Here is a 144,179-nt window from a genome sequence, read left to right as displayed (position 1 = left end):
ATTACTAGATGGGCATTCTGTTAGTAAAAGGGTGAATGGCATTTCAGACCAAGATGCACAAATTTTAACACTCAAAGGCTTTTGTATTCAAACAAATGTCACATATAATTACAAACTATACAGGAAAGCTAATCCAGTGGCAACAGAGAGTTTTTAAACCTTGAAAGTAGTCACAATCAAGCTACAGTAGCCCATCACAAACAGTTTTTAAGGTGCTTAAAAATGTTGTTAGGAAGGCAAAGAGTATATGGCACACAAATAAAATAGCTAATTCACAGGATAAAGTTAAAACCATATGGTCAGTTGTGAAGGAAGTGTCTGGCCAGCAGTGCAAGGTCATCAATATAAAGTCAGTTCATAGTAAAAATATTTCTGCTACTGAGAAGTCAAATATATCTACAGTATTTAAAAATCATTTTCTGAGCATTACTGGCCAATTAAACTTAGTTTCTACAGGGAATCATATAACTCTCTTGGAAAATGCCTTTCTGAGACTGATGCCTGAAATGCTCCTCTGTGATGCTGACAATAGGGAGATTGAGTCAATAATTAAATCACTGAAGACTAAGGACTCTCATGGATATGATGAAGTTCCTAGCAGAATATTGAGGTACTGTGCTGCACATGTTAGCCATGTACTTAGCTATATTTGTAATTTTTCTTTTAAGAATGGCCAGTTTCCTGAACAATTAAAGTATTCAGTAGTAAAGCCATAAACGGATAATGTAGACAATTTTAGACCTGTTTCTATGCTATCAGTGTTTGCTAAAGTTATTGAAAAGTCTGTGTATGTAAGAATAATGTATGTAAGGATAATTGATCATTTTATATCACATAATTTGCTATTAAATGTACAGTTCGGCTTTAGAAGTCATTTAACAACTGAAAATGGTATATTCTCTTTTCTCTGTGAAATACTGGATGGATTAAACAGAAGGTTCTGAACGCTAGGCATATTTTCTGATGCTCCAGCAGTTGGATCATTATGGAATATGGGGAGTAGCTCACAATTGGTTCATCTCTTACTTTAACAACAGACAGAAAAAGGTCATTATTCACAATGTTCAGAATGGCTGTGATGTGGGGTCTTCCCATTCTAAAATGACATTTTTGGCTCAGAAATGGGCAGTTTGGGCAATAAGTGGTGTAAGTTCGCGAACCTCTTGTTGACCGCTGTTCACTAGTTTGGGTATTTTGACATTAACTTCTCAAAATATAAACATTATTTACTGTCATTTCTTGTTAACAATATCAGCCTATTCCCAAGAATTAGCAACTTTCACTTGTAGCCGTAATCCATACGCTTTCAAATCGAAACTGAAGAATTTCCTCGTGGGTCACTCCTTCTATTCTGTTGACGAGTTCCTTCAAAAATTAAGTTGATTCTTATGTTATATCATTGATTGTGTTTACTTAAACTTATGGCTTGACTTTTTTTGGGTTCATAAACATTTTATTTTATCTGTTATTACATTTATGTTGTAATTTCATTTACTGACACATTCCGTGACCCTGGAGGTTTGCTTCTCAATTTGGTCCTGCAGAACATGTAAATAAAACAAAATAAAACAATAACCACAGCAGCGGCAGCACTCAGTGCTTCCATCTTGCCACACCATTTTGTGCAACATGACAGGGCCATGTGCCCTAAGTGCTGGATTACTTGCAACAACTGTACAAGAAAAGGACATATAGTACCTCTGTGTCATTACCCATCCTTCTCCTGCAGATTTGGACATGGATGCCAATTATCTGTCTCCAGTGCTTATGTGTACTAGCAAACTGTTTATTGTGTGAGGGATGGATAAATTCTACAGCTTCAAGTGGACATGAGTGCAACTGCGACGTTGCTGTACTCAGAATCTTACATGGACTTAGGATCTCCAGCATTGTCTCCTGTTACTCAATATTTGGTGAATTACAAAAGGAGCAATTTTGGGGCAATTTATGGCTACAACTGTGTGTAATTTGGTGGTTCATTCCTTGACTTTTTTGATAGTAGACGTTGCTGGCACCAACAGGTTTGTTTGGCTGCCATGATTTCATTGCTTTTGGATTTTCTGTTGCAGATGTAGTGCACCTCATTTCTGACCAGGTTCATTACCGCCAATTAGAGTCTCTGTGTTCTATTTTGTTTTCTGTTTTTGAATGGATTAGGTTGCTGATAGGTGATAACAAGGCACAGGACTGCTGTAGTGGAGGACTGAACCCAGCTGAGGATGCAATAGGACAATATTGTTTATTTACCAAACCATAACAGCATTTCACACTGATAAAAGCATAGAAATTCTGATTACAACAGTCATCACTTAGCCCATACAAATTTAAAAACTTACAATGCATAAAAATGTAAATTTGGAATAAATTAAGAAAAGTTAGCAATCATTACAAGACCTTTTAATAAGAACTGAGAGGCATGAAAAATAGAATAATATTTCAAAACTGAATTTAGAAGTCCAATAATAACAACTATATGAATCATAAGCAGAATAAGCATAAAAAATTCAATCAACTCCCTGAAAAGGGAGCTTCAAGCAAAACACAATTTTTTTAAAAAATTCTTTAGTCAAAGTTACTGTGGAGAAAATCTTTAGGAAACAGTGTAGTTTATCAACCCTCTACTCTGATGGGCCCATTAGAATCAGAACTCTTTAACTCTTTTGATTTAAAATAGTATGACTTACAAACTGTTATCTAATGAGAAAGCACTTTCTTAACAAAATGCAAATACATCAGTTATTGGGACATTCCACTATGGAACCCTTTAGAGAGCATAGGCTGTCTTGACTGTACTGGATGTAAACAACACCTGAGGCACTGTCCAACATGACACAGACAAAGTAAATCTCACTTTACAACATATGTAAGAAAAACCAAGAGTGATGGTACTTGCCAACCACTAATCTTTCTGAACCATCAATATAAGACAATAAAACTTTCAATTAACCAACCACTGAAAGCAAGGAAATTTTTTTGTTAAATAAATCTCAACACTGCCACATGCTGCTGTCCATATAACGAATATAGTTCTGTCTTTACACTAGCACATAAGAAAGTGAAAATTAATGAATCAACTAGTCTGCCTTTCTTATGTAACCAAAATCAAAGCAGGCAGTGGATCAGTACTTAATTATGTAAGAATAACTCATGGTAGCACTAGGCAGCTAAGGAACAGACTAACCTAAGTAACATGAATTTCTGTAAGGGGAAGCAGCCAGCTCTGAAATCTTACAGAGGTTATAATGGCACTTCTGAATTTAAGGCAGTTTAAGAATAAATGCCAGAATTAGAACTTCTACTGGCTTCACACAAGAATTCTTTAAATAGTACATACCTCCAAAAATGACTGCCAAACCACTTCACAAACTCAACCATTAACACTGGCCTCCTCAACAGTCACAACCAATTGGTTTAAGTATATAGAGAACTATAAAAGGGACAGACCTTGGACACTGCTAAACCAGAACAGTAAGACAGTACAATCACAGCACAGTATGGTTTCTAACAGGAAATGGGCTGACAACAACATAATAGCTTGGAGCACAGGAATTATAACAGCAAATAGCTCACCCAAAAGGAGAGGGTGCAGACAGCAGCAGCAGCAGCAAGAAGACACATGATGCCACAGGAAAGGACACAGCCACAACCAGGCATAAACTGCACATGGACAGTAACAGTTTCCACTGCAGACACTGCCAACCCCAGTTGCACTGTGCCAAAAAGTCCCACTCAGCTGTGCTACCCCTCTGTGTTGTGCCAAGCCAACCACAACACTACACTGCTCCAGCACTAGCTGCCAGCCCTGACTATGATAGCCTCACCATTATTAGGCACCAGCATACTGCCCTCTTCTGGTTGCCCCCATAACTCTCCGACAAGCCTCACCGAAAACTGACCAACCTCATGACCATCCTAGTCTACTCCATTAAAGCTTCACACAGGCACCCATGCCATGGCAAATGCAAGCCACATGGAAGAGCTGAAACACAGCCAGCACCAAAGATAGGGAAAAGGCACTGTAGCTCAGCTGTGTTACTAATTTTGTGGCCTACATTATACTGAAACCTACAGTGCAGCCCCGTTTCTTCCCTACACACCATATTCCAGTGGCCTTGCATGATCAAGAGAATTCCAGGATGGACAGACTGATGTCATTGGGGGTCATTCACCTATTATGCCAAGAGGAAACCCCTCCATGTCTACCTTCTTTATGACTGTTAAGAGACCAAATGATCAGCTTCCCCTCTCAGTTTAAAGCATCCATTATCTGTCAGTTCAGGTCAGCTTCACCTCTATGGGGAGTTTGAAGTAACCATTAACTCTCAGTCTATCACTGACACCTACTCTTTGCCCCATTAGGATGACTTACTCACCAAACTCATCAAGGGCTAGTTTTTTTCTAAAACTGATTTATCTAAAGCCTACTTACAAGCTCCATTGAATGAGAATTCAAAATGGCTCCTGGTGATTGATGCACCTTTCAGGTTGTACCAATATCAGCCTCTCCTGTTGAGTGTGGCTAACGTTCCTGTGATTTTTCAGCTTTTTTTGGAGCAATTGGCAATGTCCATATGGGGTGTATCCACTATCTCCGTATCATCATGATGGGTGCATCCACAGATGAACACATACATAACTTTCACTGATTGCTCATGTTCTTATACATCACTAGGTTGAAGCACAACATAACCACTCCCACTCTTTTAAGCCATCAATCATGTATTTGGGTTTCTATGTTTTTTGAGGTGGTGTAAATCCTTTTCATCATTATGTTGCAGCTGTCATAGCTCTGCCTCACCCTAAAACTGTCAAAGAACTTGAAGTATTTTAGGGAAAATTTCCTGTTATCATAAACTCATTCTGGGAGCAGCCATGGTGGCTCATCTTCCTAATGAATTACTCCACAAGGACATTCCTTTTCAGTGGACACTGGCCAGCATGCATGCATTCACATGTTTGAAATGTAAACTACATTCCTCTCCTTGTTTGGCTACCTTCCATCCTGTCCACCACTTGGTCTTGGTGTTAGCTACAGACACCTCTCAGCATAGCCTAGGGGCTGTTCTTGCACATCTCCATGAGGATGGTTCTGTATGTCTGATAGCTTATGGATCAAAAACGTTTAACTCTGCTCAACAGCACTATTCCCAAGTTGAAATGGAAGCACTTGCTATCACCTATGACCTCAAAAGTTTCAGGTATTTTTGTATGTGATTATGTATCACCGCATTATGGACCACAAGCCTTTGGTTTCATTGTTTAATCCTTCTGCTTCATTACCTCATTCTCTCCAGTGCTGAGTCTTATTACCATCTCATTACAACAATGAAATATATTTTCAGCCTAACACACAGTATGCCAATGCTGATACACTGCCCCAGTTTCTGAAGGTGCCATATCTTAATTTTGATCAGGATGAGCTCCTTTATTTTCACTTAGATTTTAGGCATAATGTACAGAGGAAGGATTTCCTATTTGGGCTCCCAGATCACAGCTGCTGTTGCTGCCGAACAGGTTTTGCACCAGGTTGTTCGCTTTGTTCAGCACAGGTCTCCAGCAGGGCTTCTGACCCTCTATTTAACTGTTTTGCCCTCTATTATGGCCTTTCAGGGTTTGAGGGTGTTCTTCTCCTAGCTACAGACAGGTCGTCACCCAAGCCTGTGATCCCTGCTGCTCTCTGGTGAGATGGGCTTCAACTCCTGAGGGACATAGGGAAGTCTCACATACAAGTTCATTTCCCTTTCGGTATGTGTTTTTGCCCAACATTGATGAAGACATTATGTGTCTTGTCATGACTTGCTCTCATTCTGCTACACAACAAGCAGCACCACAGACATTGCTCTCTCCGTGGCCCACATCTCAGCATCCATGGGAATGGGTCCATGTTGATTTCATGTGACCCATCCTAATTATTCTTGGTTGTTGGTTGTTGATGCCTCCTCTAAATTCTCATACATTGACTGCTATTCTTTGATGTCAACCATGGCTAAAATTCTACCCTTTTCCAAGATTTTTCCAATTGAAGGATTGGCACATAAACTTGTGAAATGTAATGGTCTGCAGTTTGTGTCTTGGAGCGTTTATGATTCCTGTATCATTCACCACGTAACAATTCCTCCATTCCACACCCAATCTAATGACGAGGCAGAATGCCTTGTCCAAACATTCAAGGTTCAAATGGAGAAGTACTTTCTTCCACAGATGATGCATTGTTGCACTTCTTGAGTGCCTGCAGGGGATTGGAGACCTGCTGAGAGCTCTGTGGTTGCCAGTTCTGCAACCATCTCCATCTGCTCGAGCCACCTCACCACCATCTGCCAATGCAGTCCTCACTGCAGTTTGCTCCTGGCTATGCAGTGCTTTGGCCACCAACCAAAATGGATACCAGCCTCAGTCCAAAGCTGCAGTTTCCACTGCCTCTGTATGGTAGGCACCAGTGATGGGCTGGTGGCATACCGTTACTGTCAGCTGCATCTTCATACCACAATGAGTACTGCAGGTCCACCATTGCCACTTTCACCTTCTCCCTCAATGGCAGTCCAGGTATCTAGGTGTGTTCATGCTGAAGGGGCAAACCAACCTCTTTGTGGATGTCACTGCCTCCTCCCACTCCTCTGGACTCCAGAGTGCTGACACATCCAGCTGGCCCTTCCTGTATGTCTCCACCAATGCCAGCATTTCCACTGCAGGCTGGGCAGGGGCCATCAGATCCTTTGGCACCAGTATCCCTGGTATCCTGCCCAAGCAGCCAGCACATTTGCTGGAAGCACAGTTCCGCTATTCTGAGGTTTCAGATGTCAAGGATATCAAGATGCTTCATGCGACTTCTACTTCACGGTGTATGTGTGTGTGTGTGGGGGGGGGGGGGGGGGGGGATGATGGCCATTGCACATGCTCAAGGCCACACTACATCCATCCCTAAGGACCAGGTCCACCCAGAATCTCCTTCCATTGTCACCGTTATTATCTGCAGTGCCTGCCGCAGATGCCATGGATGGATCAATGGTTGTCCTGATGCCCACATCAGAGAAGCACTCTTTCCCCAAGGTGAGAGGAGTGCTAAAACCCTGTACATATGCACTGCGGAAGTGGCCACTGGCATGCTCAATTCAAAACCTCTGCCATCAGCAGCTGTAAGGGCTGGAAACCAGAGACCATCTGTGACCTGTGCGTACGGCACAGACATGATGTGCCATCTTCTGCATCTCTTCTTTATATAAGGACAGTGCGGTAGGTGCTTATCAGTAGATGTATTAGACTGCTTTGTATTATTTCTATGTTTGTGTGTTCTTGAATGTAAACTGATAAACTCTAATCTTTTGTGGCCACACTATTACTAGTCTTACATTATGATAATCTCCTGAAATCTAACAACTATGTTGTTCTGTTACTGTCAGGCGAAAAACTGAAGGAGTGTAATGCCCATTATAGCCATACACTCCTTGAAAATGGAGTTGTAGCTTCAAGATGTGTTGGACAGCAGTTAAAAAATAAAAATTTTAGATTGATGATAAAATATTATTAATTAATAATCCCTAAGAAATAGTTCTACTAGTTGCAATTTTTGGTATTGTGGGATTTGTTTGATCTACACATGTCAAGTGAACTTTACTATACTGGTTTTAATGGTTCTGTTGGGAGTATCTGGTATCACTGTCTCCATTTGAGCAATAAAGATCAAGCAAAATCTGTGATACTGAAGTTTTTATGGTTTTTTTGTGTGTCTGTGTGTAGGGGTTGGGGGACCTGGGAGGAGGGGGACGTTATTTTCTATCACTTTTTTTCTGTTTTCATTCATGCTATATAGATCAGATGAAATATTTGAATCCAGTTGTGTGTTCATTGTATTTTTTGTTCAGTGTCTTCATCTGGAATGGTAATGTTATTCTTATTGCTATATATTGTAATGAAACTGGTCTGACTGCATCATGTTCTATGTACCAAGTGTAATTTCCAATACAAGATATTTTATCATGCATTTTGCGATACCCTTTTTTAATTGTCATAAATATTTGTAAATATTTCTTATAAAAAGTCTTGACTATTTTGATTAAATGTAAATGCCAGAGAGATATGTAAGCATGCAGAAATTTGATAATATTTCAGCAATGTGTTGTTAACTATGTATTTAACGATCTATGGGCTATTAGTTGGTAAAGTAAGTTAGTTGCTGTGGAGTAGTTTGCCAAGAAAACTTGTGTATGGCTGAATGTGGTCAAAAATATATCAACAAAATGAAAATTGAAATATGTTCATTGTGAAAATTACATCTCTGTGACTAATCAAGCAATTCTTTTTGACTATGTAATTGTTGATACTCTTTCTGGATAATATCATTCCAACTTGAAGGAGGATTTAATTTGAAGGATGAAAACCAAGAAGGATGAACTGGAATTCATCAGCAACATCAGAGAAGAGAACAGCAAGTTGAGTACACAAGTGAATTTATTTATTTAATTTTTTTGAACAATTAACAATCAAACTTGCTAGAGATAGGGGAAAAAATAAAAGTACCCTTGATGAAGTACATTTGAAAATCAGTACTGTCAATGAAAAGCTAAAGAAAACTATTAATATTGTTGAGGAAAATATGAATGTGAAGCTAATTACTATAACAAGTAACCTAGAACAGAAACTGAAACTGGTAAATGAAAAAGTTGAACTTAAACATATATTTAGCGAAAGTAATTTTTCTGACCTAGCAAAAAAGTATAAAATTGTAATGTAGGCATTGTCAATAGAAACCTAATTAATAATACTGATAGGATATGGTGTAATACACCAGCAAACAACTTTTCTGATGAAGGTAGCATGCATCCTGTAGATTTTATACAGCACTGTAAAGATAACTTTTTGCCAAAAATAACCGATTGCATGAAAATTAAGTTCGTTAAAATGTTTTTAAAGAGTGAAGTATTATCAAGGGCAAACTAAAATTTTTGTACTGACATGTCATTTGAAGCTTTTGAAAAGAACTTTTTAGAGAAATTTTGATCGGAAACAGCAAGACTGTATCAAAAGTGAATTTATGACTGGACCAAGGTACAGGGAGGTTAGAGACAGCATGGAAAAAAATTGCAAGAAACAGATACACTAATTGGCACATGTTAGCAAGCCTTTTGACAAACTCCCAATGATTAATGTGTTAAGATGTAGATTACCAGCTGAACTTCAGTGGAACCTAGCTTATGGACCAGATGACAAACTTGAACAGTTTTTAAAGTATGTTGACAATTAAGATTGCTCTTTGGAAAGAATGGGAAAACAGCACCATAGATACCACAATTTTGCACTCAAAAATGGGAATGAAAATAGGGGAAGTAATTATCATCACAAAATAGAACACAAAGACTGTCACCACCACAACAACTTTCCACTAAAGAATCACAATAGTCATGGTGAAAACCATCAGCATCAGCAGCATGGTTATCACACCACAGATTGGGAAAGAAATTATGACAAAAATTTCAAACATAGAAACAGAAATTGACAAGATCAATATAATTCTTTAAAAAATTCAAAAAATGAAACAAAATAATAAAAAAAACAACCTAAGTAGAGCTTCATTAAGAGTCCACAAGTTAGGAGCAGAGAAATCTATATATATAAGGCAATGTCCTGACAGTCTGACTGACTAATCGTCACCCAGCCCAAACTGCTAAGGACAGAGACTTGAAAAATGGGGAAGATGTGGATTTTATTCTGTAGGCGTCATTTAAGATGGGATTTTTCGAAATTCCAACCCTGATTGGGTGAAATAGGGGGAAAATGCTGCTATTAAGGCAAATTTGAAGCTAGACCAGAAATAAAAAGATAGGTTTCCACATTTTTTGAAATTTAACCCTATGGGGGTGTAATAGTGGGTGAAAGTCTTTTTTGAAAATATATCGTTATTAAAGAACCACTAAAATATTTTTAAAGCTGCATCTATGAACACTGGTACTTGACTTCCAGGTTACGAATAAAAAATATGGGTCACTGTATTTGGAAATTCAAGTCCTATGGGGATGAAACAGGAGATGAAAGTTTTACACAAATATTTCATTCTGTAAGCTGTTTAAGTTAAATCTATGAAAATTTGTATTTGGCTTCTCTGTTAGAAATAAAACATATGCATGTCACTGTTTTTGGAAATGCAACGCCTAAGGGGGTGAAATAGGAGGTGAAACTATTATGAAAATATTTCGTTACAAAAACATTTTTAAAGTTACATCTTTGGTTTATTCGTTCAAAATGAAAAAAATATGTTTCACTGTTTTTGGACATTCAACCCCTAAGGGGGTGAAATAGGGTCAGACTGATACAATGATTCATCATCACCCAATCCAAACTACTAAGAACAGAAACTAGCAATCCTAGGGGGTGAAATAGGGGATGAAAGGCTTTTTAAAGTATGTTCCTATTAAGTGAATTTTGAAGCTAGAACCATGAAAACTGGCATTTGGTTTCTCAGTCAGAAAATAAAAAAGACATGTTTCCACTCAACTACTAAGGGGGGTAAAACAATGCATGAAAATTTCTTTGAAAATAAATATTCACTAAAGTACTAGTAAAGGAATTTTAAGGCTACATCTATGACAATTGGTATTTGATTACTCAGTTAGAAATAAAAAAAATTATAGGGGGATGAAAATTTTTGAGAAAATATTTTGCTACATTAAAAAAATTTTAAAGCTTAATTTACGAAAATTTATGTTTCACTTCTTCATTAGATATAAAGAGATATGTTAGTCGGGGACACTGCAGGAGCCTCCACGAAGATTGCGTTCACCACTCGAACAACAAGCAATCGGGCGTCCCCTGGAAACAACCTAGTCGGCCAATCCTGCAAACACCGGAGCACCAAAACCAAAGATGACAAAACAACTCTCCGAAGAGACTCAAAAAAGGCCTTTATCAAGACCATCACTAGTGACAACTTCCTGCAATACTGAAGGCTTATCTGTAAATAAAGAAATTTTATTATCTGACATGTGCAAACGAAACAACTGTGATGTTTTAGTGTTACAAGAAACACACAAAGCACCAACTAGCCATAGACCAAAAATACAGGGCGTGAAATTAGTTCTTGAGAGACCACACGAAAGGTACGGAAGTGCTATATTTGTGAAACTGAACTTAGATGTATGCTCCTGTGCTCTGACCTGTGAAGAAAATATAGAAATTTTAACTATTGAGCTACACTCATGTACTGTAACATCCGTGTACAAACCACCCAGTGCGAGGTTCAAATTTATGGAGCCTGGAAATTTCCATTCAAAAAACATTAAAGTTGTACTAGGAGATTTTAACTGTCACGGTCTTGCATGGGGTTATAAAGAGACAAATGACGATGGCGAAATGCTGGAGACCTGGGCAGACCAGGCTAAACTGAAATTGATACATGACCCAAAGTTGCCTGCATCATTTAACAGTGGAAGATGGAAATGAGGATATAATCCAGATAACATCTTTGTCTCTGAAAAGTTATCCCTGCAAACTGTAAAGCAAATCGAGGACCCAATTTCAAGATCGCAACACAGAGCAATAACTTGCTGCATTACTGCAGTAATCAAATCAGATGTAATGCCCTTCAAGAGACACTTCAATTTCAAAAAAGCTCATTGGGAACTTTTCATAGAGGACCTTGATAAGGAGATCCTGGAAATTAAACCAGAGATACAATCATATGAAACTTTTATAGACCTTGTCAAGAAAATCTCTCGACGGCGCATACCTAGAGGGTGCTGCACCCAGTATATTGCTGGACTCAATGGTAGCAGCAAGGAAGCTCTGAAAAAATATGAAGAACTGTACAATAAGGACCCCTTCTCAGAGGAAACGATACAGGCAGGTGAGGTACTGATGTCTGGTATCTCTGAAGCGAGAAAGGAAAAGTGGTGTAACCTCCTACAAGAGACGGACATGAAGCAAAGCAGTAGGAAGGCATGGAAACTGGTCAAAAGTCTCAACAATGACCCAACAGAACCACAACCAAATTACAGTGAAGTTACACCTGATCAGATAGCTCACCAACTACTCATGAACGGAAAAACTAAAAGGAAGATCAGGAATGGCAAAATTAAAAGAAAATTGAACGAGGAGATCAGCTTCCTAGCTCGCCCGTTCTTCATTCAGGAGCTACAAGATGCCATCAACGATTTGAAAAACAATAACGCCGCTGGCCTCGACGATCTAAGATCTGAGCAAATTAAACATTTTGGACCGGGAGTACAAGCATGGATCCTAGAGCTAATGAATAACTGTATTACAAAAATGCAAATTCCTAAACTGTGGAGGAAAGCTCGGGTTATTGTGTTACTAAAACCAGGGAAAGACCCAGCTGAAGCTAAAAATTTCCGGCCTGTCTCACTGCTTTGTCATTTATTTAAAGTGCTGGAGGGAATGATCCTCAAACGCATAGCTGATTATGTGGACAAAGCCCTCATTAACAAACAAGCTGGATTTCGACCAGGAAAATAATGCTGTGGCCAAATCCTTAATCTCACACAGTACATTGAAGACGGCTATCAGAGAGGAGAAGTAACTGGGGTCGCATTCCTGGATCTCAGTGCTGCCTATGACACAGTTAACCGTAAGTTGCTTACCCAGAAAGTGTATAATGTCACTAAGGACTACACCCTTTCTATGTTCCTGCAATGTATTCTACAGAACAGACACTACTATGTAACCTTACAATCTAAAAACAGACGATGGAGGACACAGAAAAATGGACTTGCACAGGGTAGTGTCTTGGCTCCAATATTATTTAACATCTATACCAATGATCTTCCCATCAGCCGCCAGACACGAATGTTCATATATGCTGATGATGCAGCAGTGGCCACACAGGATAAAACCTTTGAACAAGCGGAGGAGAATCTCACAGGAGCCTTAACAGAACTTGCTACCTATTACGACGGCAATAATCTCAAACCAAACCCTAGTAAATCTCAAGTATCCGCCTTCCATCTTAGGAACAAACAAGCCAAACGGAAACTCCGAGTCATGTGGCAAGGGGAAGAGCTGAAACATACAAACAGCCCAAAATACCTGGGAGTAACATTGGACAGAGCACTTACTTTTAAGCAGCACTGTCACAATACTAAAAAAAAGGTCTGTGCCAGGAACAACATACTGCGGAAGCTAACAGGTTCATCGTGGGGAGCTCAACCACATGTTTTGCGCACCACGGGTCTGGTGCTGAGTATCTCAGCAGCGGAATATGCGGCGCCAGTTTGGAGGAACTCTGCTCACACTAAGCAAGTTGACGTCGCCGTAAACGAAACTGTACGTATTGCCACAGAATGCCTCAAACCAACTCCCACAGACATCATTTACCCCATCATAGGCATAGCATCACCCACTATCCGCAGACAAGTAGCCGCCGAGATCGAAAGATCAAAACAAAAGAATGACCCTCGACACCCGATGCATATGCACCGAAAACAACGTGTCCGGCTGAAATCCCACAGGAGTTTCATTGAAACTACTGAAGAGCTCGCCACCAAGCCCATCGCAAGGCGGCTATCTCTTTGGGAAGAAATAGTGGCACACTCCACAGTGGAACTACTTGGGGAGGCATCTGCAGGATTTCAACTACCTTTACAACTTGGAGGTCATTAAACCGGCTGCGCACTGGAGTAACTGGGTGCAAATCAAACCTATTTAAATGGGGTTACAGTGATAGCGATAGGTGTGAATGCGGAGCAATATAGGACTTGGACCACCTACTGACCTGCCCAGATATGTCTATAACATGCACTAAAGATGATATTTTGAAAGTCAATGACAAAGCAATCTACGTTGCTAATTACTGGGAAGGGAAGATATAATTGGTGCACTCGGACATGGAAGAAGAAGAAGAATATGTTAGTGAATGAGAGCTGCTATGCACCTATCTCCACAAGAATGCAAAAGGCATGATTAACGAAAACTTTGGACTCTAGCTAGCAGAATCGCTTTTTGGTCAAAAGTAAATATGGAAAAAACCATGCTTATATGGCCTTAATTAGTTTGAACAGCTTAGAAGATGTTGCAAGGGAGGAGAAGATCCTCTGGCAGGTTGAAGAAGGCATCCGCCAGTAGTTTATCTGCGGTGTCACCGCCAGACACCACACTTGCTAGATGGTAGCCTTTAAATCGGCCGCGGTCCGCTAGTATACGACGGACCCGCGTGTCGCCACTGTCAGTGATTGCAGACCGAGCGCCGCCACACGGCAGGTCTAGAGAGAGACGTCCTAGCACTTGCCCCAGTTGTACAGCCGACTTTGCTAGCGAAGCTACACTGACAAATACGCTCTCATTTGCCGAGACGATAGTTAGCATAGCCTTCAGCTACGTCATTTGCTACGACCTAGCAAGGCGCCATTACCAGTTTATATTGAGATATTAAAACATGTATCGTCAAGAGCGATGTACACCAATTATGGATTAAAGTTAAGTATTCCAGCAACTACATTCTTTTCTTACTAGACTCAACTTCTTTACTGTTCCAGACCTCACGCCAGTCTGCGTGAGCTTAAACGCGTGCATTTTGGCCTCCTCTAGCAACACGGTGTTGGCTCTTCTGCCAACACATTATTATCAGTAAGAATGAAGAAAGGACAGCCCTCGATGTCAGTGCAGAAATCTTTGACAGCCTCGTACAGTGCCAGAAGCTCTCTATCAAAAGTGGAATATTTCTTCTGTGGTGTAGACAGTTCTTTGTAGAAGAAATGAAGTAGTGAAACTGTGTCACCTTTGCTCTGTTGTAATACTGCCCCGGCGCAATGTCACTGGTGTCCATAGTGATGAACAAATCGGCAGACAGATCAGGGTGGGCAAGTATGACTGCATGAGCTAAAGCTGTTGTAAGAGCCCTGAAAGCCTCTAGCATGGGTTCAGTCCAACGGACTGGTTTAATGCCCAAAGTTTGTTTGCCAGAGAGAGAGTCCATCAGCAGGGCATGCACGGTGGTGGCAGAAGGTAGAGAACGGTAGTAGTAATTTATAGTACCCAGGAAATGTCTGAGTTCTTTGTATGTAGCTGGGGGTGGCAATGGCGTGATAGCCTACACATGGGATTTGGGAGGCTGTATTCCATCTGCAGAGACAGAGTAACCCAGAAATGTCACAGAAGACTGATGCAATTGGAATTTTTCTTTGTTGACCTCGACACTGCTGGATGCCAAAGTCTGGAGGACCTGGGATAAATGATCTTCATGGTCTTCAGTCGGTTTTCTGAAAATGAGATTGAGTCAATGAAACATTGCCACGTTTGTGCCGCATTCTTTAAACTGAATAGCATGAAGTTGTACTGGAACAAACTGAGTGGCATGATGATCACAGTCTTTGGAATGTCTTCTGGCGCTACAGGAATCTGGTGATAAGCACATTTGAAATCAATCACACTGAAGATTGTGGCACTCGATAACATCTGAGTGAAATCATTTATGTTTGGCACGGGGTAATTGTCCATGACAGTGCGAGCATTTAAATGTCTGTAATCACCACACATTCAAAAAGAACCATCGTGTTTGGTGATGAGGTGAATTGGTGAAGATCAATTGCTGTCCGATGGTTGTAGAATGCCTTAATGGGGTTGAGGCATCTAACCTTGTGTCTAATAGGAGGGCCAGTAGTGGTAATTATCTTGTGTGTCACTCCATCAGTGATGGAAGAGACTGAGAAATGCACACGAGGCTGAGTAACGTTCTGACATGAAGTTTTGCGACGAGTGGGGCGCGATGAGGCGTAGCCATTAGCGCGAGTTGGAAAAGGCAGCACGAAAGTCAGATACCTATTATGCAAGCACAGTGTGCACTTGTTTGTAGAGGTTGGCAGTGCGCACAGCACAGAACAGAGTGGGGCGCGCAGCAACTGTCTGTTGTTAACTTTGCCTTGGGTGACTGGCGCGGGCGAGAGAGGCACTGGCATCGTGCAAGGGACAGCAGTGGCCACTGAGTTGCTTGGCTGGCACTCAGGAGAGGAGGAATGTTTATCAACAAGTGGGACAGCTGCCTGCGTAGTGGGCACAGTCATGCTGCGCGAGTGACTGTTATTGGAGACACTGTTTGAAACACGAGGCATTGCACATAGTGGGTGCTTGGGTAGTGCGGAGTTCACTGAATGTGAATCGTCACACGCAATGAATGTTTTTGAACTAACCTGATAAGTGTTTGAACTTATGCTTGGGGATAAAGTTTGATCCAGTGAAGGAACTGCAGATTACATTTTCAACAGTGAGGTGCGGGCCACAGTAAGCTCATTGTAAGTGTGAGCAATGCATTGTTTCAGCTCGTCATTCTCCTGATGGAGGTGCACCGCTGAGTCGTATTCTGAAAGTAGGTTAGTGACCCAGGTCACAATCTTTGCTGCGAGGGTGGAACACTCATGAACTAAATCCCATGTTGCATGTTGCAGTGGAACGAGGAGTATGGGTGCCAGAGCACGGTACCTGAGTGTTAGACGGGTGGTGTAACACTGAACACTGGACTACATTCGGGGAGAGCTTGTAATGGGACAAAAAATCCATACCGAGAATTGGTTTGTCAATGTTGACTATGTAGAAGGTCCATGGGAAATGCAGAGAAGGGGATAGGTGCACCATCACTTTCATAGAACCGACAGTTTGTAATGTTGATGTGTTGACAGCTCCTAGGAGAGACTTCGTCGGTGAAAAGTCAGTAGGAGCCAACAATCAAGGTATGATAGACACATCAGCACCAGTGTCAATTAGGTAGACAAACTGCAATGAAATGCCTGTCACATATAAATGACCACTCAGCTGAGGGGAAGAGTGGGTAGAGTGCAATGTTAGGGGACACCTGTGAAGTTCCCCACAGAACTCAGCATCACTTAGTTCCTGCGGTCGGTGTTTGGGTGTTGGCAAGGTAACCTGCACTTCTTGGCCTCAGCCCCAAAAATCTTGTGATACCAACAGTATGGATGAGCCGGATGTGGCGGTGGCGGTGACTGTGATAGCGGGGGAGGCTTGTCCTCGTTGATCTGTTCTGGGACGTAAACTGGGGTGTATGGAGTTTGGGTGAGTCTTGAGTGCTCGGAAAGAGGAGAGAGTGAATGAGTACTGTTTGGCAGCATAAAAGGTGTGGAAGTGGAATGGGTCCTGCCCCTGCCTGCAGACAGACAGTAAACAAGAGGGGGGATGAGCTGGGTGTTTCTGGTGCAGGAGAACATATAGCTGATCTGTGATGCATAGGCGAGAACAGATAGGCTCGAAAGAGTGTGGCAGTAGGTGTACAGGGTGACACATGGGGGACGGATGGGTTTGAACTGCGTACTACTGAGGACACGGTGGTGGGACGTGGTCATGGTGGGGATAGTTCTGATCCACACAAGATGCCATTTCATTTACTCAGTCACTATGGAGCAGTGGGACTTGCAACTTCGAGTGTTTGTCTATGACAGTTTCGTGAAAAGTGGTGAGTCTATTATTGATACACAGTGATTGTTTCATGCCCGGTTTAATGTCGGTCGATATGGAGCTGTTCCGAGCCATAACACAATCCTCAGATGGGTGGAAAACTTCAGATCAACAGGAAACATGCTGGGTAAGAAGCATCCTGGCCCGAGATGCAGAGTAACAACACCAGAAAATGTTGAAAGGATAAGGCAAGCGGCAGTCAGAAGTCCAGGACAGTCAGCTAGACATCATGCTAGTGAGTTACGAAACAATCGTGAAAAGGTTAGATAAATTTTGCATAAAGAATTAAAATTCCATCCCTACAAAATGCTCATTGTCCAACAACTTAAGGAAACAGATTTTCCTATACGAGAAGACTTCGCTTACAGAGTGCAAGTGATTTTGGGATCGAATGAAAATGGAATTTTATTGATGAGCGATGAAGCTCATTTTCATTTAAACGGGACTGTGAATAAGCAAAACCTACGTTTCTGGGCTGCAGAGTATCCACAGCTTATCCACTAGCGTCCTCTACACTCAGAAAAAGTAACAGTCTGGTGTGCTCTTGGCTCTGTTGGCATTATTAGACCTTATTTTTTTTTAAGAGAACAGGGCCACAGTTACTGTTAATTTGGTTTGTTACATTCGTATGCTTGAAACATTCTTGAAACCAGACCTAAGAAGATGACGAATCCCTTTAAAACGTGTTTGGTTCCAGCAGGATGGGGCAACATTGCACACCACAAACACTTCAATGACAGTCCTAGATGCATGTTTCCTGGCCAGATTATCTCATGTTTTGGCAGTGTTCCTTGGCCTCCCAGGTCTCCTGACTTGTCAGTACGTGACTTTTTTCTGTGGGGGTACCTTAAGAACTGTGTCTATAACCACAAACCACGAAATTTGGATGAGTTGAAGAATGCAATCATTCAAGAAATTGCTGCAATCCCTGCAGAGATTTTAGTCCTTGTGATGGAGGATTTTGAAAAGAGACTTGATTCCTGCATTCAAAATGATGGACATCACCTCGACGACATTATTTTTCACAAATAACTTTGTTAACTAAAATGGCGAGTAATGAGCTTTGATTTTGTGTAAATAAACATGCATTAATTTTAAAGTTGGCTGAGTATTATTTCATTAAAAACTGTCCATCTCCTGTGTGTCACCCCGTATCTGTAGGTCGGTAGGTAACTTGGCAGACCATACCACCCACCGTGTGTTCACTCATGAGTAACCTGAGGCAGCGCCAAAGTTGTGGTGGAGTGCAGTCCTCCAGGTGCTCCTTGTACAGAATCTTGATTATCAATTCATGTGCCAAGCAGGCAAGTCGGTCCAATATTGTTTTATTGGCAAACTCCTATTTCGGTGGTGCTGGAGGTGAAATTAAATCTGAGTGGTCGTGAAGGTGTGTGACCAAACATAGGAACTTGGAGTTGTCATCAGTCACTTGATGCAGCTTGAGGAGGTGCTCCACCAGTGTGAACCATTAAACTGGATTGTCCTGGTATAGGGGAGGTAGCTTGAGTAGGTGGCCTGAAGGTGGAGATGAAGGTGGCTTCAGCGTGTCTTGGAAGGCCTGCAATCCCACTGCACAAGAGTTCATCCTGCGATCCTGTAACACCGGAGCAGAAATGTTACTAGCACAAACGTTCAGAACAACGGCTGGTTGTAATGTCTCAGAAGACGCTTGAAAACATGATGTGGCAGGCACAGTCAGTACTGTGGGAGTGAATGGGCAAGTGGCGCGTAATGAGGGCCTGTAAACTGAACCAGAAAATGCAGGAAAAGCACTGACATTGTCCAACTCGGAAATGACATGAAAGGCCGGCACGACAGACACAAACGGTACTGCAGAAGGAGCGAGCGGTTGTATGGTTGGAATCGAGGCCCCCCCGTGGGTGAGGGGTGGGGGAGGTGCGGGGGGTTTGGGGGGGGGGGGGGGGCTGGAGCTTAAAGTGGCAACAACGAGAGTTTTCCACGCACACTGGCCACACACCCTTCATGGTAGGACCATAAAACACTGGTGAAACCTGTTGGCGGTCACACTGTCATAGTACAACGTTGCTGGGTGAAGAAGCTATGTTGGGTGCACTCGTACCCACATGGTCGCAAAACTGGGCCGCTGATCCGGTGGTTTGTTCTGGCGAACTGGATGCATAAAAATGTCTGTTACTGATTTGTGAGGAAAGTGAGGTAATAGTTGAATGCATGTGCGTTTTGCACAAATGGTGGCATTGCACATGCACTACGGTAACTGATGTCATGGCGTGTAGAGGATCAAAGCACGTGTGTGACTTTTGGTCCCTTTGAACTTCTTATGAGTGATCAATCATCACACAATTTAGTAGATCGTTCACTTCACTTTTCACTTGTTGTTGTGTGTAATCTGGCAAAACAAAGCCTGGGTCCATTGTCTGAGGTAACTGCATAACACTCCATTGTTGTGGAGTTGCTAAAGTAGAGGTTATCCTCGTCAAAGATCGAAGATCATTGTCCGTTAGTTGCAAAATAATTTATGGCAGAGGGTTGCGTTGGCCTAGTCGTAAGAACTGGGCCTCCGAATCTTTGTAAAGAATGTTGAGTGATGTAGCCATGGTGTCGGACATGAAACCTGTTGATTCTATACGACCGGTGCGGAAGTCGCGAAAGACATAGAACTTTTTGTTCGGGGTCACCAATATGGGATTCTGGATATGGATCACAATATACATAATAAATAGTTCCCGAGTTTTCTATATACACATATATTTTACCATAAAGACTGATACACCTGGACACTGCATGAAGTACAAAGGCAGACTGAATTAAACATGGCGGCTCATCACAGCAGTTAATATTCCAAAGATTGTAATTTGTGTGATCAATGTGACCTATCAACACCACAAAATCATTTTTGTCTGTTGAGTAAAGAATATAACTGTTCACTACAGCAACTTCAGTTGGTCAGAAGAATAATTTTTTTCATTACTTGTATGACCACCTTGTTAAACCACAGTACTTATCAACCCTGTACACTCCTCCCATAAACTTCATGTATTCCAAAATAGCAGTGAGTTTCAGGAAGGGTCTTTCTCCATATAACCAGTGAGCAATTGGGTTTGAGGACCAAATAATGTACTCAAGATAGTCACTAACATCTCGCCATGGAATTAAAGAAACATAATTTTCACTTCACTTTGATAGGGACATAACTTATATTCAGCAAGTTTTGCCCTCTTTAAATCACATAGAAAATCCTTCCTGGAATCCATGACTGAACCTGTTAGATGAAATTTTGTTTTTGGGCAGTTACCAAGATAGGTGAGAGCTTGTGTAGAACCTGTCAGTAAAAATGTGTTAGCCTGAACCACCTGCACAAGCTAGCAATGGCTGTACCAGGTTGCAAAAGATAAACCAACATGAATTAGACTTTCTGTAGTTGTCTTTCCATAATGTGGAATGTTGGGAAAAAAAGATAGCAATTTCCTGAATCTGTGATATCTGTGTGATAGAAAACTTGTAAACCCCACTTGAATCAAATCCTTCTTTTGAATCCTACTGTGCTCTCATCAATAGTCGCATTTCTTTTTGGTACATAAAGTTCTTTGCATTTACTGTCAATATACTTGTTAAAATTCTTCATCTTGCTCCCTCTCGTATGTTGACACCCAGATGGAACTAAATGCAGTGTCCAAAATATTTGGAAAAAAGGAGATGAGAAAAAGATTTTGTAAAATTGAGTTCATTCTACCCAGCCTTCTGTAAAATAGTCAACTAATTCTGTCTTCAAATTCAAGTCCATATTCAAATTATACCAAGAAAGTCTTCAATTCTTCTAATGAAACATCTCTCCATGAATGTCACATTGAGTGTTTTGTAAGTAAAGTTACTTTACTCTATGAGGAATGGTGAGACTTTGTTGTGGGACAGAAAAAGGCAACTTCATGCATTCACTGCTGCCATCACAATAAACTTTCCCGCTATTTGCTACAGGTTGTGTCTCTTCATCACTATCCACTCCATCAGTAGAGTCCAATTCTATAGAACTTATATCACTGCACATGAAGGAAGTTTTTTCCCAGTCACCTTCATCACTAAATTCTCCTTTGTTCTCAATGTCTTTGGCAAGTCACTGGCAATATTGTTATCATTTACACATTTTCTACCAGCCATATCATACTATAAATGTGCAAATGCAACATGCTTTGAGTTGTTGAATCTTCATACTAAGTGGTGCCATGCACCTACCAAATTCCAACAATGGAGCAGATTTAAAGCACAATAATGGAAACATTTCGAACATTGTCTGACATCAGAGCCATTACAGAAATTCATAATGTTGGACATAGTCTGACAGTTGATCAGTAAGGGTTAACACAACCAAAAATGAAAGAATGAACTGACTAAACCCACAGTCAAAAGATACAATTCAGTCCAAATAAAAAGTTTGACAAACATAACTGTATGCAACAGATCATTGCTCAGAGGCAAAGTCCCCATACCATCTAGAATAATCTGCGACAAGTAAGTCTTGGTACAACCCTGCAACAACTGCTTTAAAAGCTAGCACTACTTAATCATATCAAAATATGACTAAAAGTTTGCACCCTTGATGAGTAAGTCTACTAATCCTGTGCTCTGTGTGTTTCCCCAAACAGTAACTGCTTGAAAGTTCCTCTGGCATAATGTCACAATCTGTCATAGAAGGAGCACAATATTTCACTGACGCAGTTGCTCACAATCTTTAAGTGCAATTGTGTGGAGCTGTAGTGGTAATTCAATTTATATGTTTTCCATGGCCAGTTAAAAAACACTTTTCTGCATAAGTGATTTATTAGTTTGTGCTTTGCCCTCCCCACTTTTCCCTCATACTCTTTCACCACATCAGTTTTTGCTGGCAATTGTGATATGCACTGTATACAAATCTTGCACATGTGCTATTGGTGCCCCAACAGCTGCTGCTAACTGTGGTACATCCCATATAGAAATATTACAGTTGTGGCACTTCTGTTGCCCCTCTCAGCTTGGCACCCCAAGCAGCAGCTCATGTATGTAGGCATTAAATCAGCCCTGATGTTATCTCACAGCTCCCAGCTTACTAGTCATGGGCACTGGCATATGTATTTGGGCAAATTGTTGGTGTCCAATCTAGTTGTCTAGGCCCCAAGCCTCCACTTGTGTGTTCTCACTAGACTCATTTCTCTGGGGTTGAAGATGTCTTAATGCCAACAACACTCTGTTGAACTGAAATGCCTTGTCCATGTTGGCTGAGTCATTAACTGCACCACAATGTGCATAACAATGTAATTTTAACAATACTCATTTCAAATCTGTGAACCTTACAACACCACAGAGCTTAATTATACATAGGTAAAGTGGGTGGCAGACTTCATTTCATTGGTAGGATACTGGGAACATGGAATCAGTCTACAAAGGAGATTGCTTACAAAATACTCATGTGACCCATCCTCAAATATGGATATTGAATGTATGATGGCTAGTTAGAAAAGAACTTCCAGTCCTATCTGACATGGGGAGGAGTAGGGGTACTGAAATGATTTCAGCATAGCAGAATCACCTGGCTTAGTACTAGTCTGGCAGTGCCACAGAAAGGTTACTGAAGTGTTGTTGGCACTATAACTTTAAATCGAAATGGCCACTATCATAAAAAATTATGCCATCTGTGAATTATTTATTTGTTGGTTAATTAGCCTGTCCTTAAGGTCCTGTTTTTCATCTGTCAAGGAACAACACATAAAAAATATTACAAAAAAATCACAATAATAATAATTTGAGTTATTAATAAAAATAATAATTGGCAATAATAATAATAGTAATAATGAAATAATCAAGGACTTAAGAATGACATTGATTAGTTATTACATAACAAAGTCAGTAATAATACTTTGCATTATTAATAAAAGTACTAATTGGCAATAATAATCATAATAACTGTAACACTAATAATGATAGTAAAATAATGGTGGTCTTAAGAATAATATTGATTAGTTTAGCACTTTTGAAGCCTTGTTTGGTATAAGAAGGCATGGATGGGACAATGAAAGAGAAGTTTGAAATAAAAGTGAAAGTGGCCACTAGGAAAGAAGAGAATTTCAATAGAGAACTCTGTAGACAAGGGGGAAGGGGGGGGGGGGGGGGGACTGGTGAGTGTGAGAGGTTTACCAGAGTGAACTGCAAGAAGAGATAGCTATTGTAATAGAAGGTGGGCTGTTACCTGTCTTTTGAAGTTTGAAAGGATTTTAATTTCTCTAATATTTTGAGGAGGATTGTTACAAAGCTGGATTTGTGATACAGAAAATAATTCAGAAAGCATGGCAGTGTTGTGTAATGGTTCAGAGATGATTTTTCTTTGTCGAATAAGTGTTCCTGCTGTGTTGTTCAAATAGTGGTGTGAGGATGCAAGATAAATAGGAAGGAGTGCAATGACTGAGAAGATGATACAGCAAACACAGAGTATGATAATCTCTACACATACCAGCACATAGCCACGATAATTGTTCCTAGGCAGGAATGACATTGCCAAAATAGTTCAAATCACAAATATATCACATGTAAGCATTCATCACCAGTTCCAGTTGGTGTTTGCTCTCCTCTTAAGAAAGTCCTTGAAGAATAGCATCACCAAAATCAAGGATGGGGAATATTAGTGACTGCAAGTTTCTTTTTAAGCTCAAGCAAAAATACTCTTATGTATTTCTGTAATGAATGAAGGGATACTGACACTTCCTTACAGACTGCAGTTGTGTGTTCAGTCCAGTCTAAGTGATGGTCCAGAATTATCACCAAATTCTTTGCCAAAGAAAAACACTATTTCTGTGCACTTTAGGATTACATGCACAAATCTGTTTTCAGTGTGCAGAAAACATGAAACCTATAGACTTTCCCAGTGAACTTTGTGCCTTATATGGAGAGAGTATTATGAGATTGAGTGCTGTAAGAAAATGGTGCAGTGTGTTTTCAGAAGGTCAGACAAACATCTTTAATGAAGAAAGATGTGGACAACTACCTGTTGTGAATAATTAACTTGTTGCATAGGTATATGACAGAATCAGAGAAAATCATCAATTCATAATAACATAATTATCAGTTAATTTACCTCAGATATTATAGACAGTGTGGTACAAACTTGTGACTGATAAGCTTTGGTATCATAGATTGTGTGATAATTTTCTGACTTAAGGCCAAAAAATCAAGAGGCTGGAAGAAATGTTACCATTTATGATGTGGTACAGTGCAAAAGGAGACGAATTCCTCCATCACAGTGTGACAGGGGATGAAACATGAGATGAAGAAAAAAAAATCAACTAGCTTGCCATGTAAGTATTTAAAGTACCATCAAATATTTTCTGAACAAAACAGATGACAACTATTTTTGGGACAGAAAAGGAGTACTTCTTGTTGATTTTATGGAAAGAGGCTTTACAATAAACTCCTAAATTTACAGTTTAACCATAAACAAGCCCAGAAATGATATCCAGAACAAAAGGTACATTATATAGAGTTCTGGCATTGTTTCAGATGACAATAACACTAGGTTCTGAATGCACATAAATGTTATTTAACAGTTTAACTGAAAATTGTTTGTTCATGCTCTGTACAGACTGTCACCCAGTGTTTTTCACCTGTTTCCAAAAGTGAAAAAATGGCTAAAGTCTTAAACATTTGAAGATGATCACAAGCTAAAGGAGAGTGACAAATACAGCTTAGCTCATAAGCAGAAGAATTCCATGAGGTCAATGAAAGACTTGTACCTCAATGCAACAAGTGCCTTAATGTCTTACAGTAGGAGATAATTAAATGGAAAAATAGCTAATAGTAGTCACTCTTTCTCTCTCTCTCTCTCTTTTCCTTTCATCACAAGTATCATGACTGTGGGGTATATAGCCTTATAGCTCCCATAGGAGCAGAGATACGTGCAAAATTGTATTTTCTCTGTTTTTTTCTTTCAGTCCCTGCCATAGAGGCTGCCCTGCCCTGAATATGGAAGTTAATAGGAATATTAAAAAAGGGAGGAAGGTTTATCTGTTTAGCAAGAGTAATACAAGGCAGATTTCAGACTACCTAACAGATCAAAATGAAAATTTCTGTTCCGACACTGACAATGTTGAGTGTTTATGGAAAAAGTTCAAGGCAATCGTAAAATGCGTTTTAGACAGGTACGTGTTGAGTAAAACTGTGAGGGATGGGAAAAACCCACCGTGGTACAACAACAAAGTTAGGAAACTACTGCGAAAGCAAAGAGAGCTTCACTCCAAGTTTAAACGCAGCTAAAACCTCTCAGACAAACAGAAGCTAAACGATGTCAAAGTTAGCATAAGGAGGGCTATGCATGAAGCATTCAGTGAATTCGAAAGTAAAATACTAGGTACTGACTCGACAGAAAATCCTAGGAAGTTCTGGTCTTACATTAAATCAGTAAGTGGCTCGAAACAGCATGTCCAGACACTCAGGGATGATGATGGCATTGAAACAGAGGATGACAAGCATAAAGCTGAAATACTAAACACCTTTTTCCAAAGCTGTTTCACAGAGGAAGACCGCACTGCAGTTCCTTCCCTAAATCCTCGCACAAACAAAAAAATGGCTGGCATCGAAATAAGTGTCCAAGGAATAGAAAAGCAACTGGAGTCACTCAACAGAGGAAAGTCCACTGGACCTGACGGGATACGACTTCAATTCTACACAGAGTACATGAAAGAACTTGCCCCCCTTCTAACAGCCGTGTACCGCAAGTCTCTAGAGGAATGGAAGGTTCCAAATGATTGGAAAAGAGCACAGGTAGTCCCAGTCTTCAAGAAGGGTCGTCGAACAGATGCCCAAAACTATAGACCTATATCTCTGACGTCGATCTGTTGTAGAATTTGACAACATGTTTTTTGCTCGAGTATCATGTCGTTTTTGGAAACTCAGAATGTACTATGTAGGAATCAACATGGATTCCGGAAACAGCGATTGTGTGAGACCCAACTCGCTTTATTTGTTCATGAGACCCAGAAAATATTAGATACAGGCTCCCAGGTAGATGCTATTTTTCTTGACTTCCGGAAGGCGTTCGATACAGTTCCACACTGTCGCCTGATAAACAAAGTAAGAGCCTACGGAATATCAGACCAGCTGTGTGGCTGGATTGAAGAGTTTTTAGCAAACAGAACACAGCATGTTGTTATCAACGGAGAGATGTCTACAGATGTTAAAGTAACCTCTGGCGTGCCACAGGGGAGTGTTATGGGACCATTGTTTTTCACAATATATATAAATGACCTAGTAGATAGTGTCTGAAGTTCCATGCACCTTTTCGCGGATGATGCTGTAGTATACAGAGAAGTTGCAGCATTAGAAAATTGTAGCGAAATGCAGGAAGATCTGCAGCGGATAGGCACTTGGTGCAGGGAGTGACAACTGACCCTTAACATAGACAAATGTAATGTATTGCGAATACATAGAAAGAAGGATCCTTTATTGTATGATTATATGATAGTGGAACAAACACTGGTAGCAGTTACTTCTGTAAAATATCTGGGAGTATGCGTGCGGAACGATTTGAAGTGGAATGATTGTATAAAATTAATTGTTGGTAAGGCGGGTACCAGGTTGAGATTCATTGGGAGAGTCCTTAGAAAATGTAGTCCATCAACAAAGGAGGTGTCTTACAAAACACTCGTTCGACCTATACTTGAGTATTGCTCATCAGTGTGGGATCCGTACCAGATCGGGTTGACGGAGGAGATAGAGAAGATCCAAAGAAGAGCGGCGCGTTTCGTCACAGGGTTATTTGGTAACCGTGATAGCGTTACGGAGATGTTTAACAAACTCAAGTGGCAGAATCTCCAAGAGAGGCGCTCTGCATCGCGGTGTAGCTTGCTCGCCAGGTTTCGAGAGGGTGCGTTTCTGGATGAGGTATCGAATATATTGCTTCCCCCTACTTATACCTCCCGAGGAGATCACGAATGTAAAATTAAAGAGATTAGAGCGCGCACCGAGGCTTTCCGGCAGTCGTTCTTCCCGTGAACCATACGCGACTGGAACAGGAAAGGGAGGTAATGACAGTGGCACGTAAAGTGCCCTCCGCCACACACCATGGTGGCTTGCGGAGTATAAATGTAGATGTAGATGTAGATGTAGTTCATTTTTTGTCCTTGTGTTGCTAACAGAAAAATGGTAAAATAAATACCAGGAAAATGATGTTTGTCAACTAGTATATATTTAAAATGGAGTCTAAGTATGTATGATCAGAATCTTCTCCCAAAACCAATGGATTGATTTTCACCAAATTTACCACACAAAGAGCAACCTTTGCATTTATTAACACTGTGGCATTTATGACCTCCTAGCATAAACGGGACCAGATATACAGGAAACACATGTTTTTTGCCAGATCCTGCTGTATATACTGCACTGCACAATAGTGCGATGATGTTCGCATTCTTCACCATCTTCGTTGATAGTTCTCAGTGCCAACGTACTGCGTTGTTATACTGGCTGAAAAATGGGGGGGGGGGGAGGGGGGGGGGCAGACATTCAACACTGACTACTGTAGATGATGTAGCTGACAGGTGCACATTTGTGTTACAAAGTTCTTTATTTTCACTGTTCACAACCTCCCAATATTACACAGTTAATGTGGCCAGTCCACTATTGGTTAACTTTAGATAAGCCTCATTAGTAGTTTTCAAGCAAACATCACCATACTGCTATAATAGTTTACTGTTGTGTATGTATGAGCAGTAAACCCCTAACCATAAACTGAACAGACACTGTCATTGTTTTAACATACAGCCAATTGGTGTTACACTTATTTCATAGTTAAGTTGATGCATTGTTGTTGATCTAACCAATACAGATTCCTTGTCTGAAAATCAGCTGTGGACTGACTGAGTCAGGACCAAAAATTGAGCCTTTATATAACATCATAATAATAGGTACTGAAACTATGTATTGCTCAATGTTTAAGTTACAGAAATTACAATTAAAACATAACACTTTCAATTAACTGGATACATCAAAAAATTCCTTCTTTTTAACTGTTTCTTCCACTATGAGGATTAAGCCAAATTATTTGTTTAAATGATGAAATTAACAGATATAGTTATACAAACAATACTCGTCATTACTTTGGAATTAACTAAGGGCTGACTTTGCTAACATGTTTTCGAATAGAGCCATATAGATACTTTAAGAATACTAGTACTACTTCTTTCAATGTACTCACATTGTAAATCCAGAATAATAATAATAATTTATATTTGTTTATAAGTCAACAATAGAAGCTAAGTCATGAAACAATTACTGATTTCACCCTGTAACAAAATATATTAACTATGAATAATCAAAATAAATCAGGAAATTTATTACATACACAAAACTAAGCACAAAATTAGATCTGGTACTATATTCTTTAAGACTGGGGGCCCAACCTTTCTCTTTTATGAAAATGCAGATTATACTCAAGTACGTTCATGGTAATCATACAAAAATGAAAATAAAATGAATTTTAAAGAGGCAGATGGAAAACAAGAGAGGAAGTAAAAAGATCCCAGCTTGCTTCTTCACAAAAAGGTGTGTTGTATGGGAATAGTATCAGCCTACTTTATCGATTTTCTTTGTAGGGCAGTTTCCATGTAAAGGCAAGAAACAATTTGCCAGGCCCTAGTGTGTAGGCTGCCCTGCAGGGAAGATGAATTGTTTTGGAGTAGTACTGGCTTCCCTTATTGACCCACTTTGCAGGCAGCCTACAGGCCAGAAGCGAAAATGTTTTTCCAGCCCAGGCACATTGGCTGTGCTGCACGAGAGGTGTGTTCCTGGAATAATATGGGCATGCTTTATCAATCAGCATTGCAGAGATGCCTGCACATCAGGACTGCAAAACAGTTTTCAAGCTCATGTTGTGTAGGGCAGAAAGATGGGGCAGAATATATAGGTATACGCAGAGAGAGGAGGTGGGAGATGGGGAGAAAGAGGCGAGGAGGAGAAGGTCAGATGGGGGGTGAGGAGATGATCATTGAGAGAGAGAATGAAGGGAGAAAGATATAGACAGAGAGATGGGGGGAGGACAGATATGAATGGGAGGCTGAGATGAACAAAGAGATGTGGGGAGCAAGAGATGGACACAGAGAAGGGGGAGGAGATGTGTGTAATATATGCATTAAATGCATAATGAGTGAGGCTGTGAGGATAAGGCTAGTCTATATACTTAGCAGGATGTATGTTTGTGTGTCCTGGATCTTCTCGCAAATCCCTGGATCGATTTCAACCAAATTTGGCATACAAATAGCACACTTCACGAATATCAGCATCCTACCTTGCATAGAAGTGAAGATGTGGCCAAAATGTTGTTTTTCAGCTCCTATCGCGTAGGCTGCCATGCATGACAGGCATTCTGTGGGAGTATTATCAGCCTTTTTTCATTGTTGTGCAAGGGTTACATGTGGAGATGGGCATGGCTGGGGAAAGTTGAAATGGACAGAGGTGAAGATGGACAGAGAAAGGTGAGCAGGAGGGAATGGATAGGGAGAGAGGGAGGCAGAAAGGGATAGACAGAGACAAGAAAGCATCAGGGGATGAACACAGAGAGGGGGACAGCAGGGTATGGACAGAGGGAGAGGAGGGAGGAGGAGATGGACAGTGAGAGGGGAAGGATAAGATAGGCAGAGAGAGAGGGAAGGTGATGGGCAGAGAGCTGGGGAGGAGACTTGCATAGAGAGAAGGAGAGTAATAAATGAACAGAGAGGGGACGAGAAGGCAGAGAGAGAGAGAGGGGGAGGAGATGAGCAAGGAGGGGGGAGGAGCACATGGACAGAGAGGAGGGAGGAGGGTGAGATGCAAGAGTCATGTGGAAGATGTAGAGTGGTAGTGAGCAGCTGGAAAAGGAAGAGAGGGAAGAGAAGATGAACAGAGAGAGGGGGAGGAGGATGAGGGTAGGGGGAGGGAGAAGAAGATACGGTCAGCAGTAGAGGCGGGTAAGGAGATGGACAGAGAGGGGAAGGAGGAGAAGATGAAGGGACAGAGATTGTGGGGAGAAGGAGATGTACAGATAAAAGTGGGAGGATGTGGTGGACGGAGAAACAGGTGAAGAAGTGGACACAGAGATTGAGGAGGAGATATGTGCTTCATGTATTTATTGAATATGTATGCAGGGAAGCTGCAGGAATAGGCTAGTGTATTACTGTTTTATTCTAATAAATTACCAAAGTTCTTTTACAAAAATTTCCCGTATGTAAAGAAGGACAACATGAATGGTCACAGGTTTGTTTGAGTCATGCGAGAGCATTAGTGAGATGCTTAAGAACCTGACCTAGAAGGTTCTTGAAGATAAACATCAAATATCCAAGAAAAGCAAACTTGCAAAGATTTATAAACCAGTTTTAAATGATAAGTCAAGGAATATATTACAACCTCCTACTTACTGTTTTCGTAGGTACCACTAGGACAAGATTGCAGTATTTATAGCATGCACAGAGGCATTTAAGCACTCATTCTTTCCACACACAAATGGAATGGAAAGAATAGTAAGCGGTATAATGGGAAGTGTCCTCTGCCAGGCACTTCATAGTTGTTTGCAGAGTACATGTGTAGGTACAGTGTAGATGAAGATAGACATAGCTACATTCTTTTTATTTCATCTCCCCCACACCATATGAGTTGTCGGCAGATACAATCTGCCGCTCTTCAGCTACATGAGGATGAACATTTTAAAAACATAATATAAAAGCTCAGCATGGTGGGTGACAAAAATAAATGTTTTGTACAATAAAAATAATTATTGTCTGTTGCATAAGTTAAAATATAAGAGGTTGATTTGGTAATTAATTAAAATATAGACACAGATGAAAGGAAAATGAGTGCCGCACATGAATATATAAAAACATGTGCAGAGTTGCATAAGGTAAAATGGAAAGGATGATGTGTTTAGTGATTAAAATATATACATAAATGAGTAAAGAGGTGAGTGGATGTAGACTGCAAGGAATAAGGATATCATGGGAATGTAGCATTTAAAGGTAGTGCTTAGGAGGGGATAGTGTGGGTGGTTGTTTGGAGGAGGCACTGGGAAAAAGTGGAGAGGGGTGTGGTTCCAAACCAAGACTTAGGAAATGGTTGGAGAGGATTGGAGGGGAAGGGAAGCCCAACAAGAGGAGAGTGGTTGTGAGCTCCTAGATCTGGTAGGACGAGTATAAATCAGGGAAGGTGATTAAAGTAATCTGTAATGCTCTACAGCATGAAGATGCAGAAGATAATGGAAATGACCACATTGAAAACACAGATTGCATATCAACAGTACAAGTGGCCTGTAACTGAAAAAAGTGTCATGATGATCTCTCCATTGACAACAGATTCCAGTCTAGTTCCCCATTCAGATCTCCAGAAGGGGACTGCCAATGAGGAGGTGACCATGACAAAAACATTGAGTAACCAGGAGAAGGATAGCATCCTACGGGTCGGGGTGTGGAATGGCAGAAGTTTGAACATGGTAGCTACAAAATCTGAAAAAGGAAATGCTAAGGCTAAATTTAATTATAGTGGTGGTCAATGAGGTGAAATAGAAAGTAGACAAGAATTTCTGGTCTGATGTCTATAGGGTAGTATCAAAAGCAGCAGAAAATGGTATAATGGGAGTATGATTTATTATGAATAGAAAGGTAAGCCAGAAAGTGTGATACTGTGTTCAGTTCAGTGACAGGGTTGTTCTCATTAGAATCAACAGCAAACCAGTACTGACAACAATGGTTCAGGTATATATGCTGACATTGCAAGCTGAAGATGAAGAGATAGAGAAAGTATATGAGGATATTGAATGGTATATATACTGACATCGCAAGCTGAAGATGAAGAGATAGAAGAAGTATATGAGGATATTGCATGGTATACATGCCGAGCAAGCTAAATATGAAGAGATAGAGAAAGTAAATGAGGATATTGAATGGATAATTCAGTATGTAAAGGGAGATGAAAATCTAATAGTCATGGGGTATTGGAATCCACTTGTACGAGAAGAAGTAGAAGGAAGGATTGTTGGAGAATATGGGCTTGGTGCTAGGAATGAGATAAAAGAAAGACTAATTAAGTTCTGCAATAAATTTCAGCTAGTAATAGAGAATATTCTGTTCAAGAATCACAAGAGGAGGAGGTATGCCTGGAAAAGGCTGGGAGATATGTGGACATTTCAGTTACCTTTTTCCAGAAAGTTTCAGATTACATCATGATCAGGCAGAGATTCCGAAAGTAGATATTGGATTGTAAGGTGTACCCATGAATGGTTATGGAGTCAGATCACAATTTAGTAGTAATGAAGAGTAGGCTGAAGTTTAAGAGACAAATCAGGAAGAATCAACACACAAGGAAGTGGGATACAGAAGTACTAAGGAATGAAGAAATACATTTGAAGTTCTCTGAGACTATAGATAATGTGATAAAGAATAGCTCAGTAGCCAGTTCAGTTGAAGAGGAGTGGACATCTCTATAAAGTGCAGTCACAGAAGTTGGAAAGAGAAAAATAGGCACAAAGAAGGTAATAGCAAAAAAACCCTGGGCAACAAAAGAAATAGTTCATGTGATCAATGAAAGAATGAAATACAAAAATGTTCAGGGAAATTCAGGAATACAAAAATACAAGTCACTTAGGAATGAAGTAAATAGGAAGAGTAGGGAATCTAAGGTGAAATGGCTGCACGAAAAATGTGAAGAAATCAAAAATGAAATGGTTGTTGGAAAGACAGATTCAGCATATGGAAAAGTCAAAATAACCTTCAGTGAAGTTAAAAGAAAGGGAGGTAACATCAAAAGTGGAATTGAATTCCATTGTTAAATGTGGAAGAGAGCAAATAAGTAGAAAGAGTATACTGAAGGCCTCTGTGAGGGCAAAACTTGTCTGATCACGTGATAGGAGAAGAAACAGGAGTCAATATAGAAGTGCTAGGGGATCTAGTACCAGAATCAGAATTTAAAAGAGCTTTGAAAGACTTAAGATCAAATAAGGCAGAAAGGATGGACAACATTCTGTCAGAATTAGTAAAATCATTGGAGGAAGTGGCAACAAAATGAGTATTCACATTGGTGTGTAGAATGTGTGAGTCTGGCAATATACCGTCTGACTTTCAAAGAACCATCATCCACACAATTCCAAACATTGCAAGAGCTGACAAGTGTGAGAATTATCATGCAATTAGCTTAACAACTCTTGCATCCAAGTTGCTGACAAGAATAATATACTGAAGAATGGAAAATAAAACTGAAGACATGTTACATGACCATCATGACTTCACGAAAAATAAAGGCACCCGAGAGACAATTCTGACATTGCAGTTGATAATGGAAGCCAGACTAAAGAAAAATGGAGATATGTTCATAGTATCTGTCAACTTAGAAAAAGTGTTCGAGAATGTTGAGTGGGGCAAGCTGTTCAAAATTCTGAGAAAAATAGTAAACTATAGGGATGGACAGGTAATATACAATATGTACCAGAGCCAAGAGGCATTAATAAGACTGGAAGACCAAGAATGATGTGCTTTGATTAGAAAGGGTGTAAGACAGGGATGTAGTCTTTCATCCCTACTGTTTTTGGTCTATACGTCAAAGAAGTGACATTGGAAATAAAAGAAAGGTTCAGGAGTGGAATCAAAATTCAAAGTGAAAGGATATCAATGATAAGATTCACTAATGACACTGCTGTCCTCAGTGAAAATGAAGAAGAATTGCAGTATCTGCTGAATGGAATGAACAGTCTAATGAGTACAGAATATGGACTGAGAGTATTTATTTTATTTATTTATTTTTTATTTGGTATGCATATTCCATGGATCTGTACATGTGAGGAAACATCATATACTCCATCTGAGCTTTTTCTGTCTTGGAGATATGACTAAAGCCAATTGCCTGGAACACCACTTAGTCCTACTAATTTTGCTTTTTGCAATAGAATCTGGTGATCAACACAGTCAAACGTTTTAGACAAATCACTGAAGACACCAAGTGCTAGCATTTTTTCATTAAGGGTTTCTAGGACTTCATTTGCAAGTGCATAGATTGCATCTTCTGTTGAATGGCCCTTTCAAAAGCCAAATTGGCTCTTCCTGAGAACTCCATTCTTCATAAGATGATCAGTAATTCTTACATGTATTAGCTTTTCTAGAATTTTAGAGAAAGCTGTCAGCAAAGAGATACGTCAATAGTTCGTTGGTTCAGTTTTATCACCCTTTTTGTACAGGGGCTACACAATGGCATACTTAAGTCCACTGGGAACAACACCTTTCTAAAGGGAAGCATTGAAAATATGACAATGTCCCTTATCCACACAAGAGAATATTTCAATAAATTAATAGAAATATTATCAACTGCTGCAGAGTTCTTACTTTTTAGAGACATGATGATTTTTTAATTTCATCTACAGTGACAGGATTATGGTACACTTCTGAAATTGTGTTTGAATATACAGCTTGATGAAGAGTTACAGCTTCATCAACATTGAGCTTGCAACCAATCTGTTGAGTTACAGATAGGAAGTGTTTATTAAAAATCTCAGCCACACTTTTGGGGTTATCTATTAGAGTACCTTCATATCTGATTTTATTTACATCTTCTTTGTTTGCTGTATCTCTTCCTGTTTCTTTTTTTACAATGCTACAAATTGTTTTTATTTTATTATTATAGTTATCTATTTTCTTCTCATAATAAAGGGCTTTTGATTTCTGTATTAGTTTCTTTAAAATTTTACAGTATAATCTATAGTTTCCCCATTTTTTTATATCTTTAGATAATCTTATTGCAGAATAAGTTTCCCTTGTGGTTTTACATGACTGTTTTATACCTTTTGTAATCCAAAGCTTACTTACGGAATTGGAAGCACTATTTCTGACCCATTTCTTTGGAAATATTTCTTCAAAAAGAGCACAGAATTCATTTATAAAACAGTTAAATTGAGTATCAACATTATCAAGGTTACATACTAAAGACCAATTGACAAGCAGAGAGACACAGACTGTGTGAAATCTGGAACAGAAGAGAATAGAAGCATTTGAGATGTGGAACTACAGAAGAACATTCAAAATTAGGTGGATTGATAAAGTAAGGAATGAGAAGGTTCTCTGTAGAATTGGCAAGGACAGGAATCTATGGAATACACTGATAACAAGAAGGGACAAGATGGTAGAACATCTGTTAAGACTTCACAGGATAACTTTCATGGTACTAGAGGGAGCTTAGAGGGTAGAAATCGTAGAGGAAAGCAAAGAATGCAATACACCCAGCAAATAGTCAAGGACATAAGTTGCAAGAGCTACTCTGAGATGAAAATGTTGGCACAGGAGAGGAATTCATGGCAGGCCACATCAAACCAGTCAGAAGACTGATGACTGAAAAAAAGTCTACTTTGGGCTTTCATTTGAATGGTTGGTAGTTGGGACTTCCTTGTTAGTTGGCAATCAAGTGTATGAGGTATTTTAGTGTGTTAGTGAACTGGATAGGATGGCTGTAAACAGTAAGGTAAAAATTGTGGGGGTGGAAGCTGCAGGTGGTTTGGCCTATAATTATTGCCTGGGTTTTGTTAGTGTTGATTTTGCCACTGGTGGCACTAGGAGGTGAGCTGATGGAGCTGGAGGCATTATTGGTATTTCTGGAGGTTAGGGTAGAGGGCAAGGAAGGCAGTGTAATCAGCATACCAGAGGAGATAAATGGAAGGAGGGGGCTTTGGTACATCAGCAGTGTAGAAGACATACAGTGTAGTGAGAGAACAGAACCTTGGGGAACACCTGTGGTGGGATGGAAGGTACAGGAGTTGGTGTTGCTGATGTTGCCATAAGAGTGGTGATTAGAGAGAAAGGATGTGATGAGGTACACATAATTTATGGTAAGTGCATAGGTCTGAAGCTTAAAGAGGAACCTGGAATGCCATACATAGTCATAAGCTGACTCAAGATCTAGGGAGAAATAATGGTGGATTTGCACTGTTGATTTGGTGAGATGAGTAAGGTACAGGAGTTGGTCATTGAAGGAGCCACATTGATGGACAGGAATGGGTAGGCATTGTTGTAGGTGTTTATGGATATGTCAGGATAAGGTGAATGCCAAAACCTTGCTAAACATTGGAGTGACGTTGATGGGACGGTAGGAGGAGCTGCCAGTGGCAGGTTTATTATGGTTGAGGAAGAGGAGGATTCAAGAGCTTTTCCACAGATCAGGATACAAACCCTTGTGTAGGATTATATCATGAAGGATAACTAGGAATTCCAGAAAGGAGACGGGTCATTCTTTCAGGTGTCTGTGGGTTGTGCAGTCGTGACTGGGAGCTCTGTTGCATTTGTGATGGAGTTTCTGTAAAATGTTTCATGTTGTTATTGGAGGATTGAGTTCTGCCCGTGGGATGTTGTAATGTATTGGAAACTAGTAGCGAGGGGAGGGGTTTGGGGGAGGGGAGGTATTTTTATATTCGTGGACTGCCAAAAATAAGGAGTAATCAAAGTTGAGGGGCATCTGGAATGGTGAAGGTGTCAGAGAGGTAGGATGCAAAATGGTTGGCTTTGCTTAGGTTGTCAGGGAGAGGGTGATAATCATGCAGGAACTGGCAGGAGAGAGCAGGGTTGTTGCGGTTAAAATAATGAAATCCCTTCCAGTAGTGTGAATTGTGTTTTATTCATCTCATGATATAGATTTGCAATCCATTTGGTTTGCATACAGGAGACATGTCAAAAATTTATAATGCAGTCACAGTGATTTTTATATTAATAAATAATTGCACTACAACAAATAATAACACTATAAGGATATTTCTTGGAATATGTAACACATTGTATCCAGCTCAAATTTCCAGTTTGTACTGCATGAATCCATCCACTGAGTAATAACACTTCAGTGTCAGTACCTCGCATAGCTCTCTGTTACATGAATCTAAATTCATCTGCATCAGCTTGTTCTCTTTTAATTTATTACAAATTTTCATTCCCATGTATTGAGGTCCCTGGGCGTATAGTCCGAGGCAGTGGGTGGGGAGCGTAAAATTTTCTTTGTTTCTAGTACCTTGTGACTGGACAAAATGGTTTCCCTCAAATAAATCATGTCTGGTGTACAAAAATATAATAATCTCATATATGTATAAGGATTGCAGAGTTATATTTTAAGTTTTCTAAATAATTGTCAACATGGTTCTCTGTGATTTGCAGTGTACATATTTCAAATGATTTTTTCCTGTATTTTTAGTATCTGCACTATGTTTGTTGAGTAGAATGTGGTGCAATATGGCATTTGACAAGGTCTGATGCCGAAAGGTGACATCATGGTGAATATCATTGGGGTGTTGGAAGGATACAGGATGGCTTCTGAGTTTGGTAGCAATTAATTCCCTGTAGGCATTCAGTTTGGTATGGGAGTACTCCTGGATGTGTTTGGGAGAAGCAGGAGGAGTGGGTGCACGGGTAGGGCATATGCTGAGGGGGGTGGTGAGTAGGACAGTGGGATTATCACTTCCAATGGGGTTTGGAACTGCTGTACTAATGTGCTCAAGGAGGTTAATGTGCTCAAGGGTGAGTATGGAGTAGGAGAAGAACTATATCACCATGGAGGGATTCAGTAAACTGATGACACTGCTGGAGTTCAGCATGGGACCAGCTATGTATGAAAATGTCAGGTGCAATAATAAATGTTGAAAAGGCAATGTCTATGTGGGTGAGGAAGTCATATGGAATAGGATAATCTGGACAGATAAAAATAGCAGCGCAGTTAACAGTTACGGTTTTGAACAACAGAAACTCCAGCTTGGAACATCAACAATGTAAGGAAAAGATAAATTGCTACTTACCATAAAGATGACGTGTTTAGTTGCAGACAGGCAGAACTAAATGACACTTACACATTAGCTTTTTGCCACAGCTTTCATCAGAAAAAGAAAGAGAAACACATGCCATTCATTCACACAAGCAAGCTCACCTAATGCCCACATGACCACCAACTCCTGTAGCTCAGAAGCTCAGATTGGTCTTCCTTTTTCTGATGAAGGCTGTGGCCAAAAGCTAATGTGTAAGTGTATTTTAATTGTGCCTGTCTGCAACTTAATATATCATCTTAATGGTAAGTAGCAATCTAGTTGTTAGATTGTTAGTTACAGTTTTGAGGAAGAGAGTGAGAATAAGGTGTTTGGTAGGATTGTTGTAGAGGGGTCGGGGCTGAACAGGGATGTTTTTGTGGTGACCAACAGCAGCTCCTTCTCAGGTCACAGGGAGTGAGTTATCTGTTCACTGGAGGATATATGGCAAAGTGTGGATAGTATGACGAGATTGGAGGAAAGTTTCATTCAGGATGAAATCATCAATGTGGTGTTGGGAGAGGGTGTGCATGAAGAGATATTTGTTCACTGAAAAGGAGCAGATATTGTGTAAGAGGATATTATACTGCTATAACACCATGATTTAGGGAGAGAAGGGGTGGTGGGAATGGGTGGCTAAGGTGGGTTTAAACTAGAATATGCATACAGATGAAAAGAAAGTTAACCTGGTTTCAGGAATAGAGATGGCTTGTGTGTTGAGGTGAAAGACAGAGTGGGCAGCAAGGGATATTTGGTGTTGGGTGTGTGATCTCTGGAAAGAGTTGGTGTTTTGAAGAACTGTGGTCATAAAACGATTAATGTCTTCAGCTGTGGTAGGTGGGCAGATGGAGTTGTTGGGGTGGAGGGGGTTGTCAATAAGGTCAATAGGAACTGTCAGCTCAGGTTTTGAGGATGGAGGTTGAGTCTTGCACCTGGAAGAATAGGTTGGATGGGTTAGGATTCAGGTTTTACATGAGGGTGGGGAAGTGATCTTAGGACATTGCTTGAAGGAATGGTGGGATTTACAATGGGTGCATATGGGAGGGTGTTTGCAGTCAATAGCTCATTGTTCATTTATCATTAGGCATCTTTTGCAGCAGTAGCCATGAGAATGGGATTTGGGTGGTTCAATTGTGAGTCGCCATTTGTATATCAAGGCCCCAAGGTGAAGAAGGTGGTCAGTTGTAGATGGGGATTCAGTGAAGATGTGGACTTTGAAGGTTGGCTCAAAATCATCAAAGATACAGAGTGCTTTCAGAACATAGGCACAGTATTGTGGTTATCAATGCAATGATTCTATGTGAAGAAATATTGTGTGTGCTATTAGTGACATTTAATGAGCTGCCAATTAAGTGTTGTTACTATGGCAAAGTGACAGATGATGGTATGTGACATATTTGTTTTCATTCAGTGACAGTCACTCTGAATGTCACTTTTGTTGAGTGCAGACTATTTTTGACTGTTGTTTGACTTCTGTGATGTCATTTGCTGCCATATACATGAATGTAAGTACAAAATGTGAAATTTCAAATGTGTCACGCAGTTCTAAAAACATGAACAGATGAAGGAAGTATGAAACAGTTACTTAAATTTTGTTTTTCATGTATTATTGTTGGAAATTAATGACCAGAGTGTGACATTTGTTTCAGAATGCTACTTACTGAAAGCATGCTTCCTATTAAAATGAAACAATGCACCTAGCCCTGCCCTATGGCATAAGTCATAAGGTTTCTTGCTCTTTGCTACAAGGTAGACAATTTTTTGTCTGTGCAAGAAACTTGTACTTCATGTTCCACTAACTTCTGAGTGCAAATGTATTGTTCCAGCTTTGTTCAGAAAACTGAAGGCAGATACACATGTTCAGATGACACCAGCAGGTGACAGAAAGTTTATTGACCCTTTGCAGTTCAATAGAGCTGCAACACAGTGACAAAGAAAGAAATAAGGAATAACCATTTCACTGCATAATATTGTAATGAGTACTGCAATGCTGCAATGTAATACAACACATAATATGACAGCAACTGCAAGCCATATGAGAGGTATCAAATTTTGTGGTTCAGTTCAGCAGAAAATTGCGAGGGCGGTAGGGTAATGGGGGAGGAGTAAATGGCTCACAAAAAAATAATTAAATGTTATACCATTCTCATCCATTTAATTTCCTGCTCACAGGTACAGCACAGACATAAATTAATAAGCAAAGAACGTTGTTTCTTTTTATTAAATAGCTGTTCACTTAATAAATGTTAGCTTATTGAGAAGTGTGATGTTTGGATATGGCCTGCCACTTATGAAAAAGAAAGAAACTTTCTTTTTGTCACTTTACAATTGTCTTTAAATGTTTTTTTGCTAGCATCTTGATGTTTGGAGTGAGGATACTGGTCATCTGTTAAGATGAACCTCAGCAAGGCTTTTGTTAATTTCACTGTTGAAACAACACTTTCATGCAAATATTTGTTCCTACGTATACTACATACTTGAGCAGCTATTAACAAGTGTGGAAACTATGCTTGGGGGAAGTTCTTGTAAAACATTTCAACATTTTTTGCAGTGTGAAACCTTTACATGAGGACATGACTGCACTGAAAGTCAATGAGCTCCATCTGAATTTCAGGAGGTACACTTTCAGTGTCGACAGCAAAAGGAATTGCAAAAATTCTAAAATCAAGTTCTAATTGATTTAGGTAATTAAATCTGCTATCAAAGGTTTGTAATTAAACCTGTAGCACCATAATGAATTCATCAAAGTGTTAATTCAGTGTCTCCTTTTCAATATTTATTTCATTTATAATTAGTGCAACATTTAAAAAGTGCACAAATGATCTTTCTAAAAGTTGCTTTATCCACAATGGCAATTTTGTTTTGAAACCCAAACCCCAGTATCAAAAACAGTGGTAATCAGCGAATGTCTACCCTACAAAGGTGTACTCAAGACATTTGTGAGGTCAGTTAGCGAAGCGAAATCTAATATCCACTGGAGGTCATCAGACTGTTTTACTGGAATTCCTTTCATGCCCATGAATAATGCTATGTCTTTACACAATTTGAAAAAATGTTCTTAAACAGGACCTCATCCCAACCAACATATTTCACTGCTGATGTCCCAAATTGTGCAATCTCAGTTTATTAACTGTTTCTACAACATCCATGATGCCACTTATTTCGGTACATTTAGCCAGCAGATTAACACAATGTAAGACACAATGTATCACTGATATTTCCTGCTGAATAGGAACTTCTTTCACCTTGTCCCTTATCAAAGCACCAACACCAGACTTTTGGCCAATCACTGCAGGAGCTCCATCTGTTGCAATCAATGGAAGTTTTTCCAAACAAAGATCACATTTGTCAATAATGCTTCCTTAGCAAGAACATGTGTCATTGGCCATAGTTGTATTGTATGTTGAACTCAGTGTCAACACCTCTCACCGATACTGAAGCTGAGCAACATCTCTTACATCCACACTTTGATCCAAAGCCAAAGAGAAAAAAAAATCTTTAGTCATATTTTTCAGTTGCATTTCCACATCATTTGCCATTTCCTTGATGGGCCTGCAAACAATTCTCCATGAAAGAGGAGCTGTTTCGAAAGCTGGAAGAGTTGCTTGACAAGAGATTGTTGTGGCAGCAACAAAACACTCATTAACAAATTCTCCATCACTGAAGGGAGATGCTGCTTTGGCTATTTAAAGAGCTATGTAACAGTTCACTCTCAATGCACCATCATTGTGGGTGACATAGTTCTCTTCTGTAAGTTACAAGAAAGAGGTAAAATCAAGGGGAAAAGCACAAAATCTTTTATTATTAATAGTAAAATTTTCAAGAAATGACATACATTTACATGAACTTTATTCTTTCTCCTTTTCCTGTTTTAGCTCAAGAAGTTCTACATCTACATCTACGTTTATATTCCGCAAGCCACCCAACGGTGTGTGGCGGAGCGCACTTTACGTGCCACTGTCATTACCTCCCTTTCCTGTTCCAGTCGCGTATGGTTCGCGGGAAGAACGACTGCCGGAAAGCCTCGGTGCGCGCTCTAATCTCTCTAATTTTACATTCGTGATCTCCTCGGGAGGTATAAGTAGGGGGAAACAATATATTCGATACCTCATCCAGAAACGCACCCTCTCGAAACCTGGCGAGCAAGCTACACCGCGATGCAGAGCGCCTCTCTTGGAGAGTCTGCCACTTGAGTTTGTTAAACATCTCCGTAATGCTATCACAGTTACCAAATAACACTGTGATGAAATGCGCCGCTCTTTTTTGGATCTTCTCTATCTCCTCCGTCAACCCGATCTGGTACGGATCCCACACTGATGAGCAATACTCAAGTATAGGTCGAAGGAGTGTCTTGTAAGACACCTCCTTTGTTGATGGACTACATTTTCTAAGGACTCTCCCAATGAATCTCAACCTGGTACCCGCCTTACCAACAATTAATTTTATACAATCATTCCACTTCAAATCATTCCGCACGCATACTCCCAGATATTTTACAGAAGTAACTGCTACCAGTGTTTGTTCCGCTATCATATAATCATACAATAAAGGATCCTTCTTTCTATGTATTCGCAATACATTACATTTGTCTATGTTAAGGGTCAGTTGCCACTCCCTGCACCAAGTGCCTATCCGCTCAGATCTTCCTGCATTTCACTACAATTTTCTAATGCTGCAACTTCTCTGTATACTACATCATCATCCGCGAAAAGCCGCATGGAAATTCCAACACTATCTACTAGGTCATTTATATATATTGTGAAAAGCAATGGACCCATAACACTCCCCTGTGGCACGCCAGAGGTCACTTTAATGTCTGTAGACGTCTCTCCGTTGATAACAACATGCTGTGTTTTGTTTGCTAAAAACTCTTCAATCCAGCCACTCAGCTGGTCTGATATTCCATAGGCTCTTACTTTGTTTATCAGGCGACAGTGCGGAACTGTATCGGACGCCTTCCAGAAGTCAAGAGAAATAGCATCTACCTCGGAGCCTGTATCTAATATTTTCTGGGTCTCATGAACAAATAAAGCGAGTTGGGTCTCACACAATCGCTGTTTCCGGAATCCATGTTGATTCCTACATAGTACATTCTGAGTTTCCAAAAATGACATGATACTCAAGCAAAAAACATGTTCTAAAATTCTACAACAGATCGACGTCAGAGATATAGGTCTATAGTTTTGGGCATCTGCTCGACGACCCTTCTTGAAGACTGGGACTACCTGTGCTCTTTTCCAATCATTTGGAACCTTCCATTCCTCTAGAGACTTGCGGTACACGGCTGTTAGAAGGGGGGAAAGTTCTTTCGCGTACTCTGTGTAGAATCGAATTGGTATCCCATCTGGTCCAGTGGGCTTTCCTCTGTTGAGTGATTCCAGTTGCTTTTCTATTCCTTGGACACTTATTTTGATGTCAGCCATTTTTTCGTTTGTGCGAGGATTTAGAGAAGGAACTGCAGTGCGGTCTTCCTCTGTGAAACAGCTTTGGAAAAAGGTGTTTAGTATTTCAGCTTTACGCTTGTCATCCTCTGTTTCAATGCCATCATCATCCCGGAGTGTCTGGACATGCTGTTTCGAGCCACTTACTGATTTAACGTAAGACCAGAACTTCCTAGGATTTTCTGTCAAGTCGGTACCTAGTATTTTACTTTCAAATTCACTGAATGCTTCATGCATAGCCCTCCTTATGCTAACTTTGACATCGTTTAGCTTCTGTTTGTCAGAGAGGTTTTGGCTGCGTTTAAACTTGGAGTGAAGCTCTCTTTGCTTTCGCAATAGTTTCCTAACTTTGTTGTTGTACCACGGTGGGTTTTTCCAGTACCTCACAGTTTTACTCAGCTCATACCTGTCTAAAACGCATTTTACGATTGCCTTGAACTTTTTCCATAAACACTCAACATTGTCAGTGTCGGAACAGAAATTTTCATTTTGATCTGTTAGGTAGTCTGAAACCTGCCTTCTATTACTCTTGCTAAACAGATAAACCTTCCTCCCTTTTTTTTATATTCCTATTAACTTCCATATTCAAGGATGCTGCAACGGCCTTATGATCACTGATTCCCTGTTCAGCACTTACAGAGTTGAAAAGTTCGGGTCTGTTTGTTATCAGTAGGTCCAAGATGTTATCTCTGCGAGTCGGTTCTCTGTTTAATTGCTCGAGGTAATTTTTGGCCTTCCAGTCATCACTATCCAAAGTGATCATGAATTTCCCACAAAGGAGTTGAAAATTTCACTTTGCAGTGTCCTTCTTACACATCTATAAAATAGCACCGCAAAACAGACACTGAGGGTCAGCTGGTGTTTCAATAAAAAAAGTAATCTTCTTCTCACCATGAGTTAAAGCTTAGGAATATGAACAAGTTTCATTCTGAGACTCCTCCTTAGCCATTTCCCTCTCACTAATTTTTTTTTAATTTATTGGCTTCTGGTTCATGCCCTCCCAGTTGTCTCAACAGTGGAAAGACAATACAACGGTGTGTTTGAGCTTACTTTTGTGTCACTCACAATGATGCAAATTTAAAGACAACAGAACACCCAGCCCCAGAACAGAGAAATCTCCAAGCCAGTCAGCAACTGAACCCAGGCCCTTTGGTTAGGAATCTGATGCACTGGCCCTGCAGCTACCAACGTAGACCTCTCTCTAATTTTGTCCTATTGTGAATGTCAAAGAGACTCTAACACCAACAAAACTAACGAAACAAAGTAAACAGGTCCACTTTGCACGCATCAGCAATAAATGGGCGATAGTAGCAGACAAGTGGAGGGGGAACTGCTGTCTAACAGCACCCACAGGCAAGCAGTGTAGGCACTGAGGGGCGCCTGCAATCGTGCTTTTGCCGACCCCAACCACAGAGGAAGCCATTTTACCTTCTGCTGTGGACATGGTTTCAGTATGACAGGTGAGTCAAGTCCCAAGTATGCCTTTGTCAGACAACCCAATTAGTTGATGAATACTTGTTATGGCTGATGACATTAATAATTAGTTGGTTGAAAACACTCAATTTTAATGGTGATTTCACTATTCTGTTGGATGAAACTGCAGACAACCACAATGATGCTAATCTGATTTGTTATGTGGAGTTTACTCCCCCCCATGAACCATGGACCTTGCCGTTGGTGGGGAGGCTTGCGTGCCTCAGCGATACAGATAGCCGTACCGTAGGTACAACCACAACGGAGGGGTATCTGTTGAGAGGCCAGACAAACGTGTGGTTCCTGAAGAGGGGCAGCAGCCTTTTCAGTAGTTGCAAGGGCAACAGTCTGGATGATTGACTGATCTGGCCTTGTAACAATAACCAAAATGGCCTTGCTGTGCTGGTACTGCGAACGGCTGAAAGCAAGGGGAAACTACGGCCGTAATTTTTCCCGAGGGCATGCAGCTTTACTGTATGATTAAATGATGATGGCGTCTTCTTGGGTAAAATATTCCGGAGGTAAAATAGTCCCCCATTCGGATCTCCGGGCGGGGACTACTCAAGAGGATGTCGTTATCAGGAGAAAGAAAACTGGCGTTCTACGGATCGGAGCGTGGAATGTCAGATCCCTTAATCGGGCAGGTAGGTTAGAAAATTTAAAAAGGGAAATGGATAGGTTAAAGTTAGATATAGTGGGAATTAGTGAAGTTCGGTGGCAGGAGGAACAAGACTTCTGGTCAGGTGACTACAGGGTTATAAACACAAAGTCAAATAGGGGTAATGCAGGAGTAGGTTTAATAATGAATAGGAAAATAGGAATGCGGGTAAGCTACTACAAACAGCATAGTGAACGCATTGTTGTGGCCAAGATTGATACAAAGCCCACACCTACTACAGTAGTACAAGTTTATATGCCATCTAGCTCTGCAGATGACGAAGAAATTGAAGAAATGTATGATGAAATAAAAGAAATTATTCAGACAGTGAAGGGAGACGAAAATTTAATAGTCATGGGTGACTGGAATTCGAGTGTAGGAAAAGGGAGAGAAGGAAACGTAGTAGGTGAATATGGATTGGGGCTAAGAAATGAAAGAGGAAGCCGCCTGGTAGAATTTTGCACAGAGCACAACTTAATCATAGCTAAAAACTTGGTTTAAGAATCATGACAGAAGGTTGTATACATGGAAGAACCCTGGAGATACTAAAAGGTATCAGATAGATTATATAATGGTAAGACAGAGATTTAGGAACCAGGTTTTAAATTGTAAGACATTTCCAGGGACAGATGTGGACTCTGACCACAATTTATTGGTTATGGCCTGTAGATTAAAACTGAAGAAACTGCAAAAAGGTGGGAATTTAAGGAGATGGGACCTGGATAAACTGAAAGAACCAGAGGTTGTAGAGAGTTTCAGGGAGAGCATAAGGGAACAATTGACAGGAATGGGGGAAAGAAATACAGTAGAAGAAGAATGGGTAGCTTTGAGGGATGAAGTAGTGAAGGCAGCAGAGGATCAAGTAGGTAAAAAGAAGAGGGCTAATAGAAATCCTTGGGTAACAGAAGAAATATTGAATTTAATTGATGAAAGGAGAAAATATAAAAATGCAGTAAGTGAAGCAGGCAAAAAGGAATACAAACGTCTCAAAAATGAGATCGACAGGAAGTGCAAAATGGCTAAGCAGGGATGGCTAGAGGACAAATGTAAGGATGTGGAGGCTTATCTCACTAGGGGTAAAATAGATACTGCCTACAGGAAAATTAAAGAGACCTTTGGAGATAAGAGAACCACTTGTATGAACATCAAGAGCTCAGATGAAAACCCAGTTCTAAGCAAAGAAGGGAAAGCAGAAAGGTGGAAGGAGTATATAGAGGGTCTATACAAGGGCAATATTATGGAAATGGAAGAGGATGTAGATGAAGATGAAATGGGAGATACGATACTGCGTGAAGAGTTTGACAGAGCACTGAAAGACCTGAGTCGAAACAAGGCCCCCGGAGTAGACAACATTCCATTGGAACTACTGACGGCCTTGGGAGAGCCAGTCCTGACAAAACTCTACCATCTGGTGAGCAAGATGTATGAAACAGGCGAAATACCCTCAGACTTCAAGAAGAATATAATAATTCCAATCCCAAAGAAAGCAGGTGTGGACAGATGTGAAAATTACCGAACAATCAGTTTAATAAGCCACAGCTGCAAAATACTAGCACAAATTCTTTACAGACGAATGGAAAAACTAGTAGAAGCCGACCTCGGGGAAGATCAGTTTGGATTCCATAGAAATACTGGAACACGTGAGGCAATACTGACCTTACGACTTATCTTAGAAGAAAGATTAAGGAAAGGCAAACCTACGTTCCTAGCATTTGTAGACTTAGAGAAAGCTTTTGACAATGTTGACTGGAATACTCTCTTTCAAATTCTAAAGGTGGCAGGGGTAAAATACAGGGAGCGAAAGGCTATTTACAATTTGTACAGAAACCAGATGGCAGTTATAAGAGTCGAGGGGCATGAAAGAGAAGCAGTGGTTGGGAAGGGAGTAAGACAGGGTTGTAGCCTCTCCCCGATGCTATTCAATCTGTATATTGAGCAAGCAGTAAAGGAAACAAAAGAAAAATTCGGAGTAGGTATTAAAATCCATGGAGAAGAAATAAAAACGTTGAGGTTCGCCGATGACATTGTAATTCTGTCAGAGACAGCAAAGGACTTGGAAGAGCAGTTGAATGGAATGGATAGTGTCTTGAAGGGAGGATATAAGATGAACATCAACAAAAGCAAAACGAGGATAATGGAATGTAGTCGAATTAAGTCGGGTGATGTTGAGGGTATTAGATTAGGAAATGAGACACTTAAAGTAGTAAAGGAGTTTTGCTATTTGGGGAGCAAAATAACTGATGATGGTCGAAGTAGAGAGGATATAAAATGTAGACTGGCAATGGCAAGGAAAGCGTTTCTAAAGAAGAGAAATTTGTTAACATCGAGTATAGATTTAAATGTCAGGAAGTCATTTCTGAAAGTATTTGTATGGAGTGTAGCCATGTATGGAAGTGAAACAGGGACAGTAAATAGTTTGGACAAGAAGAGAATAGAAGCTTTCGAAATGTGGTGCTACAGAAGAATGCTGAAGATTAGATGGGTAGATCACATAACTAATGAGGAAGTATTGAATAGGATTGGGGAGAAGAGAAGTTTGTGGCACAACTTGACCAGAAGAAGGGATCAGTTGGTAGGACATGTTCTGAGGCATCAAGGGATCACCAATTTAGTATTGGAGGGCAGCGTGGAGGGTAAAAATCGGAGGGGGAGACCAAGAGATGAATACACTAAGCAGATTCAGAAAGATGTAGGTTGCAGTAGGTACTGGGAGATGAAGAAGCTTGCACAGGATAGAGTAGCATGGAGAGCTGCATCAAACCAGTCTCAGGACTGAAGACCACAACAACAACAGTTTACTCATGATAACAGATTTCATGAAAATATTCTTTTCTGCAGGAAAATAACTCTTGGAACAAAAGCAACAGACCACTTTGAAACTCTGGACTCTTTTATGGAAGGAAACAATATTAATTGGGAAAATTTTCTAGGCTTGTGTATAGATGGAGGTCAGATACGGCTGGCTGTTAGGCTGGATAGCAAGCTCTCATCCTTACAAAGGCTCATTATGCTATTTCGACACACTGTTCTATTCACTGAGAAGCACTGACATTAAAAAGCATGAGCCCTGTCCTTCAGTTAGTGATTGGGGTGGTAAACTTCATTAAAAATTGGCTACTTAAGTCTAGGTGTCTTCAAAAAATGTGCATTAATATGGGAACTAAGCATAGGTACATAATATATTGCACTAACACTCATTGGTTCTTGAGTGGGAATGTTTTGAAATGGGTGTATTAGCTCAGGAATGAACTTTACTCTTATCATGTTCTAGAGAAACATTTGAGCTATGAAAAGTTCATAGACAGTGACTTTGTTTTGAAGCTGGTGTATCTTTGTGACACCTTTGAAAAACTCAGTTCACTGGATGCATCTCTTCAAAGTTATAAGAGCAACATTCTGCAACCATCAGACAAAATTTCAGCCTTTAGAAAGAAACTACAATTGTGGGGGAAAAGTTGGATGATAAAGATATATGTTACATATTCCCTACCCTTCACACAGTTCTAGAGGATAAAGACTTTCAGCTGAGTAAAGAACTGAAATCTGTGTTTGAGAATTTAACTGAACTCAATGAATATTTTCTGAAGTACTTTCTAGAAGAATTTGATCAATACAACTGAATCATAGATCATTTCTGTACAGAATTTCCATCACCATTTACCACTGAAGTACAAGAGCACTTTATTGATTCTTTTTCAGACTCCACACTGAAACAGAAGTCCATTCCTAATCACTGCTTGATTTTTGGAGTTTGGTTAAGCAGGTAACAAGCTCCTACAAGTTTTGGTACCTTTTGCAACATTCTACTTATGTGAGGTAGGTTTTTCAGCATTGTCAGTAAACACAAAAGTTAGGTCTTGAATGAATGTGCAGAGAGACAGAGATGTGAGTTGCAACTTCACATCTTGTGCCAACATTTGTAGAACTGATGATGAAGATGCAAGCTCATACTAATCACTGATTTCATTGTAAGAATAAGACATAACACAACTAAAAAAATGAATAAATTTTTTTATGTTGGCAGCTAACAGAGAAATAACTTCTCTTACTCAGCTTTTCTTAAAAAAAATTAAATTTATTTACTCCATACTTTGAGTTGGATATCATATTGAGAAGCAGCTATGAGTGTTCAGGCCAAGGAAGCTGTGGACCCAACAAGTCTCAAAGTCACTGTTCTAGAGTATAGACTACAAAATCAGTGATAGAATTCAGGATGAGACTGCCTGAATGATAATGTGAAACAATATGTGTTAAGGTTATCTATTTTTTTCCAAACCTAAGGCCAAGTAACCTGAATCCTTTTACAAGAATTACTTTTAAGTGGAGCACAATTAGGATGACCAGATGCAATTGTTTAAAAAGGAGGACAAAGAGCTTCAAAAAGGAGGACAAAGGAAGAAAAAAGAGGACACATCAAACGGGTCATTTGCAGATGAGGATACCACCCGTCAGCTTTGGGCAAGTCACGTGACTGCCGGGAATTGCCGGTAAAACTAGAAGTTAATTGTTGTTGGTGGTCAGGTGGTGATGCCCAGAGCAATATTTTTTTATTTTAAATTAAAAATATTCATTGTGGTGACAATGTGGCATCAATTGTTTTTATATTTAAGCGTAGTTTTAAGATTTAACAAAGATGGCTGCCTAAATGCCATTCCTGATTGGCTACTTTTATGTGACTTGTCCAAAGCTGATGGGTGGTATCCGCATCTGCAGTATTCCCCATTAAACATATGTTCAATTTTAATAAATGAGTTTATTGTTTATAGACATAACATACATACATTCCTTAACAATTATTGACACTTCTTGGAGGAACCAATGTTTTTGCAGAAGTTTAGGCTTACTTGACAGATAATTGTAAAATGACATACATGAAAGTTCTTTTAAATTATATTGGTCCATCAACAGACCTCTCCCTGATTCAAGGTTTAATCTATTCCTCTCATCAGTCTACTGTGTGGTAATTAGAGAAAATATTCCTTTGGAATTAGCATTATGCCCTGAAATACTGAAAAAGTATTCAGCAAGTTTCAGCAACTCTGAGTGACAGTCAACTGACTTACTGTCACAAAAAAACTTTGCCCATTTTTTACTACAAGATAAAGTCCTAAATTCTGGATCATCGTTATTCCTTTTTAGAAATTGCCTGAAATTGCAGAACTAATCAAAACATTTTGCATCTTCAATTTCAAAGGCTTCACATTCCTCCTGCAAATACACAAGGCTTTTCTCAACATCACTGTAGCAAAAATCATTTTTAAGTGACATTCATCTTCGAACATACAGAGCCACTGTTTCAAATATTCATGGCATGATTGATAAAGTAAAATAGCTTCATCCATAAAAAATTTGACTTCTTTCTCAAAGCCTTCCTCTGTTGCAATTTTCAGGGTCTGCTTGACCTAAGGCAAATGAATTTTTCACTTAATCGGTCTTTTCTAATTCCAGAATACTTGTACTGAACAAAGACATCAATGAATGCAAATACCATAAGTAAGCTTCACTCAACCTGTTCTCAAAAAATTGAAACAAAACCTTTGGTGGTTTGCTTTCAGAGAGAAAGTAAGCTTTAAGAGCAGCATACATTTCCAGTACCCTTTAAATGGCTGGGAAAAGAGACAGCCACCTAGTCTTCACATGAGACAGGACTTGTTTGTAATTAACTTCAACAAATTCACAGAAAGATCACAACTGTTCTGTTCTAACTGTGCAAATAGAAAAATAATTATGTATTTTTACAATAATACACTCTAAATCAATAGCTCCACATATCTTACATTCCGCTTCAAATTCATTTCTCCCTTTCTTGAAAGCCGGATATATGCAGGAAAGGACATCAGAAAATGTACATTTTCGTTTAGGCATAGCCAAATATTTTACATAACTCACTCAGTTAAAAATTACACTGACAAATCACATGTGCACTACAGGAAGCCAAGCCAATATAAAGCGAAGATACGAAACAAAAATTTTAAATAATTGATATTTTCATACGCTTATAGGTCGATCAACGATAACATCGACGATCCTGGTGCCACATACTAACACCCGCCTTTGTGGGTGTTTATCATGAAGGCTATGCCAATAGTTAAAAGTATTTATGAAAAGAGCAATAGAACGGGATGAATTGTAAATTTAACTGTATTACGCTCAACTTTTCGAAAAAGCCGGACACCATAAAAATCCGCCCAGACCCCGGACAAAGAGCTAAAATGGAGGACATGTCCGGATTAATCCGGACATCTGGTCACCCTAAGCACAATGGAAATTGATAGGTTGTCAGGTGTAGCCTCACTCACAAGTAAACCTGAGTGTCTGTGCTGCTGCTGTTCTGTTGCCTGAATAATCTGCTGTTAATTTATTATTACTATACTGCACTTATTATCAAATTTTTTGCATAAGTCAGAGTCATCCTATATGGGTGATCCAACAGAAAATGTTTGATACCCCCTTTATCATATATGCCACCTCATGTGACTCTTGATTTACAGCCTAAAAGCTGTCATGTCTTCTGTGAAAAATTAGCTGCACATCATCAAAACAGAGGGATATTTTCTACATAACACATGCCTTTTATGGCAACAAATAAAAAAAACAGTTGCAACTTAATGTGGATTTGAATTTCTGCCCCTGTATACAGAAAACATACAGACTGAATATTCAACTATGGTGACAACCAACAAAAGTTTCCCTCTTACAAGTTGTGCTATGTGTGTACAGTGGGTCGTGGGAGGAATGGCCAGTATCCAGGGATATGATATGGAAAGTCTGTCTTCCCCATGAATCAAGCCAATGTTACACAAATTTTAGCTATGAACCACAAATGGAATTTACGTTTGAAGAAATTTTGCTGCAATGATTGATATATTAATGCAATTACTACAGTGAAAATGATTATTTTTGAATAATTTTGCATATACTATTCAATGATATGCTGTATGGTGAAACTTAAAAAAAAAGAAAAATGTACCTGGATTTGATATAGACCTATATCATCAGTGTGATAGCTGAGAACCTTAGCTGCTGTGCTGTGCTCCCTTGGTCAAAACATGACTGAGATTACAGGTATAGGGGTACACATAAAATTTCAGCATTGATTTTTTTGGGAACTAGGGGCTGTTACATGAAAATCAAAATGCCAGGTGTTCAGGACAGGTTCCTCTACAACATCTGAGATTCATCAAAACGCCTGATAAACATGTCTGATGCTTCTCTTAAAATGAGGATGGAAAATATCCAACAAACAATCAAGATAATGTGATGTAAATTTTGGTTGGAAATAAAGAGGTTGGCACAGGAAAAGCAGTTGTGGTGCACCATCTTAAACCAGTCAGAAGAATTTCCAAGGAAAATTGTTTCTGCTTCTATTATTTTTTCCATATTGTATATTCATCTGGATTTATTTTATTTTTATTAAATCAGATTGCATGGTTTTTCATTATTGTGCATTAAAATGTTTAATTTTATTGCATAGAACTATCCCATTAAATTTTATTGTTTGAAATTCATTTGATGGCAGTTACACAACATTGCATTGTAACTGGATGAATAAATGAAATAAAATTTCCCAGTATATGGATAACTTATAGTGGTCTGTGTAAAGCTATACAAATGCTTTGTTTGAACTATTAGATAACAATGACAGAGGAATAGAAATGCATTGTAAATGGATGAATAAATGAAATAAAATTTGCCAGCATATGGATAACTCATAGTGGGCCATGTAAAGCTACATATTTTTTTTTATTATTTTAACTAATAGATAGAAATGGAAGTGGAATAGTAATGTGAAGGAGCAATGCCATTTTTGAGAATGGTTTTTTTCCGTACTATAAGTATATACAGTACTCTACAAGTAATTTCCATGATTATCACTGTGAGTAGCTTAGCACTAGCCATAATTTGTTGTAGTTTACATAACAACAATGGTTGCTTCTGCTCGTTAATGAATAACTTGATTCTCCCGTACTCCTGAAGGCTCCTTCATGATAGGATTTACAGAACATGATATGTGACTGAATTAAGGCTCTTTCATGATAGGATTTACAGAACATGATATGTGACTGAATTAAGTCTCACCAAGTTCTCCACATCTAACATGCTAGTGTATCATTGATAGAGTTGTCAGAGACCCCGAAAATGGTAAAAATGTTGTCACATAGTGAGGAGTAAACCCACAGAATGAAACACGTTTACTCAAACAATGGAAACTCCAGGTAGGAATATCAGCAATGTAGGAAAAGATAGATTGCTAGTTACTGTAAAGAAGACACATTAAGCTGCAGACAGGTGCAACTAAAAAACACTTACTCAAAGCTTTCAGCAACAGCCTTCATCAGCAAAAGAAAAACACACACTACTCACACCCACAAGCAAGGGCACTTCATGCACACATGACTGCCAACTCTGGCAGTGCAGGCCAGAATGCAGTTGTCACGGGGGATGGAAGAAGCAGTCTGGAGGGGGCAGGGAAGGGCAGGAGATAGTAATGTATGGGCATAGGGGACAGTGGATCACTGCCTGACAGAGTGCACAGGGACTAGAATGCCAACAGATGCAGTGTCCGGAGGTTGTAGGGCAAGGAAGTGGGGAAAATTTGAGTGAAACAGGAGAGGAACAGGAAAAGATTGGCAGATGCATTGGCAGAGGGCAGCAAACAAAGAGGATGGGTGACGAGACTGGGGAGAAGATGAAAAGACAGATATGATGGAAACTGTTGGGTGGAGGGTGTGGGGACAGTTTGTTACCATATGTTGATGCCGGGATAATAAAGGGAGTGGAAAATGTGTTGTAAGGATGACTACCACTGCAGAGTTCAGAAATGCTGGAGGTGGAGGGGCGGCTACAGATGGCTTGGGCAGTGAAGCAGTCATTGACATCAAGCATGTTGTTCCACAGGGTGGTCTACTTTTCTCTTCACAATAGTTTGGTGGCGGCTGTTCGTCCTGGTTGGTATCATACAAACATAAAAAACTGCAATGGTTGGAGCAGAGGTGGTAAATGGCATGGCTGTTTTCACAGGTGGCCTGGCCACTAATGGCGTAGGATAAACCTGTGATGGGACCTGGAATGCGAAGTACTGGCTGGGTGGATTGGGTATGTCTTCCACCTGAGTCTTCCACACAGATATGATCCTTGTGGCAAATGGTTTGGGACTGGGAGTGGCATAACGATGGACTAGGATGTTGTGAAAGTTGGATGGGCAATGGAACTGTTGCTCTTTGCATTCATTACAGACTCAATTTAACTCAGTTTATTTTATTTTATTATTGCACAAAACAAGAAACTTTCATTTCAATCACCATGTAATAACAAACCTCATTTTTTGTTTTGTTCCAAAAACAATGCCAGCATTACCATGGCAAACACTTTTCAAACACATTAAAAATACAAATAGCAATTTGTCATGTTCCCCTTTCTCAGTAATATAGTCAGTTTAGGACTTCAACTAATCTTCCTGGAAATCGAATTCCAAAACCAGATCTTTTTGTTATTCTTGTGTTTTATGTACTGTAGAGTGTGATTGTTGGTCCTGTGCTGACTATTCAACTAGAGTGTCTTCAGGGTGTTTATTATTCCAATTCATCAGGTAAGTTGGTTTTAATTTATCAATGGAAATATTCCTTATCTGGTCTTTCACTTTAAGTCCAAAAAATGTTAGGCTCCTTTCAATCACTTCATGAGGAGCTTCATATGGAGGCTCTAATGCCTTCTTCACTCAGTCAACCCTTACAAACACTTGTATTGAGTTGCTGAGGTCCTTCTGTAGGAATGGTGTTTCTTTTACTTTGTGGGGATATTGTTCAGGTTTCAAGCAATTCATATAGGAGGTGCATCAAGTTGTAAGGCCTCCGATTTTTATTCTCCGGACTGGAAAGAGATAGAAACATGCGCATTGTTTTAAAATGAGGCCGCATTTATTGTCAGTACATCCCAGAGATGGCAGCACCGTATGGCAGATGGAATTTTACCACCAGTGGCGAGAATGAGAACTGTTTAAAATACTTAAAATTGTGAGGTTTTCCTTACTTTAACAGTGTGCAATCATTCGTTTTCTGAATTTGCGTGGTGTGAAACCAATTGAAATTCATCAACAGTTGAAGGAGACATGTGGTGATGGAGTTATGGATGTGTGGAAAGTGCGTTCGTGGGTGCGACAGTTTAATGAAGGCAGAACATCGTGTGACAACAAACCGAAACAACCTCGGGCTCGCACAAGCCGGTCTGACGACATGATCGAGAAAGTGGAGAGAATTGTTTTGGGGGATCGCCAAATGACTGTTGAACAGATCGCCTCCAGAGTTGGCATTTCTGTGGGTTCTGTGCACACAATCCTGCATGACGACCTGAAAATGCGAAAAGTGTCATCCAGGTGGGTGCCACGAATGCTGACGGACGACCACATGGCTGCCCGTGTGGCATGTTGCCAAGCAATGTTGACGTGCAACGACAGCATGAATGAGACTTTCTTTTTGTCGGTTGTGACAATGAATGAGACGTGGATGCCATTTTTCAATCCAGAAACAAAGGGCCAGTCAGTTCAATGGAAGCACACAGATTCACGACCACCAAAAAAATTTTGGGTAACCGCCAGTGCTGAAAAAATGATGGTGTCCATGTTCTGGGACAGCGAGGGCGTAATCCTTACCCATTACATTCCAAAGGGCACTACGGTAACAGGTGCATCCTACGAAAATGTTTTGAAGAACAAATTCCTTCGTGCACTGCAACAAAAATGTCCGGGAAGGGCTGCGCGTATGCTGTTTCACCAAGACAACGCACCCGCACATCAAGCTAACATTACGCAACAGTTTCTTCGTGATAACAACTTTGAAGTGATTCCTCATGCTCCCTACTCACCTGACCTGGCTCCTAATGACTTTTGGCTTTTTCCAACAATGAAAGACACTCTCCGTGGCCGCACATTCACCAGCCGTGCTGCTAGTGCCTCAGCGATTTTCCAGTGGTCAAAACAGACTCCTAAAGAAGCCTTCGCCGCTGCCATGGAATCATGGTGTCAGCATTGTGAAAAATTTGTACGTCTGCAGGGCGATTACGTCGAGAAGTAACGCCAGGTTCATTGATTTCGGGTGAGTAGTTAATTAGAAAAAAAATATGAGGCCTTAGAACTTGAATGCACCTCGTACTGCTTCAGTTGTGACACAGATTGGTGTAAATCTGAATCCCTTTTTGTGCCATACTCTTGAAAAATGTCACCTGGTGTCCCAATGGTTGAGCCATAAACCATTTCCACAATTGTAGCATTAGTGTTTTCCCCAGTTGAGCATCAAAGACCAAGAAGGATCACAGGTATTACTTGAATCCATTTAGCAGTTGGATGGGCATGCATGGGTGCTTTAGGTGTCTGATGAAACCTTTCAATGTTTCCATTTGATTGAGGATGATGTGCTGTAGTTTGGTTTTGATTACAACCACATATTTTTGATTGTGCGTGGAATAGTAATAGATGGCAAATCATCGAGTAAAACTGAAGTGATATCAGGTGTTCCCCAGGTAAGCATCCTGGGACCTCTGCTGTTCCTGATCTATATAAATGACCTGGGTGACAATCTGAGCAGTTCTCTTAGGCTGCTCGCAGATGATGCTGTAATTTACCATCTAGTAAGGTCATCTGAAGACCAGTATCAGTTGCAAAGCGATTTAGAAAAGATTGCTGTATGGTGTGGCAGGTGGCAGTTGACACTAAATAACGAAAAGTGTGAGGTGATCCACATGAGTTCCAAAAGAAATACGTTGGAATTCGATTACTCGATAAACAGTACAATTCTCAAGGCTCAAGGCTACCACTGTCCTGTGCATTATCTAATCTGTAGTGAATTGATGTTTATGATTTAGTTAGTGTGGCAGATTTTCTAAGATATTGTGTTACATCTAGTTTTCCCTGAAAGAGGAGTAGCCATATATATTATCAACATTTATCATAAATTAACTCTGTTTTCAAGTTTGCTAACACCTACAGGGCTATTACAAATGATTGAAGCGATTTCATAAATTCACTGTAGCTCCATTCATTGACATATGGTCACGACACACTACAGATACGTAGAAAAACTCATAAAGTTTTGTTCGGTTGAAGCCGCACTTCAGGTTTCTGCCGTCAGAGCACTCGAGAGCGCAGTGAGAACAAAATGGCGACAGGAGCCGAGAAAGCGTATGTCGTGCTTGAAATGCACTCACATCAGTCAGTCATAACAGTGCAACGACACTTCAGGATGAAATTCAACAAAGATCCACCAACTGCTAACTCCATTCGGTGATGGTATGCACAGCTTAAAGCTTCTGGATGCCTCTGTAAGGGGAAATCAACGGGTTGGCCTGCAGTGAGCGAAGAAACTTTTGAACGTATGCGGGCAAGTTTCACGCGTAGCCCCCGGAAAATTGGCTCACGTCATAACTGGAGACCGACAGCGCCGACTTCATCTTTCAACAGGATGGTGCTCCACCGCACTTCCATCATGATGTTCGGCATTTCTTAAACAGGAGATTGGAAAACCGATGGATTGGTCGTGGTGGAGATCACGATCAGCAATTCATGTCACGGCCTCCACACTTAACCCCATGCGATTTCTTTCTGTGGGGTTATGTGAAAGATTCAGTGTTTAAACCTCCTCTACCAAGAAACGTGCCAGAACTGCGAGCTCGCATCAACGATGCTTTCGAACTCATTGATGGGGATATGCTGCACCGAGTGTGGGAGGAACTTGATTATCGGCTTGATGTCTGCCGAATCACTAAAGGAGCACATATCGAACATTTGTGAATGCCTAAAAAAACTTTTTGAGTTTTGGTACATGTGTGCAAAGCATTTTGAAAATATCTCAAATAATAAAGTTATTGTAGAGCTGTGAAATCGCTTCGATCATTTGTAATAACCCTGTATATTTAACCTAAAAAAGTTTAGGGAAACTAGTAACTTTTACCACACATTTTTGTGTTGCCTTAAGAGAAATCTCGTTTTGTGTATTTGCTTCAGTTCTTACAGGGAATTAGCAACTTTTTAGCTCAACAGAGTAAAAGATAACCAGTGGGCTTAATTTGAAGTTATTTGTTCACCACCCTGTAATACATTGCACCAGCTAAAATGCAGCCCCACTGTGAATGCTGCTCTTGAATACGGAATGAGTTTGTTGACATCATAAACAGCTGGAAATCGAGCAGACTATTGTCAACTGATTGGCAGCTGCTGCTAGTCATTGTGTTGGAAGAATTCACGAGTCATGTGCCTATGGCACGAGTACCACAGGTAACTCAAGTAGTGTCTGCTGTTGTGGATCATGTACCTTCTACTGAATATACAGGATCTATCATTATGGATCCACTTGACTGCAAGTGGTGTTTCAGTGGCAGAGCTTGGCATCTTGTATAGTGTAGACAGGACAAGAGAGGACTCAGGGTGTTGTACCAGTCCCCTAACCAACAAGTTTGAGCTCCTTTCTTTCACTGAAACTGAAACTCAACCAGTGGGACTCAGTACAGCTGTTCAGGGAAAAGCTGTTTTGTCCAATGTCAAGAGGAGGCAAATGCAGAAGGGTAGGTGTCTACCAATTGCCAGTAGTTCAAATGTATGGCGAATTATGGTACCCCTCAGGGAAATGGCAGCAAGGGGCAGGAAAGGACAGCAGGTGTACTCAGTGTATAGCCTCGATCTAATAGCAACAAGTATACCTGACCTCTTTGAGAATGTCCATATCAAAACCAGTTGTAGATCCAATTATTACCAAAATACAAAGGACAACTAAAACAAGCAGAAAGATATATGTCTTCAGCAAATAAAATAAAAAAATTAATAGTGTCATATCTCAATGAGAAACTTGAAACATTCACCATAGGGCAGGAGTATGTAGAGGAACTATGGCTCAAGTTTAAAAGAATAATTGACCTAGCACTGGATAGATATGTGCCCAGTAGAATAGTTTATAATGGGAGGGACCTCCATAGTATACAGTCACTGCAAAGAAACTTCTAAAGAAACAGACATTACTGTATAATACATGTAAAACAAAGCATAGGGATTACTGCATAATACGTGTAAAACAAAGCATAGGGCTATAGATGGAGAGATGCTGAATGAAATGCATCTGGCTGCCAAGAGAGGAATGCATGAAACCTGCAATGACTCCTATAGCAGAATATTGTCAAATGATCTTTCACAAAACCCAAAGAAATTCTGGTCATATGTACAGGCCATTAGTGGCACCCAATTTTATGTCCAGTCCATAGAAAATAAGATAGGAACTGAAACTGATGGTAGCAAAGCAAAAGCTGAAATACTTAACTCTTGTTTTTAAATGTTCCTCTAGACGGGGAAATCCAGGATAATTGCCCCAATTTAATTCTTGTACCACTGAAAAGATGAATGAAACAAGTATTAGTGTCAAAGGTGTTCAAAAACAGCTAAAATCATTAAAATTGAACAAAGCCCCAGGGCCCCAGAGAATCCCTATCAAATTCTAAACTGAATTTGCAGCTGAGTTAGCCCCTCTTCTCACTATAATCTATCATAGATCCCTCTACCAAAAAACAATCCCAGTTCTTGAAATAAAGCACCCATCTATGAGAAGAGTAGTAGAAGTGATTCACAAAATACCATCCAGTATCCCTGACATTGATTTGTTGTAGAATCTCATAACATATTTTGACCTCAAACATAATGAGGTATCTAAAACAGAATGACCCTCTCCATGCCAACCAGCATGGCTTCCGAAAACATTGATAATATGAAACCCAATGCGCACTTTTCTCACAACTTACTGAAACCTTTGGATCAAGGCAAGTGGGTAGATACAGTATTTCTTGATTTCCAAAAAGCATTTGACTCAATGCCACACTGATGCTTATTGTCAAAATATGATCATATGGGGCAGGGCATCAAGTGAAATTTGTGGCTGGACTGAGGACTTTTAGGTAGGGAGGACACCATGTTATCTCGGGGAGAGAGTCATTGTCAGATGTAGAAATAACTTTGGGTGTGCCCCAGGGAAGTGCCTTGGGACTGTTGCTGTTCATGTAGTATATTAATGACCTTTCAGGCAATATTGACAGTAACCTCAGACTTCTATAATGAAATACTACCTGTAAGAAGCTGCAGAGCTATTCAGATGGATCTTAAGATTTCGAAGTGGTGCAAAGTTTGGCAACATGTTTTAAGTATTCATAAATGTAAAATTTTCCACTTCACATAATACAAAAGCATTGTCTCCTATGACTATAATATCAAAAAGTTACTGTTGGAATTAGCCAATTCATACAAATACCTGGTGCAACTCTTTGTTTGGATACAAAATGGAATGATCACATAGGCTCAGTTGTGGGTAAAGCAGGTGATAGACTTTGGATTATTGGTAGAATACCGGGTGTGTGTGATCAGTCTACAAAGGAGAATCCTTACAAATCACTCATGCAACCAGCTCTAGAAAATTGCTTAAATGTGTGAAAACCCAAACCAAACAGGACTAACAGGGGATATTGAACATATAAAGGAAAGGGCAACATGAATGGTACAAGTTAGTGTTATCCATGGGAGAGTGTCACTGAGATAATAATGAAACTTAACTGGCACACTCTTGAAGAGAGACATTAACTATCCCGAGAAAGTCTACTAACAAATTTTCAGCTTTAAATGATAACTCTAGGAATATACAACAACCCCACATGTACTGCTCATGTAGGGATTGTGAGAATAAGATTAGAATAAGTACAGGACACACAGAGGCATCCAGAGAATCATTCTTCCCATGCTCCATTTGTGTATGCTATGGGAGGAAACCATAATAACTGGTATAATGAGGTGTACTCTCTGCTATGCACTTCACAGTGGTTTGCAGAGTATAGATGTAGATATGTCTTTTGCTACAGAGACACGGACAAAAGCTGGTACTCAGAAATATGTCTTCTCATTGACAAGAAAATTTATTATTGAATTGTTAATACTGAAGTAATCTCAGGGGGATTGGCAAGAATAGTATTAAAAATAAATAAATGATACTCATTGGAAGTAGTATAAGTTTATGCCCCACTAACCTCACATCCTCACAAATCCCCAAGAAAAACCACATGTACTGGTCAAAATATCTCTCTCTCTCTCTCTCTCTCTCTCTCTCTCTCTCTCTCTCACACACACACACACACACACACACACACACACACACACAAAACTCCATATGTGCAGCTTCCACCATGAACACATCACATCTCCTCCCCCTTCTCAATCAATTTGCTCCTTCTGCCTCTCCTTATAAGTCTCCTTCTCTCCTCTGTCTGCCCATCTCTACTTCCCCCATCAGTCCATCAGTCTCCACTACCACTGCCTGTCTCTCCATCTCTCCTAATCTTATCTCTCTATCAACCTTCTCCTCCTCACTTCCCTCTGTCCATTCTCCACCTCTATCTGCCCATCACCTCCTCCCCTTTTTCTGCCCATCCTCTGTCTCTGATCAAGTCATACCCATCTGCTTGTGTAGTAGCCCCTGGAACAAATTCCAATACTGCATACACAACATGGCTGTTGTGCAGTGTAGCCTAGGTATCAGTGGTTACCAACCCTTGATTTCCTCAACCACACCTCTATGGAAGCTAGTTGCTTCTTATCCCAACAATAATTACTCCTAGACAGTACAGAGCATATGTCCCATATTTGGTGAAATTGGATCCAGTGGTTTAGACATAAATGTGGAAAATACATACATAAATTTTATGTATGTATAAAATAGGTTAGCAATTGCATATTTACTAGAATACTACATTTGTAACATCTGTTTACGATACTCAACTACTTGTTAAGTAATGCTCTTACTTGTCATGCTACTAACAGGTATTTTCGGTCCTTAACTCTAAATGGTTCATATAACACCAATGAAGTATCTCTTATTTTTCCTTTGAATTGGCGGGTAATCCCAGTTTCTTGCTTTTACTTAAATTCAAAGTGGCAGGAAATTGTTAAGTTCATTACCCAGGATACCAATGTATATGGGAGCCCAAAGGAAATCAATTGAATAAGCAGCACAGGCAAGACTGGCAAGAAGCTCATGGATGGCACAGACCAAGGGTTGGCAGGAAAAACAGTAGGGAATAGCCTGAAGACCACTCACTGAGTCTGTACATAATAAAATTCAGGTGAGAGAGGATAATTTAATAAAGCAGAGAGCCTGACAGATGGCCAACAGTTCTGTGGTAAACATTCTGCAAGTGGCAGATAAGAGATGGTGCTCCACTCCAGCAGAAGACATGAAGGCATATCCCACGTGACTGACAGGTTTAGAGCCATCGGTATAAAAAAATAATACCATCCTGAAATACCTGTAAGAGCACACAGAACAAACAATGGAAAACTACTGGAGCAATGGAGAGCTCCGGATGATGGAAGAGGTAAGGAACTAACCAAGGAGGGGAGAAGGAGTGTTTGTGTGAGAACATTGAGAATAGGACAAAGAGGGAAGATGGAAATCAAGGCGGAGCCCAACCAGTAAACCTACCCACAGACAGGAACCAGGCAGCGACAAAGACACAAAAAAACTAGAACAAGAAGTGGGGGGGAGGGGGCGGAGGGATGAGTAAGGAAAGAGTGGATAGCGATGGCATGAGAAACCAGGAGCTGGGACCACTGAACTGAAAGATGCGGGGGGAGGGGGAGGAGCATACCCAATGTCAGCCAGAATGCTATCGACATGGCTAGTGTCAAAGGCATACCACGATGGTAGACCAGATCCAAGAGGAGCAGTGTGTAAGGGGCAGCTGAGCATAAACTTGACAACCCTAGTCCAAACAGGACAGAACTATGATCCAATAAAGGCAGAGAAGAGTCAAACACTCCTGCACCTCAAAAGATGCGGGCAAGGAAGCGAAGGACAATGAGCTTACAGAAACAGCCAATCTTCAGAAGGCGGATATGGGGCAATCAAGTAGGCTTGTTGTCAAAAAGAAGACCCACAAAATGGAAGTGAGTGACCAGTTGTGGAGCATTAAGGTAGACCTCCAGATCAAGATGAAATGTAGAACTGAAAACTGTGAGAGTATCCACTCAGAAGCCACTGAGTAGGAACTAGCCCCGATACAGAGATCATCCACAAACAGAGTGGCAGTGACTAATGGTCTAACGGAGGCCATGAGTTCATTAATAGTGATGAGAAAAAGGACACTTTAAACGGGACCCTGTGGAGCACCATTCTCTTGGGGATGCAGAGAGCTGACAAGTTACCAACCTGAACTCTGAACGATGGGACAGAAACTGTCAAACAACCAGAGGGGGGGCCCTGGAGACGCCACTCATGGAGTATAAGAGATGTAATGGCACTAAATCACATTGCAGGCCTTACAGCATTCGAACAAAACTGTCACAAGATGGTGTCACTGAGAATAGGCCTGCCAAACTGCGATTTCCACTCAAAGTAGATGATCAGTTGGAGACTGCCCATCCTGAAAGCCACACTGGTAAGGTGATTCTAAAACTCAACTGAGCTGATGAGCCACCATCTGTTCAAAGAACTCGCAGGAGACGTTGGTCAGACTGGTCAGCTGTTAACTATCGAGAGATAACAGATCATAACAGGCTCAAGGACAGGAGAAAGAATGGGCCCCAACAGCTCAGAGCCTCATGTGTACCAAGCACTAACTTACAAAAGACCTGTGAGCCCCCTGGGGGAAGGTTTTTTTTTTTTTTTTTTTTTTTTTTTTTTTTTTTTTTTTTTTTTTTTTTATTTTGAAAATTAAATATAATTCAATTAAGATTTTGTTTTAAGGTTCCAAACAATTTCTCAAATATTAATACATTTCAAATGAGGAAATGACAAATATAATGCGCCAGAAATTAGTAATTTATATTTTCTACTATTTGCAAGATACGTATGTGACCACTAAAAAGAACTGAAAAGTGCAAAAGCCCATTGTGTTTACGTGATCTGTTTGTTTATTGGGACACAATAGAAATGTGAACTTGTAATCTGAGACTAGACTTAGAATATTAGCTGGTCCTACAGTAAATTATTGTGTCGTGTAACAGATAGCTTACAGCAGTTCACACTGCTAAAGACAGGGACATCCAGTAAAAAGTTTCCTTAGAACCATGAACAGAAAGAAAATCAACTAGCCAGGAACCCTTTCTAAAATATACACCTACTACAGAACATATTAATCACCAGACTTGGGGCTTTTTTAAACCACCAGATCAATTTCTGCATTATTTAGTTATAAATGTGCACTGATTCCAATCACAAGTGGACAACAGCCCACTGTGAATGACTTTCTTCACTTACTGAAAGAAAACTGGTCGATATTCAGTAGCATAGTGTGGATAGCCAAACTCTTCCCAACACGACACTTGTTAACCCTAGGACTCACTCTGCTAAAATTTCCCTAGTACTCCATCTGGGGTCATACATGACCCCAATCAATATATAATTGACTGTGTGTACTAATCATTCAGAGAACAACATACTGTCGTTTAATACTGTTTGTTTACATTTTATTTATTATTTATATACTTAAAAACAAAGATGTTGTGACTTACCAAATGAAAGTGCTGGCAGGTCGACAGACACACAAACGAACACAAACATACACACAAAATTCAAGCTTTCGCAACAAACTGTTGCCTCATCAGGAAAGAGGGAGGGAGGGAGGGAGGGAGAGGGAAAGACGAAAGGATGTGGGTTTTAAGGGAGAGGGTAAGGAGTCATTCCAGTCCCGGGAGCGGAAAGACTTACCTTAGGGGGAAAAAAGGACGGGTATACACTCGCACACACACACATATCCATCCACACATATACAGACACAAGCAGACATATTATTTAGACACATTTCACAGCTTTTTTAACAGGTATGTACATATTAGAATTAAATTACATATGGCAGAGTAATTACATATCAGAAGTTACAATATTACTCTAAGTCATAATTTGTTTCACTCATAAATGTTTCACAATGGCTTCAAATTTACAGAAAATGTGAACAACTCAACAGGAAACATAATTCTAACCGGAATCCGTACCATAGTCATCTGTACATATTTTGCAAGTAGTAATTATTTCAGAATGTTCCTTGCAAACAAATTTGTTACACTTTTTGCATGTTGAACTGTATTTTGTGTCCTTTGATCGGGGGCAAATGGAGCATCTGCCTCGCTTTCTCTTCTGATTGTCAGGTATTACGTCTGGATGTCCATTGTCTAACAGATCATCAGATCCACACCGTTTGATAATGCTAATAATATCCTTGTTCCTTGCTTGTGGTAAACTCAAACGACATTCCACTTGGGGCTTTGCCATTTCTTTGGCCAACTTCATTAGCAAAAGACGTCTCTCTGTTTTTTCAACAGCAACACAGAAGAGTATGTAGGCATTGAGTGCAGCTAGATCGACAAGATCATAAAATACTACTAATGGCCAACGTTTTGTACCCTTTTTCACAGAATAGTAAGAGCTCATTTGACCTAGCGTATCAACACCTGATTTTGTTGAGTTGTAATACAACACTACTTCTGGTTTTCGTTTCAAGTTGTTTTCTTTGGGCACTTCAAATGATTGATGTGTTGACAGGAGTAGCACAGCCTTATTTCTTTTTGGAACATACGAAACTAATAGGGTTTTACCACTGTATGCAAATCTGGTAGTGCATTCTTCCCTAGTTTTCGAAGGCAAAAACTCTTTTGGGACTTCTTTTCTTGTAGAACGTAGAGTACCTACAAGTGTCAACTTCATTTTCAACAATTCTTGGCCAAGGTCATAGCTCTTGAAAAAATTGTCAGTGGTAATATTCCTACCACTGCCAGCCAGATGACGCACTAAATCTAAGACCACTCTCTTGCCTTGATTCACTTCTCTCACATCTCCACTCCTTCTAGTGTACATTTGAAGATTTGTCAGATAACCATGTTCACAGTCTACTGCGCACCATATCCTGATGCCATACTTTCCTGGCTTTGAAGGAATGTAGACCTTGAAACTGCACCGACCTCTGTATACGCAAAGATGTTCATCAACAGTAATGTTGCTGGAAGGTATAAATGATGTTTGACAATGCACGGCAAACAAATCAAATATTTCCTGTACAGCTTCAAACTTATTTCCAGTCCTCTCTTTCCTTTCAAGTCTTGTGATGCGGTCATCAAAACGAAGTGAACGCAGAATGTCCTGATATCGCCTCCTCGACATAGTAGCATGGAATAGAGGAGTGCCATATTCAGAGTCCTAAAATTCGTCAATAGGTTTCCCCTGGCTCTTCTGTACGCCATACAGAATCAGCAAGCCTAAAAATGAAAGAAGCTCGCATCTGTCTGTATCACGCCAGTCAACTAATTTTCCAGACACTTTCAATTCATTTCCTCATTGATTTGTGAACTGAACTATTATATCCAGCAATTCATTAGTAATAAACTGCCCGAAACAGTCAACAGCTGAGCTAACACTAACTGTACTAGGAATACCTGCTGAAAATCGTTGTATGTTGCGGATTGGAAATCTACGAATTGATGGTTCTTTTGTACTCCATGCAATATCCCGACCCCTGCTTACGAGAACTGCACTTTCATCTTCTCCACTGTCATCATTTTCAGCAAGAATATCATTTTCTTCTAATTCATGTAAACAAATTTCATCACTTTGGTCTATCTGTGTGTCTGTTCCATCATCTTCGGCGTCACTACCTTCTGAATCACTACTGCTATGAAATAAGTCTTCCATAGCTTGTTCTAAACTATAGCCAGGAGCAAAACGTATTCCATCCATGCTGAAATTACACTGCAACAACAAATGTACAAACGAACTTCCAGTTTGAGGTTAGTTCTTCTGAGTAACACCTGAATTCAGTGTTACCAACTCAAAATACCTAAGAAAGAGATTGATAGTTGATAATCTATACATTCTATGAATGTTACATATAATCTATCTGGGGTCATAACTGACCCCAACAGTAGTTTTTGTTAATTATTGATTTAAATGTTGCGTCAAGCGCTCTAAACATTTTTGTGAGAAAACTACAATACTGTGTGGTAAAAGTCATAATTCTGGATTTTTACAAGAAATAGAAATATTATTTTATCCATAGTAAAGATGATTGTGGTCACCTATGACCCCAGAGTGAGTCCTAGGGTTAAAAATGATTGTGCTCAGTACGGTGAATCAGCACCACAATGAGAAACTTGTCTTATTCTTTTTTTAATGGTCCATTGCAGTTTCTATTATTGTAATATCTGAATTTGGTAATTATAAGGCATTGGTTTTCAATTATACAATACTGTATCCTGTGGTAATTAGTGGCTACCCACCACACCATCACGTTCATTTTACAGTTGAAAAAAATTATTTTCCATCAAGAATGAGGAACTGCTTGTGCATGTCTGGCCCACCTGCTGAAATTATCACAAATTTCATTCTTTGTAGCAGCCAGCATTTTCACCTACTAGAACAGCAATACTAAAAGTGATTCTTTTCTGTTACTCCAGATGATAATAGCTACTTTGTCACGAGTACATGGCTTTCACATCTTTGATATGCTATCTTTATATAGTGTTAGGAACTTACTTTCTGGATAACTCAAGTAATAATAACTGTTTTACTGTTTCCTCCGAGTAGCAAAAGCACTCCAAATAAAAGTGCATCTAAAACCATAACAAATTCCTGATATAAATGCATGTGCTACACTAAATTTCTGCTTTTAGCTTCCACAGTCAAATTTAATGTTTTTGACAGTTAAAAAATTTCCAGCTGTGGATATTTTGCATTGCTATGAACAAACAGTAAATGTTGCAATATCGCTCTCTTATCACAATAAAAATTTTAGACAATGATTATTAAAAAAACTTGATTTCAGGGTAAGTACAAGGCACCAACAGAACCCAAATGACAGTATTTTTCATTTTCCTGGTACCAGTTTAAACTTGGTAATTTCTTGGTATTTTAATTTCTCTCTCTAATCACCACTGGATGCAAAACTGGAAATCACTTGCATTTGATTGATCAAACAGTAATGCAAATCAGTGTGAAGTTTGCAATAAGTTTTGGTGTCCCCAGTTTTCAGTTATAACCAACACTACTACATTTGAGAAAAGGAGGGATAAATGAAAATTACATTTTCCAAAAAGGATAAAGAATTGAGAGTGTACTATTACTTCAAAGCATCAAGACTTTAACGAATATCTTATGTCTCTTAACTGAGTCATCTCAGGATTGTTCAGAAAGTAAGATTACAAGTCCTATGTAAGAGAAATTTTATTCATGAAAGCAAGAGATGCAATAAGTTACAAAAGCACTAGTACCTATCACTTTTCCAGTCACAGCAATTGTTTAACATTTGTTCCATTGTTAAATTAATCTGTGAAAATGGGCATAAAAGACATCGCGTTCCACGTTTAGGAGCCACTTAAATCAACTTTGTGAGTGACAGCTGAGTGGTAGAGGCTGGGCATCAACCAACCTTAACTGTTTCTCAAACCTTATGTGCTCACCATGTTGCCTGTTCTGCTGGAATGAAAGTTTGGTTCTAGCTGCCCACACATGGTGGTCATGCATGAGTGAGGTGTGCATGCTTGTGTGAATGAATGTGTAATTGCATCTTCCTTTCTGATGTGGGCTCTGACCAAACGCTAATGTATAAATGTCTTTTCATTGTGCCCGCTTGCAAATCAATCTGCCTACTTTACGGTGAGTAGCAATTTATCTTTCCCTTATATTGTTAATAATACCATTAATCACTAGAATACGGAAATATATTATTTTCTACCTGATTTCACACTTTTGTGCCGAGTTTTTTTTTTTATATGAATATTCGAATTTTCATGTGCGTAATAATTAGAAACAGTTAGGTATTTTTAATAAAAAAAATTTGATTCAATATTTGTTATTCAACATTTGCATTTGTTAATTTATTTGGAATTTAAAGTAGAGTAGAAAACTGCTATTACTGAGATTCAAACCAATAACTTTACCATTACCACACTTTCACACTACATACTCACTATCAGCAATTACTGTGTGTAAATAGCTTTAGTGTTTTAAGATCCCACTGTGAGAGTTACCATGGTACCCAGTAAGAGCATGCCTTCCATTAGCCCGTTATGTTGCTGATATTGACTAAACTGTCAATGGAGACATTGATTCATATGCAACCTGACTTAAGTGAATGTCATGATTGCCTTGAATGAACCATCTGGTGTAGCACACATTGTCATATTAAGGAGTGCATATTTTCATGGCCTGACCTTTCCTCGCCAAGTACACGTTATGCTTTATCATATTCCAGGTACCAATACCACATCTGCATTCATGACATTGCACTCTCACTCTGTAAATCACTCTCACTATGTGAACTCCGAGTACTTGGCAATAAATTGCAGTTGGGACATTTCCTTTAAACCAAAGAACCTTAATACACATCATATTACAATAACCTACTATGTATCCATCTGTCAACACCAGTGACAATATTTTGAAGTGCAACAGCAAAGTTACCTTCCTCTACAGGTGGCAGTGAAAGCTTTGATCATCTCTTCTGTCCAGACACCTAATTTAATTTGCACAGGTTATTTACATATCTGTTATCTTTCTTATTGAACCACTTTCATAATAAAAGCTTATTCATTCTTCCTAGTTGTCAAAAATGAAGAATATAATGTATCTGTTACTTATTCCTTCCCTAAATCAACAATTATACCAAAATAATTTTGAAGGTCATTCTGGTCCATGCAATTTGCTACAATATTTTTATTACTGATATGACAGTATGAGAGTTACATGAGATTATGTGTGTACAAATGTTTGGGGGGAGGAAAAAAAAGAAAAAAAATTTGAAGATCAAAAATGTTCAAAGACAACAATCTGTCTCGTAAATCATACTGGAATAACTCTGCACAACTGCATGTGTGAACACAAAGAATGTTCATATCCGCTAGAAAAATAATAACTTTTTTTAAAATAAATGCACATAAAGCAAGTGTCAATGAACAGAAATAAAACTCTCATATACATGCATATGCAATAATGTACTGTTAATATAAATTTTTTAGCTGCCAGAAATTAACAGCAAATAATCTGTACATCTGATACAGCTCTATGGTTTTCTCTTTATAACATGCATTAAAACACACATCTCAACATAGCCATCAATTGAAAAAAATCTGGCACTTCAATACAAATGATGAATGACATTCATTTAACACATCCTCCCTGGGATTCATCAATATTACAACATAAAATTTGTATTTTACTTTAAGATTTTAAAGTAAATATTAGTTTCTATACAATACACAAATTGTAATTACAATTTTCAAAACACAAATTGTATAAAACTATAATTTTTAAGTCAGCTGGAGAAGCAAGAAAGATACGAATATGGTACAAATAAATAAGTCACCATGTATTTACCACAAGAACCTGCTTGCAAATTACACAGCTTTTCAAATTCCTTGCCAGTACACAGAAGTGCTTAATCTGCAAATCATAACATGGCATACAACTTTAATGGTAGCCAATATACACCTTTCCATTCCTTTTCCTGTTCTTAAACATGTTACTCATATTACACTTAAAGAGATTAAAGCAACATACTGTAAATCACTATGGTAGGAACTTTTCCTTGCATCCCTATTCTCCCAGAAGCACCAGATGTATCAGATATTGGCCTTTCACTGTCCATTTCAGCGTAACGCAGATTGGAATACACAGGATGTTTACACAGATGACTCAATGGAAAGAAAATATTTACAAAAAAAAAAAAAAAAAAACAAATCTGAGTAACTAAGAGTGCACATTACAAATCAAGTTTGATACACAGAAAAATGTTGTAATGAATACATGCAACCTTCAGTACTTTCTCCTCTCAAAAATTACACTGAACAATCCAACATTATCACATTTTTGATGAACTCTTTCATCAAAGGATCTCATCAATTAATTGCAAGAAAGGAAAGTTATTTATGAAATAAAACTGTAATTCAGTTCATATTAAATTAGCATAAGTGATTGCCCATTCTCACTTTGATGGCAAACTCAGAATTAAAGACTGACTTGTCCTCGCCATCTGATTTTACAACTACCTTTATGATTAATCACTTAACAACTATTCACTTGATATATGGACTATTAACATTGTAGGTAACTTCTGTATTTTTTAAGGGGACGAATATAATGAACTTGTTATTCATAACTGAAGGCTGCACATTTTAATTTTCAGGCTAACAAGAAAAATTTTGATTTTTCCTAAAAACTGTTCTTTAATTTTTGATCACTGAAGAACACACAAACACACACACACACACACACACACACACACACACACACACACACACACACACACACACACACTGACCAGTCTATAAAGATAATCTTTCCATCAAGTGTCATTGTAATTACGCTCTCCATACAAAGTTCTATAACCGAATGTGTGTTGTCCAGAACACTGTTCATGAAACAAAATGATGGTGTTTCTGCATTTAAGCTGACATCCATCCATTGTATAAAACACACACTGCTGTAACCAGAAAGTATTGTGAGATCCTATTTTCCTAACTGTTGGAAATCTGTGTTTTGGAAACTTGCACTTCAATGAAGCTTTATTCACCTTTGAGAATAATTATACATGAGCACACTTCTTAATGAAAATAATACATTAAACAATCAGTTTTTATGATTAACAAATTAGCAGCATCAATAAAGGCACAATAAGGCACCATGTGAAGAACTTTTATCTTCAGTGAGTACATGACAAGAGGTGTTATCTTTTCCAACTATCCATCAAATACCACTCTTCACTTAGCACATGTTAACACAGTGCAGTTATCACATTCCAAAACAGATTTACACTTTTCACACTAAGAAATGCATGGCAATCTATAAATACAAAAATGACTCCAGTAAAAGACAGAAACACAAGTAGTTCACAGGATGTTCACATGGAAATATATCTACTGAAAACATGTTACCTACCAAACGGCATAGTCATTTATAACTGTTCACATCACAGTTCATCCATTCAGACAAGAATTTACAAAATGCATTGCAGACACACCTAGATTAATAATACTTTATATTCTGTTCTCTAATTGTTTACTTGTGGCTCACATGCAGTTCTAAAAATACTTGTGCAGCAGAGATACATTTTATATAATTATTATGCAATAATAATTCAGATCTACACATTTTACATTTTTCAGTATTATAACAAACATACAATTTGTACAAAATTGGATCAGTCTCTTTCTTGTGAAATACACTGTAAAATACTTAAAAACAAAATAACTATAAAAACTACAAACAATAAAAAATCAACAATTTTTTGTACAGTCTCCGTAATGTGCCATCATTTGCAGGTAAATAAAAAAATACCTTGATAGCAAAAAGCAGAAGTGGAATAATATCACAAAAGTCATGTACACAAAGACACATTTTCAGTCCTTCAGAACAAAAAAGGAACTACCGTGGTAGCTGCCTCAATGGACCAAGGTTGAACACAGTACCAGTGCTAAGACCCGTCATGCCTGGCACAGAACCAAGAACACGCCCACTGGCATCCACGGACATTAAAGGAAGTCCAAAATAGCCACCTTGTGGGCTATTTAGCTGGCTCAAGGGAACATAATGGTGCACCCCAAGATTTGCAAGTCTTGAAAGTGCACCGGCTTGCTTCAAGTCAACAACTGGTATGACCAGTTCTGTATTGCCTAATGATTCCTTATGGAAAGTCTGTCGATGCTGTGTTAGGCCTTGTTGCGTAGGATATTGTGCAGAACACAGATTACACCTAAAAAAGAAAAAAATGAAATTCAAATTTAGTTAAAAAATAACACTACATGAAAGTTATGGAATACGACATAAGCAAAAATGATGTTGGATGTCAAACTTCCATGTTTATACTACAAACTTCACCCAAGTTTCCTAAGCTTATTTCCAGTTATGAGAATATTCACATGGCATTACACTTCTTTGCACTAAAAGGAAGAAAATCACACATACTACAAAATAGGTTAAGGCATCTGGCCTGCTGCAATCCATCACCCGATACCTTTTGTCAAGTGAAGACTGAAGCAACAAACAAGTTTTCCCAATGACTGTGGCAGGATTTTGTGGTCATTTGTCATCAGTCTTATGACTAGTATGATGATAGTACCTACAACTCTATATCTTGTGCTAGTCTTTTCATTCCACAGGGGTATTTATACTCAACATTCTCAATATTTGTTGGATACAGATTCCAACCCTTGTCTTTCCCACAAGTTTTTGCCTTCTTTAGAGGACTGCAGAGATACGAAAAATGTTTTCCGCATCCTCAAGTTCCATTTACACATCCACAGATAATTTACAGTAGCCATGACACACACAAAGAACCTCAACCATCTTGTCAACCAAGTCATTTTACCTTTGATAGTTCTACATCTACATTTATACTCCACAAGCCACCCAACGGTGTGTGGCGGAGGGCACTTTGCATGCCACTGTCATTACCTCCCTTTCCTGTTCCAGTCGCGTATGGTTCGCGGGAAGAACGACTGCCAGAAAGCCTCCGTAAGCGCTCGAATCTCTGTGATTTTACATTCGTGATCTGCTACCAGTGTTTGTTCCACTATCATATAATCATACAATAAAGGATCCTCCTTTCTATGTATTTGCAATACATTACATTTGTCTATGTTAAGGGTCAGTTGCCACTCCCTGCACCAAGTGCCTATCTGCTGCAGATCTCCCTGCATTTCGCTGCAGTTTTCTAATGCTGCAACTTCTCTGTATACTACAGTATCATCCGCGAAAAGCCGTATGGAACTTCCGACACTATCTACTAGGTCATTTACAAATATATTTGAAAAGCAATGGGCCCATAACACTCCCCTGTGGCACGCCAGAGGTTCCTTTAACGCCTGTAGACGTCTCTCCGTTGATAACAACATGCTGTGTTCTGTTTGCTAAAAACTCTTCAATCCAGCCACACAGCTGGTCTGATATTCTGTAGGCTCTTCTCTGTTTATCAGGCGACAGTGCAGAACTGTATCAAACACCTTCCGGAAGTCAAGAAAAATAGCATCTACCTGGGAGCCTGTATCTAATATTTTCTGGGTCTCATGAACAAATAAAGCGAGTTGGGTCTCACACGATCACTGTTTCCGGAATCCATGTTGATTCCTACATAGTACATTCTGAGTTTCCAAAAACGACATGATACTCGAGCAAAAAACATGTTCTAAAATTCTACAACAGATCGACGTCAGAGATATAGGTCTATAGTTTTGGGCATCTGCTCGACGACCCTTCTTGAAGACTGGGACTACCTGTGCTCTTTTCCAATCATTTGGAACCTTCCGTTCCTCTAGAGACTTGTGGCACACGGCTGTTAGAAGGCGGCAAGTTCTTTCGCGTATTCTGTGTAGAATCGAATTGGTATCCCGTCAGGTCCAGTGGACTTTCCTCTGTTGTGTGATTCCAGTTGCTTTTCTATTTCTTGGACATTTATTTCGTTGTCAGCTTGTGGAAACAATTTCTTGATATGGCACAGTTCCTTATTGACATGGTGAAAGTAAGGTGCAGTGAATGTCAGAGCAGCGGCTCTGTGGAGGGCTCATTGCTATAGCTCCCTCCAAGTACGAGATCAGTGATCACGTAAGGCATCTCTGACAGATCACAAAGTTCCGCTGTGGCAGCCCATTTTATTGTTTGTAGCATGCAACAATGCTCCCACTTTTGATTGTTCATACAGTGTACGATGCTCCACAAGCTGGAACAGCCTTTTCCAGAATATTATTACTGTCGTGCATGTAAAAAGTTTAGATAGGCACTTAATGGATCATCATTATTTAGTGTCGTAATATTTCATGAATCTGATTTCGTAGTTAAATGTCTTGGTCAGGAATAGCAAAGACGCTAAAAATATCTCAAAGGAGGCATTTTTAAATTGTGTCAGATACCTTACTAAATCTTCCAAAATTTTTTGTCCACAGAGTCAATTAAATTGTCTTGGTTCAACTCTAGTTACTATATATTGATTGATTCAAGTGTGTCTTATTTGCTACCTCACTGTGTGTCTGTATGTCCACATCTCCTTTCTGTGACTTCTGCTGGTGGGTCTGAAAGCCAGATCTTTTAAAGAAGTTGTGACAGCCCAACAAGAATTTATTAACTGCTGTGTGTAACTCGCATCACTGCTGACGTTCGCTGAGTCGTGTGTTCTAGCGCAGTACTGAGGATGTGTGCTGAACAGCAGTCACTTATATTGACGAAATGCTACAATGTTTGGACCTCTGTTGGCAACAAACACTATGTTCTACATAGTGATGAATAAACAGAATGACGTGATATCTTTTCCAGTTCATGTTTAATATTTTTTTCATTTTTTTAATCTCACTCTTGAAATCTCTGGTGCACAACACTCTACCCTCAAGTTTTCCTTCTTCAATGTTAATGTGATGTGCTTTCACTCCCATGTAGTTTATTTTATGATATGATTTTAGTTCCCCTTCTAGATAACTGAAAGCATTCATTATCTCTCTTGAAACACGCAGACAATCAGCGGTTTCCTCCCACTTTCTTGAAATGGTGGTTGGATGAGGCAGCAATACCTTGGCACTCACTGCTGCGAACTTGGGAATCGGGGACTGTGCTGTTTTGAAAAATCCATGTCTTTACTGCCAAGATGGACGAGTTTTTTGTCGCAGCTGCATTTAAATTTTGAGGGATTTCCAGAACCTCTACGTCTCTCTTCACATTCATTTCATGGTTATCCTATTACTAGAAGGTGTTAACTGAAGGCAGCAGAAATTTGGCAACTCTTACTTCTCTGGTGGCTAGTGGCCAGGGCTGTCATCCAGAACAAGCTTTACAGACAGCACGATAGATCGTGGCAGTAGGTACATAGTAACTAGGTGCGTCTCCCTTGGATGTAGCTCAAACGCACTTTGCCAGAAGGTACGAACAGAAACAGCCATTCTTGCTTAACCTGGGCCCCTTCCAAGTTTTCAGGTAACAATACAACAGTGCAATCCCATTCACTACTTGCAAGTAACATAATTTTATGACAAGCATCGATATTGTTCTTTAATTTTTAATTACATGGGGTGATCAAAAAGTTTCTGTTTGAGTGCACAGCTGCAGTGTATAAGCAACATAGCACGACTCCAATGTGGGTATATAAGCACCAACAAGTAGGTAAGGGATTAGTGTGGCATTTGTATCCTTCCGATAGTGCGAGGTAAATTCAGAAACATGAACTATGCAACGTTATTACCAAATGCATCCAAATAGGACCAACATGCTGTTATTCTTTTCTTGGCTGTCAAATGCAAAAACGAACACTGGTAGACAGCCATCAGAGAAAGAAGAATGCATATAGGGCAGCATGTCTGTTCACTGTGGAAAAACTGTACCAAGGGGCTGACACTTCATGATACCGCACATCCCCACATTGCAAATGTTGTAATGCAGAAGCTACACAAACTAAAGTGGGAGACACTTAACGCTCACACGTAAGTACTGATCTCTTCCCAAGCAATTATTATGCATTCAAGCCCTTAAAAAGGGCCTTCAATGGTCAACAATTCCCATCAGGTGAGGACAAGCAGTAGGCGGTTACAGACTACTTCATGCAGCAGGACACAGTGTTTTATCAAATGGCTAACTTTAACTTGGTGCATCAGTAGGATGATTATCAGAATGCTCACAGCAATTTTGCCCGATTAGCATACTTGAAACATAAATTCTTTGATTGCCCATTATGCAAAGCAATTATTATTGCAGGTCTCTGCAGACAGGTAGTGGATACCTACAGCACATGCTCGTATCTACAAGGTAACAATTACTGTCTGTTTCCGAAGACCTCTGCCTATACTCCTTGCCCCACCAATTCTGTAGAGAATTGCCTTATTTCTTTTATTTTGTCAGTTTACTTAATTTTCTGCATCCTTCTGTAACATCACAACTCAAACACCCCAATTGTCTTATTTTTCTGTTTTTCCCACAACCCACGATTCACTTCCACACATCCTATCCCTATACTCAGTCCAAAATTACGTTAGCAATTACAGCTATGATGCGAGTAGTGGGGTGAGGCTCACAGGGGAGGCACAACATACTCTCAGCAAATCTCACAAGAGCTACAGTCACTGCAACCACCTGCTGTTGTTAAATCTCCACCCCACCACAACGGCACACCAAACTTGAACTACAATTCAGTTTCAGACTGTAGTGTAATGGTTTGTGACTTTGCTCATTTTCATTTCTTACATCTGTGGGAGTTAGTATTTTATATGTTGTTAATTTCATTAGAAGCAAGTTCCTCAAATGCTACGAGTGGAAAAACTTGAAGCCAAAGAACTGTCATATGAGGTAAATAGAGGAAATAGTTTAAGCATTAAATGTCAACTCCAAGGGGAAAAAAAAACTTGATGGAGAAATATTTGTATTGATAATAAGTAGTCAGTTAAAACTGGTATAGTGGTTACTGATTAAGCAATTTATGCAAGTATTGACTGAAATCAACTTGGTCAGTTGCCATCTCCACATAGAATATTGCATACCGCAGTACAGATGGTATACAGGGTGTTTGGCTAGAGGTATACACAACCAAATCCTTATAACAAAACAATTCAACATTTTATGTTTTTGGGTAAATACGCAGTTGATAAGATGTCCATTCTCAAAGATGTGGACCTCATGAACAGGACTGAGCCGCACGGCGCATGCACGTCACTGACAGGGCACACCCACTCGACATGCTGGCCAACTATGTAGTTCCACAGATGACTCCCAACTCATTTTTCAGCAAGATGGTGCCCCACCTCACCATCATGGGGATGCTACCACATTTTTCCGTGAGACATTTTCCAAGTGTTTGATCGGAAGAGGGGGTGGAGGGTCGGGGTCCCATTGCCTAGCCCCTTTGGTCTCCCAACCCGAGCCTACTGGACTTCGGTGAGTGTTCATCAAGGGCACTGCTTACAGAACAGGAGTGCAAGATGCTGTAGTTCTGAGACAATAGCTCTACACGACAGTAGAGGCCGCAGCACTGTCATGTTTATGAACATATGTCAAGAGGTGGAGTACCATTTAAATATTTGCCTAGCTATAAATAGTGCCCACACTGAACTGCATGAACAGGCATAAAAATGAAACTTCCTGGCATTTTAAAACTGTGTGCCCGACCGAGACTCGAACTCGGGACCTTTGCCTTTCGCGGGCAAGTGCTCTACCACTGAGCTACCGAAGCACGACTCACGTCCGGTACTCACAGCTTTACTTCTGCCAGTACCTCGTCTCCTACCTTCCAAACTTTACAGAAGCTCTCCTGCGAAACTTGCAGAACTAGCACTCCTGAAAGAAAGGATATTGCGGAGACATGGCTTAGCCACAGCCATGGAACTTCATATCAGCGCACACTCCGCTGCAGAGTGAAAATCTCATTCTGGAAACATCCCCCAGGCTGTGGCTAAGCCATGTCTCCGCAATATCCTTTCTTTCAGGAGTGCTAGTTCTGCAAGTTTCGCAGGAGAGCTTCTGTAAAGTTTGGAAGGTAGGAGACGAGGTACTGGCAGAAGTAAAGCTGTGAGTACCGGACGTGAGTCGTGCTTCGGTAGCTCAGTGGTAGAGCACTTGCCCGCGAAAGGCAAAGGTCCCGAGTTCGAGTCTCGGTCGGGCACACAGTTTTAATCTGCCAGGAAGTTTCATATCAGCGCACACTCCGCTGCAGAGTGAAAATCTCATTCTGGAGGCATAAAAATGTTTGGGCTCTTGTGTACAATGTTGGATGAATAAAGTTATGAACCTTAGTAGGTACTGAAATATAAAGAAATGCTTTTGTATGCCTCTAGCCTGGACACCCTCTACGATCTGCGAGTTCGAGTCTCGGTCGGGCACACAGTTTTAATCTGCCAGGAAGTTTCATATCAGCGCACACTCCGCTGCAGAGTGAAAATCTCATTCTGGAGGCATAAAAATGTTTGGGCTCTTGTGTACAATGTTGGATGAATAAAGTTATGAACCTTAGTAGGTACTGAAATATAAAGAAATGCTGTTGTATGCCTCTAGCCTGGACACCCTCTACGATCTGCTTGCTTTCTCACATGGTACTACTTTAATGCAATAGGAAATACAGAAAGCATACTCTATAACCTATTTCCTTTCTCTTCAGTGTTTCTTACAACACCCATCTTGAGTGCTTTCTGGTCCATAACCATCCTTTCACCAGATTTTTCTTGTTTTTCAGTTTCTTTTGTATTTCACTGTTGGTTGCTTTAAGCATTTCCTTCCATATGAAGTCATTTTAATCCATTCTACAAGCAATTCTGTAGTATGACAATGTTTCTACTAACTGATTTAAGGACACAATATTTTCATGAATTAACTTTTATTATTTTCACGCTGAATGACAACTACTGTAGAATTACCTGTAGCTTTGATTTAATATAAAAGCTTGTTCTTTCCTACCTTATTTTACAAACTATAACATGCACTTGAAATCAATATAAAAATGTCCAGTGTTTGATTTAAAATTCCCACCACTCTTAAAAATGGCCATATATTAAATGCCACAGGAAAACTCTCCCTATCTGGTAACACTGGATTCACAACTGGCAGCAGCAGTGTATTGATGCGCCGAACACGAGTTGCAAGGATTCACAAGCTTGCTTAAACTGTCTCTAACTGGAAGTGGTTTGTGTTATTGGTGACAGTACAGTATTTATAATGGAAAAAAATAAAAGGTATTTGTGTGATGTGGGCTATAAATTTAAAGTAATAGCACATGCAGAAGAACATGAAAACAGAGCAGCTGAGCAGTATTTCAGCCCTCCACCAATAGAAAAAAACGTTCCTGATTGGCAGGCTAGTAAAGAAGAACTGAGAAAAATGAGGAAGACTAAATGTGCAAAGAGGACTGAATGCAAAATGGCCAAAACTAGAAGATGATGTATTGAAATGGATTCAAGGGCACCATCAAAATGGCACTGGAATTAATACACAAATAATTCAAACGCATGCTCATAAGCTACTGCTACAGTGCAACTTAACAGATGTTACGAGTGGAGTTGGTTGGTGCTACAGGTTTATCAAGTGTCATTTACTAGCAAGTCCACCAAAACCAAAGTATCTTACAATGTCCCGAGAGTATGAAGAGAAAACATTATCTATCCATTGTTTTATTATTCAACATGCAAAGAAAAACAGTGGAACTAAGCAAAATAACAAATATGGACGAAACTCCACAAACAACTGACGTGCCAAGTAACAGAACTATTGCTGTGAAAGGTGCTAAAACTGTAACTAAAAGAACAAGGGTACATGAAAAATGTCCTACACCATTGTCCTTTCAGGTTGTGCTGATGGTACTAAACCCAATGATCCTTGTCAAGCGCAAAACAATGCCAAAACCTGAAATACCAGCAAGTGCTGGTGTTCACATACAGGAAAAGAGTTGGATGGACGTGGCTGGTATGAAAATATGGCTTCAAAGAGTGGGAGAGAAGAAACAGTGCTTTACTGAAGAAGAGTTCTCTTCTTGTGCTAGATTGGTTTAGTAGTCATTTGAAAACTTCTGTGAAAGAGAAACTGAGACAGGGAAATACGGAGCTTGCTGTTATTACAGGAGGACTTACTTCACAATTGCAACATCTCAATAAATAAACCATTTAAAGTGTATATTAGAAAATGGAACAAACAGATGATGGATGAAACCAACATGAATTCACAATGAAGGGAATTTTAAAATGACCTACAATCAAACAAGTGTGCCAGAAAGATCAGATGTCAATTTTTCACGAGTTAAAGGTCAGTTTAGTTTTATAAACTAGATTCTTTTTTAGTCTGACTCTGCAATCTAATAATAAGAACGGTAAAAATGTCGGTAAAATATGGTACTTGTCATAAGACTGGTGTTTATACACAGTTGTTGCAGTTGCACTGGGTAGAATGTCCCTAAAAACATCCTTGAAAGATCTAAATTGTATTATTTCCACTGGCGCCGCTTCCTTTTCAGAAATGCCCACTTTGCAAACTATTTGGGGACTGTAAGTGGTATGTCACTGAAGAACTCACACTCCATTAAAAAGATACTCAAGGAAAGGGACCAATGACCAGTTTGCAGTTTATCAGATAATGCCATATATAAAAAAATTCCAGAAAAGAATGGTAAGTCCTACTAGATACTTCTTTCATAATGTTGTCCGAAAAGACAGTCAACAACTTGGAAAACTGTGGGCCATAAAAGAGCAAATAATTCTTGGAGATGCTGTTTTACTGTATTTACCGAAGTAAAAGATGACCCTGAATATAAGACGATAACCTTTTTTTAGGAAGCTTCTTGGGCAAATTTTATTTTTAACATTATATGTCTAATCAAAATTACAAACTGTTTTACTGATATAAAGTATCTGCTTAAAAAGGTTAAATTATACGTACTCTAAACATGCCACTTATTGTTTCTCAACATTTTAACAATAAATGAAGAAATAAAATAAACAAAAAGAAATGGTGTACCTTAATTTTTATTTTCACTTCCTCTTTTTGGCTTAGTACCTTTGTGGTACGCTTACCATTGCAGCCCCCCCTCAGATTTAGTGGTAAGAGGACCCAGTGGACAGTCCATCAAAAACTGAACAGAGATCAAGCATGAAGAAAGGAAGAAGGTGTACTGGACCATTGGGAGGGGGGGGGGGGAATAAGAACAGTTTATGGTCCAAGAACAAGAAGTGCAATACAGAGCAGCCGGAAAGGTAAATGGTGTAGTGGTTAAGTGGTTACGGTGTTTAACTGCTGTATTCAAACCTCCCTCGTGCCAAATTTTTCTTCTTCTTCGCTGTTTGCTTTATTCAAATATATATGTGTGTGTGTGTGTGTGTGTGTGTGTGTGTGTGTGTGTGTGTGTGTGTGTGTGTGTGTGTCATGGTGTAATGTCCTTTTGCAACAGCAAGGTGTAAGGTTGGGACCTGTAATGACAGTTGATTCTGCACAACTACTCTCAAAAGAAAGTGACTTTTGAAAGGGAACTGCAAACATTTGATGACAAAGCAACAAGTCAACCGAATCCTCCACTGGAAAACACATACAAGGCATTAGTGGCTGCACATGTGTTTTATGATAGGAATCTCTTATCAACGCACTTAATTTGTGTGACTTGTGAGTGAGTAGTGAGATATGCCTCCTTGCCCGAGATAGGTGTTCATATGAATGTGAATATGATCACTCCCAAGGAAATTATGAAAACACAATAGTTTGTCACTCTCAAGGAAATGATGAAAACACAATAATTGGTCACATAAGCTGCAACAAATGAACACAACAGTTTCACAATCAAACAGTTTCTCTGTACTCTGTCAAAACAAATGTTTTTAGTGTTTTTGAAGTTGCATTTTGTTCTGGAAGTCTTGACTCTTTAATTCCTTTTTTGTAACATAGTTCACTCCTGCTTATTTGTTGCTTTCATTTCTATGAGACATCTATGTGGTATTTAGCATGCTCTCACTATTCATCACATTTATTTGCGATTATAACCTATTCTTACCACATGACTCATTTTCTATAACCAACTTACAATATTATAACTACCAAGACTGCAAAAAGAGAACACACATTTCAGTAACCAAATGGTTAGTTCATAATATTGTGAGGGGTGGGGATGGGGGGGTTTGGCACGAGGGATTTTTTTTAACACGTCTCATCCGCTTGTAAGTCCAATATCACGACCACTTACCCACGACGCCATTGCTGTTTCAGACTGCTATTTATCGCACTTCTTGTTCTTGGACTGGTCACTGATTCTATTTTTCTTTTTTTTTTTTTTTCACAGTTCAGTACAACTTCTTCCTGTTTTTATGCTTGAACTGTGTTCAGTTTTTGACAGGCTACCCACTGGGCCATTGACCACTAAACCTGAGGGAGGTATGATGGGGAGTTTCCCTTGTAAGAAACAGGACTTCTGCTCAGGTGAATACTGGGTTATAAATACAAAACAAATAGGAGTAACACAGGAGTAGGTTCAATAATCAATAAGAAAATAAGAATGTAGGTAAGCTGTTGTGAAAAGTACAGTGAACACATTATTGCAGCCAAGACAGATACGAAGCCCACACCTACCACAGTAGTACAAATTTATATGCCAACTAGCTGCCTAACCAAAAGTTTTGAAGGCAATGCCGTGCTACACTGTTTATAAATTAGTTTGAGAAATTAACTTCATTTGTGTGGGCACATTATCCATAGTTGCTTTATATACACTGATTGCATTTCAAATCTGTTTTTGCAAATACAGTCTGTTATGAAAGATATTTACAATTTGGCTTGCTTTCTGGATCGAAAAACAGTTAGTCACAAAATATGTTGGTTTTACTTATGGTATTTCATGTCTGTGTTTCACACACATCGGAACACCATCTGCACGTACATTTTTTTAGCTATACCTTTCTTTGGCACTGTTGATTGCAGCTTACTTCCACACTGCTTTGTGGTGCTGCATTTTACATCAATAAATGCACAGTTGAAACTAACAACAATGCAGTCATTTTGAAAATATAATTTTATATTTATTAGAGGATAGGCTGCATGTTGCCTTTCATGCATATATGTTTGAATTTCTTTCTGAATTTATCTGATAATTTTTTCGAGGCTTTCGTTCTTTGCCAAAGATATGTTTTAATTGATACCAGAGGTAATAAATCAGAGGAGTTATCAAAACGGTTTGAAAAAATGCTTCTGATTATTATGTAAATACAGATGATGAACAACAAGAGATTGTACAAATAGGAATATTTCAACTCATGGCTCATGCCAGCTTACAAGCACTCACCTTGTGTCTTGATGGCCATGCCAATTCTCCCAGCAGACATGTTAACTTTCAAATCATCATAACATTATTTTCAAAAAACAAAGATGATGTGACTTACCAAACGAAAGCGCTGGCAGGTCGATAGACTCACAAACAAACACAAACATACCCACAAAATTCAAGCTTTCGCAACCAACGGTTGCTTCATCAGGAAAGAGGGAAGGAGAGGGAAAGACGAAAGGATGTGGGTTTTAAGGGAGAGGGTAAGGAGTCATTTCAATTCCAGGAGCGGAAAGACTTACCTTAGGTGGAAAAAAGGCCAGGTATACACTCGCACACACACCCATATCCAACCGCGCATACACAGACACAAGCAGACATTTGTAAAGGCCTTTACAAATGTCTGCTTGTGTCTGTGTATGTGCGGTTGGATATGGGTGTGTGCGTGCGCGAGTGTATACCTGTCCTTTTTTCCCCCTAAGGTAAGTCTTTCCACTCCCGGGATTGGAACGACTCCTTACCCTCTCCCTTAAAACCCACATCCTTTCGTCTTTCCCTCTCCTTCCCTCTTTCCTGATGAAGCAACCGTTGGTTGCAAATGCTTGAATTTTGTGTGTATGTTTGTGTTTGTTTGTGAGTCTATCGACCTGCCAGCGCTTTCGTTTGGTAAGTCACATCATCTTTGCTTTTAGATATATTTTTGCCACGTGGAATGTTTCCCTCTATTATATCCATAACATTATTTTCATACGCATAACAGACCCAAAGGAAAGTTTGGAAGCAACATCTGCATCTGAAATTCTACTTAATAGAAACTAACTGCCCATGTGAGAGATTTATATTACTCCTCATTCACTGCTATTATCCAGAGAGAGAGAGAGAGAGAGAGAGAGAGAGAGAGAGAGAGAGCATGACACAGCTGCAATGTGTGCTTTATGTCCTTTTCATCGCCAAATATGCATCGTACTCATTGAGTATTCACTATTAATGCAGGATAATGAGAAATATCATTAACATCAAACATTTGTACTGCGTGTGGGATTGGCAATGAGGTCATTTTCAAAGACAGCATTAAAATTTAACAAATACTGACAGAATGTACTAACATACACACTTAATTTTGTGTGAAGTCATCAGTGAACACAAGTTTAATGAAAACTACATTTCCTGACAAAAAGAGTGAAATACCCAAAAGGGAAGGAGGAAGCAATACTAAACTTCCCCAGATGTGAAAGTATGTGACACTATTTCACTGATTACAAAATCAAGTCAAAATTACAAAGAACTTTGAAGTTTGAGCCCACTTACCAGTACAACATTGCACCCCATCATGCCTAGCTGGATGCCCTGACTTGTTTGGAAAGGGTGTCATAAATATATTGTATTCTCTCCTGTAGCAAGCTGGAGGCAATCATTGTAACTGGTTCCTTATCTTCTGGAAACTGGCACTGGGCAGAGTTGGTGTGTCTGAACTAGTCTCACACATAATTTATTGAATAGAGATCTGGGGATGCTGCTAGCCGTGCACATATGCCAACATTATGCAGGCAGCTCACACACACACGTTGTGTAGACGAGCACTGTCCTTTTGAAAAATGGCATCATAATACCAGTGCATGACAGATAACATGAGATGCAGTGCACGAGAGATAACATATGAGATGAATGATGTCCAAGATGTACTGTTGTGCTGTCAGAGTTCCCTCAATAACTACCAGCCGGAATATTAATCTTTGTATGGCACATGTGAGTTATTCACTTAGAAACTGCTGTATGAGAATGAGAAGAACATACATAATTTGTTTTAAGGTGAAAAATCAATGTTAATAACAAGAAAAACAACAAAAAATATATAAATGAGATGGAACGGAAATCTATAGAAGTTGAAATAGGACTCCAAAGGGAAGCGAAAAATTGAATTTAAAAAAATGCTATTCCACAAAGAAAGAAATACATACAAAATATATAAATTACATGAATAACTAAATATTACACAGTCAATGACCATGTAGCAACTGAAATGCAGTGATATTTAAATGATACTGTCATGATTCTTTTAGTGAAATTGTATTTAGAACTCACCTGTAAGGCAATTTGTTAGGCGGACTGCGATGTGTGATGTTCATATGCTGGTTTAAAGTTTCCTGAGAAGCAAACTGTTTATCACATATTTGACATGTAAAACGTCCACCAATATTGGCACCCCGTCCACGACCTCTTCTCATTGGGAGATGGTGGAGAGCGGAAGGTGGATTGTCACCAGTCAGATCAACAGTGGGAGGTCTCGGTGGTCGTTCCACCTGTGATATTTGCTGCGGGCGTCCAGGACTTCGACCTTGAGGAACAGCGAATGATGCTGTTCCTGCTGGCTGTGCAGGCCTTTGTCGTTGCCGAACAGGAGAGCCCCCTCCATTATCTGTACGAATGATTGAGATGGCTGCATTGAGATTGAGGGTAGGAACTTGCTGTTGTACAGTCTGTGCAACCGATCCGCGATTGCCACGCAATGGACTCGTCTGTGCCTGAACGTTTGCACCTCTAGATGTGTCGGCTGCTGGTGTCACTGTAATTCCTCTTGATGCCAGCACGTTCGCCACTTCATTTGCTTTGTTTCTTCCGCGTCCCCCAACAACTTGTCCTCCATTAACACCACCCACTTGTTTCTGTTGTCTAACTGACAATGTAATTGAATCAGTTAACTGGATCATTTCAGATCGATTTGTGTTATTCAGACTCCCCTGTAACATGAAAATTGATATTACACTGCAAGCAAAATTACTGTTTTGACAAACATTATTACAATGTTATCGTTTCTTATTTCACAGAATGTAATAAACATATTTGTAACAATAAAATAAAATACAGTACGGTCAACAAAAAGGTTTGTGTATGTGAACAACTGGAGACTACTGCCCTCTTCCCAACTGATACTTGGCTGTACAATAGCAACTCTAGGTTGTTTTTATGTTGGAAAAAAGTGCAAATAAATTATATGTAACTTAGTAGTAGACCACTAGTGCCATAATAGCTCTTCTTTAGACACAGTCAAGAGGTCACCAACCAAAGAAAAAAGAAAAGAGGATTGCTAAATAGGAAAAAAACTATCAATACACACATATAAGGATCACTTAACATGAAAAAAGGGTCCTGACCACAAGAGAAAGATTACAGAGGATGTAAAATGACCACAAAATGATGAAAAACATGACAGGCAAGCACAGAGCTAACACTTACGTAACAGAATCTTACCAAAAAGGGAATTAATTTTATCAAAAGAAAAGATCACCCAAGCAAACTACACTATTATTAAGCTGAATTGCAGACCAGTATGCACATCCATACTCCAGACGGTAAAATAGTAGTACTGCCGACAGGCTCATATAAAAACACAACACTAAACTAGTAGTTCCTTACTCACAGAGGTTAGAACAGATTGAGGAGTGTTAAAAAAGATAGGCAGGTCAATCAAAGGAAGAAAAGGATCCTGTTGTGCCTCCTCTCATCCTCACAATAGACAAATGCTTTATTTATTTAGATTATGGTATTTCACACAATAGGAGTACAGACATAATAGACAGGAAATACATAAAACTGAAAAGAATTGGAAATTTTCAAACAAAATACAAACATAAAAGAAATTTTATGTCAAAGTCTAGATATTCATTCTATTCTAGCACCAATGCAGATGCCTCCAGCAAGTCAGTCCATTTTCCCTTATAAGAGTGCAAAGAGCATTCACTATGAAGATGTTTCACGGACTGTCTCTATGCACCACAGTCGAAGTCTGAATATATCAGTTTTCCTCGGTAATGTATTGATTCTGTGCACTTGCCATGCCAACAGCACATCCCAATTAATGCCATCTACTGTCTTTGGTTTCACTTAGTTACTGAAATGCTTAGGTTCTAGTTCTGGAATCATTATTGTAGCAGTTCATTTGTTTTTCCATACCACCCATGCACCCAATGATCTTCTGTTTTACCCACAAACAGCAACATTGTCGGCACTTTAAGATGTCGGCAGTTTAGTTGTGGGATACCTTCATGGGCTGTAGACCTTGATTTCCAACGATTTTTCTAAATTTGCATGTGATTGCTACTTTTCTATGCACCTCTGGAGGTACCAAGTTACACAATACCTGAAGCCAAAATGAAGATGTGGATCCGATGGCCCCACAGATCAAACTCATGGTGGTGTTCAACTGGTCTATCAACAAGCGTGGAACAACTACTACTCAACTATGCCAGCAGTTGCTTCCCAAGTAGTTCCACAGAGTTTCTGAATTACGTTATTTTGAGTTGTTATTTCTGCTGTGGTATTCTCAAGGTGTTTTCTGTAGCTGATAATGCAGTTGTATGTCACAGTTGGATACTTGGAATGTTCGTTATGATTCAGGGTATCACCTCCAAGCTTTCCACTTGTGCTTACATTTGCCTGTTTATTATTGCAATGTTATGTCAAGGCCTTTAAGTCATGAAGTACAGTAGAGCTTCAATTATCTGGATGGCTTTGAGGAAAAAGAAATTTGTTCCATACGACTAAAACTGTTGGTTCTGTTCAACAGTTACAACAGTATACCATACAATGTGCATTTCTTTATTGCTTTAAAGTCTATCCACAGTGAAAGCGATAAAAGACAAAATCTTCCACCAAACAACAAATACAGTATGCCTACTATTGTATGTACAATGCACAAATTGCAGTGTTTGTGGTGCCTGCCATACAGTGTGGCTTACATCAGTTTGTATCAGGACCTTAAGATATACACTGATTTGTCATTGTGTTCTGTCTACCGTGTCTTTTCCTTTGTGTGTGTGTGTGTGTGTGTGTGTGTGTGTGTGTGTGTGTGTGTGTGTGTGTGTGTGAACATCACCAATTTCAGACATAAAAAAGGCCACAGATCTAAAATCTGTCTCTGTTCTTGAAAATTAAGATGGGAGTTTGTCAAAAAAAAAAAAGTTATGAAAACAGTAGAAAACAACGAGCTTGAAGAGGCCTTATTCAAGTGGTTTTTTGCAGCAATGAACATTAGGAAACCTCCTTTCTGGGTCAATTGTTTGTAAAATCTTTTAGCTGAAAAAAATCAAAAGTCTATCTTCATTTAAAGGGAGCAATGGCTGGCTATGTTGTATTAACATGCTGAAAAACTAACAGACCCAAAAGCAGCAGAAAAATTTATTGAAAACTTTAAAATTGAAGCAGAATCTTATCATCTTTAACTTTAATACAATTCAGATGAGTCAGGCCTTATTTGGAAGGCTTTGCCTGAAACAACTTTAGATTCTAAAAGGGAAACTAGTGCTCCTGGCCGTAAGGTTAGTAAAGACCATGTTACTGTGCAAAACGGTGCTAAGTCTATGGGAAACCACAATACCCTTTTGCTGATAGGAAAATCAGGCTTTCAAAAATGTTTTAAAAGAAGTCCCATATTTTACAAGAATCAACCAAAGGTCTGGTTGGCAGCTGCTTTATTTTGTGAAGGGTACAATTCAATTTTAATACTTAAAAGTAAAAAATAGCAAAACGCCATGGTATTTGTGAGTCCACACACAAACAGTGGTTTAGAACACTGACTTATGTTAAAGATGTTAACATTGGTAACAGTTCACATACTTTTACATCATTTCAACATGTGCAAAGCTTTGCACCTGTTTGATGTTACTGTATTTCTACTGTGAAAAAGCTTAATTTTGAGGATGACTAGTAAACATGTCATAGGATTTTAAAGTCTGACATGTGCTGAACTAAAATCTTTTGCAGTACCATTTGAAAATGGCGCAAAGGCTGAAATTGCAACCGCGAAATAAATTATTTCTACAGTCAATGTCAAATATGCCCTTAAAAAACTTCTACACAATTGTGAACCCAGACCAGAAGACGTTAATCACTTGTTACTTCCGTGAGACATTTCTACTACAGCAGATGATCAATACAAATCATATGGTATCCATGCTGCAAGCAACTGGCGAAACTTTACCGTTGCACTGAGTGCCCCCTCCCCCATTCACTAATTTTGTGTTTCTTCCATTGACACTCTAGGACAATGAGAGCAGAGCTCACTAGTTTGCAGGAGATACATTTGGATTTCACCTTTTGTTTCAGTCTACTGTAGCACTTTTGTGAAGTTTCACGTTTTACTCTATTACAATGAAGCATGCTCACTACTGCAAAGTTGAAAAGAAAAGTGATTTCTCTCAGTGAGAAAATATCAAATTGTGCTGCTCATCTTTGATACGCGATCAACAAGATGCTTCACCAATCTTTTCATGCAAGCTGGCTTCCACACATGCCTCAGCAGTGAGCAAAAGGCCAGCTCACAGCAAGAAATGTAAGAGCAGAGGATGGGAGGAGGAATCAGAACATGGCAACCCAGCAAGAGAAACTGCTGTCAAAGAGTCTATTCTACGACTGCTAATAGTTCTGCAGAGATGTATTTTTCACAGCATCTAATAAACACTTTTTGAGGGGAATTTGTTTCCTAAAACTATTGCACTGATGACAAATGGCAATGAAATGTCAATTACTTGCCTTTTAATTGATGAGGCAAAGAACACTGTGCAGCTACATATGAAACATATTTCTTTACTGATGAAGCCTTACAATGAATGTAATTTTCGGACAAAGTTTAAATTGACATCAACATAATTTCAGAACTATTTTATTCAGACATTAAACATAGAAACATTCTATCTCACTGGATACTATCTAATTTGGTTTTCACTAAAGCATCTATGTCTGGTATCACCTTCTGAACACCGCTAATTCTAAGATAAGCTTTTAAACTGAAGCCTGTCACTAAACTTCTGTAGGGAGATTTCGTTCGGCTCAATGCGACAATAAGTTGCTCACACAAAAATTTAGATCCAAACATTTACACAATTTTTATGCGAGTCTACAAGATGTATTTGTATACGAAACTTATCATTGAACTAGCTGTCACACTGCAGATCATAAATTCTAGTTAGGTACCCTGCACTGATGTGTTATAAATTGATGCCGATTTGTGTGATCGCTCTTAAGTTTCTAACCCAGCCATAATTCTACTGTCATTAATTTTAAGAGCTTCTCTCCACTTTAAGAAGTACTGCACCGTTAAGTACATACACTTGCGTTTAAAATTACAGCGAACTTAATGTATTGTTCTTTCTCTGAAGACAGCACACATAGTTTGCACTTTCTCTTACTACTCAGGTGGTAAGTGAACATGAGTGCTTGTGCTCGCCTAGCTACATCCTGGACTGAGACTGAAACAGGAATAACTTTTAGCTTGTTCCAGCAATAGAAAAACATTTTCTGGGCCATTTCATGGCCACTGTTATACGGTTGAAAGCTGTGCTGAATGATTTTGTGCACTTACCAATAAGTGCATAAATTATCCAAGTTCAACCACACGAAGTTGCTTAAAAAAAAATTAATTTCATAAGAAGTTGCAACTGTATTGCTCATTTCATGAAACACTGGGGATTTTTTCTTCATATCCACACTTCAATTGCATGGAAGCTTCCAGAAAACTACGAGGAAAACTCATCAAATTTTAGCACTTCAAAGTCAAATGGCGCACTGAAAATAATTACCTTCTTGATCGGATAAGTAATGTGGACCAAACTCTGGTGTATCTCGATATGCCAACATATTACACAGCAGAAGCAAATGGGAGCAAAGGTGTCAAGACACTGTCCACAAATGGTTGAAAGCAGTGCATGTCTGTCATGCTTGCTTGTTCAACTGATAGCCATAAACTGTCACCATTCATTGTTTTTAAACACAGGACGTTACCTAACCTGAGGTACTCCCAAGAAGAGTTATTGTACGTGCTAACGAAAATGGTTGGTTCATAGAGTACAGGGTAACACAATGGATTAAACTCATACGGCAATGTTGTCCTGGTGCCTCCCTAGGTTTGCAAGTGTGCTTGTACTAGATTCATACACATGTCATACTACTCTGCCCGTAAAGAGAAAATTAGTAGAGGTAGAATGGACGAGTGACGTGACTCGGAATCATCTGAGTAATAAATAAACACAGTACCTTTATGACAGTTCAATAAAATTTATGTTTTGTACTTCCGTTTTTCATTTCAAAGCAATTTTATTTGTATGGTTATAATAGAAAGAAACATTCCACGAAGGAAAAATATACCTAAAAACAAAGATGATGTGACTTACCAAATGAAAGTGCTGGCAGGTCGACAGACACACAAACGAACACAAACATACACACAAAATTCAAGCTTTCGCAACAAACTGTTGCCTCATCAGGAAAGAGGGAAGGAGAGGGAAAGACGAAAGGATGTGGGTTTTAAGGGAGAGGGTAAGGAGTCATTCCAGTCCCAGGAGCGGGAAGACTTACCTTAGGGGGAAAAAAGGACGGGTATACACTCGCGCACACACACACATATCGATCCACACATACCCATCCATCCACACATATACATGTCTTCTTGTGTCTGTATATGTGTGGATGGATATGTGTGTGTGTGCGAGTGTATACCCGTCCTTTTTTCCCCCTAAGGTAAGTCTTTCCGCTCCCGGGACTGGAATGACTCCTTACCCTCTCCCTTGAAACCCACATCCTTTCGTCTTTCCCTCTCCTTCCCTCTTTCCTGATGAGGCAACAGTTTGTTGCGAAAGCTTGAATTTTGTGTGTATGTTTGTGTTCGTTTGTATGTCTGTCGACCTGCCAGCACTTTCATTTGGTAAGTCACATCATCTTTGTTTTTAGGTATACAATTTTATTTGTAGATATGCAGCTGTATACCAAGATGACCAGACAGAACAGAACATTACCTGTACACTGGTGATGAGAGGTCCTGTTTCTGTGGGTTTTTGAATGGCAATCACATGACAGTCAGGGTCTTCATGCCTGTCTGGCAGCAACACATCTAATCTGCGCTGCTTGTTGGGTGAGGTACCCTGTCCACCTCCAGGTACTTGTCCAACTGTTCGTTTCTGGGCCATTGTCATTTGTGCTCCGCCACGAACAACAGTTGTTGCTGCCATGCGACTTCCAGCCTGTTGTACACGATGCGGCGACTGTTGCTGTTGCTGTAAGATTTTGTCACATAGGTAATTTTATACAATAAAACTTATTTGACATTGAAAAGGTGTTTCACGATCATCAATCATATTAATTTAATGTTCACTTTTTCAGGAGACTAAGGCATTGAGATTATGTATTTAAAAAATGTTTGCTTGTTCTTCTACCTCAAGTAGCAGCAATTGCTATACGTAATCTTGCAATTTTAGTTTACAGGCGCACTGCAGGAAGGGAGGTGTGCACATACCAGCTGTTCTGTAGGCAGTCTTTGACAAAAGATTTTAATGGAACTATTCGTTAGAAAATATGGATTCTCTCACATCTCATAGCTTCACTTGTCAGATCCTTGGTGCACTATGGAGGGGAGAAATAAAGCTATGAATCAATTCCTGGCTTCTAACAAAAGCCACTCCTCTCAGATTGTTGGCAGCTGAATATGCCACAACTGTGTGGAACAATTCGGCCCATGTGAAACACACTGACGTGGCCATAAATGAGGCATCCTGCATCATATCACAATGTTTGAGCCCCCCCACACTGACAGGGACATCTATGCTCTCATAGTGAGTTTCACGTAATCTAATGAGAGAGAGAGAGAGAGAGAGAGAGAGAGAGAGAGAGAGAGAATTAGAAACAACTGTTTTTAGATTCATGTGTGTTCTCTACTTTGCAGGCTCTCTCATTACATTTAGAGAAAACTACTTGGCAAAAAGAAAAATACAAATAAACAAACAATTGTTTTTCTTCTTCTTACGGTCTGACATCATAGCCTGAAAATGAACTGGTTTTCTTTTCATTATTGCCCTTATTTACTGTGGTACTTCGCAAATAAGTAAACCACCAGAAATATTTTGGCAAGTAATTGATGGCCAGTTTACGTTTTGTGGGTTTTATGTTAGATTGCTGCATACGAAATATAGCTCATATATACAAATAGTTCTTTTACAGTGGAAGGAGCATGATACTTCTTTCCTCTCTCAAGGAAGTACTTGAAATAATTAGAGGTTGTCCGCAACGAGGATGGCAGCTATTCGCCACTATATTGCTCCCTACTTTGCGGGTCGGAGATGTGCCTCGCGTTCTCTCTTTTTTGTATGCTGCTTATACAAGCTTGAAATAAAAAAAACTTACTGAAATGAAAAGACACCAAGAGTCATAGCTGAGGATACTGACTTAACATCTTACAATTTCTTCTTTGTTAGCATCTGCAAGCTAATTCCCTTGGTACAAACAGGGAGAAACGACCACAAAAATAAAAAAGGTGGAGGGTGTTGCACCAAGAGCAAAGAATGTTTAAGGGAATAGAATCATAGAACATACCATCACACTATAACCTCGAGTTTGTGGTTGCTGTTGCGGCTGCTGCTGCTGTTGTGGTTGCTGTTGCAGCTGCTGGGTTGGGATAGGTTGGAACTGTGGTTGCGGGTGGTACTGCTGCTGCGGTGCTGGCTGCGGTTGCTGCTGTTGCTGCTGCTGCGGCTGTTGTCCATATACCATTTGCTGGCCATACGGTGGTGGCGGCGGCTGTGGAGACAGCTGGTTGGGTGAATGTCCCCTATACAATTGGGGAGGTGTAGGACGACGAACGGCCTCAGGTGAACCTTGTGGTACATACTGTGTGTGGAAGATAAACTTTAAAATTGTAAAGACACAAATACACAACAAATGAAAAGTCTTGTATGAGTCTTACCTCTAATCAATGACCATGGGCATCTGACATATTTGTGGGCATATTATCAGACTCAGCTGCAGATTTTAGCGACCTCTTACCAATACTTCTAAAACTAACTACGTGTGTGCTTCATGCAAATGGACAGCACGCTATCATACAAGCCTTAATTTTAGAAAAAATTTCACAAACACAAACGTGTCAAATGTTAGTGTGGGCTTATGAAGAGTCTGCTCCTTAATCTGAATAGTTACACAATGGACAGCTTAATTAAAACTTGATTGTACTTGAAGCTGTTTCAAATCTAGAGCAGCCCACTATTCGAACCGTCATGACGGTGCACAACACTGTATTGGATGATCAGCAGTTAAAAGTACATGAAAAACTGACTATATGAAACCAGAAGAAAAGAGTATTGTTTTGGCCATTTAAAAAAGAACCAAGGTAATTTTGTGTAGCAACTGGTTATTGTAGAAGGGGTGTAGGTCCACCAGTTTGTGACAAGAACAAAACAGTAATAGATATGGTAGGTGGAGTAAGCTGGTGACCCTGCATCCATAATGGCAAGACTGTTTTCTTCTGCTGGAAGGCTTAAGGTCACCATTTTCTGCGTGATCAAGCAGTGCAAGCAGAGATGAGGTTATGGCTCTGTCACAAAGTCAAACATTCTACAGTGATAGTACCAATGAACTGGTCTCTTGAAATGTGTTTGTCCCCAAAGGGGCTATGTTGAGAAACAGATATGAATAATAAGGATGGAGACTGTGAATAAAATTTGTTTTATTTAAAAAAACTTTCAGGAGTTTACACATAAAACATTTGGAGGCATTATTTTTTAACATATCCTTGTATGTATAATCCTCAGTTTTTTGTATTTCTGGGCTCCTACCCTTTCGGACGAAGGAGGATGAATTTGTTGAGCAAATCTTTTCAACATTTGCCTGAACCAATTTATCAGAAGAATCTCTATCAGCTTGGCCTCTTGCAGATTTGAATCCAAATCTTCATCAATAAGCGTAAATGTGAGACCTATTCCGTACATCAAACGGGTAAATTCCAATGTGCAACAATCAGTTGGATGAAATAAATTTACAAATTATTGTACTTTTATAAAAATGTATTAAAATGATAACGTACCATATGCTAACAAAAATTAAACAGTGAGGCAGCTAAACTGACTAGTCTACTAATTTGCCCACAAAATACACATTTTTGATTACAAAAGAAACAGAAAACTATTGCCTGATAAGAGAGTCCCTTAATCAAGACACTAAATTGCCTTTTTAAAAGTGCACTAGTAAGGTACCTAGGTTGCAACATGCAAATTTATCAGACGACTCTACATGTCTAATGCTTATGATTTTATTCATACAACCAAATTAATTATCACTGTATTAATTATTCTGACAACATGCACGAACCTATCTACAAATAACCAACAATACTGAGAGTCCTATTTCTTTGCTTTTCATCAAATAAAATAGTTATATCTCCATCATGTGACAGTATGTAACACACATACAGGGTGTTTCAAAAAGGACTTAACAACTTTGAAAATTCATATAAATTAATTCATAGTACCTAAAGAGATTATTGTATTGTCAGTTTGTAGGGAAATACATCAAGTTTTGTCTCGCATGGCTCACTAGTGCCAAATCACACCATAAGGAGTGCTAGCGGCAGTTGCGTTGAACACTGCTTCCTTCACTGGACCCGAGCTTGTTAGCTGTGTGTTTTGGTTTGATGAATCAAAGTTAGCGAGAGCAGTTCAGTGTAACCCATATCAAACATTGCAACATGTTCATGATAGCCCTACAGCCCTAAACTGAAAGTCTTTTGTGCACTGAGCAAGAACAAAGTGTATGGCCCCTTTTTCCCCATGAGAGAACTATCAACAGGGTAGTGTACCTGGATACGTTACAATTTTTGACACCAAAGATCGATGAGGATGACCAAGAACAAAATGATTACTTCATGCAAGATGGTGCACCACCGAAGTACCTGGCTGACATCCAGGATTTTCTCAGCGACTGCTTTCCAGGTCAATGGATTGGCCATGATGCATCAATTGCATGGGCCCCATGTTCCCCAGTCCTGACACCACTCACTTTTATTATGGGGATTCATCACGGACATTGTGTTTGTACCTCCTACGCCGGCTTCTCTACCTGAACTTAGAACAAGAATTTACACCGCCACTGCAATGCTACAGAGTTTGGGAAGTAATTCACTTCCGATGGGATGTGTGCAGGATAACCAACAGAAGCCTTGTACATCATCTTTAGTGCAAGATAAAAAAAAATAAGGAAACAACTTGCTGTGTTTCCCTACAAAACAACACAAAAGCCAGCTTTCTAACTTGTATCAATAAATTTATATGAATTTTTAAAACTGTAAAGTCCATTTTGAAATTTATCTAACAATGGAATACTCAGGATGTAATAATGGAAAGGACAGATTGCTGCTTACCATACAGAGGAGATGCTGAGTCGCAGACAGGCACAACAAAAAGACTGCTAAAAATGTGATCTTTCAGCCTCAAGGCCTTCTTTCACACACACACACACACACACACACACACACACACACACACACACACACACACAACGTAAAAATTATTGTGTTAACTTCACCTCTCTGCATCAAATTTTCATTCTCTGAAGAACAAACAAAACGGGCAAAAGGGAAGTTTTCACATCTCTACTCATATGCTGTATTATTTTCATTAGTGACAGAATGTCATTAATTTTAGTCCACTTTTATCACTCGTTTTTGTACTACTTTTGAGTCAGTGTAGTGAAACTTTATTGCTTTTAGTGATCCACAAGAGAGTTTACACCCACAATCTGGGCGCACAGCTGTACACTGTGCTACAGAAGTCGCAGGATGCCAGCACCAGCAGAGGCTCACACTATCAGATGCGCACGCAGCCTCTCCATACTGCACTCTACAGCCCAGCCAACGGCTTATGGAGTTAGGCTCAGCTAGTCTCACCCTCATTCTGAAATCTACTTTTCAGCCAATGTGACTAGGACTAGCTGGGCAGCCACTCCGCAGCAAATGTTTCTTCTGTACCAATTTACTTTAAGTAATAAAGCGGTGTGTTCATTACTATCTGTGTGTTCTTACAATTATTACATTACCACATTGGTTTTGGCTACAGATGCCTCACAGTACACCTTTGTGGCTGTCCTCGCCAATCTGAATACAAAATGGTTCGAATGGCTCTAAGCACTATGGGACTTAACATCTGAGGTCATCAGTCCCCTAGACTTAGAACTACTTAAACCTAACTAACCTAAGGACATCACACACATCCATGCCTGAGGCAGGATTCAAACCTGCGACCGTAGCAGCCACTGAAGTGCCTAGAACCGCTCGACCACAGCGGCCAGCTAATCTGAATACAGATGGCTCGGACCAGCCACTGGCATTCCCACCCACACCTCTCAGTTCAACACAGGTCCATTACTCTCATGTCAAGAGAGAAGCTTTGGCCATTGCGTACGCAGTCAGCAAAGTCCACATATTCTTGAATGGTTGAATGGTACAAAATTCCAACTCATTACAGACTACAAATCGTTAGTAGTCTGTCCATCTGGGTCCCTGATAAGGTGGCCTACAGGTTGCACTGGTGGGCATTGTTCCTCTCCGAATGCCACAATGACATCCATTTTCACCCCACTGTGCACCATGGCTACGCTGACGCCTTATACAAATACCCCTTCGGACCAGAATCCCAAGTTTGATAGACAGGGACTCATGTATATAATAATAGAGGGCTTTCCGATAACTAGTACATGGGTCACCAGGGACACAGGGTCTCACCTTGTCCTCAAGCAGGTCATCCACCTCGTATGGCAGGGTTGGTCGTTTATTCCTCCAGGCCGCGCTTCCAATCTGCTTTGTAAGTATTTTGTCTTCGGTCATTGTCTCTCGGTCTTAAATGGGGTCGTCCTCGTTTTCCTCCTTTCCATGGACAACGCAGGGTGGTCATAGTCAAGACTGTGGTGGGAGGTCTTACAGCTATTCCATGGGGTCACTGGAGATTTTCCACAACAATACCTTTGCTCGCAGACGTGTGTACCGGCCTGGCATTGACCGAGACAGTAGCATTTGGTGGCTGTAAGTCCACAGGATGCTAGTCAACATGTGGCTCTGAGGTTCGTCCCATGGTCTCCAACAATCCAGCCATAGGAATGCATCCATATGGATTTTGTGGACCCATTCCTGAATGTGTTTTACCTGACTGTCAATGATGTGTTTTCCATGTGTTGTACAGTGCTCCTCGGCCACTATTGAGGTTACGATTCAGGCTCTTTCAAAAATCTGTGGAAGATCTCCCAGTTACTCTCATTTCTGACAACAGACCTCAGTTCCTGCCCTGGACATTTTGGGATTTCTGTGTGCGGACAGGCATTTGCCATGTTCGTTTCACTTCTTTCCCCCCTAATCTAATGGGGAGGCCAAACATATGGTTCAGACCTATAAGACCCAGATGAAAAAGTATCTGCAAGACTTTCCTCAAGAGGGGGCGTTACTACTTTTTCTGACAGCATACCAGGTGGCTCCATTCATCCCTGTAACCCTGCCAAGTTGCGCCACAGGCACCAGTCGCTGACACTGCTCCACCACCTCCATCAGGTTCTCGTCGACCATCAAGTTCTACTATACAGCGCTTTCTACCACGTACAGCGGTCTGGGGGCATGCTGTTTATCAGCAACCATCATGCATCAGAATGGCTACTGTGTATATACTCTTTGGATGGGAGACCTAGAGAAAGCAAGTAACTGTGGCATCTTTCAGCGAAATAAAATCCATAATTGTTACGAAAGCAGATGTAATTTAAGGAAAGAAAAGGATTACCTGTTTACCAATCACTAGATAGGGATGATAAAAAAATTATTTTCGAAATAACTCTCAAATACCCATTTTAATTTCATTCTCTCTTACTCTCAAGACTTTCAGTTTATGTAAATGAAGCAAAAGGTAATTGCATCTTGATGACAGCACTTTAATTGTTGTTTGTAATCTCAAGAGGGGCTTCCCTAGGCACAGGTTCAGGTATGACAGACAGTATACTCATTGTAGATGTAAATGTCTTACTTGAGACAGCCAAGTCTTGAAGGTGCTGTGTTACTGTGACCAACTTAATTCCTTCTTGTCTTTGATTTTTTTGTGAAACCTAATGTAACCAAAAGAGTGACGTAATATACGTTGTCCCAACGTTATGTGAGCAACAAAGTGAACACAGGTGTTATATTTCCCTTAAGGTGGAAATTTTCTGGACATTTACAAGGGCTTAAAATTAATTTCTGCACAGAAACTTCTTTTAACTATGCACTTCCAATTACTACAGTACTCAAAATTAAACGTAATAGCTTACTTTCAATGCATTAGCAGCATGGACGTAGTTTTAGATTTTGTATTTACCCATATTTTTCAATAATTTAGCTTCAAAATATTGTACATAGCATCCATGAAGTCATTTTCCATGTGTTATAGCAGTTAAGTAGGCGCAATATGCACAATTTTTAGCATTTTTCGGAAATGTCAGCACCTCAGTTAGATTTCAGACACATGCTTATTTTTAAGCTTATGCACACATTAACTTTTCATTTCAAATGATAACTGGAAGACTTCCAGAACTGCACAATCAGAAATATATTCCTACAAATGTAAACTTCCAGAATATTTTCACACAGAGATAGATACATGTAATTTCAAAAACTACTCACTGCAGGAAACTAGTGCCTCCTAGATGTTTTATTGTGGAATGAATTCATCTATACCCACAAGCTTTTAAACATCTATTCCAGAAATGGACAATGAAGTGAAACTGACAAACATGAAACTGCGGGCCGAAAATCCCAGAAACCAGCCAAATGAAAAAAACTTTTTCCTGTCACTTTAATAAAAAAATAAAAGTACACAGTATGGTGGGAGGACATAATGTACAATAACAGCTGACACAATTATTATGTTTATTATGCCACGTAATAATTGCTAAAACTTTCTCATTATGAAACATACGATTAAGTGTGTAGGAACCCCAAGGAAAATTGTATACTCCATATTATCAAGTTTTTAACACAGTAAGAATACTTCAAAAAGAAAACTGATATATGTCTCTGTCTAATACGATCATGACGAGCAGTTAAAAATACTGTACACATTTTTTCAAATGTTTATTTTTCTTTTATCATAATAAGCATTTATTAACAGTTATTACTAGCTACCTTAAACTGCACAATTTGAGTAAATACAGGATGCAACAAGATGTGTTCTATAACAAACATGATTATTATTAAGCTAATGAGCTGCAATTAGAATAGCATGTGTGAGAAAATGGCAAGTGTGACAACACAAGAATCAATACCGATTTACTACTCACACAATGGGAATTCATTCCTATAAGCCTTCTAGGAATGATATACCAAGGATAAACAAGAATGGTGGAGGAAGCAAATATGAGAAAGAAACACAAATTGAAACAAAAATGGTTCAAATGGCTCTAAGCACAATGGGGCTTAACCAAACTGAAACCTAACGACAATGTCACTCCTCACACTGACATGATATGCACATTACAATTACACTACCAAAAGCTACAAATAAAATGCGACAATGTTATGAACCTCACAGCAGAGAAATGTGCTACTACTTACAGGAAGCTGCAAACGAAAATGGCTCTTTGATGTTTTTACTTAAAACACTGTTGAATGATTTGTCTACACACAATAATATAACAAATGGACACAAAATTATGACCATACTGAAAAGTACTTGGAAGAACTGAAGAAAGAAAAATGACTAAGTAAATGACAGCCACGCATGCATATCTGAATTATAAGAGACAATAAACAAGACAAATACGTCATTGTCATGCTATGGTGTTAATAATGAAAAATCCACAAACTTTCTAAAATGCAATACTTCTAAAACTAATTAAAGCCAATAAACGATCTGTCAGTTCAGCTATTATTGTATGATCTACTTGCTGTTTTCAGAAATGAGCAGCACTGTCTGTCATACCTTTTCTGAAAGTATCCTGGCAAAGTGAAGTGCGAAGATACAAAGCACTTAGTCATCAAAGCGAAAAATCTTCAATGTGCTGTAATAAAGTAGTTTGATCAGGTATGGAAACAAGTGATAGTACTGAGAAAGTCAGTAACAATGCTGATACGTATTCGTCGGCGCTCTGAAATGAGGGTTGTGGCCAAAAAAAACGAGAAAAGTGTTTAATAATCTAATACACAATCCAGTGAGACAGCACAAAACATTTGCAGGCAAACATTATACCACAAAATGCTTCAAACTAAGTAGATACACAATGATGGACCAATTAATAACACTCAGCAATTGGTTCCAATAATGGTACTGTTTCTGCCACACTGAAATTAACTGTCATACATTTTGAGTCCACGACAAACATGACACTTGTTCTATTAAGTCTATCTCTTACTGCTAAATAACACTGGAGTGTGTGTTACCTGTCAAGGAGAAGGTTTTGAGTCCAAGAGGATAAGTCATAGGAAAGTGTTTGACATGTACGTGAGAGATTGTACAGACTGTAACAGTATCTACAGGCAATGGAAATACTCTGAAGATGGCTGCAACGATCATGATAATTTTTCACATTCTGAATGGGCAGGCAGTTCTGATGACCAACAATTCCATCTCTGCGCTATGGCAGAGTATGTGAGCATACTGTATGATACACAACCTTTGTGGAAAAGTGTGAGCTTTCCGAGCCAGTGGTTCCACCCTCTGGCAGAAGGTTCAAATGGAGAGGAAGAAGGATGAAGGTGAAGAGTTCACGAACTTTACAAAATGGGAAGAGATATGGGGAAGTCCCATACAATCCTGGGAGCCGGGGAGACTTACTGGACAGTATAAGATGGAAAGACTTTTGGTACCAATACCACACAAAATTTGAAAACTTAAGAACTGAAAGGTGGAAGGTAGCATAATAAGCAAGACGGAAACTACGGAAAAAACATTGTGAACAGTCAATAACAGCACAAAGCAAAGTGCAATTTATATATATAGACAACAAGGGGGTGGGCAAGGGGGGGGGGGGCGAACACAGTTCAGATAATAAACACTAAAAACATCAATAAATATATAAAGGAGTTAGAAAAAGGAATAATTGTGAAAAGGAATGCTGAAACAAGAGAAATTAATGGAAGTTCAGGACAGGAATGTGGTGGGAACCGAGTACATATTGCAAAGCCAGTTCCCGCCAGTTATGATGGTAGCAGTACAGAGAATGCAGATGGGATGTGTGGTGAAACAGGAACAGAGTTCATGACTGTCATATTGTAGAGCATGCCCTGCAACAGGATATTGTGTTCTGTCACCATACACTCTGTGTCTGCATCCATTCATTCTTACTGGTTGTATACAGTAACAAGGGAAGGGAACCGGACTTTTCCCACCTATCCTGGTTATGAACACATTTTTTCTTGAGTGAAAGTACACTATAACCCTGGTGAAACTACTTTTTTCCAAGTTAACTGACAACATACTTTCCATAGGAGCTGTAAAACTTCTCAATCCTTTAAATGGTGAAGGTTTTATACACATGCATACAACTACCCGCACTTTAAGACATGAAATGCAGCGAAAGAGAAATCGAGTTTCTACATCTACATCTACACACCTACTCCGCAAGCCACCTGACGGTGTGTGGCGGAGGGTACCTTGAGTACCTCTATCGGTTCTCTCTTCTATTCCAGTCTCGTATTGTCCGTGGAAAGAAGGATTGTCGGTATGCTTCTGTGTGGGTTCTTATCTCTCTGATTTTATCCTCATGGTCTCTTCGCGAGATATACGTAGGAGGGAGCAATATACTGCTTGACTCCTCTGTGAAGGTATGTTCTCGAAACTTCAACAAAAGCCCGTACTGAGCTACTGAGCGTCTCTCCTGCAGAGTCTCCCACTGGAGTTCATCTATCATCTCCGTAACGCTTTCGCGATTACTAAATGATCCTGTAACGAAGCACGCTGCTCTCCGTAGGATCTTCTCTATCTCTCTGGTTTGTGGGCAACACTTAATTTTTTGTTATTCCTAATCTCATAACCACCCCCCCCCCCCCCCCCATGAAGCATGGACCTTGCCATTAGGGGGGAGGCTTGCATGCCTCAGCTATACAGATAGCTGTACCATAGGTGCAACCACAATGGTGGGGTATCTGTTGAGAGGCCAGACAAATGCATGGTTCCTGAAGAGGGGCAGCAGCCTTTTCAGTAGTTGCAGGGGCTGATCTGGCCCTGCTGTGATTATTCTGTGAACATCTGAAAGCAAGGGAAACTACAGCCTGAGGGCAGGCAGCTTTACTGTATCGATAAATGATGATGGCGTCCTCTTGGGTAAAATATTCCGGAAGTAAAATAGTCCCCCATTCGGATCTTCGGGCGGGGACTACTCAGGAGGATGTTGTTATTAGGAGAAACCAAACTGGCATTCTAAGGATTGGAGTGTGGAATGTCAGATCCCATAATTGGGCAGGCAGGTTAGAAAATTTAAAAATGGAAATGGATGTGTTAAAGTTAAATATAGTGGGAATTCGTGAAGTTCGGTGGCGGAAGGAACAAGACTTCTTGTCAGGTGAATACAGGATTATAAATACAAAATCAAATAGGGGTAATGCAGGAGTAGGTTTAATAATGAATTTAAAAAAAGGTAAGAGAGCAGGTCAGCTACCACGAACAGCACAGTCAATGCATTATTGTTGGCAAGATAGACACGACGCCCACATCTACCACATTAGTACAAGTTTATATGCCAAATAGCTCCACAGACAAAGGAGAGATTAAAGAAATGTATGATGAGATAAAAGAAATTATTAGTTCTAAGTTTCATTTTTCTCATAATTTATTTTCTTTAAGTATACTTTCTTTTGTTAGATTTCAAAAAGTGAAGGGAGATGAAAATTTAATAGTCATGGGGGACTGGAATTCGATAGTAGGAAAAGGAGAAGGAAAAGTAGTAGGTGAATATGGAATGCGCATAAAGAATGAAAGAGGAAGGCGCCTGGTAGAATTTTGCACACAAAATAACTTCATCATAGCTAACACTTGGTTTCAGTATCATGAAAGAAGGCTGTATACATGGAAGAGGGCTGGGGACACTGGAAGGTTCCAGATACATTATATAGTGGTATGACAGAAATTTAGGAATCAGGTTTTTAATTGTAAGACATTTCCAGGGGCAGATGTGGACTCTGACCACAATTTATTGGTTATGAACTGTAGACTAAGACTGAAGAAACTGCAAAAAGGTGGAAATTTAAGGAGATGGGACCTGGATAAACTGAAAGAATCAGAGGTTTTAGAAGGTTTCAGGGAGAGCATTATGGAACACAAGAACAGGGGAAAGAAATACAGTAGAAGAAGAATGTGTAGCTTTGAGAGATGAAATAGCGACGCCAGCAGAGGACCAAGTAGGTAAAAAGACGAGGGCTAGTAAAAATCTTTGGGTTTGCTGACGACATTGTAATTCTGTCGGAGGCAGAAAAGGACCTGGAAGAGCATTTGAACAGAATGGACAGTGTCTTGAAAGGAGGATATAGGATGAACATCAACAAAAGCAATCCGAGGATCGTGGAATGAAGTCAAATTAAATCAGGTGATGCTGAGGGAATTAGATTAGGAAATGAGACACTGAAAGTAGTAAATGAGTTTATGAGTTTTGCTGTTAGGGGAGCAAAATAACTGATGATGCTTGAAGTAGAGGATATAAAATGTAAACTGACAATGGCAAGGAAAGTGTTTCTGAAGAAGACAATTTGTTAACACCGAGTATAGATTTAAGTGTCAGGAAGTCTTTTCTTAAAAGTACGAGGTCTCCTATTTTTCTGTAAGTCCAGAACTCTGTTTGTGTGGCATTTGGTCACACTGTTATGAAAAGTGCTTCACACGCTGTGACACATTGTCTTGGCTTGGTAGCTTGAACGCAAAGGGCACTGCGCCGATTGAAATCCATCGCCAATTGATGGAAATGTATGGTGATTCATGCATGGATGTCAAAAATGTTCCTAAGTGGTGTAGAGAGCAGAAGAGCGTCAATTTCTAGGAGACAGTGTTGAAGGCTGAGCAAAGCATGCGTGAAGATCGGCGGATCACCCTGGATGATCTCTGCACGTTGGTTCCTGAGGTTTCCCGAAGCACTGCTCACAGAATTTTAACGGAAACATTGAACTACCAGAAGGTGTGCGCAAGATGGGTGCGACGGATGCTGACTGAAGACCACAAGCGGCAACGAGTTGATGTTTCCTGTGCATTTCTTCACTGCCTTGCAGCAGAACAGGACAACTATCTGGACTCAATTGTCACGGATGACGAAACCTGGGCATACTACTTTACATCTGAAACCAAGCAACAATCACACCAGTGGGGCATCCTTCTTCACCAAAGCTGCGGAAAATCAAACAAACACAGTCTGCCGGTAAAGTCATTCTTCATGACAACGCTTGCCCACACATCGCTTGGCAAACTGCTGCTCTTCTCCAACAGTTTCAGTGGAACATAATCACCCACCCACCCTATAGTCCTGACTTGGTGCCCAGTGACTATCACCTGTTCCCTACGTTAAAAGAACATTTGGCTAGAAAGCAATTCAGCTCCGATGACGAGGTGAAAGAAAGAAGAGGTTCATAACTTTCTGAATAGCATGGCGGCAAGCTGGTATGACACGGGCATAGAAAAACTGCGACAGCGTCTACAAAAATGCAACGACGGAAATGGTGACTATGTTGCAAAATAGCTAAATGTTCAAGCTGTAAACTGATGTAATCCATTTTAGAAAAAAACAGGTCTACGTACTTGTAAAAAAATAGGAGACCTTACTTTTGGGATTACCCTCGTATTTTTATGGAGTGTAGCCATGTACGGAAGTGAAACATGGACGATAAATAAATAAGAAGCGAATAGAAGCTTTCAAAATGTGGTGGTACAGAAGAATGCTGAAGATTAGATAGGATAAAGTAGCATAGAGAGCTGCATCAAACCAGTCTCTGGACTGATAACAAAAACGACAACAATAATCTCGTAACTGGCAACGCTGGGATAAGCGCTACATTGGATCATTGTTTCTGCTACTGGATAAGCGCCACATTGGGCCATTGTTTCTGCCAATGACTTTCCCGAGAACAATATATACGTTTGGAAAACTATTGTTGCCACTAATATTTCTTGTGTTTGTTTTATGCCACCCAAAGTGAACACTACTGTGAATAATTACCTTCACCATACACCATGAATCACATGCTTCAAAATTATGCGACTGGCTGGAGGGTTATATGGTACACTCCCCCCCTACCACTGCACACCATCCCATCTCCCACATTCTTATGTGCACACCACTATTGTGCTGGTGTGGCAGAAGAACATAATGCATGAAGTCTGGAAGCAGCCTACATCCAGCAATGGCTGTCAAAAGTAAATTATGATGATTAAAGTCTTTAATCTTCATCATTCATTCATTCAAGACCCATTATTATGGGACATTCATCTGTTTGCTCAAATTGACCAACTCTGAATGATCAATATTTCAGTTCTGATGTTCACTCTGAACTGAAACATTGTCTTTGAACAAGTTATATGAAAGCTGCACAATTATGGGAAAGATGTGCTACTTTACTCTAAGGGACAGATGCACTACTTTGTTCTAAGGGAAAGATGCATTACTTTGCTCACCTGTTAAATGATCTCAAAAAGATTTGTATAACTTACTTTGACAAAACTATTAAAATTTTTTGCTGTGTGTTACTGATTAATCCAACCGCATATTTATACTTCATCTGTTGAGCGAAACCTAAGACTACAATGTGCTACTCTACAGACACTGTAAGCAGACGATTCTTCCGACATTGAACTGGCGAGATCTTGTCAGGACAATCAGTACTATAAATTCCACAAGTCTTTTCGAACTTTGCAGGTTCTTCCCACTAATTAAATGAAGATAAAAATTTCTCGAAATTCTTTAACATTGCAACGCATTTCTGCTGATTTGCAATTTGAGAGGACGTAACTGATGAACAGTTATCATTAACATCAGAATAAAGTTATCACAGCCCATAATGTTGTTACACATATACCACTGTATCGTAAATGTACGGAGCCCGATACCTGTTGTTGTGAAGCAGGCAGAAGCTGCGGTGGCTGAGACACGGAGACAGGTGCAGGAAGACGCTGAACTGGCTGGGAGAGCTGCTCCACCGGCACAGCGTGAATGTACTGTGGTGGCGGAGGTGGAGGCGGAGGACCCCCGTGGCAAGCATTCTGATGCGCCAGGAGTTCGTCTGCCGTTGCTAGCACCATACCCCCGCAATCGGAGTGCGTGCACTTGTAGTGACACGCTCGGGTTCGGTGATCTTCCAAGGCGGAGTGATCGGGTGCACGCTCTCCACAGACATCACAGTAAAATGAGCCAGAAGACACCTGACTACTTCCGTCCCCGAGGCGTTCCAGTGAGATGTATTCTGACCCCAGACCGAGACTTTCCATACTCCCTGCTTCCGAAACGGCCACGGGAACTGCAGTTTTTTCTGCCGGTGGCTGCTCACACAAGAAGCCTCGCAGCAAGGGATCGGAGCTGTCACCTCCGGGTGGGACTCCCACCGCATCGGGAGGGGGACCACCCAGGCCCAGGATGGATCCGGCATTCTCGTCACCCTGCAGGTATGGTTGCAGCTGTGAAACGTTTTGTGCAGGTGCTATTAGTAAAATAATAAAGTAAACTGAATTGAAATAGGCATAACCACAGTCACGTATGTCACTGAGTGCCATGCACAAGAAAATAATGAAGCAAATTGCAAAGTAAAGGTGTAACCGTAAACATAAAACTAGCAAAATCTCAGTACTGATTAAAAAAATTGAATCTGGTGTTGCAATGAAGCTAATAAATGTCAAACACAAAACAAATAAACAAAAATAACAAGAGTGATATGATCACAAAACATCACTATGTGTTTTCAAAAACAGAACATAATTAAAAGTACAGTATAACCTCAGTTTCATAACATTAACACAGCTACTGATTTAAGGTGACCTCATTTTCATATAAATTTAATGAGGTCACATCCCAAAGAAAATCCGAGGCCACGGCATGTTATTTGCAGGAAACAACAAGTTTACGGATCGGTGGTAGGGAAAGGACCCAGGATCTAAAAGCATTAAGTTCTATTTCAGTCTGTCCTACGATTTGTACATCTTTTTTAATGTCTTTCACCTCTAAAGATGTTAATTAACTTGAAAAATTAAATGTTGTGTCGTGGTTTGGAACCTACATTTAACTGTAAGTTCTCCTACTGGCTACTTAAGTTAGGTCAAAGGTTGGAGTAAGGTAATGGCACACCACCTCCAAAAGGACCATGCCTAACAAAGCAGTGTGGTGCTCAAGCCAACCTTCAGGTTAATGACAGCTTTAGTTATGACAGTATTCTGTTGAATAGCTACCAGTAAATCTAATCATCCAAATGACATAATTACAACTGCAAGCAAAAGACAAGGCTGGCATAAGCACAACTGGTAAACAATCAGGACTGCAGCCTGAAGCTTCACAAACTACTAAAATCAAGAAGGTTGGGCGAAAACTGGTTTCAGAACATCTGAACCGCCAGAAATTCAAACAAGCTGGGACTAATCCTGGATTCTGTACAGATAGTCATTTAGCTTTAGCCACCCACAGAAAACTTTGATATTGACGTATTGTGTCCAAACATTTGGAACACTGCTTGCCCAATCAATACTTGCTACATCCCCGGCTATAGCAATGAAGTCAAAAACCAGATCAAATACTTGTGTTTACTAGGAGTGTGCCAAAGGGGAAGTGTGTCAAAATGAAACTGACTACAGGTATCCTGGTTGTGACTTTTTTACAGCTGCATATCATACTGTAGAAAGTTATGTATGTCACTAGCCCATTGCATGCAAGTTTTCCATAATGCTCTGTTTAATTCCAGAAGTGATAAAAAAAGATTAAAATCACAGTACAAACAGGTCTGGTCTATAAGGATGGCAGTCGAGTGGAGTCAAACCCATTTAACATAAAATTTTCCAGATGCAGATCAGCATCACATGCTAAAATAACTGTCACTACATACACTGCATATTGTATGTACCAGCAGTCCATCGATAGGGTTGCATTTGTTTCTTTAGCGGCAAGCAGTCACAGTTGCCTCAAAAAGGCAGTGCGTATAGAATGTTGGAAGCAGGACTGCTCATTGGAGTATGGAGTGGAACATGAAGCTAGAAAACAATTTGGGGATTCATGCATGTGTGTGCTGGGCTATAGTACAGATGACAATTTAGTGCACAAATTAAGCCAAACTGTATGTGTTATAAACTTATATTCATACACATTTGCTGAACAAAAGCTGTAATTATGCTTACAAACAGACTGCCAGTCAATTGAAGTGAAAGTAAATAATCTGTTCAGCCCTGACAAAGAACTGTTTTTGAATAGATCTGAATTTTTCCAAAATTTTGTTATCTTTATAGGTATGGCAACAATTTATTCCCTCTGTGTCTAACTACACTGTGTTGAAACATTTCTGTGTATCTACAACAGTGCCATGGAAGATGTGAGAGACTGTGCTGGAGCTTCTGGTGACAGCACAGTCCATTGTCTTAAAGCATAAACTTGCAACCAACAACCATTATTCCAGATGGGCCATGTACAACTGTATGAATAAAACTGGATGTTTTGGAAAATGTAACTGTGGCTCTGTAAAGCCAGTTTTATTCATCCAGTGACAGTGATTTGTAAAAGACACTGCTCTACAGGCAAAAAATTTTACGTTAACTGACTGACATACATGATAACAGGTGCTGGTATGATTCAAGGATTTTTCCCCTTCACTGGTGAACATTGCTGAGTGTAGTTCCTTAAACTGAAGGCCTTCATTCCGGTTCTTCAGTGAATAATGAAATGGACACAGTGCCCATAACTTATTCTGGCAAAACAAACAAATTTTACAAAAAGTTAAAAATTGTCTGCCTTCACTGAGACTGAATGGAGTTAATGTGCTTATCAGCAATGCTTGTCCACAGGCAGTGGATTTTCAATGTTTTCAGGCTTTCAAGAACTTGTTATGCTAGGCAAACACACAATGCCATGAATTTAAGTATTCAGTCTCCTCAAATTTTCAGCAACTTCATGTTTACACAAATGAGAAATTTGATAGTGAGTTATGCAGTGAAGTGAGCAAACATTTGAATCAAAAAGTTCCCAGCAATTTCAACAAACTTAGGCTTTGTTTGCCTCCATGTATGCAGCATAATAACCTGCTAAATGTACGAGTGAGTGAGCAATATGAGTGTTTTGATCCACAAAGACAAACTATCCACTATTCTCACTACTGACAACCTCACTCATGGGGACCAGAAAATGTAGCATCTACACTCCTGGAAATGGAAAAAAGAACACATTGACACCGGTGTGTCAGACCCACCATACTTGCTCCGGACACTGCGAGAGGGCTGTACAAGCAATGATCACACGCACGGCACAGCGGACACACCAGGAACCGCAGTGTTGGCCGTCGAATGGCGCTAGCTGCGCAGCATTTGTGCACCGCCACCGTCAGTGTCAGCCAGTTTGCCGTGGCATACGGAGCTCCATCGCAGTCTTTAACACTGGTAGCATGCCGCGACAGCGTGGACGTGAACCGTATGTGCAGTTGACGGACTTTGAGCGAGGGCGTATAGTGGGCATGTGGGAGGCCGGGTGGACGTACCGCCGAATTGCTCAACACGTGGGGCGTGAGGTCTCCACAGTACATTGATGTTGTCACCAGTGGTCGGCGGAAGGTGCACGTGCCCGTCGACCTGGGACCGGACCACAGCGACGCACGGATGCACACCAAGACCGTAGGATCCTACGCAGTGTCGTAGGGGACCGCACCGCCACTTCCCAGCAAATTAGGGACACTGTTGCTCCTGGGGTATCGGCGAGGACCAATCGCAACCGTCTCCATGAAGCTGGGCTACGGTCCCGCACACCGTTAGGCCGTCTTCCGCTCACGCCCCAACATCGTGCAGCCCACCTCCAGTGGTGTCGCGACAGGCTTGAATGGAGGGACGAATGGAGACGTGTCATCTTCAGCGATGAGAGTCGCTTCTGCCTTGGTGCCAATGATGGTCGTATGCATGTTTGGCGCCGTGCAGGTGAGCGCCACAATCAGGACTGCATACGACCGAGGCACACAGGGCCAACACCCGGCATCATGGTGTGGGGAGCGATCTCCTACACTGGCCGTACACCACTGGTGATCGTCGAGGGGACACTGAATAGTGCACGGTACATCCAAACCGTCATCGAACCCATCATTCTACCATTCCTAGACCGGCAAGGGAACTTGCTGTTCCAACAGGACAATGCACGTCCGCATGTATCCCGTGCCACCCAACGTGCTCTAGAAGGTGTAAGTCAACTACCCTGGCCAGTAAGATCTCCGGATCTGTCCCCCATTGAGCATGTTTGGGACTGGATGAAGCGTCGTTTCACGCGGTCTGCACGTCCCGCACGAACGCTGGTCCAACTGAGGCGCCAGGTGGAAATGGCATGGCAAGCCGTTCCACAGTATGACATCCAGCATCTCTACGATCGTCTCCATGGGAGAATAGCAGCCTGCATTGCTGCGAAAGGTGGATATACACTGTACTAGTGCCGACATTGTGCATGCTCTGTTGCCTGTGTCTATGTGCCTGTGGTTCTGTCAGTGTGATCATGTGATGTATCTGACCCCAGGAATGTGTCAATAAAGTTTGCCCTTCCTGGGACAATGAATTCACAGTGTTCTTATTTCAATTTCCAGGAGTGTATTTTTGGCAAAAATCACTTTTTTTTTGCTAATTTCACACCTATTATTTAATTCACATTTTTTGTCTGTAAATGATTAGACACATACATTTAACAGATTATTATGCTGCATACATGGAGGCAAACAAAGCTTAAGTTTGTTGAAATTGGTGGGAACTTTTTGATTCAAATGTTTGCTTTTGAAAAAAAAACTATCACTTTTTTCTTCTCCGAAACGGCCTTAGGTTTCTTCAACTGGTTGCTCTGAAGCTTTCAAAAATGACTGTTCTGTTGAAAAGCAACATTTTCCCACCAGTTAGCTGAATGCATCTCTGATTTAGGGTGTTTCTAGACATAATTTGTCTTTTCTTGCCCAATGTGATGATTTCAAAATCTGCAGACTATTAATTTCAACCTTTCATGCTCATTCAGCATAGAAGTAGAACTGAACATACGGTAACTCTATTTTAACAGTAGGAGAAGAATTTCAGTGTAGTCAAAAATGTTACAGATTTTGCTTTCCAATCACTATAGCAGCAGGTGGCCCTGAGTGTGAACAAAGTAGAATTCTGACCGCCAGATGTGAGAGGAGTGGTGAGTGGAAACAAGCGCCACCTCAGGGGACGGCAGCCTACAGCAGAACTGAGATGATGTAACACTGATTACCAATCTCTTACAGTGTTGTAAGGGTCATAATCTAAATCCATGATGGCCCAGGATTAGTAGCTTCACGTATTTCAAAATAAGAAAAGAGAACAATGAGCAATGCACGACACTAAGCAACCGGGAACAGGTACAGGCCAGACCTCTAGCAGTATTTGACAAAACCACAGTTAAAAACCTCAGTCACCCAATCTTTCATGTTAAAAGTGTCCACATTATACCAGCTTTTAAGCTTTATTTACCCAAACATACACGTTTCTTTGTTATAAAATTCTACATCCCACACCTGATTATTATGTACTACGCGGCATCTTAAATAGACCATTCAAGCACTCACAATTGGCATGGCATCAGATCATTGAGCATATTGGTATGTCGCCACGTTCATATACTTTTTATTTTGCACAGAGGTTTTTATGCGCATTACTTTTTCAAACTGGGCTTTGCCAGATGGTTTACAACACCAGTAACAGATAATTGTTCACATTTTCCATATTTATATGCAGAAAATAAGACTATTTCAAACTATCTATAATAAAACAGTTCATCTAGATACAATGCACAATGAAGTAGTGTTTATTAAGTAATTTCATGTTTTCGTATTTTGAGGCAGAATTCACATCTATTTCACATTTACCACAAAATGCAAATTTTTCCAGTCCCTACTAATTTGTGCCCCATAGAAGTCACCACTCATTCTCTTCAATGTGTTCAATGCACTTTCATTTTTATTTGATAAATGCTCCTGCTGTGCATTAACAATAACTTGCACAAATATACTGTTCACAAAAATGCTGCACAAATTTTGATACAAACATATAGTAGACTAGGAACAGCAGCTGCACACACCGAAAACATGACTGAGTTAAGAGAGAGAGTCAACAGCCCAAAGACGCGTTTGAAGACCACAACGGTTTACTATGTAAATTTTGTCACAAAATGAAGACTATAACAAAATCAAGACAATTTTTGAACCCTGAGCAAAAGCCCAGTGACATATCATGTTGATGATCTTGAAAGGGACCTCAAACATGCTTTGAAGACAAATAACATCATAAGCATGAAAATCTTACTGCAAGTAAACAGAGTACTTTATGACAATCTCCTGTCATAAACTCATGCCTGGCTATCGATTTTTATACTTATGAAAACTGGACCTACCTCAAAGAGACACATAATGTTAAATGAAAAATACACAGTCCCTCATTCCTAGTTACAAAGACAGTGGCAGTATTGTCAATATTTGTTTACAGATTGTAAAAACCAACCTCTCCTACCTTACATAAAGAAAATCGAATGGACTCACAGTTAATAACTGTCAAATGCCTGTGGTTTAAATGAAATAAAGATGAACTTTTCTTACATCCCCAAAGTTAAGTAGTATGTTTATTGTCATTAGAAAGTGACTGTTTCAGTTCTGTGACACAACTCGCGTCCACTCTGTGTTTCACAAAATTAGTAATGTATAATGGAGAGTTATCTACTTCATAATCTTTTATAAAAGGGTTCTGCTCCAAATTTGTCCCAGAATGTTTTAAAACAAATAAACAAAAAGCATTGTCAATAATGTAAATGCACTGACAGGATGCATACACAGACAAGGAAAACAAATTTACAGATAAAAAAAACATTTTTACCTCATGAAAATACGATTTTGCACTTTATGTGACAATATACTTTCCCCTGGATCTTTAAACTTATGAATCTTTTAATTGGTAATAGTTTTCTACACCGGTGTAGAGCTTCCTGACACTTTAGGAACAAAAGCCAGCAAATAAAACAATACATTTTGGGAAGATCTTTGATGCACAGCAACATGTACACTGCATATTTTCATATTACAAAAGTATAAATACAAGTTCCACCAAACACAGCTTGTCAGTTTTCGAAGCACTGAAATTAAGATAGCCATGCGCTTTTGTCAGCCAATCATAGCTAACGTCACATGATCTCACCAGCCAACAGCTGGTACTCGCGGCATAAGACGTGATGTAGTCAGACACAGCAACATCATTGTGTTAAGTAGTGTAATCACACAACAGGGAAAGTTAATGGTTTAAATTAATTTATGTACAGTATAGCTACAAGAGAAACTAAGTTTTCACATACAGTATCGGTCTTTCTTGCATGTGTTAGCCTTTAAGATAAATCAAACACAAATATGCCAGAACAATTATAAATAATGACATAAATGTATGGTCTTCTGGCACTGAAATTTTTCTATGTGGCTGGTCCTCAAAGTGCTAAATTTTGCACGAGGGTCAAAAACACTGTCATTTAAGAAATTCATCGCATGTTCCTACACGTAATATAATTATTCTACATGGGTGGTCCTCAAAGGCTTAAATTTTGCATGATAGTCAAATACACTGTGATTCACGAAATTTATCGCACATTCCTACACATAACATAATTAATCTTGTTCAAAAGGAAATTTACTTACGAAGTAATGCTTCTCACACCACCATTCGCAGTATTTCCCCCACAACCAATTTACATAGTTGTAATGTCACACTCACTGAAAGCAGTTTCTTTTATGAAGTATTGCACAGTCTTCGTCCTAAAGCCTTTGACATAGTTGCTGTCAGCAGACGCTGGTGTGCACACAGTGTTTTGTTGTTGTAAATGGCGCATTTTCTTTGCACCTTAAATTTTGTTTGCTGTAGTATTATTCTGCAGTAAGCGCTTAAAGTAAAATTCTTGTAGGAGTGTCAGCTCTTATCAGTCGAAATTACAATTCAAAGAACTCCTCAGGAGCTTCCCACATTTGCCGGCTGCCCCAGGCATGTACACCCACTCTGATATTCTGTTCATTTGTTCATTGAATTTTCATCTAGAAGACCAGTGATGAGTATTTGTTATGACAAAGTATGACACTCTTACAAAACAAAAACCACCATGACAGGTGTAAGAGTACTGCCTCAATGTTCAAAAAACATGATAAAACTCAGGTGACGGGGGGGAGGGGGGGAGGAGAGGAGAAGGATAAAAGAGTGGGGAGTGGGCAAAATGAATGAATATTCAATAAAAGAAAAAGACCAGTATATCTTTCAACAGTTAGGTTCATTCTTTTGGGTAAGATGGAGACACGGTATTAAAAATGGGAAAAGGAGCAGAATGCTCGTAGCCCAAGTTACGGGAAACCACTGCAGCTAAAGGGAAAAATTAAGGACATAAGTGCCTGTGGGATGTTCCAGTAAGAGGACACAGCTCTAGAAATAGATGATACAGAATCAGTGGCTGTAGAAATATTGACACTTCTCAACTATATTGTAACTGACCTGCCTGCTCGCTACTTTTCTAAAACTTCTTTACCTTCCTCAGAGGAATTAAATTTAGATCTGGAACAATGTAATATTCAAAAATTTGAAAGCTTCCTACATTTGATGAATACATCAACTTATTCCTTCCCTTTAGTGTTGTACATAATATTATTTCCGGAGGTAATGTTAGTTTGATCACCATATCTCTCTGTACTACATGTTTAAATTGGAGGCAATAATTCCTCTGGCCTGATAACTAGTTTGTTCACCAGTTTAAAGGGATAAATAGCTCTGCATGCAAACCAAACTACTGTCACAAAACCTGTGTTTTACTGCAGCATGATAAACCCCATAAAAAAAGAAAAAATGAAACCAGTAGCATCCAATTAGAAGATCAGAGTAAGTTTCTGGAGCTAGTTATTTCACCTAAATATCTTTGAGTAATAACATGAAGCCCTACGAAATGAGATCAACACTTTAAATCAACAGAGGAAAGACACTCCGACTTGCTAGAAGGGTTCTGGGCTGTCTCATATCTGCAAAAACCAGATAAAAAGACAGCTGGTCATAAAGTACAGGTGCACCATTTTGCCTCCTTATCAACTAAGCATGGCACAGAGACTCACAGAACTTATGAAAATCTTTGGGAGAAAGGTAATAATGTTCTTCAAGAGACCTTTCATGTAGATGTGAAGAACCAGTATTCGAGTGCAGTAATTCTAGTGCTCCAATACCACACCTCACTAAAAGACCAACAACAAATAAGATAACAGGTATTTGTCCTTGTACTGAATTATATACCCCTGAAGTACCTTCTGCCATACAATGTACAGTGGTTTGTAGGTATTCGTGTAATATAACATTAACAGTTGAAATGTAATGCATTACAATCATACTTCATAGTCCCAATCTAGCAAGTTTTTGCTACATTTCTACAAAACAATATGAAATTTTTAGCTTCTGCAAACAAAATCTCTTGCCAACTAAGAGTTTTCAAACCTCCCACATACCGAGATTTCAAGAAATGGAAGTATTGAGTAATTTGCTATTTCCACATACTAAAACAGGCAATCCATAGGTCAAAGGGATGAACTTCAGCAGGATATTGCAGATTACAGTCAACACATTGGGCCACAGTTGAGAATGAAGCTCCATTGCACAAGAAGGCAAAGTGGGACAAAACCAAATCCTTACAGGCTACCCCACAGTATATTGTAGTACCAGAAGTGCCAAAATGACAGTAAATTAATTCAGCTAGTTTAAAGATTTCAAGGTTGGCAAGACATAATAAACAATGTAAAGTGAAAAAGAGAGGATTTTTTTTCTGACCAACAGCCATGTGGTCACACATGTATAGGAGTACAGTTTATCAGCTTTACTTTAGTAAGAAATGGCTCAAAAACTACAACTGTCAGCCAATAAATATGTAGAAATAAACTAAAAATCCATATTCAAGCAGAAACAAAAGTTTAAAAAAGAGATTGGAAGAAACTTTTGATTAAAAGTACATGCTGACACACAATAACAAAGAGAAAAACACAACTACATGTAATATTTCGTAATTTACCTGCATCATTCCCTGCTGGCCGTGCTCCGGAAGCATAAGTGGATCCCTCTCTTCCTGTGGCTGTGAATTAGAAGAGAGGCTTTCCATACCAGTGGAGGACACATCTGCCCAAGAAAAATTAGAATTGGTATGGTGACTGTCTTCATTAACAAGGCTTGGTGGGCCTTCTCTACAGTTCGAATTTTCTTCGGAAACAGTGTCACGATGGCTGTCACCACTATTTGTTGCGTCACCATCACAATGTTGTGAAAGGTGCTGCTCTCCATCTGGTAAGTTTGGTGAGGTACTAGGAAAATCTGGAGAACATGACTGTGAATGGTCAACCAGTGCCCCATTATTTACTTGTACCATATTAGGAGAAAATGATCCTTCTGGTGGTACAAAATCGTCTCTTTCGGCCTCGTTGGACTCTTCGGTAGTGTTCCGTGTGGATGTGTCCTGTGCTGTCCCTCCCTCCTCAGGACTCGCAGTTTCACTGCGAGGCTGTTGTGGATCTTCTTGTGCCTGTTCAGCTCCTGAGCCTTGCTCAGGAGCAGGCACGTCTTCCCCTGGCCCCTCCACACCTGTGGGTGTTCAAATATTACAAGCTAAATAAAGGAAAATAATATTGTGCATGAGCAGTATTCTGTTCATACTACAGCAGTAATAATATAAACGGTAATTACATTAATAATTATATTCATATGGCAATGTGAGCAGAGGATAAACTTTTAACAATGCATTTGTTGGTAGCAGAAAACAAAATTATTGAACCAGTAAACAAAGAATTACATGTACCACTTTTTCATCACAGACAACAGAAGAACTTTCAAGAAAGATAATGGCATACATTATCTAAAACCACACTATATTACCAAGCAAGGTGGCACAGTGGTTAGCACACTGGATTCACAATCTGAAGAACAACGGTTCAAACCCACGCCCTGCCATCCTGATTTAATTTTCCGTGATCTCCCTAAATTGCTTCAGGCAAATACCAGAGTGGTTCCTTCGAAAGGGCATGGCCAATTTCCTTCCCTAATCCAACGGGACTGATGACCTCGCTGTCTGCCCCCTCCCCCAAGGCAATCATACTATATTTCAAAAAGCTACTTCGTCAAATTGCATGAAACTTTCCCAAACCTTAATTCACAATTATGTTCTGAGAATCAACAACAAACAGATTTCACGATATACCAGTACCAATATTTACCTGACACTGAATGTTTCTCCACTTCCTGGCTTGAAGGCTCCTGCTCCGTCTTTATGCGCTCAAGTGGACCACCGTTTAATGCAAAGCATTCACCTGGACCTAAGAGAACTGTCCTTGGAGTGACAACTTCAAATGAACGCTCCTTGTTCCCAGATTCAGCAGAAAGCTTTAAAGTAAGTTTAAGTGGCGAGTTCTTGCTTTTGATCTTTGGAACAATGTAGGAGCTGACGCTCTTTACGGCAGCTGGTTTACGTGGCGTGGTGACTGCTTTCCTCGAAACACTCCTTCTAAAATCTGAGCGACCCAGACGCTCTACCACTATAGATGGTGTACTGACATGTCTTAAAAGATGCTGCTCAAACTGGTAACGAGACTTGAAGTCCGTATAATTACATGCACGGCAGTAGAAACGACCAACACACTGTTCTTCTGCAGTATCTTCTCCCTCACTTACTCCACTGTCAGTGAACTGGTCTGAAGCAGCAACATCTGCAAAAAATTATTTTGTTGTTGTTAATCATCAACGAAAATGAGATACTGAACATGTGTAATAACAATTAAATAAATATTACACTTTATGTTATTTTAAGGGTAAAGACAAAGAATGTGTGTGTCTGTGTGTGTGTGTTTTCTACTTTGGAAGAAAGATTTATTCAAAAGCCTAATATTTTAGCAGTCTTTTTTCACTTTGCCTGCCTGCGACTCAGTGCCTCCTCTATGTGATCAGTAGCAGTCTATCCTTTTCATATTCTTGTTATTCCATCCAGGACTTTTCATTGTGTGGAAGTTTTATTACAAGCAGAAATAATGGCTCTCTTTTCAAAAGCAAACATAAATCTCTGCAAGAGTTTTGCCTATGGAGATAACTCATTATCTGCACCTGCCAATGAGAGGCAAGTAAATTAAAGTTTGTGAGTGGTTTTTCACTGAACTGAATCTCCTCTCCTGAAGACTCCTAAAAGCATTAATTGTCAGTCCTGTAGCTTCAGATGAAGTCTAATACCCTCCCTGTCTCATCAATCATTTTCTCACATATTATGGTGTACTACGTAATGACACCTACATTTACAACTGGCAGCTTCCACTCTTAAAGGCCTTGCAGAATCACTGAGCTCTGATCAATGACAACAATTCATCAAACGAGAAAAATCCCATTTCAACTTTTTGGTGTATGGTCGAGTTTGATGATTTGAAGTTACCAACAATTAACAAGTGCATATTATGCATCGACACACATTCGCATCTTGGCTTTGGTTACCACTAAGCATAAATCACAAATTCACTTTGTGAAAGTAGGGCATTCTGTGTAACACACTAAATGATTACTCCCGCAGATTGGCATTAAGATTTCATATAGTTCAGATTATCCACAAGGTCTTCCAAGACCACTAAAGATGGCTCCTTTTTTTGATTTTACATTTGTTAGTTATATTTGGACCCATGTGAGCCAAAGCTACTTGTTCTTGGAATGAGTCAGTGTGTAGTTTACAGAATGCTCATTTGAAAATTTATAAGACAAAGAGACTGAAGAATTAATGAGGCACAAAAAAACAACTGTGAAATACTACACAAATAAGTAACACATTACAGAGGAAACAATCCAACTGCTATGAGGTATACAATACCAGTGTGCCACAAAGAGATCTATCAACTTAAAGACTTTGGATCTTATAACACATGTTTTCAGTTCTACTGGAAGCTTACTGAAAATTAAATCTTCTGGGCAGCGTACACATTTCTCTACAATTATGACGCGCGCGCGCGCACACACACACACACACACACACACACACACACACACACACACACACACACACACAAATACCGCCACATAACATTTTATGTAGGCCTAATGTCAAGCTCAACAGTAGTGAATTCTTGTGTGGCACTTCCCTGCCTGATGATTTTTGATTGTCTTTAACTCTTTTAAAACTGTTTCATTTACAGTCACAATCTCCAACCATTCTGTCATAACTCTGCTTTTGATTTAACTTTCAGGTTCTCCAGAAGACTGTTAAATTAGCATAACTCTCTTGACATTGCTGTGCAGCAGCACCACCTATGATTAGCAAAGCATTTGCATTAGTTACCTAATACCTAATTCAACTAAAACCATAACTATGAAACACTACAGAACACCTCTGTTTTAAGAAATAATAATTATGGCACACCGTTACCAAATGCTAGCTTCAAAAACATATCAGATAAAACTACAGGTTGTAATGTACCAACAAATGAACCCTGCACATAATGTATCTGGGAACGATACCGATTTTTCACTAGTGCACTGTGTACCAGACCTGCTACAGTCTTTACACCATAACCACCAAGCATTTCTCGCATTTTTTCCTGTTTAAAATTGTACTGAGAACATCAATTATGGCAAATGGTGTACAAGCAATCCTAAATAAGGTCATGAACAAATTTAGCTATAGTCATGTTGAATGCACCAGCTTGTAATCATCACTGTAAGTCTAGCAAATCCAATGAAACCTGTGGATGACTCAAATACAAAAAGAAATGACTCTTCCAAAAAAACTTGTAATTTCATCCCACACAGGTTCAGCATTTTAAGTATTTGAAAAGGAGCACTACATGATATTCTCATTTTACTATTTAACACACGCCCAAAAGTTTTAGACCTTTTACATTATTTGTTAACAGTTTCGTCTTACCGCCTATACTACATAAACATATTTTTGAAATTATCAAGCCAAATGCATTTCACCTCAACACTTCAGCACTAACAACCAACACAAAACATCAACAATTATTTTCAATGGTGACAGTGCTACTCTCAGCTTAAAAACACTCGCATAAAATGAAAGAACAGCATCCTTCAAACATATTAATGGTAGAACGAAAAGCCAGTCAAGTACCAAATGTTTACTTTTTATTCATTCGATGACAGTTTTGGGCCGAAACTCACATTCAAATCATCATAAGAAAATTAAAAATGGCATTTCCAAAGATGTCAAAAAATATGCAATGAACATTTACAGTGCATACAGATAAAATGCTGGAAATTCAAATTAATGGTGTTGCTCAGAAATGGAGCAAGGGTACATCCACGTGTGATACCGTACACTACCACTGATGGTGACTAACTAGACCTACAACAACTGATGCCAGTAAATATTTCCAACACAACAGACAAGAGAACTACATTTCTAGTGACTGATGAAACAGTAGCAAAAGCACGACCAGCAAATAAATACTACACCACTTCTAATCACAAATACGAAAATAAATAAATAAATGAGGGAAAAGGGGAAGGAACGAGGGTGGCCACTGTCATGCTCAGACAGAAGAAAATTATTACAGCTTACAACAATCATTTATGTGGTTGCAATTAATACAATTATAGTCGCTTCTTCTAACAATTACAGATGCCATGTGAAATGAAGGATAGTTGTCAATCATGTAACTCGCAAAGGAAAAATGAAAACTGAATTCGAGAAACCAAGATTCAGGTTAAAACATGCGAGTACACCAATCGAAGGACTATGATAAGTTCACAACGATTTTTTTACCATGCAAAAAGGGGGGGGGGGGGATACTGCTGACATGCAATACTACTACACCGGTGAACATACTGTTTTAATTAACTGCACCCAGATGTAACTATACTATTCGATTTATATGTCTGTTGTCACATATACTCCAATGTTTAGATTGTCGCCTATCTATAGAAGTGGACGTTTTTGTTTCAAGAGGTTGTTTTCCCCTGAAGAGTGACTTTCTCAACGTTAACGCTGTAAATGTCACATACGAAAATGTTCACTGATCTTCCCAATGAAACCATGCATTGCGTACATGTTAATCCTTGAAAAAGCAGCTAAGAATTTATTTTTAAATAATGATTTGAATACAATACCCTTACACAATGTAAACATAAATGATCAATCCAACAAAGCTACGGTCATGCACTGTTGACGCGAGCCAGTCAGTCTTCTACTGAACATTTTTCCTTCTGTTCCCCCACAAATTAATTATTGATAATGCCGAATACCGTACTGCAATTTTCGTGATTTTCATCGAATGTTTAATTCTGTTTATAGCTATGAACGAATCTCCGTTGGACTGTTCGGGAAAATTCGAATTAATAAACAAAACAAGCTTTTAACCAGAAATAAACTACGATGATACCTCGTTAATCACTATTGCACTCGACCTTCTACAGCGTACACTACTCACCAGTTTTTGATGCTGCAGGTATGTTCATGGCAAGCCTCCTACAACAGTAAAAAATATATTAGAGAGATGATTGCATACTCACCAACTCGATATAAAGTATAATAAAGCACACTAAACATTTCAAAAGAAGGCTAATTAAACAATCACCCGTTGCCATCTTGACTGTATAAACATGATCTTCATTATTCCTAATTCGAAGCACTGCCTACATTTCTCTTGTGCCGGCATTTGAAGCAGCACTGTTACACACGTATACAACTACCACGTTCACTTCGGCACTGCGGCCGTCAACACTCATCTGGATCAGTTACCAATTGTTTACGTCAACAAATTCCTTATACAAGCCCAAACATCGTTCCTCAACTTACGCATGTCAATCATAAAGATGTAACAAACATGGTGGTTACATTCTTCCAATGGCGTTAATCTATGGAATAGCTATCTATTCTAAACATCGGAAGTTGCGAATGGTATATCTTCCGACAGTCGAACAACTTCATGAACAAACTACGAACGCTTTAACATGACAAAAAATAATAAAAAATGCGGGAAATATGAATATATGGAAAACTTACCACGTGACACCAAAACCATTTCCACATCGAAGCGCAAGAAATAAATTTGTAGTAATATGTACTAAAACGTTCACACCGTAGTTAAAGAACTGACAACACTGTAAGTCTTACGTCACCGCTTCAGGATTAGTGTTTGTTAACGAGTGCTTAAGTAAGTACCTTGACTGATGAGTCACCGCCCACTACCACTTTCCACATACACTGAACTTATCCGCTCCTGTTCCTGAGTGTGTACTCCCATGAACCGTGGTGTACTGTGAAATGCGGCTGCAGCATGGGCTGCGGAGAGGGGGAAGTGAAAATGGTCTCTGCCTGTAAGGCCGAGATTGGCGTCACAGGCGCACCAAACACAGCCGTAGGAGCGGTAGCCAGAACCCGACTGAAGCCGAACGCCGCCATGTGCCGAGCGAACCCGAACCAAGCAGGATTTGTTGAAGACTTGGCAACAGCAGCAGCAGAGCGCCAGTTCTCTACTCCCCCCACCAGATGCACTCGTGGGTATACAGACCAAGGGAAACAGCTGTTAGCCATGAATAATTTCCAGACGACAAAAACGGAAGAGCGTTTACATAACACACATGTTGTTTTTCCTATAAGCTGCAACGAAGAGAACATCGGAAGACAGAAAAAGTGAGCTGAGGAACGAACTTCGTATCCCATTGCCAAATGGCAAATAATACAGCTGATTAAGCACAGCAGCACACGCATGTGTTCCATTTATAAGGACGAGTTGGTGTTCTGATTAAGACTACTATAACGGCAAGGACTGCCCTCAAATTACATTTCAGTCATTCTAATTTTTCTATATTTTTTCTAAAGCTGCGCAGTCGAAAGGCAGACTTAACGAGGTGTGTCCGACTTATTCTACCATTCTTGCCTAAACCGAGTTGGAGTTCCGTATCTAATGATTTCGACGGCGTCGAAAGATTATCCCCCTTACTCTCTTGATTCAATTACTGTACATGAAACGATTCAAGGTTTTGTTTAAGTAACTAAATACTGCGTGCATATTATGACGACTGTTCCTGACAGATATTGTTCTCACGTTTTACGGAAGAAATAAATGACATCAAGATAAACATTCAGAACCAAACTTATCTTTATTTGCGTATTACAAGGTTTACTAGCATCGCAACAAGAGTCACTGAAATGGAATGAAATGTCCTTACGATTTTCCATGAGGTCGTTCCACAGTACTCACACAAGTCAAAGCCTCCTCTGTTGTTTTCCATGTCCTTTCTGTATATACTATCTCATTCTCCCATTTACGCGTAAATATTGACACCTCTGTCTGCGCCACCCTCCCCCCTCGCGCCTGCTCCCACGATAACTACCGTAATTATAAACATCACTTTCAGTTTCTCGTGGACTTGGCAAGTTGCCCGTCCGCTTCCCTCCCCTCCCGCCAGCCTATCAACTACCTCCCCTCGCTCATAATAGAAGGGATACCGGTTGCTAGGCAACCACTAACGAGATTCTACTGCCGCTCAGCGCATAAACGTACCAAGCGCCTCCGCCCAACGTTGCTTCAATGTAGCAGACGCATAAAGAAATAATGAAACAGCGCCCAATAAAGAGAGAGCTGTCACTGCACTGGCGCAATAAATATGAGTTTTTGGTCTCGTTGACAGAGGTTCTTTCTTTCATTGGAAAACACTGAGTGGATTAATTAGCCCGATACCGGCAGTGCTTGGTTTTGCACTTGGAGGAACGTGATCGGCAGGGTTCAAAGACACCCGTTACGGGGAACCGGAATCTGTGGACATGGAGCCGTGCAACATGGCAGGTATGTTCTTTCTACTGCCCCCCTAATTTTAGAAACAAGTAATAAATACTAGCGATGAGCAGGAGAGACAAGAAGAACGATGTATTTCGTTCTGTAGATCTATCGACCGTCGATTGTGTACATCTAAAGCTATACCAATCGGATCACTGTAAGATATGTGGCGAAATGCACCTTACCATATAACATAATAAGATTCTATTCCATTCCATTGATGGATAGAATTTGGATGAATGCAGGAGCTATATTTCGTACTTTTTATGCATTTGCCAGTGATGGATAGCATTTGACAGTGTAGGAATTACATTTAGTAACATTATTTTGACTATGCCTGCACTGGTACAAATGATTTTTTCACGAGATGGCAAGCATCTTTTTTTATGCATCTGTGAGTTACTTTTTTAACTGTACATGCAGCGCTATAAAACAATTTTTCGTGACATGGAAGACAACTTTTTTATGCATCTGCAAGTTAATTTTTTTTCTTCATTCCTTTGACAATCTCCAGAATGTCAAACAAGTCTTTGCTGCCCTTTGTTGTGTATGATGTTCTACATGCCCCACTACTAAAAACTTGGATAGCACTGTACGAAAGTTTATGCAATTTCGTTTGTAAATAAAGAGTAGTTTTATAGTATCGTACCAATGGACAGCTCATAATTTTTATGTTTTTCATATTTTCTATGGTTGACTGGGGCTGGAGGTCAAAATGTAAAATAACTCAGAAAAATCATAGTGATAGAAGAAGAAAAATTTCCTACAAAATAAAAGAATAGGATGCTATGACTGGAGCACCACACTCCAAAAACAAGGAAGGCAACACTAACTGATCAATAGAACTGTAGTACTGGAACCAATACATTGCAAATTCATGAACAGAAGAACCAACTGGTACAATATTAAATGTAATAACTGAACCATCATATACAACACCATACAAAGAATATGAACTACATTAAAGTAGAAAGATGCAACAATTAGAAACTTCAAAATTTGCATAAATAGAAAAGGAACCAACATAGACTTCACGGAGAGTACAAACAGCTCCCTATTGTTTAGCAAAATATTTTTTATTGTGCAGCCAATGAAAGAGAAGAGGTACAAGATAAAAAAAAATGTTGAATACAATGTAATCACATGTTAGTCTACAGCTACAACAGATTTACAACAACTTAGGAGTCATCAAAAGGAAAATAACATTTAAATATTGTACCAAAACATTAAATACCTAGCAACAAAAAACTGGAAGAGCTCTTTAGTGAAATACAACCAGATGCATTATGCTTTACAGACTATATGCTAAATGAAGCAGAACTTTGCAATCTAATAATAAGAGACTATGATCTGACTACTTATTTCTGCTGACTAAAATATAAAGGTACAGATGTTGTGTAGACTAAAATATAAAGGTACAGCTGTTGCTATATACAAGAAGAAGATTGAGAGTCTACAGGATATTGAAAATATATAAATCTTCCAGCATGCATCAGAAAATATTTTGAAAGTACTGGAATAATGAGTGAAGAACTAACAATTTCCTGAGTACACACGTCACCAGGTGGTAACGTAGCAACATTTCTGAAAAAAGTAACGAAATTATTACTGAAGTTTACAACAAAGGATGTTGTAACAAGTGGGGACTACAACAAAGATATGGGTAAGGAATCAAAACACAAAAAATAATTAAAAGAAATATTATTACAGTGTAATATAAAAAATAAGAAATGTACCTACAAGAATGACTGATTAGTGTCAGACTGTCATTTAACGTTATAATTAATATTGAAAATAGTGAATGTGAAGCAAAAGTTATGTAAGCAGCAATCTCTGACCATCAAGGGTAATGTTACATATCTACAAAAACAGAAGCTCAAAAGCAGAAATAAAGCGAGATACGAGAGAAGTCAAGATCGTAAATCTAAAAAACACAAACATTTTAAAAATAACATTGAGGAAAGAAGATAGGACTGAAACAATGCAAGCACAAAGCACGAATGAGATGTATGATGCATTTATTAACACACTAATCCATCACTTCAATTCAGTCTATCCCAAAATGACCTATCAAATAGAGTAAGGTCTCAACTGGCAATGGATTACCAAATAAATAATTGAACTTAGGATTAGAGCGAAGGAACTCAAACAGGGAACACGGGAGACATATAAACAGTACCAGAAGTCAGGCAATCAATAACAGAAGCAAATGTCAGTTCAATAAATGCACCCATACAAATTCAAACCACAAAAGTGAAACAAAATGACACATAATAACACTTGAAGATGTAGCCAAAAGAGTGTATGCACCTGAATTTTATTAAGTGATAACTGAAAACATTACAACTACAGACAGAACAAGCATTCCACCTCACCTGGGCAGCCATTCTACCCAATGCTCTTGGAACCAGTAGCAGAACTCAAGAAATAATTCAGAAATTAAAATCCATGATGTCTGCTGGAGATAATGAAATATGGAATTATTTAATAAAACATGTGAATGAAGAAATAATGGAATCTCTTTTGCATATAGCAAACAGCTCATTCAGGGGAGGAGCATTTTCATAAAAATTAAAAATAAGAAAAGTAGTATCAATGTATAAGAAATGTGACAAAGATAACATGAATAACCACAGACCATTTTCTTTAATCTTTGATTTCTCAAAAATACTAGAGATGCTCATGTATAGTAGGATGGCCACATTCCTTGAGAAAAATAAGATTCTGATTCCAGCAGAACATGGTTTCCAAAAAGGAAAGTCTATAGAAACCACTATCTCAAGTCTAACAGAATCTGTTATAGATGCATTAGACAAAGGAAACTGTGTATCTGCTATGTTTCCTGATTCGTCTAAAGCTTTGGACACAGACATACATACAGCATTGACTGAAAAACTATGGCACATGTAGACTTACTGTGCAATGGATAAAATAATGCTGGTAACAGAAAGCAATATGTGACAGAATCTGGCTGCAGATCTGATATCAGAAATATGAAGTGCAGTGTACTCCAAGAGTCTGTACTTAGCCCACTTCTGTTCAACCTATATATATATTTATATTATGAAGATAGGCCTTTAGGGCCATTTGAGCTAAAAAACAGTCATGCAGAACTGCCTTCTGTACTCTAAAAATATTGACTTCTCTAGCCATGTACATATATTGAACTATAATTCATTAATCAATGGAAGTATATTACTTGAAAAAAATGCAGTTGCTCATTCATATGACTACAAGAAATAAAGGTCGCTGAGAAGTATACCACATAGACTGCAAACTGCAAAAAAAGGACCTCAATACTCAGTTGTATGACTGGTAAAGCATCTTTTTAAGAGTCTACAGGATAGTATGAGGGAAAGGACATTGCAAACCTAATAAAGGATTATGTGATGCAAAAATAATTTTATATTGCAGAAGAATATCTTTGTATGGATAAGGAAAGCTGTTATTATTTGTAAGAATGTGCTGTAAATCAATTGAAAGTATTGTAGTATGATGTGTGTAAACAACTTGTAGTTTGTGGTTTTATATTGTAATAGATAGGCTAAATATTATAAGATTTTAGGCCAAGTTGACCTCTTATATATTACAAGCACAGATTCTCTACATAATGTAATCAAATGGGACCAAATAAAAATCAGTCAATCAGTCCATCAATCAATCAGTCAATCAATCAATTACATTTCATCATAAACTGTACAGAACAGGATCATCTGGGCAAAAATTTGATTCTGCCAGAAACATAAATGGTGATTCTTTCATTTAGGCCTGTATATAGTATCTCCTGATAATTACACATAAGGAGATGACACAGAAGAAGAAAGAAACTATGAGTATTTCTGAAGCACCATATTCTTTAGTGATTGACTATAGATCTGAAGATACTGAAGGTATTTGCCCAGTAGTTGGAGAAAGAAGACCACCCATATCTCTCTACTATGTCCAGATGGTTCACAGAAATTCAGATCAGTGACTTTAGCTTTCAGAGCACTTCTTCTTAGGATGTGTTCATGTAAGTTACATTGAAAAGAGTGTTGCTGTAATTCCATGTACACTATTGAGGCTATTTCCTTTTGATTTGGTTCAGGTAATTGTGTTTTTTCCTAGGTATATTTTATTACACCTGCACTAATTGAGACAGCTTAAAAACAGCAAGTTGGAATCAGAGTATTTCGTACTACATGCAGATATATTTCTGTGCCACTCAAATTTTAAAATTCCGAAATCACTAAAATTCAAGACTTGCCATCTTAAACAAAGTAATATTGTAAAGGTATTTCTTCTAACTCCAGTAAATGTGATTATTCAAAGAAATCATGGAAATTCTGAAATTTTAATGTTTGTGATAATAGCTTTAATATGTAGGCCTCTGTGGATAATGTCCTTAATGAAAGTTATTCACTTGAAGTATGTGGCAGCAAACAGTTTAAATTTCATTCGCTAATTTTGCAAAGTATCTACAGCTATGAATCAAAATCAAACTTTCAATGTATTATCAATGAGTTTGCAGTGAGCGTTTCATTCAATATTTACCTTTCTTTAAATTGTCAGTAATGAGATGGTTAATAATTTTGCAAATATTAATGCGTCCCACAGAACTGCTAGTAGGAAGCATACACTCACATTGGAAATAACAACAACAATTGAATGAACTAATTAACACAACACCAATAATGAAATATAAAACTTAATGTGATTATAAAGCTAAAATCTTGAAAAAGTATTTAAAAGGAGAGTGCCAGTGTTCATACCTGTGTTAATAAGGGGAGGTTGATGGGCGAAAATACAGGTGGTGAGGCAAACATGGATACATTCTAGTGTTTGCTCAAAATATCTTGTCTTCAAGAGCTACACTACTGTTCTAAATTACCGCCCACTCTTGATTGCATGATTGCAATGATGTTCTTTTGTCATTTACACATCTTCTAACAGAAATGTACATGTATTAACTTTTTTTTGGAGGGGGGAGGGATGCCTTGCTACAATGCCTAGCAGGAATGTGATCTCATACTGCCAATTATTGACTCAGAAGTGTTCTGTGTTATCTGAGGTTTGGCGTTTGCTAACTATGGTCTGCTGAAAGTATTGCTGACTTTTTTAAATTTTCTTCCTACTGTGCATACGTGCATTTACTGTCATGGTGAAAACTCATGAATTAACCCCAAGAAAGAAAAATAGCATTGAGGTTCTACACAAGGAAAGCTTAAACAATACTAAAACGGCAAAGAGATTAAATAGTTTGAGATCAGCTGTTAGTCGAAATCTGCAGAAGCTGATGGCCAAAGGACATATGGAAAATTTACCATGAAGTTGGCACCAACGCATTTCTTTGCCCCGAGAGAACAGAATACTTCATCGACTAATCCAGGAAAACAAGAGTGCTACTTCAGTTGAACAGGCAAAATCATGGCAAGAGGCAATGGGAGTTAATTCCAGCTCATCAGTTGTTAGGAAAAGATTCTGTGTAATGGGAATGAAGGCCAGAGTTGGCAAGAGAAGCAATTTTTTTTTTTAGTGCTGAAATGAGGAAAAAGGGTCTTGCATGGGCCAGACTGCACTTAAGTTAGACAAAGAGCAGTGGAGAGTTCTGGTATTTTCAGATGGAATCCCATTTTCCATGGAGAGTGAAAGACCACAGCTCATCAGTTGTGAACACAATAAAAGGACAGACCCTGACAACCTTGTGCAAACCATGAAACATGCTCCATCAGTAATGGTGTGGAGAGCAAATACATACCAAGGTGTTGGAAGGTTGCACTTCGTTCAGGGAATAATTAACAGTGATCAATATGATGTTGTGATTTGGCACCCACTGATATTCAATGCGTCTGATGTTTTCCCAGATGTCCAGTGGGTTTTCCAACTGGATCTGGCTTCATGTCGCACATGAAAAAGGTCAGTTTTGGTTATTTTATCTTTGTAGTACAAGTTCCAGGGTTGCTGCTGTAACATATCGGCCAACTCTATAATTTCAGATTCGTTCTGTCATGAGTAAACTGAGTATCAGAGAACTTCCATCGCCACGAAATTCGATAGATCTTAATCAAATTGACGATTTGTGGTAACTGGTTGGGAAAGAGGTTCAGAAGAAGAAGCCTACAACAAAATAGGAGCAGTTGGAGGTGACATGGTATGCCACTGCACAGACATGAATGTCCTATTGGTATATTTCCTCGAATTAAAGTATTAGAAACAATCTTGTCCTTCATCATAATGTTCACTCTCACTTGTAGACTATCCTTCTTTAATAAATATTTGCAATTTGAAAGACTAATGGGTTTTTTGAAGTTCTGTATCAAAATTCTCAGGGATGTATAGTACTTTAGAACAGTGGTGTATATGTATTTGTCAGACACTAAACGAGTTAAACCAATTTACGAAAAAAACTTATCTCTGATGTAGACAAGTTGTGGTTAATTTAATATACTATCACAGTCTACTGACTTAGAAGGAAATATGTAATATTTTCTGCATAAATAGACATTAAAAATCCACAGAGCACCTTGGTCTGGAGTTTAGCTACTTTGACTACAAATCCAAACTACTGAGTCGCTGATTCAGTCTCAACCATTACATATTTTTCGAATAATATCTGTCATTGTGTGTGAAAACTTGTGATATAAGGAGTGACCCACATTCTGTCAACAGGCTTGTCGAAAGAATATGAAGGAGAAAAAAGATGATCAGATCAGCTTACCCTTGGGGTGGAAAACTGTGCCTAAAGGAGAAAGGTGAAACAGATATTTAGAATTCTGCCATAGGTCACAAACACTTTTTCTTCAAGATTACAATACTAAAAGACATATGTGGAATAGACTGTTGTTCACAAAGAGATATCAACTGTACTATATCATGATTCTTAAAACATTTAGGAATAAAATTAGGGCCTGTGAAGTGTATCTCATTCCAGATGCTCAAGCTACAACCCAGTAGTAATGAACAGCAGACTGAAATTCAAGAAGAAAATGAAAAAATATAGATTATATGATGAAATGGAATTCTGAAAATTAATGACAGACTGACAAAAAGATGATATTCTCTGAGGCAATAATGACGGCTCTACATAAATACTTAGTGATTAATTCAAAAGGAGAGCAGTACAAACTAATAAAGAATAAAAGAATTACAAAAGGACACTACATAAAGGAAGCATTCAAGCTAGTGGATGGAAGTAGAAAATGTATTAATCTTAAGAATGAGAGAGATTACCAGAATGGGTGAGAGATCATGTAAAGATATCGAAAAAGATAAAATATAGGATAATTCGACACGATATATAAGAAAATTAAATATAACTTTGGAGAAGTAATATGTCAAGGTCTTACATGACCTGTGAAATTATGATGGAAAACCGCTTTAAATGCAAAAGAAATGGTAGACAGATGACAGGCATCAAATTCAATGATCTGCACAATGAAATGGAATTGTTCTGAAGTGTGGTGGGAGAGGGAAGTTGATGTGAAAGAAACAGGTGATCCAGTAATATAGAGACAGTTTGACAGAGCGCTGAATGATGTGAGGTTAAACAAGTATGTCGATGACATACCTTCAAAGTTAGTGGAAATGCTAGAGCTAGGCTATAGGAACTGGGATGTAATTTGAGATCTGTGAAACAGATGACAGTGTAAGAGCGCTGGAACAGAATTATCATCACGTTACCAAAGAAGATGCATGATAGAAAAATCTGTAACTATTGGATGATAATTCTGACTAGTAAACATCTGAACTTCTATCAGAATAATATGTATAAAAATAAACTTACCACACAGATGACATATTAAGTTGCAGAGAGGCACAATTAAAAGACACTTACACATTAACTTTTGGCCACAGCCCTTGTCAGAAAAAGAAAGAGAAACCCACACCATTCATTCACACAAGCAAGCATATCTCACACACACATGACCACCAGCTCTGGCAGCTTGGACCACAATGTCATTAGGCAAGTGTGTTTCTCTTTTTTCTGACACACGCTGTTGCCAAAAGCTAATGCGTAAGTGTCATTTAACTGTGTCTGTCTGTAACTTAATGTGTCATCTTTGCAGTAAATACCAATCTATCTTTTCCTTACATTGTTAACATTCGAATCTGGAGTTTCAGCTATTAGTATTGAAAGCAAAAATGAAGACATAGTAAAGAAATATAGGTTTGGTTTACGGAGGAAAAGGGTACCACAGAAACAATTTTGATATTGCTCTTAGCAATGGAAGATAGATTGAAGATATGTATGGAATGCCTTCCTAGTACAAAGTACTTCCACACCTAGATGAAATCTTTGATAACAGAAGGTGTTATAAGATGTTAAAGTTCATAGAGGATTGGGACTAAAGTACAGAGACAGACAAATAATCTAAAACATCTGAAAAACCCAAGTGAGAGTCATAAAAGCGGAGAGTCATGAAGTATTCATGTTTAGAAGGCATTAGGGCAGGGGCTTGGCTTGTTACCACAGCAGTTCAACTTGTATGTCGAATAAGCAATGGAGGAGTTATAACAATAATCCTGCATAGGCCAATGCACCAGTGTAATATTTTCAATTGGATTCCATCTCAGTGAGTCACGTATCCCTAACTAATCTTCTTCAGTAATCCTACCAGAGAAAAGGGACCTACAGTCTGATGTGGAATCCGAGCCACATTTCGTTCCTGGCAAATATTCACATCATTGACATGTGAAACCTAGGTTGAAAGTAGGCTGAAATACTCCACCGTCTGAGCAGCATTCCTTGCCATAACCTTTCAGCACTTCTCAACTTGACCAACAGACCCCAACAATGGAGTAGTTGGAAGCAAATTGTGGAAGACTGCAAGGGGGACAGACAGCAATGCTGAAATTTGCAGAGGACATAGTCCTTCTGGAGGGATATACTGAAGAATTAGATCTGTTGAAAGGAGTAGATATCATACTCAGCACAGAATATGAATTAACGATCTACATCTCTGCAAACCACTGAGAAGTGCGTGGTAAAGGGTATGTCCTACTGTAAGAGTTAGCAGAGCTTCTTGCCATTCCATTCACATATGGATCACAGAAAGAATGATTGCTTAAATGCCTCCGTGTGCACTGCAGTTAGCTTAATATAGTTTTTGTGACTGAGTGGGAGTGATACATAGAGGGTTATAATGTACTGCTAGATTCATCACTTAAAGTTGATTCTAGAAATTTTCAAAGTAGATTTTCTTGAGACAGTTTGCATCTATCTTCATGTGCCTGTTTGTTCAGTTCTTTCAGCATCTTCACGACACTCTCTCGTGGATCAAACAAACCTGGCACCATTCATGCTGCCTTTTTTTATACCTGTTGAGCATTCCTTATCAGTCCTATTTGGTACGGACCACACAAACTCCAGCAACATTTCAGAATGGATTGTTTGAGTATTTTATGTGCAGTCTTCTATCTAGACTAGTTGCATTTTCCATCTGCCACCTGCTTTACCTATGACTGACATTATATACATTTTACACCCCCACAACATGTTACATCCAGGTGTTTGTATGAACCAATTGATTCTGACTGTGATTCATTGATATTATAGCCATAGTATACTACGTTTCTTCATTTTGTGTAGTGCCCAGTTCGAAATTTCTGAACGTTTAAAGCAAGTTGCCATTCTTTGTATCACTTTGAAATGTTACCAACATCTGACAGAATATTTGTGCAGTTTTTTTCAGACGGTACTTTGTTATAAATGACTGCTTCATCTGCAAAAAGTCTGAGGTTAGAGTATGTGCAGGAAATGGTGGCCGATGTGCAGTGGCCAGTTTTTGTCCAAAGTGCTGGCCGAGTTCATTCATTTGTTTGGCAAGGGAGGCCGATGTGCTTTTCCCCTTTTCAGCCGGTCAGCGATGAGCTGCATTGATAGAACCGAGGTGCACGCCTTGCAAACTTTCTCAAACAATAGCATAGAAACTATTTGGTGAAAAAATTCATTCTTGCATTACTCATAGCTTTATGTGTCAGCTTTGTGATAACATGCCTTTCTTTTCTTTTCTTGCTTTTGCTTACGCCACAGTTCCGCAGCGATCACAGGGTCAGTGTGGTTAGAATGGATTTGGCAAGGTTAGTTTTTAGAGGTGACCCGATGCCCTTCCTGCCGCCACCCCGTACCCCCAGGGATGGACTCAGTGTACCCCAGCTGTCTGCATCTAGTGTAAATCGTGAAATAGTGCAAACGTGTTTCAAATGTCTGCGAGGTGTGTAACTGAGGCGGAACGTGGGGACCAGCCCAGTATTCACCTAGCGGGATGTGGAAAACCGCCTGAAAACCACATACAGGCTGGCCAGCACACCGGCTGTCGTCGTTAATCCACCGGGCGGATTCGATCCGGGGCCGGCGCGCCTACCGAGTCCAGGAAGCATCGCATTAGCGCTCTCGCCTACCCTGGCGGATCCTTTGGGATAACATGCCTATCGTTTCTTTAATGGTCATAGTTATTGTGATATTTCCATTTAAGTAAGACACAGTGCAACATTCTAAAAAGTTTGCAATGAAAAATAGGGGTCGCTACAACTTTATATTTTGTGCATATTACATTAATATGTTACTGCACATGAAATTTAGCTAGGATACTGAGTTTTTCACTAGAATTGAGTGGAGGTCTCTATATGTCACAATGCTGAGAAAAATGATCCGCATGTCGCACACTCATTCACAATCGCATGTGTCAGTGGTAAAGCCAGAATGAAACATCCACAACATTTCTCGCATTTCACAAACAGTTTGAGGTATTGAAATGAGGTTTTGACAAATGATAGCACACAAAGAGGAGAGTATTTTGTCATATGGTTATTATGTAAAACTTCGTTATATACCATGTTAATCCACTAACTACAGACTTTTTTGATGAAAGAATGAAATTTTAAGGGCCATTGGCAGCTGGTGAAATATGAAATGCTGTGGGTTTTGGAACAGCATAAGTGAAGACATTACACATTTATTTTCAATAAGCTGTTGACTTTACTTTTCCTCAGTTCCTTACTTAATAAACTTAATAAACCACAGTTTCAGAATTCTCCCGCAACTGTGTCTGCACACATTGTTAGTGAGGTGACATTGTGTAAATTCCACTGTATTGTGGCTGTTGATATACTTTCCGGGATGTGAGGTCGTGGTCCAAGAACTTTTCTGCTCCTTACGTTTCGTCCAGGACTTCGCTGGACTTACTCAGAGGCGCTGCTCCGCTGAGTCTTGCCGACTGGAGGCGGAGCAGCGCCTCTGAGGAAGTCCAGCGCAGTCCTGGACGAAACGTAAGGAGCAGAAAAGTTCTTGGACCACGACCTCACATCCCGGAAAGTATATCAACAGCCATGTCACCCGGTCGTGAAACCCTTCATTCTACAACCACTGTATTTTGGCAAACGAACCGAATTTTACCACAGCAATAAGAAAAATGTAAGTTTTGTTCAAAATCCGCCACTCACGAAACTTCTCTGAAAGTTAAAACTGGTTAAAAAACCAGGAGAAAATAAATCGCTACTTTTGATGCATTTTCAGTGAGACCAAAGCAGCGGTAACAGTAGACGTTTTTGAATGGTCACCATAGAAGTGTGAGCGAAGAGGGGCTGCACTCACTATTTACAATAAATGTGAGCGTAGGCTTCAGTTTAGAACAGCGCTTCTCCGTCCAGCATTTCCCTTACAGCAACTGCTGGCAATCCCCACAAAAAATGGTTCAGATGGCTCTGAGCACTATGGGACTTAACATCTGTGCTCATCAGTCCCCTGGAACTTAGAACTACTTAAACCTAACTAACCTAAGGACATCACACACATCCATGCCCGAGGCAGGATTCGAACCTGCGACCGTAGCAGTCGCGCGGTTCCGGACTGTGCGCCTAGAACCACTAGACCACCGCGGCCGGCGCAATCCCCACCATTCCGACTCTCCCTACAGGTGCTCTGCCAATTACGCGTCTGCTGGCAACGTTATTCTGTGCAGACTCTACTATGAGTATTGTCCACTACGTCAACAATACACAACATGAATAGCAAAGGTTCCAACACACTTCCCTGGAACACATCTTATGACGCTCTAACGAAGCTAACTTTCTGCATCTCTCTACCAAAAAATTCTCAATGCAGTAAGAAATTTCGCTTGACACTGCCCTCATCCATGGCTTTTGTAGTGTTCGGCCAGGCGCATATTGGGACGCAGTCGACAAAGGGCTGGGCAGCAAAAATGGTTCAAATGGCTCTGAGCAGTATGGGACTTAACTTCTGAGGTCATCAGTCCCCTAGAACTTAGAACTAATTAAACCTAACTAACCTAAGGACATCACACACATCCCTGCCCGAGGCAGGATTCGAACCTGAGACCATAGTGGTCGCGTGGTTCCAGACTGTAGCGCCTAGAACCGCTCGGCCACCCCGGCCGGCGCTGGGCACCAAGCAAAGGAAATGCTTCACGACAATATGTTTACATGCAACATATCTTCCGAAGGACGAAAAACGAATTTCGGAAACCGTTTTTTGCTGTCGTGTTTACATATTAAGGTCTCAAGCGGATTTGCTAGCCCTGTTAAATATGGCGCCTGGAAAACAGCTATTATAGTTTATGATTTAGCCAGCCCAATCGCTGTTTCTCATCAGTTAGTTGAGGTGTAAACTGCTTCAGTCTAATATTTCTACTTATCCTTCACTGTACAAAAAGTACTCCGTCCATATTAGCCGATTTTTTTTAAAAACGAAACGAAACCTAACAGCCCAAGCACATTTCAAAACCAGTTGCGTTTACATGGGAGCGAAAGTCGGTTGCCGAATTGGAAAACAGGAAACCAGAAGCGGATTTCCAGAATCGATTTTTAAGTGTTTACATTACCATCCGGAAGTGGTATTGGGAAATCAGATTACGAAATTTGGTTTTGGGATCCCACGTAAACGGGGTGTGTGTGCGGAAAACTCAAAAATGGTTCAAATGGCTCTGAGCACTATGGGACTTAACTTCTGAGGTCATCAGTCCCCTAGAACTTAGAACTACTTAAACCTAACTAACCTAAGGCCATCACACGCATCCATGCCCGAGGCAGGATTCGAACCTGCGACCATAGCGGTCGCGCGGTTCCAGACTGTAGCGCCTGGAACGGCTCGGCCACAGCGGCCGGCGCGGAAAACTGGAAGGCAGTTTGCACTGTCGCACTCAGCCCGCCAGTCCACTTGTTCTGTATGCCGGCCGTCAGTTTCGTGGTGCTCTGGCAGTAAACGGTCTCTAGGCTGAAACAGGCACTGTGCTCTCTTACTCTGCCCTGCCCTGCCCTGCGCCCCAGTTTGCGCTCTATTACACCGATGGAGAAAAAATCGTAACACCGAAAAAGAGTTGTGTGACATAAACGAAACTGCTAGGCCTGTCTCCACATCTGAAACATGATGTCTATTCAAATGCTAGAAGCGCCGCTTTAAGGATTTGCTTTAAATATACGCTGTAACGGTCGTGAGCGTCATTTACCTTTTGACACAGGTGTATATGCGAGTTCCTTGTGTCGAGCGAGAGTTCATTGAAGGGGCAGGGTGGAGGTCGGCCGTGTTTGCTGACGAAAGCTACGAGGGGCGTTTGAAAAGTCCGTGTAAAAATAAAAACTACTTACGTGTTTGGGGTAAACCTTTCTTTCCGACATAGTCTCCTTTTAGACTTATACACTTCGTCCGACGCTGTTCTAATTTGTTGATCCCTTCCGAATAATAGGAATTGTCCAAGTCTGCAAAATAGCTTTTAGTTGCTGCAATCTCCTACTCATTTGAATAAAATCTTTGTCCCGCCAGCCATTTCTTCAAATTGGGGAACAAATAGTAGTCCGAGGGAGCCAAGTCTGGAGAATAGGGGGGATCTGAAACGAGTTGGAATCCTATTGCCATTAATTTTGCGACCACAACTGCTGAGGTGTGTGCTGGTGCATTGTCGTGATGGAAAAGGACTTTTTTGCAGCCTAATCGTCGGTTTATCTTGCAGCTCGGTTTTCCGACGGTCCAATAACGATGAATAATATGCATCTGTAATAGTTTTACCTTTTTCCAGATAGTCGATGAGGATTATCCCTTGTGAATCTCTCAAAAGAGAGTCGCCATAATATTTCCGGCCGAAGGAATGGTCTTCGCCTTTTTTGGTGCAGATTCTCCCTTGGTAACCCATTCTTTAGATTGTTGTTTGGTCTCAGGAGCATAGTAACATACCCATGTTTCATCCGCAGTAACGAAACGACGCTTAAAGTCCTGCGGATTCTTCCTGAACAGCTGCAAACCATCCTCGCAACACTTCACACGATTCCTTTTTTGGTCAAGCGTGAACAATCGCGGAACCCATCTTGCGGATAGCTTTCTCATGTCCAAATGTTTATGCAAAATACTATGTATCCGTTCATTCGAGATGCCCACGGCACTAGCAATCTCGCGCACCTTAACTCTTCTGTCACCCATGACCATATCATGGATTTAATCACTGATTTCTGGAGTCATAACATCCACAGGGCGTCCAGAACGTTCAGCATCACTTGTGCTCGTATGGCCACTCTGAAAATTTTGAAACCACTTATAAACTGCTCTAATCGAAGGTAATGTTTATCAAGCTTCTCTTTACTCTCCTGAGGCGTTTTGCCTTTCATAAACTAATGTTTAATCACCACACGAAATTCATTCTCATCCATTTTTGGACAATCACTCGACTTCCTTGATTCAAATGAATGTCAAACACAAAGAAATAGACCAATATGGCTGAAACTTGGTGTGCGTTCTTTCCAAAGATGCTACTGTTTTGACCTCGATACGCGCCGGTGGTGCCATCTCTCGGAGTTTGCACGAACTTTTCAAACGCCCCTCGTAGTTCTGCCTCGGTGCCAGTGATGGGTAGGCGTTGGTCAGAAGGAGACCAGTTGAGGACCTGCAACCGAACCTGTCTGCTTGCTAGACACACTGGACTTAATACTTGTTGTGGATGGCGCTGGAGTTATTGTCCGGTGATGTCTCACGTTATCTTGTTGGAAAACATTCGTATGACAGCAGGAGCGCTCTCGTGGTTATCTCACTCATATTGACTCCAGATTTTTACGTCAGTTTAGTGATTCGACCTGTTGTGTTGCCACCCATGAGCAGCATTCCAGGGGGAGTTTTCCAACAAGACAACGTGGGACATCACAGGAAAATAACTCCAGCGTCATCCACAACAAGTATTAACCGCCCAGGTGTTGACAGACCAAGTGCAATAAGCACCCGGCACATGTACAACACAATGCATGCACGTTTGCAAGCTTGCATTCAACATGCTGGCGGTTACATCGGTTATTAATGTACCAGTATTTCACATTTGCAATGGAATTATCTCAAGCTTACATTAACCTGTGATCTTGCAGTGCTAATCACTTAAATTGTTATCTAGAAAAACGTATTCCCAAAATTTCATTACTCTACTTACTTACTTTTTGGTGCTGCGATTTTTTCCGCTGCCCGGTCCTACCTTTCATCGGCTGGGTCCCAAAATACACCTGCCCTAACCGCCATGCTGGAGATAAAAGCTGTCGACAGAAAATAGTTCAAAGGACACGTCTTTACGAAATATTAATTTTGTCAATGGTAACCGAAATAAATGTTCTTGAAATCTGGTGGGTGTAATTCAGGCTGTTCAAAATAATAAACGTTGACCAGAACTTACCTCCATTTCGCTGCTTCGCTGCAGTTGATGTTTCTTGTAAGTTTCTTAAGTGTAAACGGTCAAGAGAACACTATGGTTCTCAAAAGACGTGAGAATCAGTTAATATTTCAGGTGTACAGTTTATTACGTTACAGAGTGCCGCTCAAGATTATACATCATAGTGGGCCTCCCACACATTTCTCGCTGGTCATTACGTATATACTCTTGCTAACAATTAATGTATTATTGCTTATAATATTCGCTAATTAAATTACAGAAGTTTTTGGTAATTACAAAAAAAATTTGATTATCCAGTGGTTACAATTGTAATGTATGGAATGTGATACAAAGCCGATTACATATTTCTTGCTTTCATGAAGAAATAAGTGAAATGCAAGAGCAAACAACACTGATTACGTTTTTGTTAATAATACTGAAACGTCATTATTACAAGTATCCCTATCATGTTTCCTGTTTCAAATATGAGTACATTACTTTTAATATGAACAAGATTTCAATATATAATACAGCTGCCCAAATAAACGCTTTATTTACATTATTAGTCCCGTTTCGTGGTATGAATTACAATAATTACGAGGTAATTATACGTTAGCCAATAGGATAGTAAGCTGGCAGTATGATAAAAAGGGTTGTTACATATTTCAAACATTATAATATCTATATATAAAAGACAATGCCCTGACTGACTGACTCATTGTAGCCCAGTCCAAGCCGCTAAGGACAGCAACCTGAAATTTAGAGAAGGTGTGGATTTCGTTCTTCGAGAGCTGCAAGATCACCAATGGTATCTGTTCTTTCGAACATGTCCGAAAGGACAGATACCATCTTCTTATACTGTAGGCGTTGTTTAAGACGAGATTTTTCGAAACCCCAAACCCAAGGGAGTGAAATAGGGAAGGAAGGGGTTTTCGGAAAAAAAATGTATTACGGCAAAATTGAAGCTAGACCTACAAAAATTGGTATTTGGTTCCTCGGTCAGAAATAATGAAATACGCTCCTGGAAATTGAAATAAGAACACCGTGAATTCATTGTCCCAGGAAGGGGAAACTTTATTGACACATTCCTGGGGTCAGATACATCACATGATCACACTGACAGAACCACAGGCACATAGACACAGGCAACAGAGCATGCACAATGTCGGCACTAGTACAGTGTATATCCACCTTTCGCAGCAATGCAGGCTGCTATTCTCCCATGGAGACGATCGTAGAGATGCTGGATGTAGTCCTGTGGAACGGCTTGCCATGCCATTTCCACCTGGCGCCTCAGATGGACCAGCGTTCGTGCTGGACGTGCAGACCACGTGAGACGACGCTTCATCCAGTCCCAAACATGCTCAATGGGGGACAGATCCGGAGATCTTGCTGGCCAGGGTAGCTGACTTACACCTTCTAGAGCACGTTGGGTGGCACGGGATACATGCGGACGTGCATTGTCCTGTTGGAACAGCAAGTTCCCTTGCCGGTCTAGGAATGGTAGAACGATGGGTTCGATGACGGTTTGGATGTACCGTGCACTATTCAGTGTCCCCTCGACGATCACCAGTGGTGTACGGCCAGTGTAGGAGATCGCTCCCCACACCATGATGCCGGGTGTTGGCCCTGTGTGCCTCGGTCGTATGCAGTCCTGATTGTGGCGCTCACCTGCACGGCGCCAAACACGCATACGATCATCATTGGCACCAAGGCAGAAGCGACTCTCATCGCTGAAGACGACACGTCTCCATTCGTCCCTCCATTCATGCCTGTCGCGACACCACTGGAGGCGGGCTGCACGATGTTGGGGCGTGAGCGGAAGACGGCCTAACGGTGTGCGGGACCGTAGCCCAGCTTCATGGAGACGGTTGCGAATGGTCCTCGCCGATACCCCAGGAGCAACAGTGTCCCTAATTTGCTGGGAAGTGGCGGTGCGGTCCCCTACGGCACTGCGTAGGATCCTACGGTCTTGGCGTGCATCCGTGCGTCGCTGCGGTCCGGTCCCAGGTCGACGGGCACGTGCACCTTCCGCCGAGCACTGACGACAACATCGATGTACTGTGGAGACCTCACGCCCCACGTGTTGAGCAATTCGGCGGTACGTCCACCCGGCCTCCCGCATGCCCACTATACGCCCTCGCTCAAAGTCCGTCAACTGCACATACGGTTCACGTCCACGCTGTCGCGGCATGCTACCAGTGTTAAAGACTGCGATGGAGCTCCGTATGCCACGGCAAACTGGCTGACACTGACGGCGACGGTGCACAAATGCTGTGCAGCTGGCGCCATTCGACGGCCAACACCGCGGTTCCTGGTGTGTCCGCTGTGCCGTGCGTGT

At 39.8% G+C, this 144,179-nt stretch overlaps 1 protein-coding gene across 5 annotated transcripts; it reads right to left on the bottom strand.

Annotated features, from left to right (window-relative positions):
• Positions 1 to 70,422: 70,422 nt before the first annotated feature.
• Positions 70,423 to 124,814, bottom strand: LOC126091939 (histone acetyltransferase KAT6A-like). Of its 5 annotated transcripts, none has more exons than XM_049907260.1 (9): positions 124,451 to 124,814; positions 123,876 to 123,913; positions 119,679 to 120,167; positions 118,487 to 119,049; positions 108,319 to 108,882; positions 94,835 to 95,128; positions 93,265 to 93,522; positions 86,561 to 87,216; positions 70,423 to 73,486 (listed from the first exon to the last, which is right to left on the bottom strand). In XM_049907260.1, exons 2-9 carry the CDS (start codon positions 123,901 to 123,903, stop codon positions 73,159 to 73,161), a joined length of 3,180 nt encoding a protein of 1,059 aa, XP_049763217.1. In that variant the 5' UTR covers positions 123,904 to 123,913; positions 124,451 to 124,814; the 3' UTR covers positions 70,423 to 73,158. The 5 variants fall into 5 exon arrangements, with proteins under 5 accessions (XP_049763217.1, XP_049763222.1, XP_049763220.1 ...); XM_049907265.1 differs by having other exon boundaries at positions 94,835 to 95,038; XM_049907263.1 differs by having other exon boundaries at positions 108,319 to 108,864.
• Between the last annotated feature and the right edge of the window lie 19,365 nt (positions 124,815 to 144,179).

Source organism: Schistocerca cancellata, chromosome 7, assembly GCF_023864275.1.
Source record: "Schistocerca cancellata isolate TAMUIC-IGC-003103 chromosome 7, iqSchCanc2.1, whole genome shotgun sequence".
Taxonomy (NCBI): Eukaryota; Metazoa; Arthropoda; class Insecta; order Orthoptera; family Acrididae; genus Schistocerca; species Schistocerca cancellata.
Note: the sequence above shows the minus strand (reverse complement) of the source record. Positions and strands in the feature narration are given on the sequence as shown.

Coding starts and splice junctions, on each gene's coding strand:
- LOC126091939 (XM_049907260.1), bottom strand. CDS start 123,903: ATGAACATACCTGCAGCATCAAAAACTG. Junction 120,168..123,875: donor ACCTGCAGCATCAAAAACTG/GTGAGTAGTGTA, acceptor AATTTTTTGCAG/ATGTTGCTGCTTCAGACCAG. Junction 95,129..108,318: donor TGCCTGCTTCACAACAACAG/GTATCGGGCTCC, acceptor TTCCACACACAG/TATGTACCACAAGGTTCACC.